A 102,839-nucleotide genomic window follows, 5' to 3' on the forward strand; every position below is an offset into this window, starting at 1 on the left:
AGCCAATCAGCATTGTCATGACATCATTTTCCTGCAGTTTTAGAGTGATTAGTCAGTAGTAGTCAACAGTAGGGTGTGTATATATATATATATATATATATATTAGTGCTGTCAAAATTAGCGCGTTAACGCAGGCTATTCATTTTTTCCGTTTAACGCGTTAAAAATATTTAATGCAATTAACGCAGGGGCGGGGCTAGTGTTGGCCACCCCACTCGCAACTGCTGTTTCTGTCACTTTGTCTCTTGACAAGAAGTGCATTTATTCAGTCGCAGAACGTCTTTATGAGCACATCAAACGGGAGATGTTTCAAACGCATGCTCCACTTCTCTCCAGCGCCAGGCGTGAGTCAAACGAGTGCGGAAACGGTACTGTGCTCAGCACACGCTCTTCAATTGCAGCATAAAAATATGTCAATGCTGTGTCTGTCAATCAGAGAGAAAAAAAAAAAAAAAGTAAATGAATAACTTTTATTGCTTTAAGGGGTTCATCTATATTTAATTTAGAAAGTAGTTTTCGATAATTTTATTCAATTTCTTCTGTATATTTCTGCTGAAGGGCACAGTTATCTAAATATGACATTTATTATAATAGGTTTATGTGAATATTGTTTTAAGTTCACTTAAATTAGAAGATATTTTTTTAAAGTCTTATAAATGTTAAAATTGATATCTCAATTATACTGTAATGCTGAATGGCTATAATCAATAGTTAAATATTAGGGGGAAAACAATTATATAAAGACATTAGTAGTCTTGGTATCAGTGATACTGGCCTTCAGTCATGAACAATGCTGGCCTTTTGTCGGCCAAAAAGTTGGCATTAAACAAATATTAAAAAATATACTGTCTTTATGTTGTTTGTACATTAATTTGAAGAATGAATGTGAAATTATTGCAATATAAAAGTATATTTAAAACTTTAATATAAGGTGGGATTAATCTTGATTAATTTCAGAAAAATGTGCGATTAATTAGTTAATTAGTTTTTTTAATCGATTGACAGCACTAATATATATATATTATATATATATATATGGTTTTCCTCTTTGGAGTTTTAGATGCTTCTAGAACCAACAGACCAATGTAATAAACCATAAAATAACATTCTTAATGCTAAAACTATAATTAAGCTATTTAATGAGAATGAGAACCCAGGCGTTTTATGTTGACGACACCACATTTGGCTTTGGTCAGACGATAGAGCTGCATTATAGTACATGATGTGTGCAATATGTGCAAGATAAATGACTTCATTGCATTGAGCGACCTAAGACCTTATTTTGTGAAAGGCCTTGTGGAGCCAAAATCTAGATGCTTGTTTTGTTTTATTCTGAATCCAGATTTGGTTGTTTGAAGACTTCAGTGTTCACCTACATTTACTGAGAGAGTTTGTTTACTTGAGCTGGTAATTAGATTAGATTACTTTTATCCTTTAATGTCATGCCTTATAATGGATTATCACACTGTGTTTCCTCAAATGTTTAATTTAAATAGTTTATTTATAAATGACAGCCACAAGGTAAAAAGGTGCCTTGTCCCATAATATAACAAAAAGGGACCTAATTTATGCCCAGTTTAATGCTTTAAAGGGTTCATCATTTATTCACCCTCATGTCATTCCAAACCTGTATGATTTTTATTTTCTGTTGAACATAAAAGAAGATGTTTTGAAGAATGTTCAAACAGTCCACAGACTTCCATTATGGACAAAAAACATTTCTCAAAATTGTTATATTCCACAGAAGAAAGAAAGTTTGGGTGAATTATCTTCTTAAATTCATGTTAGTTTATGTGAAAGTTTTAGATAGAACTTCTTCTGAATGATATCAAGCCACAAGAACAAAATGAAAATAAGCTTCTAGCGTCACAGCAGAAATATTTGCCTGCTTACTGTTTATATAACATCAACTGTTTCCTCTATGAAGAAATACAAAGTAGATTTTTAATTCATAACAGCAATTGTTTTTATTTTTTTTGACATTTCTCCATGGTAAATCCCCTCAATCAATGTTGGTCTCATTGTATGGGAATGATAATCACCCAAATTGTCCACGGTGGCAGTATGAAAGTTACATTCCTACCACAGAAAAATTAGCCAGAGCATCTGTGCAGTTCAGAACAATATAATAGCACGAAATCTGAAGAAAACGCCCTGCGTGGTTTTACGGTACATTACTGTCGTGACCGTTCGTTTATAAGCTTGTTGTTTTGATTGTAAGTACTTTTTCAGAAGTAAATTCAATTTACCATTTAAAATGAAGTTGAAAACAGTTGCATTTCTCACAGTATTTCTCAATTTCCCATTCAAATTGTGCAGAGCTGTTTTTGTTCTGAGGCAAAATCTTGTTCTGCACGACTGAACCGGACTGTTTGGAAAGATAAAGCAAAAATGAGATCTTCAACATCTATTTCAAACAAATTAATTTCATTTGGCCAGACAAGGATAGTTCATGCAATATCCCTCTCTGTAGGTCTTTATCTCCTCTCATTGTGAACAATTCCAATCGTATGTGCTTGCTCCTTAATCTAATTCCTCTCAAGGCAGTTTCTCCAAACAAGCTGATTCGTTTTATAAGCAGCCTTTATTTCAGTTTTGACACGATCATGATACCACACCTAGCTGGAAAAGAATAACATTAGGGGACGCCATCTTTGGTTTGAGGAGATAAAGAGGCACAAAGAGTGCCGTTGCCTCGTCTGTTGTTCAGAGGTCTGGAGGTTATCAGCTTAAGCGCTGCATGGGTTACCTCAGTTGTGCCTCGCTATTTGACTAAAGTGAAAAGCCTCAGGAGACATTTAGTAGAGAAGGAGTTTCAATTTACTATGCCAAGTGCTCTCAGAGAAATGAATGCAAAGCCTGCAGGATTGTCATGGTTCAGTTAAGGGGTTTGGCACCCCTCGAATATACATGCTGATCAGTGCTAAGCAATGTTAACTTACCTTCACAGACATCTGTTTTACTTTACTGTACCTAAGCTGGTAAAATATATGTTGCTTAAAAAAATATGGAGGGAACCATAAAGCCGTGACTGATTTGTTTTATTAGAACAAAGGGTTAAACTATAAGTGTAAATTATTGTATACATGCCAAAGCGCTTTTCTTAATTTAATGCATTTAGTGTATTTATCTGGCTATGAAAATGATCATTTTATACTACAAAAAAATGGGAGAATGTCTTTTTATTGTAAATGCACTGTGTATGTGAGAGTATGTATACTGTTAGATAAGGAAGTGTACATAATTCAAATGTAAATTATCTGCAATATATTGCTTTCTTTTCTTTTTTTTGATATATTGTTTATTGGTATATGTATGAAATAAATAAAAAAACTAATTGAAATTTAAAAACAAAATGTAAACACACTTAGCATCTTTTCGCTTTTCTTCACGGTCATTTTTTGTACAGATGATTTTATAAAAAAAAAAAAAAAAAAAAAGTGTATTGATGGAAAGAAAAAAACACTCCCGCAGCAAATCTTCTTTCCCAGACATCCACATGAAAGTGAACCCTCGGTGACTGTCTGACTCACCCACGGTTCCGGAGTCATTATTGGGTTTGTATTTTGTCTCATTTTTTTGCCAGCAAGTATTCAGGAAGTTTCCAGGTGATTCTAAATTCCATACAACACCGGGTGAAGAGGGGGAAACGGTATTGTCCGGCGCTGGTAGGGGAGCTGTGCCGCATTGTGTTCTGAACTCCAGGAAACACTAATGAGAGCGGAGGGTCTCCGTGGAGGTTTAAAAAAAAAAAATGAATGACTTTGTGCCCTGCCATTGAGCACATGTCCAGAGAAGGTTATGATGCAAGAGCAACTGGAGGAGATGGATCATCAATCACTTTTATTACAATACCTCCACTATTTAAAAAGGAGTAACAGAGATAACTTATTAAAATGCCGTCTGTTAATCTGTTTTTGATGGATAGCATAACTAATCTGAATCAAGGTCGCTAATATTTCTTTTGTTGAGTCTACAGATACTTCAATAATACACTCTATCAAACAATTATTAGGGACAGAAAATAGGTGGCCCCTAACCAAGTCCATTTCTCAGATGGTTTTAAATGAGTGCTGACCCCCAAATATTTGAACAACTGCCTGGAGTCCATGACAAGAGGGGATAGAGTTCTTCTTTAAGAGAGGAGGATCTTTTTAAACACGCTTGTTTCTTTTTTATTGAATCATGTCGCAGTCACAATTGAGACCAAAAACAGCACTGTAGTGTCCAGACTTTGACATCTGTCCAGATGTATTTTCCTGAGAGCCACTTTGGTCATATAAATTCTCATTCAGGTCAAAAAGTTGATAGACATTTTGAGATGGAGGAAATGATGAGGCTGTCATCCAAATGTTTTCTTGGCGTTTGGGACAAATACAATCTGATTTTGTAGTACTACTGGCCTGAATCTTTAATTTAGAAATGAAGGCTTAACATTTGAGAGTTGGTATTAATGATAATAATTAAAAAAGACATTAAAATAATAACTAATTATATAGATGACACAATAAATACTCTACATTTAAAAAGATTTTTGGTAAGCTAATTAGTGACCACATTTCTGTAATATATTAGTCATTTATACATATTTTCTAAAATATTTTAGATGATTTTTTATTGAAATATTTTTAAACAAAGTAATACTTAAGTTTAACATTTCAACAAGTAGTGAAATTTCCATTGCGAGTGTACATCATAACAGGTTAATTATGAATGCAATAGGGGAAACTGTAGGATCACATGCATTCATAACATAATACGATACATTTTAGTTTGCACTTAAACTAGAACTATATAATGAAATCCATGTTCTTTCCGAAACATTTGGGCATTTACTGTTTTACAAAGCTTTTTCCAGAACTGCGAATATGCTTGCCAAATTTTTCACACCTGTTTCATGAATGTACAATATGCAATATGCAGCATTACATAGAACTTAATTATGAAACTAGCACCCACAAAATACAAAAGACTCGTAAAGTAGTAACTGAAGCGTTCTGGTTTCATGCACATGGTTATCAGCACTTTAATATAGCTGAATGCAAAGGCAGGTCATTGCATCAAACTCAGCGTTGGCCGGCTTGTCTTTTAGTGTGTTTTTCCCATTAAGATTTTCATACATTTCTGATCATTGTATTTCACTTCGCTTCTTCTTTAAGCATATGATTCCACTATTACACACTGTTAATGTTAATGTAAATACTGCATTTAAACTGATCTAATTCCCTTAAACCGAGTCAATAGCAATGATGGGCCACCGTGGGGGACAATTCTGGCTCTCTGTAAGTTACACAACCTGAAAAACATTTTCAGTACTCCCGTGAGAAGAGGCTTGTGGGATGGGATGCACTGTTTGCTTTTCCTACACTCACAGTTTGTGTCATTGTAGGAGAATGTGGGACCTGAATTACATACTATATGCATATAGGAAATGGCCACAGTATCGGTGATGCTGTAATAAAAAAATACTTTTTTGGAACATAAATCTCACAACAACACAAAATACAGTAGGCTTACATATAGTAGAAAATATCTATTTCAATTTTATCCTCGGATCAGAGCATATCAGATGATCTTAAGTTGGTACAAAATTGAGAGAGAGGGGAACAAAGAGTAACTATTGCCATGTCAAAACAAAACATAACAAAAACCAGGGGAAAAGAAAATGATCTATTGCAGATGATATTTGGCAGGAAAATACCAGAATATCTCTGGAACGATTCTTCATCACCACAAGAGAACCCAAACCACTCTGGAGACGTAAAACAGTAAAGCTTGTTTGCTTTGCCACAATTCAATCCACCCGGGCAGGATTACTCCATTTCCTTCTATGAACTAGCCCTGCCTCCTGGTTTAAATCAAGGATAAGCAAATTAAGGGGCTTTGTCATTCTTTTTGAGAAGCCTGGAAAGGAAGATTAAAGAGACCTGGGCTTATACGGAGAGTCACGACTCTCAGAGAGAAGGGGAAATGGATCAGCTGGAAATATTTATTCTCCGTTTGCTGAGCCGCTCAGATGCGCCAATCACTGCTGGAGCGGTCCACCTATAGGACATACTGAAAGTACTTGTGCTGTTAAGCTCCAAAATGACCAAAAAAAAACCTAAACAAAAAGCACGATAAAGGCTAGTTCACACACTGAAAAAACTGGTCTAGAATCAATTTGCACTCAGAAACTGCTATTAATTTCACAAATAATAAAAAAAGGAATGGCAAGTGATACACTGAATGACATTTCTTATAAAACTCCAATAATCTTGTACAACTGCGAAGAAAACATTATTTGCAGTGCAGAACACTACTTTGTTGCGTTTTAGATTTAATATCTATAATTGTTTTTAACATGCACTAGACTTATGTCTTTGACAATAAGTCGCACCTCACTACTTTTTGACGTCAAGTTAAAAGTTCCAGCAAAAAATGAGTCCTGCCTTCTTTTCCAGTAACTGCCCCTGCAGTTGGATCCTATTTTTAAATGCAAATCGCATCTCTGTAAACAGACCCTAAAAGTATCACAAAAGTGGTCCAAGTGACTCATGCACTACTGTATATTCTAAATCTTTCGAAGCAGACTGAAATTTTGTTATTGACTCGTATCAATGGGCTGTTAATAGTTTCAACAAGGTTGAGACGATGAGTTAAACAAGAACCCGAGGATCTGATTTGTAAACAAATCATTCAAATGATTTGTTGAAAAGATCTGACTCAAAAGAATGATTTGTTCAGGAATTGGACATCACTTCTCTCAGGAATGCAGTGGGTAAACTCTTTTTTTGTTAACAACTGTTTATAGAGTTTTATTTTGTGGAATAGTAGTACAAAACAAAAATCAGCTGTACAAATTTAAAACCCACCCCAACCAATCCCACCCCTTTGTAGAGTTAAAAAATAAATAAATAAAATAACATAAATAATAAACACATATTAATTAATATTCATAGATAAACAAATAACAATAAAATAATTTTACTTTTTCTTACTTTTGTCATTTAGCAGATGCTTTTGTCCAAAGCGACTTACAAATAAGAAAAAGTAACTAAAACTAAAAGTTACAACTCTATAAATATTATATACCCACATATTTAAGAAAATAAAGAAATTAAATAAAATTGACACATGCATATAACAACATTTCAATAATAAACATATAAATGAAAAAACTCAAATAAAAAGCGATACTTCTATCCCTGCCCGGTGCAGTCGCACGGTAGAGTTGATGGTCTTTACACTCTTCGGTCTTCACACTAAGAGGGCTTCACACGACGACTGCCGCGACCGCTGCCGCGGTATAATAACCTTTACGATAACGTATACGAGAAGTAGAGAGTTCCATTGAGATAATGTCCAACAAATACACCGTCCAGGTTCATCTGTCCATTGTGTGAGGAGGATTACAACGATTGACTAGCAATTTTTTTTGCTGCTGTGAGAGCAGCTAACATTAAAGATCTTTGTTGGACGGACAAGGTGAAGTCCTAAAAGTCATTCATGAAAAAATGGCAAACATATCTCAGTACCCAACAAATATGATAGGTCCTGTGAGAGCTGAGTCCAAAAAGGTGAGAGAGAGGGGCACTCCCCCAAAGAAATGCAAAAACGTGCCTAAAATTCCTTGGGAACAGAGATTACACTTAGGAGAAGATGACAGATTCATATAAAAACGTTTCACTGGAGTCAAGTAAACCCTATGCAGCAATTTCCAATTAACCATTTGGTGATTAGGGTTTTTAGAAGACAATTTAAACATACCCCATACCTGATCGGAAAATAAAACATGCACATCCTCATTAAGATCCTTAGCCCAAACAGTTGTAATAGATAAAGGTTTGTATGAATACTCAAGAAGAAAGAGATAGATGACTGAAGCAGAGGGAGATTCCTCAGAAGGAAGGATTAGTTTGCGCAAAAGGTGAACAGGCAGTTGGGAGTTCAAGGCACCCCATATGCCCGTAGGGCCGATCTAATGCGCAAATACATAAAAAAGGAGGTGCCTGGCAGATTGAGTTTTAAGATTCTGAAAGGATTTTAAACCACCATCATCATAGATATCTCCCGTGCTTACTTTATTATGAGTCCATTGCGGACAGTGAAATGGAGTCCTGCCTGACAAAAGGTTATTATTGTGGAAAATAGGCAAATGCCTATGTAATTTTGTAACTAGTTGTGAATGTCTTTCAACATCCCTCCATGTGGAGAGGAGATGGGTTACAATGAGACCAAACCGAGATTTACACTGTCTAAGCAGAACTCCCGAAAAAAACTAGATGCTTCAATTTATACGGATAAACAATAGATTCCTCAATTGCTCTCCAAGACACAGAATGAATGAATGAATGATGCATTTATATAGCGCTTTATTGTGTATTGTGTATACACCCAAAGCGCTTTACAATCATGTGGGGGGGTCTCTCCTCAACCACCACCAGTGTGCAGCATCCACTTGGATGATGCAACGGCAGCCACACTACAACGGCGCCAGTGCGCTCACCACACACCAGCTACAGGTGGAGAGGAGAGAGAGTCATTGAGCCAATCAAGTGTATGGGGATTATTAGGAGGCCATGATAGACAAGGGCCAGTAGAGGGAATTTGGCCAGGACACCGGGGTTACACCCCTACTCTTTACGAGAAGTGCCATGGGATTTTTAATGACCACAGAGAGTCAGGACCTCGGTTTAACGTCTCAGCCGAAAGACGGTGCTTTTTACAGTATAGTGTCCCCGTCACTATACTGGGGCATTAGGACCCACACAGACTGCAGGGTGAGCACCCCCTGCTGGCCTCACTAACACCTCTTCCAACAGCAACCTAGTTTTCCCAGGAGGTCTCCCATCCAGGTACTGACCAGGCTCAACCCTGCTTAGCTTCAGTGAGCAACCGGTCTTGGGCTGCAGGGTGATATGGCTGTGACAGAAGCGTCAGGATCAAACCAAACTGCTAAAGGGCAGAGGGAAAAGGCTTGATCATACAGTATAAAATTAGGGAACGAAAGACCTCCATGTAATCTGCATCGTTGTAAGGTAGTCAGTTTAATATGAGGATGTTTTCCATCTCATATATACCGTGAAACACATGCATCTTGTTCCAGTAGCCAACCGGTGGAGCGAGAGGAATCATGGAAGAAAAGAAATTAATATGTGGGAGAACATTCATTTTAATCATCGATATACGGGCCTGAAAAGAAGTAGGAAGACGAGATCAATTTTCCAAATCTGAGGATACTTTGGCTAGAATACCATTATAGTTTTTTGAGACGATTTCCTGCAGGGAAGGAGAAACATCTATCCCCAAGTACTTAAAGTTTTGAACCAATGGAATAGATATAGAAAGGGACATGGAATCAATTTTAGAATTGAGGGGAAGTAAACATGACTTCAATTCATTTTAAACCCTGAGAGAGATCCAAAATGGTCAAGTAAATTCAACACATGAGGAATAGAATGTGACGGCTTCTCCAAAAACAATAAGATATCATCAGTAAACAAAGAAATATGGTGATGAGTATTCCATATATTTATGTGAGAAATAGTTTCAGATTGTCGGACCGCTTGAGCTAAGGGTTCCAAGGATAGGGCAAATAACAGAGGAGAAAGCGGGCAACCCTGACGAGTACCTCGATGTATAAAGAATGGGTTAGAGCAAACAGCACCTGTGAGAACAGTGGCTGCTGGATTGGCATACAGAACTTTTATCATATTTATGAAACTCGATCCTAGACCCAGATGCTGTAGAACCGACCATAAATAGTTCCATTCTATCTGATCGAAAGCTCTCATCACATCTAGAGATAATACTGCGCAAGGGGAGGACAAACTATTATTTGAATTTATAATATGATATAACCTGCGTAAATTATCCGAAGCTGAGTGAGATTTAATGAATACTGTTTGGTCATGATGAACTAGCCTATTCATAAATTTCTCTAGACGACGAGATAGTACTTTAGCATATAATTTAACATCAGTCCCTATCAAAGAAAGTGGCCATTTATCTTTTTTTAACAAGAGAGAAATATCAGCGATAGTAATAGATGGGTGAAATGAGCGTAACTGAAAAATGTTTCATATCTAACATGAGGGGGCCTAAATCCGACCAAAAAGTAGTATACAATTCGATTGGAATGCCATCTATGCCTGGGGATTTCCCCTTGTTCATAGATCGAATTGCTGACTCCAGCTCCTGAAGAGAGATCTGTTCAGGCAGGTATTCCGAATCTGAATCTGACGGCCTAGGTTAATCAAGGTTGGACAGAAAAGATGCAAAAGAGTCAGGGTCACCATCAGCAGAAGAAGTATAGAAGTTAGTGTAAAAAGACTGAAAGGCGATATTAATGTCTTTTGGGTCTGTCATAATGAGCCCAGATTGGGATTTTCGTTCATTTTCAAACTTTTCATTGTTGCGTAATCTTAGGGCTAAGAGGTGGCTTGGTCTACTCCCTTGAAAATAGTAATTCTGCCTGGAACTTTGAATCAGGAATTCTGTCCTGGATCTCAGTAATGAATTGAGTTCGGACCTAACCGCCATGATTTTACTGAGTGTATTGTCTGAGAAACAACGCTGATTATCTCTAGTCAGATTCTGGAGCTGTGATTCCAGTTCAACTGTCTTTTTGTGTCGGTTTTTCTGAAGGAAAGAGGCATATGAAATTGAGCTATCCCTTATAAATCCTTTAACTGCATTCCAAAGTGTTCGAGGATCATCCACTGAACCTTGGTTAATTTCAATAAACTCAGCAAATTTATTTCTGAATTGACTGCAAAAGTAACAATTTAGGGTTAAATCGCCATCTAGTGGCACGAGATGGCCGAGGGATCAAAGATAATCTGCACAAATTTTCATCATGATCTGACAAAGATAAGGAACAGATATCGGGATCACGGACAGCTGAAGATAAAGAAGTAAATGAAAATATAGTCAATTTGCGAATTTATGAGTAGCAGAAAAGAAAGTGAAAGACTTAGCAGAAGGGTTTAATAAACGCCAACTATCCACCAACGAGGATGAGGTTACACATTGCCGAAGTCTGTCAGAACACAAATCTTGAGAGTGTGATTCCTTTGGTCCAGATCTATCTAGGATATGCGACATTACAGAATTCGTATCTGCACCCAATACAATATCAAAATCTGAAAACTTCAAGAGATAGGTTGACAAAACAGAGAAAAAAGTAGGGTCAGGAGTACAAGAGGCATAAACTGAGAGAAATACAATATGACTGCATGCCATTCCGTAAAGCACAACCAATGAATAAAACTTAAAACAAAACGAAAAAAATCAGCAAAAAGAGGCCAAACGTACAGAGCTCTACTCAATTGCGACTAGATTCATGAGCACGTCACGTGACTCCACGCCTTTTTAAAAAAAAAATAATGTTCTAAATTTTGGTATAAGGCTTCAGATTCATACGAACCATTCTATGACACTTTTATTGTGCTTTTTTGTCATTTTTAAGCTTGACAGTCACAGTTCTTGTTCATTTTCATTATATGGTAAAATTTGGAACAGGGTATGTGTCCCAAATATAAAGGAAGTCATACAGGTTTGGAAAGGTGAGTAAATGCTGACAGAATATTCATTTTTGGGTGAACGGTTCCTTTAAGGTCAGGAATATCAGAAGTCACTCTGAGCATCAGAGAAAAATATGAGAGTTTTGATGTTTCAATACATTGACTGAGGTGGTTAGAGGACTGAATAATATTACTGGACCCTGGGCTGTTGAGGTAAACTGTCAAAATATTTCACTTGGTAACCCCCCAGGAAACCATGCAAGCAGAGAACAAACCTACAGCCGGCTTTTCTTATAACGGGTCCTGCTTTGGCTCCTCCATTCACCATAAAGCAAACTCTTGGGAGGTGTCAGGAGCCAAGTTGGGGCCTAAAGAATCCAAATAGATCTCAAACTAAGAGAATAGCAGATTTACAGGTAAAACACTATTCCAGAGTCCTGCTGATGCCGTCTGGAATATAAAAATGATCCAGGGCTAATGTTGAGGTCCATTCATACGAAGAAAGCTCAAATATGCATAATTTTCCAGCCTTAAATGAAGGTTAGCCCGAGTTTCATTAAAATTCATAATTTTGTGGTTCTACAAGGTCCCAGGTCATTGCTGACAGCACCATATTTGACCCGTGCTAGTACAGGCATTTCCTGCCATAATAATACAATTTCTCTTCAGACAGAAATCAAATCACATGTAACATGTTCTGTGTGTAAAACATTTCACTGAAAAAACAAAAAGAATCATACAAGAGTGAAATACAATGGAAAATAAATATGAAGCAAAACCTCTTTACACACTACATATTTAAAATATTTTATACATGACAATCAATCAACACTGTAATTTGTAATTTAACTGTATTAAATTAATATAGCAATACATAGAAGTACAAATGTTACATTTGAAATTTCAACTGCAAGTGTGTTTATTAACAATGTGACATTCTATGACCAGAATGCAATTTTAATCTTTTGCAGTCTAAATCATTCTCTGTGTAGTTTTTAATACTGTATGTATTGTTTTTTAATCTTCTGATGTAATAATAATATTACTATTAATAATAATAATAATAATATTTTCAATTTCCCATCAAGAGGACAATATCTTCATGCCAGGTCATCATATTTAAGAATTTTCAGTAACACTTTATTTTAGGGTCTCTTAATAGTTGCTTATTAGCATGCATACTACTAGAATATTAGCCATTTATTAGTAGTAATTAAGCACATATTAATGCCTTATTCTACATCCCTAATCCTACCCAATACCTAAACTTAACAACTAACTTTCTAACTATTAATAAGCAGGAAATTGGGAATTATTGAGGGAAAATAGTAGTTAATAGTGAATAAGTGTTCCCTATTCTAAAGTGTTACTGAATTTTCTTCTTATGTGAGCTGTCTAGTTAAGTCAACTTTAAAAATAAAATAAATTCCACTAAAATAAATAATTAATTGACTTGTCCTGCTCCCACTGCACATTTGTGTGTTTAGAAATCATTCACATAAACATCACAAACAGACAATTACAATGTCCACTTGACAGAAATTAAGTAAACTAAAGCAATACACTGCATAGTTGAGGGACAAAATACATTTACATACACATAGTTGAGAATCAAAATATCAGATATTTTAGAATCAGGAATATTTGAAAAATTAAATGCCACCAATACATCAGTCATACAGCACCATTGTGAAGTGTTTTGTGACAAGCGTGATGCTTTGCCATGGAATAGGTAATACGTCCTAAAATATTGGTCACATTAAAAAACTCACACAGGGGGCTCAGTTACAATATTTGGCTGGTAGATGTTAAAAAGGAATAAAATGTTAATCTGGCAGTCAGAGCGTACTCAAGTCATCAAAGATCCACTCTGCCGTCATGTTAGCCATTTCCTCCCCTGCATCCAGGACAAATGCATGCCGGATGCCCCTCTCACACAGACGAATGTCCCCTTCAGGGAAGTCTTTTCTGATATCATGGTAATACTGCACAGGGCACCAGTGATCCGTGGCTCCATAGTAAAAAATAAGCTGACAGAAGAAAACAAAATCAGCAGAGCCGATTAAGACATTAACATGATTTAGGTTTGTTCTCTTAATGTGTGTGGGATTCACCACTATGACCATGTATCATGACGAAAGCAGAACTAAAACAATAAATACATTATAAGGCTTTTCTGTTTTTCTGACAGCCACTTAGCCAGAGCTAGTACCTTTATGTCACTGCTTGATAAAAACCTCATCTTTCATTTTTAAAGGCCCAATCTGTGATGTTATAATAACAAAAGTAGCAGCCCTCCCATTTGATTTACATTGGAACTTAGACCACCACTTGAGTCTGCAGTATGCTGCTCCTTCATATTCCTCAGCACACCTCAAGATGTCAGAAGTAACTAAAAGTATCAAATTATGAATGATGTCATAATTTGAAGCTCTAAAACATTCTAATTCTAACATATTTTTTTTAAACTATGGATGTCAATTAAAACATTTATTTAAATAAATTATATTATACACTAATCACAAGTAATTGCATAAATCAATATTTGTTGAGAAAAGCCCCAATATAAAAGCTAATTTAATTGATCATTTTTTTTAAAATACAATTTTCAAAAAATCAGGGCACTTGAGAGTTTTTATATGTGACCCTGGACCACAAAACCAGTCATAAGGGTCAGATTTTCAAAATTGAGATTTATACATAGTCTAAAAGCTGAATAAATAAGCTTTCCATTGATGTATGGTTTGTTAGGATAATATTTGGCTGAGATACAACTATTTGAAAATCTGGAATCTGAGGGTGCAAAACAAATCTAAATATTGAGAAAATTGCCTTTAAAGTTGTCCAAATGAAGTTCTTAGCAATGCATAATACAAATCAAAAATGAAGTTTTAATATATTTACAGTAGGCAATTTACAAAATAGCTTCATGGAACATGATCTTTCCTTAATATCCTAATGATTTTTAGCATAAAAGAAAAATCGATAATTTTAGATCCATACAATGTATTTTTGGCTATTGCTACAAATATACCCATGCTACTTATGATCGTTATTTGTACAAATTAAGGCAATAAATTGACAGCTCTAGTCAAGATATAATCAGTCACATCTTTGGCAGATAAAATTCATCATGTGCCATAAATCTATAAAGCAGCATAACTCAATAAATCATATAGAAAGTCTTTAACAAAAACCGAGGCACACTGAGAACTTCACAGAGGATCCAAATGGGAAAACAATCAAGATTGTGTTTCAATAAAACAAAATTTAAGAAAGATTGACATTAAATCCACTACATCCACCACGTCCCCTCAGACACCAGTGTGGACACTTGAAAGATATTTCCTTCAGTCAGGCTGCCGTAACCTCGGCCAAACGGTGCCAATAACATCAATGCGAAAGGAAAAACCACCCGTGCAGATTTCTAAAGGCTATTTATTGGTGAGACCTCGAGAGCCGTACACAATAGAAAGATCATATTCTCTTGTCAACTGCTTTGCATGATTTCTCTGACAAACTGCATAATGTTTGGCCTTTGCCGACTGTACCAGTTAATCGTGATGGGTTCCACATCTGTCGGCCTGATCGATTTCACCACAGCCCATAAATCTAATAGAGGAGTCAGATGCATGTGGTTTAAGGCTGAGAGGGGTTTAAACATATGACCTTCTGTCTTCACCTTCAGCTTTTTCGGAAGAAAATTATTCTAGCATCACTATTGGCAAGCAAGACGAACTGCGAAGCCGATACCAAAGAACGCCACATACTCTGACACCCATAAAGACAATGGTTGTCAGAGAAATGGAAGAGCTTCCTTCCTCCGTGGAGTTATGGGTGGGATGCACAGATCAGACCGGGAAAAATTTGACCGGTTTCCAGGCTCAAGGGATTTTCTGAAGCTTTGACAAGGAATTTCTTCGAGTCGAGGTGCTATGTGTAACAGAAGACGCAGGTCTCGAGTATGCAACTCTTAAGAACATTGAAGATATCACCTATTTAACTGATGAAAGATATAGACCATCAGCAGCCCCGTCCTCCTCCCTCTGCATATGTACGCAGTCTCTGCTTTGCATCACACCATGGTATTGAAAGGTACATATGGTTCTTCCGCTCAAGCGTCCGTTGAGAAAACGGAAGGGTGGGTTGGAGGAACGTGCTTTGAGATCTGATATTGTAGGTTATCAGCTCTCTGAGGGTGAGTCAGCGTGGGCTTCATCTGCGTCTAACATGTTTAGAGGCTTCCCAAATCTCTTTGATCAGCACCGTTAATATGTAAGAAATTAAAGAAAGCTGCATCATCTCATTGTTTCAGTAAAAACAAATACCCATGCATGGGGAACAATGCTGTTGGCAAGTTACTTCTGTGATTTGTTGATTTTTTTACAGTCATCATCTAGTTATGCATTATCATTTTGGCCACAAACTAAGAAAAATGGCCTAAAATATGAACAAAAACCTCTACTTTAACAAAAACAAAAATTAGCAATTACAGTTTTAGGGATGTATAGGGATTATAATTTTAGGGATGCACAACATATCTGTAGCATATTGATTATCAGCTATTATTGTTTTTTTTTTATCAACAACAGTCATTTTACCATATTTAATTGTGCATTCCACTATTTTATATTTAGATTACCGTTGCAGTCATGCAACGCTCACTTTAAGATAATTTTTTTAAAACAATAATAAATTTCATCTTTAGCAAATCTCAAAATAATATTCATACTGTACATTATGATGCCTAAATTCACTTGTAGCATTTTTAATGACTGCTTTTAGTCTTCTAATTATATTTATTCAGACAAAATAGTATAAAATTCACTTAACCAATGCCCAATTGGCAAAAATTTTCCCAGACAGGAGCGCTGCCTACAACCGTTGCAAACAGTCACCTGCCAATCATCTGCATATGTTTTGGACATGTCCGAAGCTGGTAACCTTTTGGTCCTATGTAGTTGAGACGCTTAAAAAAAGCTCTTAACATTAACATTGTCCCTGACCCATTTCTAGCCCACACTTGTTTGCCATATAAAGACAGTGATAGTCTAATGCAACATCTCATGTAATGCACTTCAGGATACATATGTTCTTGTATTAGATACAAACCAGTTCAAGACTGTTTAGAGTTTGTTTAAAGTCAATTAATACATTTTGAGAGATATTTCTATACTGTCAACAACATTTCAAATATTGCTTCTTCCTTCCTACGTGAAGAAACCAGTTGACTTAAAAAGATATCTTCAAAATAATAATATACTTGTTTGTTATTCCAAACAAAGGCTAATTTAGAATTAGGTGTTTTTATTTTATTTACATCACTCGTATTTATTGTTCAAATGCTGTGTGATCATTACCTTGCTGAGGTGTTGACGTACAGTTGCGTTATCTCTTTCTACAACCAGTCTCATTTCTTGGCTTCCCATGTACATACCGCTGGCTGCAGAGACAACAACAGACACAAACATGCAGATTAGCATGTCACAAAACTGTAATAAATCAGGTAGTGCAAACATAACTTAGTAAACATTTGCATAACACATCAGCCTCTGCGGGTTTACTAAACACGAAGAGTATCACTGAGTAAAACACTGCTGCAACCTCAAAGGCCAGCGCTCGTACAAACACGGAAACAGCAACCAGATCATGAGGATTACATCTGTTCCCGTTCACATTTACTGGATGTACACTCCTACTAACAGTTTAATGGTGTGCAATGATGTCATTGTTTTCACGCTTAGATTCTGTGTGCTGAAATGATTTGTGTCGTTTGTGAATATTTCATACTGTGTGTCCCCAGTTTATTAAAACATTAGTTACGGGATACACATTACTGATATCTTTTTTGCATTTTTATATTATTTAACATCTCAGCAAGAGTCAGGAGAAGTACATAGAAATTTTGGTAACACTTTATTTTAGGGTCTCTTAACTAGTTGCTTATTAGCATGCATATTACTAGAATATTAGCCATTTAAGTGAAATGACATTCATCCAAGTATGGTGACCCATACTCGGAATTCGTGCTCTGCATTTAACCCATCCAACGTGCATACACACAGCATTGAACACACACACACCGTGAACATACACCAGGAGCAGTGGGCAGCCATTTATGCTGCGGCGCCCGGGGAGCAGTTGGGGGTTCGGTGCCTTGCTCAAGGGCACCTCAGTCGTGGTATTGAGGGTGGAGAGAGTGCTGGACATTCACTCCCCCCACCTACAATTCCTGCCGGCCGGAGACTCGAACCCGCAACCTTCGGATTACAAGTCCGACTCTCTAACCATTAGGCCACGACTTCCCCAATTCATTTATTAGTAGTAATTAAGCACATATTAATGTCTTATTCTACATGACCTTATTCTGCATCCCTAATCCTACCCAAATACCTAAACTTAACACCTTTCTATCTATTAATAAGCAGCAAATTAGGACGGATGGATGGATGGATGGATGGATGGATATATATATATATATATTTCTGTCACTCTAATCCAGATTCATTCATTCAAACCTTAAAAAAATATACAAACATTAGTGCTGTCAAACGATTAATTGCATCCAAAATAAAAGTCTTTGTTTACATAATATATGTGTGTGTACTGTGTATATTTATTATGTATATATAAATACACACACATGCATGTATATATTTAAGAAAAATATGTTCCGTTTACATATTTAATATATTTATATATGATATAATTTATATGAATATAAATATATACATGTAAATATTTTCAAAATATATACTGTATGTGTGTGTCTTTATATATACATAATAAATATACACAGAACACACATATATTATGTAAACAAAACTTTTATTTTGGATGCAATTAATCGCGATTAATTGTTTGACAGCACTAATAAACATACTGTGTGTGTGTGTGTGTGTGTGTGTGTGTCTATATATATATATATTTTTTTTTTAATCAGCAGAACTGCTGTCATGCTGTTAAAAATGGAAATTAAATAAGTAGTATCGCTTTTTTAGTTAGTTAAATAAAACTGCTCCACACTCAACAGTCTGAACATCACAAAGGACTTTCACACACACATATCCCTGCTCAAAATCTTAAGATTCATGAGCAAATAAAAGCTGCTTGACCTTGATGACCTTGGCAGCTATTCAGAGAGACTGATTCTGATCTCGTGCAGTCTAAACGTTTGGCCAAGAGATGTGTTAATATCCTTTCTCATCAGGACATTCCTCACACTGATGATTGTTCAGTGTGTGTTGCGTGTGTGTAAGGGAAAAACTCCTCAAATGACTTGCTTCCACTGAGTGAAGAGGAAGTGTGGGTATGATCACACATCCGCACAGCTTTAACGCTATAATATTAATCATGGCCTGCACACTATATCATCCAGCACTGTTAACACATTTCACAAGACTGAGAGCTACATACTAAAAAGGGGGAACACAAGGAGAGTAATCAATTTTATCCCTTTCTCAATGCAAAAAAACATGGAAAAAATGTTTAAAAAAATTAAAAGTTATGCCATGTTTCATTAGAAAGTTCATTCTTAATGTTTGCTCCTTCAGAGTTTAATTCAGCACTATATTTTACAGAGGAAATGATTTTTGGAAATGGGGAAAACTGAATGAAAGCATTCTGTGCAGAAAACTAAGGGGTTTTCCACATTTCATTAGTGGTGGTTTCAAAAAGAATCCTAGGTCTGAATATGCCCTACTAAACCGTATGCAAACAACAGTGCATTAAATTACTATTAAGTCAAAATCCAAAGTATTCATAAAAGAATGAAAATACCCAGATCACATACTGCTTCTGCCAAAATTTTGCTGTCCCATGAGTTATGGAAATGCTGAACACCAGTGGCACAGCTGATGTTATAGGTCACATACATGCATAAAGAACATACTTTATTATTGATCAAGAAGTTACATAAAAGCAGAGTACATATTCTGACAGTACTGTATGATATCGAATGAGGTGAGCTGCTGCTACATTATTAACAATTTTCCACCCGGTGGACAATAAAACAAGAGAAAAAAAATAGATAGAGGGAACGAGCCATATCTGTAGACTAGAATATCAAAGCCAAAACAGAGTGTGCCAGTCATATTTCAAAGAACTGAGTGAGAGAGACTCGTGGCAGAATGTGTCCTTTATTCCCAGCATCAGAGAGATTTCAGAGTCACTTATGTGTTTGGGTTGGCTCCTGTTTGCTTCTAAATAAATGTTAAAGTTATACATGTAAACTTTCCTTTACATTTTGATGTGTGCTAAAGGGAGACATAAGTCATTTGAGATGAGGTGCAAACAAATATTTACCATAGAACACAATGAACTCATTGAACACACACTAAGATATCTAATTTTATTAAACTAAACACATCACAAACAACATCTCCACCCACTGAGGTCAACTAGATCAGAGGATGTTTAAACTAGAGGGTTTACAGAAGAGTAAAGTTCAAAGCTTTGACTGTAAGAAGGGGGTGGTGATGGCGCAGTGGATAAGACACATGCCTTTGGTGTGAGCGACCCGGGTTTGAATCCACTGTGAGACACCAATGTGTCCCTGAGCAAGACACTTAACCCCCTAGTTGCTCCAGAGGCGTGCGACCTCTGACATATATAGCAATTGTAAGTCGCTTTGGATAAAAGCGTCAGCTAAATGAATAAATGTAAGAAAATAATCAGCTTGTTGCAGTCATTCAACCAAATCATGCTAATCTGTGATAACTACAATCAGTTTAAATCTCAATTACATATCATATATTTAAATAAGAACACATTTCTGGTACTTTAAGGTACTCACCTTATTTTTTTAATTCTCAAACTTAAAGGTATTTATTTATTTGGTGGCACTTTAGTATAGGGACCGATTCTTAATATAAGTTGCTAATTAGCATGCCTATTAATAACATATTGGATGTTTATTAGTACTTATAAAGCATTTATTCTACATGACCATATTCTATATCCCTAATCCTACCCAATACCTAAACTTAACTGACTATTAATAAGCAGCAAATTAGGAGTTTATTGAGGCAAAAGACGTAGTTACTGGTTTATTGATAGTGAAATCTAGACCTTAAAATAAAGTGTAACCATTTATTTTTAATGAAGACTGGATGGTTGAAAATATATAAAATAAGACAGAAAGATTGCATATTATTTGTCAAAAAGAAAGAAAGAAAGAAAGAAAGAAAGAAAGAAAGAAAGAAGCTGAATAAATAGGCAAAATAAGTTAAGACAGAAATGTTGCATATTATTTGTGATAAATAAACACAAAAAATTTAATAAAAGTATTATTTATTTTATTAATATTCAGGTTGTCAGATTACAAAAAACAAGTGTGCAAATGAAGAGTGGAATTAAACTAATTTAAACATTATTAAGAAATTTTATTATTTAATATTTAGAATTTTATAATAATATTTATCAACCCTGTGAAATTATTTGTATGACAAATAATCCTCAGACCGAATTTTATAAATGTTACTGCTCTTTGATTTGGAGTGGGGGGAGACACCAGGTTTTTTTTCTTCCAGGGTTCCACTGCAAAATATTTGGAGTTGATTATTTAAATTAAATTGTTCTATAAATTTAAGCCCATTTTCAAATAACAAACTTTATGCAGGTAATGCGAACGGTAGGACTAGGAGGAAAATCCCATGAACGAGGAGAAGGTAAGGGAAAAAAGAGGGAGACGGGTGTGCCAGTCTTGGGGCAGTGATCTGCGAGACATCCCCTGTTCTATCTCACTTATCTCCAGGGGGGTATCGGGCTGGGGGGTTTGGCAGGGCACAGCATTCCAGTCAATTTTACACATCCTCACACATGCACCTAGTTAACAACTGACTGGTGAGGTAGAAACGAGGAATACTTGCGCAAAAAACGCAGACACAGACACACAAAACGCACACAGACAAACACGTGGCGATATTTTTATTGTCTCCTGTGAGCGTCCTGCCATGGGTGCCTCCATGAGGCAAGGCACAAAAACAAGATGGGTATTTGAACTAAACGTGTTCAATGTAGACTTTCTACAATCAAATTCAAGATTTTCAGTTAATATTAGTTTTAAATAGTTCAGTCAATTTCTGTTGAAATTTCCATGTCAACTAACCATATGCTCACTGAAAGTGATCAAGCTGATTATAATTAATAATTGAGCCAAATGTTCAACTACTAATCAAAGTAAACATCTAATCTTCATAGTTTTACACAAGAAAATCAACTGTAAAACACTGTAGTGATTCAGGGAGTAGAAGGAGCCTTACAAACAAACAAAAGCTTTTAAATGTTTCATCCTGTTCAGTTCAGATACAGATGGGAACAAAAAGTTTTCTTCTTCCACTGTGCCTAATGTGCCTTTTTACTCCTTGCATTTGCTTTAAATTATGCTGTTGATATTTATTTTACACCACACACTCCTTTATTGGTTCTAAAACCATCTATTTACTTCTTTCCTCCAGTCACTTTGCATTAGTAACACAAACAAGACAATTTCAAGTTCACGACGGCACAATTGTCTGAAGTCCACGGACACGGAAAGTACAGCGTATTATCCAGTTTCCCCGCCGTTTACACGGACCACAGAATCACAATGTGCTTCTCTTTATTCTATTTGCCTTTAAAAGAGTTAAGCGAATGTGACAATTATATTCTCCTTTCCAATTCAATAACACATGTCATAATAGAAAGCTACATCAACAGAAATACAATACAGGTTTTATTTTCGTTACTTTAAAAAGAGCACAAGGTGGGTGGCTGTGATCCATTGCACCTCAAGTAAAGTCACACGGAGCAGAAATGTAGGAGAGTTACATTAATAAACAAACCTTGCATTATCATCCGTCATCACTTTTTCATTCATACCCCTAATGAACAGGATATTCCTATTCGGCCCTTGGGGTGGCTCGTGCTTTCTTTTTTCATGATATATCACACCTGATGACCAAGTTGTGAAATTAACTATAACTACTGTACTAACTACTGCTAGAGAAACTACAATTTCAGCATGGCCTCTATTATAAGGGAAGGTCAACCGTTCAGCCATATATCAAAAACCACAATGAGAAAATGACTGTTGTTACGTACTGGATGAGGGAAAAAATCCACATTTTTAGGGGATTTTTACTGCCCTCTGGGCTAACACAAGAGTTGCAGATGTGGTTCTTGGATCTCAAGTAAAATAATAATATAAAAATAATATAAATGACTAGCCCATGGACACAATGTCATAAAATGACAAACCTTTAATATCAGGCGGCACAGCACTCTACGAAGTGTGGAAAATCAGGAATCTATGTATTCAGCTTCGACATGATCAAATCCTGACACTCCATTCATTGTATTATATAATGGTTTTCAAATGGAGTAAATGATGTATGTCACAATCATCAGTCCTTCAAACCTTCAACAGATAATGAAATCAAACATCATGTTCTCATCATATCTATGATTATAACAGACAGTAACACAACAGATGACATTTAGTTCTTCATAAAATCTCAGGATAATCAAAAATAAACCAAACACAATGCAATTTACCTCTAGCACTGAAAACAGATGCAACAAGTGTACATAAAAATGGATATTTCCAATCCAAAAGAGGTCTTATCATGTGGATCAGCTTATTTTAAGATTTAAAAGATGATCCTGTTTGTTTACTGTTACAGTAAGTATCTCAAAGATGCCTGGCACCACATTGAGCACTGCATCTTTCTATTGTGTCCTGCTCCATCTAATGGTGATGTCCAGGCAAATACTAGAACAGCTTTCATGGATATGGTGACTAAATTGTTTTAAGACTACTTCTTGGTATGGTTGTAGGATGATGTACTATTTTTGTTTGTCTGTTAATGCAAAATGGTCCGTATGAGTGTTTCTCAAGGTTATAAAATAAGAACATCTGCAAGGAAATATCTCTGAGGGGAGACGAGACAACAATAACGGCGAGCACAGGTACTTAATTTGCTGTAGTTAGTCAACTTTATTTAACATAACAGCCATTAATGCACAAATTAGATGTATTACATAAATGCCTGTTATGTAGTTAATGCAACTTGGCTCTAAGAAATAAGATAAATAAGATAATCTGTCAAACCCTGTCCCAATAAAGATATAACTTTGCCTGAATTAAATAACACAGCCATGAATTAGAGCATGTTGGAAATAAAAGCACTGAATTTAATTCTCTCTGTGGTCTATTAGTCTCGTGAAGTCGGAGTCACGCAGATAATCCGTCAAGTCCTCTTCCAATAAAGATGTAACTTTGCATGAATTAAATAATACAGCCATGAATGATGGCATATTGGAAATAAAAGCGCTGAATTTAATTCTCTCTCTGTTGTATATGCTCATCATTAGTCTCATGAAGCCGCTTTCATATTGCAGTTCACTCAGCAGTTGATGCTCAGGAAATGCTCCAGCATGGCCACCGCATGTAACTCTTAACAAGATTCACTTTTTTGAAGCACCCTAAATTGTATTAACACTTACTATATAACCATTATTTCGCTTATTAACATTTAAATAAATACAACTCTCTGGAAATTAATTATTATCTCCGATCGCAGTTTGAGTAGCCTATAGTTCTGTGTAAATGCATAGATAAACCGCGCTGTCAGCAGCATTATTCAGAACAACAAAAAATATAGCATGCCAGTTGAGAAATGCAATAAAATACAATGTTTGTCATACTCCAATATTCCAGAGAATATTATTCAGTGAATTAGCATTATTATTAGTGTTGCTGCTGATGCTTTTTATAAATAAAAGGTTTTTTATTGTTGTAATATGAAGATTAAATTTAACATGAAAGACTGCTAATTCTCTCAAAATAAATTGTTAAGATGACTGAAAGGAGGAAAAAACAAAACTTACTTCACACAGCCATTTATTTACTTTCTAACAGTAAATAAATAACTGTTCTGCACTGCATATCGGTTATCGGGCACATAAACATGCAAATAATTGGTATCGGTAATAAAAAAAATCAATATCGGTCAATCACTAATGATAGAGCATTATTTTTTATCATGTCTGACCTCATAAATGTCATATGGCTACTGCCAAGAGGCTTATAAGGACCTAAAAATAAAAATTATGTCTTTACTCACCTTCATGTCATTCCAAACATGTATGTCATTATTTATTCTACAAAACACAAAAGGGGATTTTATTAAAGAATGTTGCTAAACAAACTGTCTTGGTCATACAGGTTTGGAACAACAGGAGGCTGAGTAAATGATAACAGGATTTTCAATTTTGAGACATTCCCATTGTGTTTTGACCATCAATAAGGAACAAAAACTACAGGAAGAAACAAGAATTGATCAACAGCCAAGTCATTTTGTGTTTTGTTTAGTTAGAATTCTACCTATATAAAGGTGTACCGCATACTGGCCGACTTTCTAAGCAGAAACAGGTGGCCGGAGGAGGAAGTGAATATGACTCAAAAGTAAGGTGGCAGATAAGAAGTTCAGGAGTTTAGCCTCTAGGTTCCAAAATCAGGTCGACGTTAACTTTGTTCCGCTCTAACAGGAAAGGAAGCCACTTGCCGCTACGCTCTGTTTTCCCGCTTTCCCATGTGAGTCAAATTAAGATCGGAACAGCAAAAAGAACTAAAGACAAGAGGAGTTTAATCTGCATCTCCAAAGATGGTGGGTCAAATCTCTCGGTTCTTATAAATTAGGCCAACAGAGGCCTGGATAGAAAAGTGCAAGAGTGTTCAATCATAAAAACCATGTCATGAGAACTGGCATAAGTGGTTAGGTGAGTGAAAACAGAAGCTGTGTGGAGTGTTGCAGTCTACTGAAAGGATAAAGCATATTATAGACTGTTACATAGCTGCTTTTCCTACGGATTTACAAGCAGGCACGCCTCATTGACATTTATGCTCCTAGATGCAGAACCTTGATGTCTGCATGACAGACATTGTATGCATGCTCCACATGCAGTTAACATCAAAATATCAACATTCTCAGTTTCAAGGAAAGGGATTTCTGAGCAAATAAATCCTTAAATGTGCCCAGGAAGTTCCAGCTAATAGCAACATGCTTTCTTAATTAAGTCTGTCAACTCGCCATTAATTACGGATGTAATACAAGACAGAGAGTCAGAGCAGCTTTTCATATGCAGTCACAGGCCAGCACTCAATGGTACGAAACGCACGCATGCACATGTGTACATACAGGACCACCTGGCCTTTTCAATGAACAACAAGAGATTAAACTTCCTCGCAGCAAAGTATTTCAACATTTGTTGGTATTTAATAAGGAACGGAAAAAAGTTGAATGTTTGAACACTTGAACATTTTGTTGAGATGAAAAAAAAAAACCTAAATCCATTGCAATTGACACTACATGAGAAGTGCTAATGATTAAAAGCATGCTTACAAGCGCTGTCAGGAACAAACCTCCAACACCCTCCACAACATATGGAGAGAAAAAGAGAAAAGAACCTAAAGGTAGAACTGTCAGACAGACAGCATTAAAAAAGGAGAAAAGAAGGGTGAGAGAACAGGTTCTTCAGAGCGACTAGAGAGTGGAGCTCACACTAATGCCTCTGGGCTCTACTGAGGCCTCTTTGGCAGAGAGTCTCCGACCATCACAACATCCATCACTCTCCTCCCAGGACGGACAGGGAAAACCCTCAGCCTTTCACCTAAAGAGAGACTACGTTAGCAGTCCGTTCGCTCGCTGGAGAGGCCTCTTAATTACTCCTACTCACAACACTTCATCTGCACCATTAGTTCATGTACCGAAAGCCCTGGAGATTAAATATGAGTTATGATAAATAAAACTTTATTCAAAACAATGTGAGACAACGCTCTCTTGGCTGCCACTCAAATATTATTTGCATTTTCCCCCTCTTCGGCCTCGACTTTTTTATCTGAACTAAATCAGCCGAATCATCTTTGAAGTGATGATATACTTCTTATCGTCCGATAAAAAGAGAGAGAAACGCATCTGAGCAGTCAGGGTTTGGAGGGATGCCAGCATGTGAACTTTTGAAAGGTTTCAGCACCTCATTGAAACGAGGATTAGATCTTTGGAGCAGAGTCCAAACTGAGAGAGATGGAAATGGAGAAGTGAGTGGACATCACAGGTGAAAAGAAAGGTTGCGTGAGAGTTACACTTTAAAGTAATATTAAAGATGGTGCACTAGATTTTCACATGCTGAGATGCATCCAGACATCATCGCCACTGCCAGCTGAAATTTCTGGGCCAAAAACACATTATAATTAGTCTTTTGACATTTGTCTGATATTTATTGTGTCATTTGTCTGACACACAAGACAATACGCTTATTACCAGAATAGTTCTCCTTATAAAGTGCCTTGCTCAAGGGCAAAATGGTGACATAAAGGCCTAAACAGTATCTTGTGTACTTTTTCAACATTTTACTTTGGTGACTGAGAGGGCCAAAATCCAAATCCATTTCGGAAAATGGATTAAAGTGATAAAATAAATGTGTCAAAATGGGAAACGTGTTAAAACAAGCTAAGAGTACTACATTGTTATGCAGCTGACAAATTAATTAATTAATTTAATAAACAAACACACAAGGGCTGGAAGAACCTCAAAAGTTCAAACATTTACCAGTATTTTATTCTCTCAATATTTAATTCTGACAAGCAATTCTGTTGCTTATCAGTGACCTTATTAGCTATCATTTAAGTGTAATAAATATAATGGTATAAATGTATAGAAATTGTGTGTGTGTGTGTGTGGGTGTGTGTATACATGCACATGCACACACACACACACACCCACACACACTTCCATAAAAAAACTTTATAAATGAATGAATGAATTAACTACTGAAAAAACTACTGACAACAGATCGGTTATTCATTAAATTACACCACCCAACACACATTAAAATGGATTTCTGGAGCTTGTTCTATTGAAACAACAAAGTAAACCGTTTACTCACCTGCACAGTCTACATTGATCAGGCTGACGGTGGCTGGGATGATGGAGGTGTCCACTGCATATAAATTCCTAAGAGTCAGACGCACTATGCTGGCCTTCAGCCTCTCTGGAAGGAGGGAGAGCAGGAAGATGGGCAAATAGAAGGCGTACCGCAGCCGGCAGAGCACAGGGGTCATGACTTTGCCTTGAGGGCTACAGGCCATTCGCTCAATAGTGGGGAAGAGCATCACTGCCTTCACAACCTGAGGATGACAAGTACAGATGGATTTTAGAGACAAATCTTGGTCAGGAAAACTCTGCTTTCTCTTGAACCATCTACTTTTGGTCAAAGTAGTTGACACTTTGGTTAAGTAACCAACACTTAGGAATAACAAGACCAGCAGAGCAATGTGTGACTTACTGAGATGGAATGCATAATATTTATGGCAGCAATGCGAGCAGTTTTAATCATAACAAATTACATACCTTAATTGCAATGCTTAAGAGTTATCAAACTATGAAAAATTACATATCTGTGTTCTCACTATATTATGAAATCGATAGGAGAGACGAGGGAAGGAGGGAACAGAGAGGAGAGAGAGACTTCCAGAAACAGGAAACACCTGCCTCTGTTTGGCCATTGAGTAGAAGGCAGCTAGACTCATTCAGTGAGTAAGACAGAGTGGATGTGCTTCATCTGTCTCTACAATCCTTTGCAGTTGCAGCCAAGTATTTTTCAATGAAACTAAACAGTGCAATATCTTCAATTCTCTTGTGTAAAATATGTGATAGCCAGCACAATTCTTTGTCAGCAGTGCCAAATGCAATCTATTCAGCTTCAAACCACTAAACTTCAAACTCAGCTAGTTCTGCAATCCTGAAAGAGTTGCTGGATTCATCACGCCCCGGCAACAGGCGAACAGGCAAAATTCTGCTGCCGCTGAATTTATCATCCAAATGGGCCTTAAGGAACTGAAAAATATCTATTGCTGTCAGTGGAAAAGATATCAAACCCCAAATGGATGAGAGATTCACAATCCAGAGTCCTTCTGTTGTAACAATTACAATACAAACCATCAAATGAGTGGAGATTAAATTAGTTACTCTGCTTACGTGTGAAGAAATAATCTAATTTCTTCAATATATAAAGTAATCAACTATAAACTACATTTTCTAGAGTGAATGTGAACGGTGCTTGAGGTGTAAAACCATGATGCTAGGCGTTCTGGGTGGTTGCCAAGTCTCTGCTATGCAGTTGCTCATGTTTTCTGAACAATTGTTAGCACATTGCTATGTGTTTGCTGCCACGTTCTAAGCAGCTGTTAGCACATTACAATGCAGCTGATAGTGTGTTTAAAGCACTTGCATCAGTTGCTAGTGAGTTCTAAAAGGTCCAGGTATACTTATTTTTCCACATTTCACTTTATCTCGTGCACAGCTATGTCCGCACAGCTTTCAAAAGGATGGGTCTGACCAAAAACCCTCACTTGCAGTCTTGGTCACTTGAAAGAGTGTACACACAACAGTGTGCAAGACTGTCCCAAGTCTTAAAAACGCCAAAGCGCAGTGCCTTTAAAGCACACTAAATCCACACTATCCATACCACTCCGGAGCGGTGTTCGAGGCTGTGTATACATTCATGCATCATGTTATGGAAATAAATTGTAAGACTTTTTGCAGAGATCTCACGAAATGTCGCAGAAACCGTTCCAGTGTAAGTTAAATATTAACGACAATTAGATACTCTGTATAATTTGGTAGTAAAACAAAGTGTTCTACATTTTAGTATTTGGACAAGCCCTACAGGCTCTCCTGTAGCTCAAATAGTAGAGCATGGCACTAGCAATGCCAAGGTCATGGGTTCGATTCCCAGGGAAAGCAAGAGCTGATAAAATGTAAAAACTGTAACTTGAATGTGATGTAAGTTGCTTTGGATAAAAGTGTCTGCTAAATGCATAAATGTTAACGTTAAATGTTATACTCTCTCTTGGATGAACGAGTTTGACACGTGCAGTACCACCTTGTGGACTCATTCGGTCTCAACATTTACCTTGTTCCTGTTATACGTGGACTGTCCGCACAGACACAAAAATTGGGCTGCATGCAGACACGTTTGATGACGAAGACTGCATCACGCAGAGAGTGTGTGGACTGTTGTGGAATGTGGATGGCCGAAGTTTGGGCTTAAGCAGTTCTTAACACGTTACTATGCATTTGCTAAAGTTTTCCAAGCCCGTTGCTATGCAAATTACCCTTTGCAAAGACCCGCCCCCTTGGTTATTATTGCTAAGCCATGCAACTCTCATGCCGCACAGCATGTTCTCACACAGTGAAAAAGACATTGTGGAGAAAAGAGGACACTGACAACATGCCAACAGACAAGACAAGACAAGAAGGTTACTTTTAGTATGAAACAAAGTCTTAGCTTTCAAATGTGGTCATTAAAAAAAAATAAAAAATAAAATAATAAAAATAATTGTCTGGCTCTTCAATGTGACAGATCGTTGTAGCACCTCAGTTCAAGCGGCACACAAACAAATCATCTCTTCCTCTTTACTACTTGTTATAGCATAAAATAAACATGAATGAACATCAGAGGGTATGTTGTTTAAACCACAGAATGATGTCAATATATACCTTTTTTCAAGTTAAAGTTCACAGATGTTAATACTGTAACTCTCCTGTCTGGTTTGTTAGTTGGACAAAAATGTCAGATTCTACTTTATGATTGGTCATATCACCAATCAATCAAATTCCCTGTGAACATTCCTAAGATGTTCTGTTGCTGTGCAGTTTCTAAGGTGTTTTGGGTGATTTTCAGAATTCAAAACCAGTGGTTCTCAACTCTAACTGTTCTCTCACTGTTGCTAAGTGGATGTAAACACATTGCTATGCAGATGCTAAGTATGAATAAGTGTAATAGTTATAATGATAGTGGCCACTAATAAATCTATACAAAACCATCTAGTCCACATATCGCTCCAGGAAGCATTCAACCATCTCACATAATACTTTTCATCTGCTATTGCACTGCTCATCCTGATGCCCATGTCAGTCAAAGAGAGAGAGAGTGGATAAGAGGTAGTGAAAGAAAGAGGGATAGGTGAAGAAGAGGGAGTGTGTGCGGTGCAGGTGATCTTTGATGTGCAAGTAGTGCTTTTGACAAGAAGCAGTTCCTCTTCCTGGAGGTCACAGGAATGTAACAGAGAACACAGAACAATCTGACAGAGTCTTTGGGAGTGGCTCTTTAATCAGAGAGACAGACGGCCAGTCACACACACGCACGCTTCTACATCTAGAGGGTTCCTTCTCTGGTACTGCTGAGGTCAGGAAGGGGGAAGGAGTTCTCTGCATCTGGAGAAGGGGCGAAGAGAGTTTAAACGTCACAATCTGACTTCCACGGATCTGAGATGTGAGGGTGCGATCTGATAGTGGAGGAATGTTAATGATGCACAGATCTACTGGAGCTTCAGACAGCATGATGGATCATACGGCAGTCCAGACCACATCTCTTTCAACTCAACCACTTACAGTGAGTATCTCAATGGAAATGCGTTGCAAGGGCCGCCTCCACTCACGTCAGCACCGCTCCGCTCTTTCCGAACGTAGCCTTTCGGCGAGGCTCCTGTGTGGGAATAAGCACAATAGAGGAGTGGCGACATAATGAACACTGCTGGAAGGCCCACCTGAAGTTGACAGTGCTCCGTCACTGCTAACCTTAAATGCCAAATGCCTCTTTGGGAAAAAAAAAGACTGGTCTGCTCCTCATAGGTCCCAGGAGAAAGAATGAAGGAAATCCTAGAGGTGGGCAATATGACCAAAATCTTATACCACAATATAAATAATTTTATTTCACGGTTACAATATATATCATGATATAGTTATCTTTTATTTAAATAGGGTCTTTATGATATCAACATCTTTGATACCATATAAATTTCATAATTCTTGTCACCAGTGTCAATATCACAAAAAAACATCATAAGCATTGTAACCGCGATAGAGACGATAGTCAAAAATCTCTACCGGTTGACAAATTTCTATCGGTTAATCGCGTCTTCCGGTATAAACGCCCACCCCTAGGAAATCCCATGTCACTTTTATTTAGACGAATGAAAACAAGGCCACCATGACCCTTACTCTCCAGAGGGTCACGGGAAACCGATGCCCCTTGCATCCCATAATGAACGATAACAAAAAATGTCACTGTAAGTGTTTTCTCAACCGTGTGGCTGCATGTCCAATGGGCTGGACGGTCCGTGGTCACGTCTGGGAGTTTTAAAATCTGGAGATGTTGTGAGGGTAATCTGAGCTAGGGCTGTGTGCTGTAATGTTTATGCTTGTGTTTGGCTCATGCTGTGACTGTAACAATGTTTTATTTGAGTGAAGTATGAAATCATACCAATACTTCAGGACTGTCGGTGTGACCTCTGCTCCCCGAATGGAAGTCCACCCAGAACGCTGCGACACACACTCGCCCACAAGTTAACCTACACACCCAAATCCTCATGTCCTGGACAAGAATGACACATTGTAGTGTGAGGGGAACTTGAGCGTGCCATCAGTTCAGTGAAGAGAATGACAGGACTTGTTAAGCATTCTTCCTAGTAAGCATCTCCAAGAATCCCTTCGGCTTTCCAATAGAATGCATCTCGTACAGATTAGAACATAAATCATACAGATTTAGAAAAACATGAGGATAAGGAACAGAATTTTCATTTTTGAGATGACCTATACCTTTAATCTACTTTTGATTGCAATCAGAGTAGTTCACTGTCATAAGAAACGTTATCTGTTAATAATAAAACGCAAAGCAACACTTCAGCCAACAGCTGTTAAACCAAACTATACACCTGTGCAGACAAATGTAGGAAATGACATCAACTTCCCGGGGCACATGATAAGATGGTTGCTACAGGAGGAGGCATAAAGCATTTTTCTCCTCATCTAAAAGTCCCAAAAGCTCTACCTCAGGCTAAGGTGTTGGGTGGAAAAAGGTTTTTTCTGCAGCCTCACATCTGAGCGGCAAATCAATTTCTTTCTTTAGACTGTCCATTCTACAACTTGCACATATACAGTGTCACTTTCTTACAACAAGCAATTACTTCAAAGGCAACAGGGAAGACTTGTGAACTGGACTCGTGTCAGAGACATACAATTGAGCACCTCCATATGCAGTACTCTCACCTCCATATCAAACTCTTCCTCTAGTTTTAGGGAGGTTTTCCAACCTACCTCATGCTGCTCCCGGTCTGTGTCTGAAATCTGCAAACATTCTCCTCCAGAAATGCACTAAAGAAACCCCTGCCATCATTTAAACTAACTGGTCTCTTACATTCCAAAATAAATATCTAGAGCCCATAGTAACAGTTTCTGATTATTATACATCATATGCTACCAGGCATAATCGCCAGGTTGGCTTCCTGGCAGCCTGCAATCTGGGACGAAAAAGGAAATCTTTTTCTCCTTTGTGCATATTTGCTCTGAGCCATGCCATATCTGCCTACATCGTACAGGGATTTAAATAGCCATTATTTGAAAAGAACAGATTCAGACGAGTATACAAAAAGGTCTACATGGTTGGCAATGTTTTAATGACCTGGAATGAAACATTTTTCACAGATTATGAAAGAGGACCTTAAAATCGTTGAGTGAGATTGAGATTGGGACCAGCTTTTCGACTGAAGTTTCTGAACTAAATCCCTAAAAGTGGTTTGGACGTGGATTGTCTCCAAAAGTATCAGAACATATTTTTATCGCACTGCAAAAAGTGGGACATAACTGCACTTGGCCCCATTGATAAAGCTAAAATCCATTTTTCTTTGCCAGGAGGAAAAAATGCCTCTCTAGTTAGAGGAAATACTAAAAGGTTGAAAGAGAAAAAGAAAAAAGATTTCTGGGTAGAGAAAATGCTTACAAATAAAAATGACAAAGAGCACATCTTAGAGCAGGAAAACCCCAGAGGGAGAAAGAAAATCAAGGTTCTTTTCCATGTTATTTAATCTCCTGAACTTTTACACAGCAAGAAAAGGGAACAGAAGTGTCTTATTATGCTGCTGATTGGCAGTGTCTCGCTTTGCTTTCACACATTCCATACTTTCATGCAGCGACCATGTTTTGGCGGCATGTCCTCTAATTGCAAAGTTGCAAAATCGCTGAGGTGGTCTGCAGAGGTTATGCAGACAGCAATACTGTAGCCGTTATTCATACTGTTTTAAGTGGAGAATCAGACAGAATCAGTAGATAGTCTCTAGGCAAGATATTGAAACAGGAAAGATGTTGTGGGTCAACGAATTTGGGCACTTTTTTTGATTCACTGTCAGTTTCAATCAGAAATAAGCAAATCTGTGACCTTGTCATAAGTCGCACAGGTATATTTGTAGCAATAGCCAACAATACATCGTATGGGTCAAAATGATTGATTTTTCTTTTATGCCAAAAATTATTAGGATATTAAGTAAAGATCCTGTTCCATTAAGATATTTTGTAAATTTCCAACTGTAAATATATAAAAATTCATTTGGATAACATTAAAGGTGATTTACTCAATATATTGATTTTTTTTTTTGCACCCTCAGATTCCAGATTTTCAAATAGTTGTATCTCGGCTGAATATTGTCCTATCTTAACAAACCATACATCAATGGAAAGCTTATGTATAAATCTTAATAAAAAAAAAAAAATGACCCTTGTGACCACATACTGACCCAGGGTCACATATATTGGTCATTTAATTAATTCATCACAAAAATAATCTCTATGTTTTGGCGGGGGATAATTGTATTCAATTCAAATTCAAATTCAAATTCAATTCAATTCAATTCAATTCAATTATATATTAATGTCACAATAATTTTATCTGATTTGGAATTTAAAAATGTATGTAATTTTGATTTGCAATTTGTACATTTTAGATTTTATCCTCTGATTTTGAATGTGCTGAAATTTGCCTCTAAATATACATAAATATTTTCCTTCAGTTTAAATTCCAAATTAGATTTAATGTTAATTTAATGTTTTAATGCTGGATTTAGCGCTGCCCATTCAAGAGTTTTGAAAATGCCAGCAGATAGCCTAAATTTATGCTTTCAGTTTGAATAGAAAATGTATTCAGTATTACAGTTTATCAATCTAAAATGTTAATTGTGCATCAACAGCTGTCAACCATGTTGGTGGTCTAAACTTGTTTACACAGCTCATTTTTTATTTTGGCCATGCATCCGCACCATTATGTGCACCCCTGTATAAACTAAATAAATGTATCTGATTTGGAACTTAATGCAAAAAAAATAATTTCAATTAATTTAATCTAATAATTCAGAAATACATATAATACAGAAATGCATTCATTAAAAAGTGAGACCATATCCAGCAACTAGTAGGATGTGTGCTTCATTAATAGCCACATAGTAGTTCCATGGACTTTCTCATCCAGTTGCTTATACCTTTAGCTCTGGGTCTCTCTTCATCATCTCCAAGATTATGTAGCAACCGATGGAGTGACCAATCAGCAGCAGGTTGGTGTCCCGAGGCACATGCTTTCGAAGGAAGGCCAGCTTGTGTTCAATCTGCCCGTTTAGCCCAAAAACATCCTCCTCCTCAGTCACAGATGCATCTTTGAAAGAAAAAGAGGGAAAAACTGCATAAAGCTCTCACACCAAACCCAATGTACATCATCACATGGTGGCCTGGACTGTTGCCAGTACTTTCATCATGACCTAGAACTAATAAATACAGCAAATAATATAATTAGACAAAGCTGCCTAGTTTGATCGATTGTGGAGCTCCGATCACAGCTGAATTGTAAAGGATCCAGAAGACACATTAAATTGTTAAGCGCTCCATAAAAGACGTTTTCTTTCATCATCTTGATCTTGTTCTTCATTATTTCTTTGGAAAGGAGTAAAATTACGCTCTATTGAACAATCACAGTAACTGGAGATCCTGATAATGCTTGGCAGGCTTTGATATTAATATCTTCCTACAGGTGCTGATTCACCAGTCTGAACCCGAGAAAGGGTAAGAATTAGAAAGACAATGGACTGCGCAGAAACAAAGGAAGGACAGAAGAAGAGAGAAGAAGCTGGACTGAGGTGGGGTGAGGCTGAGGCATTTATCAGTATGATGAGTTATGGGAGCAGAACTGTTAATGATGAGACAGGGGGAGAGAGGAGTACCAGAGGGGAGAGAGAAATAACTCATAATAGCTTCAAGACATAAATAGACAAAGTGCTCCTTCATGAGACATCTCACAATATATGGTTCCTGGAGCACTCTGCATCTTCTCCTCTTTCTAAAATAATAAAGATATCTCAACTGACGTAGTTGCACATGGCTAATTACTTAGACCTGTTTTATGATGAGATGTGCTAGAACAACAAATCCTAAGGGTCTCGTGGATTACCTCGGATTGGACTGTTGTTGAAAGACAAATTAATATATTTTTATAAATTGTCAGCAACACAGAGAAAGCACACCCTCAAATATTACATTTTTTATTTTAAAAAATAAAAAGTGATTGATTTTTTCCCCCAAGGAAAGTGACTTTCATGAAGTGTGCAATACTGTAAAAGAAATCTGCTACTTCCATGAACCTTCAAATTTATACAGAAGATAGAAACAGATTTAAACAAGGAAAGGATGTTGGATGGGGGTGCTAAGAGGGTGAGCAGGATGGATCGATGAACAGGAGGGGGACCGCTAAGACCAAAAGGAGTGCATATAACCTTAAGGTACAGACACATGCAGGAGAGATAAAAAGGAAGTCGAAGAGAGGAGGAAACAATGAAACCCATTCAAAAGGTTCAAAACATTAAATCATTTTCATTGCATAAAATACCAGTGGATGTACAAGAATGATAAGATAAGACAGGGTAAAAAAAATAGAAACACACTGAGACAAAATGCTAGACTGAAAAATGTCATGTACAAAACAGCTTAAAGCTGAGTTTGGGGTTTGATGGACAATTGCTATGGTACTAAGACGGCAAATTCACTGCCAAGCATTAACATATCATGGTCACATTGTATGTGCTGTAAAAGAGAGAACATACTAAGATGAATAACAAACTAAAATATGTATGGAGAGGTTTTCGACATAAGAAAAGTTCACAGAATAAATCAGCCAATGTACAACGTGTTAATGTATTATGAGTTATGATTTCACAAACAACTGTCCGAGTCTGCTCAATCTAGAAATCTTTCTGGGAGAGCCTAAAATGTTAATATGATATACATACAGTAATGTTATACAGATAAAAAGTTGTTGTTTTTTTCTCCGAGAAATTAATTATGGTATCATTCTATTTAGCAAGGACACAATAAATCAAAAGTCATTCAATTAATCAAAAAATAAAAAGATGGATCACAGTTTTCACAAAACTATTACGCTGCACAACTGCTATGATATTAACAAATGTTTCTTGAGCAGCAAATCAGCATATTAGAATGATTTCTGAAGGATCATGTCACACTGAAGAATGGAGTAAGAGCTGCTAAAATTTCTGCTAAAAAGATTTGCCATAGTAATACATTTTTTAAATATATTTCAGTAGAAAATGTTTATTTAAAATTGTAATAATATTTCACATTACTACTGTTTTTGTGATCAAACAAATGCACCATCAGTGAACATAAGAGACATCTTTATTATAACTATTTATTGTTTTGGGACACTGAATAGGACCAACTCTACAGCATACACATAATTTCAGAAAAAAGTATTTAACCAATAATATTTTTTTTAAAGTCCTGACAGGCACTCAATCAAAGGCTATTTTCATTTATGAATGTAAGCGAGAGATCAGACACTGAGCAATGAAATCAGTGACCTGCGCATGCACACACATTTAGCTCTCCCCAGCCACTCCTTACCCCTCATTTCCCATTTTCCAAATCCGATCTTGATTTTTTTCCGAAGGTTCCCACTGAAGTTTGCCTACAAAGTGGCCCTACATGTTTATCTACCAGCACAGAGGGGCACTATGAGCTCAGAGCCCAAACACCAATGAGAGCAGTTTACACATTGAGTGGCCTCTCAGGATTACCTCATGAACATTTAAGACTATCCTACTCGTAAAACATACACAACCTACATCCAGCTACAATGACCTACCTACAGTCACCTATATTAAAGAAATCTTTAACTGTGGGAAAGATGGTTAGACAAAATAAAAATAAAAATTACAAATATATAAGATAATATGCACTATTTAACTGTGCATAATAAGACCAGGAATGTATACTGAGAAACTAAATACTATAAGGCCATTTGGACTTCATGTTGATCTTAAGGCTGTATAGATTTATCCTATAATAAGAAATCCAAAGGATATCCTTCTGGATATGGAACAGGAACAAAATCAGAGTAAACTGTAATGGGTCCAAAGAAGCATTTATGCAACATATGGCAAACACAAATTCCTCAATATAAAATAATGATCTGTTGGCAAGAGCAAGCGATGTATAGGGAGCAGGCTGTTAAGTGATTATATCCCCCTCTCAAAAATGTGCAATAAATGTGTGGTGTATGTTTCATCCAGGGATCAGGTTACTGAATATTAATGTCAAGAGGAACCACAACAGAGTGGTGTTACTGATTAAAAATGGGTTGATACAGCGGGCTTGTCCTTTTGCTTTTGTAAGTATGCTCAGAGAATCTTAAAAAAAAGAGAACTCCAGGTATTTCAAACACAGGAGAATGCTGTTTGCATGTAAAGCATGTGCATTTATGCTTAAAGAAATACACGAAAATGTATTCACACTCAGGCCATCCAAGATGTAGAGGAGTTTGTTTCTTCATCTGAACAGATTTGGAGAAATGTAGCATTTGCTCTTGATCACCAATGAATCCTCGGCAGTGAATGGGTGCCGTTAGAATGAGGGTATAAACAACTGATAAAAACATCTCAAAATAATTCACAAGTAATGTAATTAATTGACAAACTGCATGTTTGTAATAAACACAAATATGTCAGTGGATCTTTTTTTTTAGATTTGTTTTTTTGCCTTTATTATAATAGGACAGTATGTATATTTTGGTGGATTTGGATGTGAGAAGACAATAGAGAATGGACTTTTCACTCGAGGAAGCATTATTATGGATTATGGACTGGTATTTGGCCAGAAGCGACAGTTTAAATGTAAAATGTTTTATCGATGGACTTGTTTTTTGCAAACACAGCTTTCTGCTTCACAAGACATTCATTGGTGGACTGGAGTCATGTGGATTACTTGTGGATTATTGTGATGTTTTAATCAGTTGTTTGGACTCACAATCTGACGGCACCCATTCACTGCTGAGGATCCATTGGTGAGCAAGTGATGTAATGCTAAATTTCTCCAAATCTGTTCTGATGAAGAAACTCAGTTATATCGAGGATGGCCTGAGGATGAGTAAACCTCCAGCAAATTTTCATTTTAGGTGAACTATTCATTTAAGAATGCACTACTGCCAAATACAACCTAAATTCAAATAATGTAAAGGCCATTTTTAGCATTCAAAACGAACAGTTACAACCAACCAACAATTATTACAAAGAGGTATTAGAGTTTTGTTTTAAATGCTATGTTTAAAAAGGGCCAATAGGCTACCCACCAATGCCCATGCCTCCAATTAGCAAGACAAACATGAAACCCAACCTGACTACAACTGGTCACAAAAGGTCACATCAACTAAACCGTTCAGAACAATCTATTTCTTTCTTACTATACCCCAGGCAATCTTACAAGAACGAGGGAAATTCCTTGTTTTATGCCTGTTTTAATAGCCTGGGCATAAATGGAGGGTAATTTAGTCATATCAGAGAAGGGAAAGTAGATTTTGAGTAGTAGCTCTCTTAACACGCTCTGACAAAATGAATGAGAAGTGTAGGTCTGGAGGACGGCTTGACCCAGGGCAGGGTTATTGACATTGGCAAAGTACAAAATGTTTCCCATGTTTGCATTAACAGATATTTTTACTGTAATCAGAAGGCATCAATCACAAATCGCCAACCACAGGAACAGTTCCTCCACAGAGATTTGGCATGTTTACCCCACTACCATTTCCCCCTGCTTTTGTTTATGTTTCCAAGACACAGGGATGTAATATCACTTAATATATGCCGTTAAATACGACCAGGCCTATATTGCCAATGGGACTGAAATGTTTGGTGTTGAAAGTTTAAGATCTCATCAATGAACTCAATGAAGTCTCTCTGTGGCTGTGCTGGACGGGATGAAATGAGGTTTCTGTGGGTTCCGAATGGCTGTGCCTGCTGCTGACCGCTGGCTGACCAAGAGCTCTTTGAACAGCAGTAAATCAATGGGCAGCATTCACATGGAAAGCCACCAGTGACTTCTGGTCAAGGAAGTTGAATTTGAAAACCTGAAGCTGTTTGAAGGGTCATCATAGGAAGAAACCACAAACTAGATCTGATGCCCAAGTCAGTGATGTCATCCTCTTACGGAAACCAATTGGAAGACCACCAATTCCACAATTAGCTTTTTTTTTTTAACATAATAATAGTGAATAATAAAAATATCAATGCTTTTAAATAGTTTACGTAGTGAATTTCAAAGTAATTAATGTAAATTTAATTTAAAAATCATTTTAAATTAAAAAATTATTTAAATCAGTGTTATTTTAGTATTATTTATATACTATCATAGTTTTTTTTAATATGTTAAATTAAAAATGTTAATTTTAATGTAATTTTTTAAGTCATTTTTTATTAGTTTTTTTAATCACTATTTATATTTATTATAGTTTTAATTATTTATTTATTTGCATTTAGTAATCTCATTTCAGTTAGTTGCCATTGTAACATTTAATTTATCGGTTTTAGTTATTTTATCTGATATCTATATTCTATTTTATTTTTATTTAAATCAGCAAAATATTTTTTTTAACAGTTTTAGTTAACAATAATAAGTTAATAACCCTAATTATTTACATATTAATTAGATAATTTCTGTCCCACTAGTTTCCACAAACAGAACAGCAAAAGTAATAATTTCTTGGACACACCCCCTGTCTGCCATTGGGCAAACTAACAGATAGTCCTGCCCTCAGGTCATGCCATGTGTTGAGCCAACATTGCCCTTTTTAGCCTGCAAAAGCTAAAAGAAAGAATCTAAATAATTACTGAAAACAATTATCCAAACAATGAACAATCACTTAAATAGTTCATTTAATCTAACATTTAAAAACATCCGCACATGCCTGCATGATAAAAAACAAAAGATTTCGAGGATCTCTTTAGCAGTTTTCAGTTGATTACAGTCTGATATACTAAATCCTCAGCAATGAGAAGCAACACAAGCAACTATTTCTTCGGACAGGGGCATCTGCGAACCAAATGGCAGAACATGATGAGGGATGGATCATTGAGATGAACAAGACAATGTGCCGTGGAAAGAAAAGCCCAGCATATTTGATACCGCCCCGCTTAAGACAGCCATTGATGGTAATCAAGAATGTCACTCAAATAGCGAGATTGGGGAAATGAAATACAACTTTTAATTGCGTCCCCTCTTTCATCTGCTCTGGCTTGGCAAAGGCCTGCCGCTTGTTGTCATCTCTTGGCACATTTGAATCCGCTGCTGAGATTTGACTTTTAATCATCCAGCTCGTGATTGCACAACACGATATGAACAGCAATGGATGTCATCGTCTGTTGTGTGAGCCAGAGATCAGCTGTCTGTCACGAAATACTTTAAGACTGTGATTCCGGTAAAAAGTATTCCATGTGTTCACAATAAAAAAGCAATTGTTTGATACTTCAGTTTGTAAAAAAGAATATATACTGAACGAGATCGCTGAAAAATTCAGATGCTCTTCAGGAAGTTTTGTTCTGCCAGATCTACTGATTTGATTATGGACATTTCTGCTAATCTGGTGCAAATACACAATATGACATACAGAGAAGTGCAAGCTTGTCTGTCCGGACAGTAGTACACCTAGACTGTCCAATCCATCAAGTGAGCCAGTAGAAATGCTGTTTTTGGAGATCCCAGCCATCTGCATGTGGTTTGTCATATACATATGAGGGCTTGGTAATGTCTTTCCCATGTAGCGAGCTCAATAAAAACGTCCATGCTTCTTTATAGATGAACATGCTGGACTTTCATATACTGGTTCAGGCAGAGGAGGGAGACACAGCTTGGCTCTCTCATCAGTCCCGAATGCATACCACCTTACTGTGCGCTCTGTGAAAGGATTCCAGGAGGAGCATCCCGCAATCTGACAGACACTACAAACCAGCATATCAGTCAGGACAGAATACGGCTGTACTTGAAACTGTCAGTCAGGGACTTTGTGGGCAGTTTTTGTGTATGAAGGTACAATATGTCCTAAATAAATTAGTTTCAGAGAGTCTTTCAAGTATTTCACCATATAGTGTGTTGTTTAAGGGATTTAAAAAAAACTCAAGTAAGCTTTAGTGATAAGTAAGGCTGGATAAATATAAATCAGAACACATAAATAAATAAAATGATATGCATCGATCAAATATATAGATACACAAATGTGAAACATGCAATATTGTGAGAAATAGAAGTGACAACCAATTAATCAATTAATTATTAAAATAATAGCATTTATTAATAACAGTCTAATAATAATAATAAATATTCTTAATATTTAACAGCAATTATTCAATAATAATAATAATAATATCACTTCTATTTATCACAATATTGCATGTTTCACATTCTTGTATCAATATATATGATGTATATAATTTTATTTATTTATGTGTTCTGATTTATGTTATATTGAAACCATCTAAAAACTACAAAATTATAAACAATTATTCCTCTAAATAACTAGTCACTTAATTATCTGCTGCCATCTACTGTCTCATTTATAACACTTGTAATGACATCATGCTGAGTCAGACAACAGCTAAATGTTTCTGCAGATCACTCTATGATCATTCTCTCTATGACATTTATTTAAACACAAAAAGCTTTAAGAAGTGCTTAAATGTTAGCACATGAGAAGAAAAACTATTTTGACCATCTGCAGACACATATTTGTAATATAGGTCACATCTGAGCAGGCTGACACTCTGAATTAACTTTTAAAACGACAAGCTACTTTGAAGTCCATGAACAACTCAGAATTGGGACAGATCATATGTCAACCACTTACATGATTGTCCTTCTTTGTTCTCAATATGGACCACTTCTGATCACTTCAGGTGATCACTTCACCTTCAGAAGGACTGTACCATAACTGTATGTTAGATTTTATACACCTGTTATTAATGGCATAGCTGAAATAGCCAAATCTGGATAATTAGAAAGCAGGTATCCACATGTACTTTTGGCTGTGTAGTGTATGTAGAGGAAAATATCCCACCTTCAATCATATCATAGGTTTCTGGAGGCATACAGTGTCCGGCATGGCTCACAGCCCACACTGGATATCTTTGGATGAACGTCTGATACAGCGTCCACATGTATGTCTTGTAGAAGCCCACCACACCTGGGTTACCTGTGTAAAGGTGAAAACTTAATTTAGCTAAATTTTCACTTCAATATAAAGATTGTTAGACAAGAGTAGACGTCTGCTCCAGGTCTGCTGACGTAGCTCTGCTGCTCTTCACAGTTGAGGTTAACTGCGAGTGAGGGGAGATTAGGAGATAAATGGCATCTCTGATACCCAGCTGCCTTCAGTGCAGAACAATGGGCACTCTGTGTGGTCACAGGGAATTCACTCTCTCGGTCCAAAGAGTATCGATGGGCCACAGCTTCACAGGCCGATTCCTTTACCAGAATTGTTGTGGTTGTTTCTCTGAGGTGAGATTACATATAAACGCATCACACCAGTGTTTGAATAATAATGTTTGAATCGGCTAAGTGTTAAAGAATCACCAATCATTAAACTAATTTTGGGACTATTGTGAGTTATGTAAATGTAACTCCAAGGCACTACAATCTAGACAGTAAACCAAATTTTTTCTTTTCCAATTCATATTAACATGCAAAACACGATATACTCTGATATTACAAAGTAAGTAAGTAACGTAAAACTCTAAATGGTCCCATATACTATACAATGCAAATTAATACTAGTAATAAATAACTAACTAGATAAATAACTAGAATAAATAACTAGATCCGTATAACATACGGTCATATGATAAATATGATTTTTTTTTTTTTAATGTAACCTTTAAACAATATGTTAAAAATAAAAATATATTGCATGTTTTTGTTTTGTATCCCATTTGATAAATCAAGTTTGTATGGCCTATATAAACAGAATATAGAGCTCAGGTTTATTCAGGGGACCAAACTGAGCAAAAATATGAAACAAGGTATACAGTTGTAAAAAAAAAAGTAAGATGAAATTCTGCTTGTAATGAGAATCAAAGAGATTTTTGTAACGGTATAGCACACTACAAATATCAAAGCACTGTAGTTTCAAAAATGGGGGGTAAACAATAATGCAAAGAATATAGTGATGACTAGAGATGTACAAATAAACACTCTTCAAAAGCTTGTTGTATCATATTTAATTTTTGTAAAAATTAATGTATAAATAATCAAGTTGCCTCAGTCCAGTAAGTGTTCATCTTGAAATGTTAAAAAAGAACAATATAAAGGTTATTAATGCGTTTACTTTAGCTTTTATAGCAAAAATACATGTGTACCATGACCAGAAGGGGGGTTGTTTTTTGGACTTTTTCACACTTGTCTGCCTTTTATTTGCTAAAAAGTATGATTGTGTGCAACAGGTTTTTCAGTAGTTCTGATCATGTTAATATTTTACAGGCCTAGAAATTAATGCATCAAATACAGTATGACACAAAAGGCATTATAGGGTTAAAGCAGGACTAGTTAAGCAAAGTTCTCCACTGTCCGTCCCAGTCTTCACAGCAGGGGCAGTGTTCGCAGAGATATTCTGCACTGATATGAGCGAGCAGCGAGGGCCAACAGCAGCCCTTCCGAGCTCTTTTCAAACTGATTAAATCCATTTGTATGTTTTTATTCATGCTGAGGGTTCCCAAATCTTTTTCAGATGGAACTTGACATGCTCAAAGTACGAACTGCTTCAAGCCAGTGTTATTAGAAATGGCAGGTTTTTCCTAACCAGTCACCACAATAAAGTCACAGGCTCTCTTGCTCTAAAGGCAGATGGAATCAAAGAATGCACTGTCACACATGGGCCCACGGATAGATTTCGTCTATAGGGGCAGGGGAGGTGGAAGAGGAGACAAGTGCTCTACAGCTTTAAACATCGCTCCACCCTTGATCTAGCTGATAATTACACCCGCTTTCCAATTTTTCTGTCCACATCGTAGGTGAACATGCTGCAAAAATTGAAAGCAATAAAACCACAGACAATCAGATGACAATCAGCATGTTGCTGGTCCAATGAGATTTCACTGTGAGCAGGACTACTCTGCTCAGAGAAACCAAGCAACCAATAAAATGCCTTGTTTCTTGACATGACGCAGCTGTGAAGAACAGAAACTGAAATTCAAGGGAAAATCTTGTCATCATTTACTCACCCTCATGTTCATACTCAGACCCGTATGACTTTCTTTCTTCCATACAATGAAAGTGGATGGAGACCAGGAGCTGTGAAGCTCCACAAGTGATGCATTGTAAAAACAGTCCATATAACTTATTCATTCTTAAACAACTAATACAGCTTGTGAGAGGCAGAGACCAAAATTTAAATTTAAACAAATTAACGGTTGTCACCAATTACTCTCATTATAGGGATGCACTAATATTAAAATTCAGGCTGATACCGATGCATTTATGTTATGACAGATCACCGATAAATTATTATATATAACCGATAAACAATACAGATAACCAATAAATTATATATATATGAGTAAACTAAATGTAAAAACAGGAAAATAAGCTGAACAATTAAATATCCAGTTTCAACTGATTCCAATAAATTAAAAATAGCAATATTTAAATTAAAAATCTAATAGCAGCTCATAACCAATATTATACAAACATATTGTGAATCCCTACCAAATAAGGCATCATGAGGATTGAACCAATATTTTGGTTATTCACTGAAAATCTTTCTTAACTGTCATGATCACCATTCACTTTCATTCTGTGAAGCTCGGAAGCGTCATTTTATAACTCCCATTTTTGTTTCACAGAAGAAAGACAGACATGGTGAGTAAATGATGACAGAATATTCAATTTTGGGTGACCTTAAACTGATCTCTTTAATACTTTGTTGTGTTGCACCATGTTTGGACACTGAATAGTCTCACTTATGACTCTATTTTAAGGTCCAATTCTCGCAGTAAGTATAACAGTAAGTACTTTTGTGTGTGTATTAGTACACCAGGGCAATAGAAGATCTCCTCCCCTTGGTAATTGTGTCTGTTCCATCACTGTGTTAAAATTGAAAATGAAACGGCCTCTCTATATGGACATCACACAGCTAACAGTGAGACCAAACTAGTGTTTGCCTCTGTGTGGGGAGAAAGAATGCAAAGAAGGCATTCCTACCAGAAAAAGACGACAGAAGCATGAGCTATCCTCTCCTCTCCCACACGTTATCATTTCCCCATCTCCCTGAGTTCATAAATTCAGGGCTGCTCACCGGGAACATTAAACAGATACCCTGCCTGCCGTCTCTGACCCCAAGGCTGCCTGGACTACCACACCACTGACGTAGCCCTGCAGGTGCAGGAGGCACTCTCACTTTGTCTCTCCCTCTGTCACACGCACACACACCATCCTGCTTGCTTACCAACCACACTGATTCACAAATACACACAAGGGAAGCCACTAAATCAGTGCATAAACACCAGCAGTGATATAGGACCCTAAAGGATATAAAAAAATAAAATACTGAGTTGAAAATATTGAGGAACTTGGTGCTCAAATAAAGAGTCTCCTTCTGGTTTAGTTTGTGAATGTTGCATTAAACCAGTGTTAATTTAGCATCATTGAGATACTGTTATAGTTTTGAATTATGTTATATACTGTATATATTCCGTTTTTATTTTAATTTTAGTTAAAGTTTTAGTAGTACTTTTGGCATTTTTATTAGCTGTTTTAATGTTTTTAATTTTATGATTTTTTTTTTATTTTAGAACCAAGTTAATGAAATGTTTTTTGTTGGTTTTTCCATTTTATTTCAGTTGAAGTTAGTTTATTTTATTTCAAGGAACAAAAGTTTTTTTTACTGGTTTCAGTTAACTATAATAAACCTGCATTAAACAGAACATTTTAGCGTTTAATCTTTCACAGAAAAGGTCTGTCAACAGATACCACCATTTAATAGCATTAAAGTGTAGACAAAAACAGGAATGGAGTTAAACAGGTTAAGGAGACCTGCCGTAAGGAAAGCATTAGCAAGTGCTGGAATTCGTTCATGCAGACTGTGTGTGAAGTTGTCTTTAACTTATTAGCTCCAACATGCCATAAAGCTGATCCAGTCTGCAGAGAGAGAGGAACAAGTGAAAATGCTTATTGACTCTGGCAAACATGCAGATACAAGGGTGACTATAGCCAGATCTCCTGACAGATTGCCCTCTGAGGGTTGTTTCAATCTATTCAAGAGGTATTGTAATCCAGGATAAAAGGCAGTAGGGGAGTTGTCAACCTCAGGAGGTGGAAAAGTTTGGATGGATGAGGAACAATTTACGAATCAACAGAGAATACCACAACAGGTATTTTTAATATAACAGTTAGTTTAAACTCAATTGGCCCAATAAATGTGCCTTAATGTATTGTCTGAGGTTACGAATACTTTTCAAACAAATAAGGGAAACAGCACAAAAAATACTATCATTTAAACATTTGTGGTCAGTCATTTTTTTTTAAAGAATAAACACTTTTATTCAGCAAGCACACATTAAACTGATCAAAAGTGACAGTAAACTCATATATAAAAATATATTTCAAATAAACTGTTCTTTTGAAATTTCTATCAATCAAAGAGTCCTGAAAAAATATAAAAGGTTTCCACAATAATATTAAGCAGCACTCTTTTTAACATTGTAAATAATAAGAAATGTTTCTTGAGGACCAAATCAACTATTTGTTACATTCTAAAATCTCTTAAAATAATAAAGAGTTAAGGACTTGCTATGCAAGACTAGAGGGGAGGGTAAAAGGTCATTGCTGGACTGGCAATCAAATACAACCCCGGGTAACATTCCTAAAAGCATTATGCCAGAAATCCCAGAAATGCATGAAAAAGCAAAAATAATAACCTTCTTGGCAAGCCCATCATAACTCCTAATCCACCTGCTCATCAAATGCTAGCAAGAGAATCATAATTGCAGAACGTTCATATAATTTTATATAGTTTGCATGAGCCAAGAAAACTGACATAAATATAAGTGTCCATATCCAAAAAGAGGGAAACCCCTTGGAAATTGTTGGTGATAAAAAAAGGCCATCTTATTAGGAACATAAGTTAGAGTAAAGTTCACACTGATTAACTCCGTGAACACAATATGCCTCGTCCTCAAGTGGAAACTAACATACTGTCTAAAGATGGCAAAGGAAAGAGGAATCTTTGTAAAGATTATTATGAATGATCAAACAATGTGATACTGTGGGCTATTGGATGCAGCTGGTGGGACAAGCAGAGTGCTTTGCACAGCAGGTTCCTATAAATCAAAACCATCTGGATAGCTATCCCTGAACCATTGAACATCTCTGTGCTTTAAATAGGACTCATCATAAGCAATTTTTCTTCTTTTAAAATGATAAGAGGCTGAACAATTTTCTTTTACAATTAAATATGTAAAATATCCTTCCTTATATTTATAAATCATTATACATTCTTAAAGGTCAGACAAGTTCAACTTTAAGTCTTTTGTACTTTGGCTGAAAACATGACAATTTGTTATCGACAGCAGGACATTTAGATAAAAACATATCTAAAAAACATTTGATACAGATAAAATATGAACAACGTGTAGATAACAGTTTAAAGATCCCTCAGAAATTGGTCTAAAAGCTCCCTAAAAGAAAGATTTCAAATAGACGGTTCCTATAAAACAGCAAAAATAATTGTTAAACTGACTGCTAAAATAATTAATGTTAACTGGCTAATTGTGTACTATTACATTTCCGAGGTAAAGCTTTCAAATTAGGAAACAACATGAAAGACTTCATGCTTGGCAGGGGACATGCAAAATCAGCAATAACACAGCAAACCTGCTGCCATCCAGTGGTTTAGTCAGTTAACACGGTTAGCATGCTACATAAACTGAGGTGATTTAGCATTTATGCATCACACACAAATCTCAGTATGCCTGTTTCTAACAGGACTCAATTGGCACTTGACTTTTTTGGGAGATATATGCCTTAAATACATAAAAAGACAATGAACAATTTGTATTTTGAACAATACTAACTACAATCATTAATAAATCCAGATCTTTCTGGGAAAGCATGATTGCTTTGTTACACCATGCAATAAAAAGGTTCAATTTGGTATCATTTACACTAAGCTGGTGTAATAACACTATATAATGTAAAAAAAAAGTCTGCCAATGGCAAATAAAATATTATTTGTGTTTGTATCCTTCTACTTTCTTCAGGCACTGTGCTCGTTTCAATAATACAACACTGTTCCTCATTCTTACAGAGCGAACCCATTAAAACTGTAGCACCTGCGCCTACCCTGGCAGATATAAGAGCCAAGGCAGCCTCTGGCCAGACTGCAGAGATTATTGCCGTTATCTCTGGAGAAAAGGCCACAGGTTCTACAATAACAGTGTCGGCGTATGGGCTCTCCATTTCCAATAAAGAGTCTATTGAGCACAATGCTCAGTGACATTCAGAGCCTGGTGAAAAGCGGTCCTCTTTAAGGTCATCAGTTTGACCGTGCTCTCTCTGCAGGACATCTGCAGTTGGGGTTTCTCTCTTTTTTCAATAGCTTATGTCAGGAATTTAAAAAGTGCTATGTACGCTGTCATTTAAAATAAGACTGGTCAGTACATTTTTTTTTTGTTGGTTAAAATAAATAAATTAGTACTTTTATTCAGCAAGGACATTCGATTGATCAAAACTGACAGTAAAGATATTTATAAAGACGTTCATCAAATGTTAAAATAAATGCTGTTCTTTTGGACTATTTTTCAAAGAATCCTGAAAAAAAAGTTTCACAGTTTCCACAAAAAGTTTGCACAGCCGTTTTCAACATTGATAATAATAAGAAATATTTCTTAAGCAGCAAATTAGAATAATTTCTGAAAGATCATGTGACACTGAAGCCTGGAGTAATGGTTGATGAAAATTCAGCTTTGCATCACAGGAATAAATGACATGTCTAAATATATTCAAAAAGAAAAGATTTATTTTAAATTGTAATAAAAGCATAAGAGATTTCTTTCAAAACAATATTTTTACCAACTTCAAACTTTTGAATGATAGTATAAATCCTTCAAAAATTTGAATAAAGAGACTTTGCTATCTTTCTATTTTTGGAGATGGATAAACAAAGAGGAAATGGGAGATGAGATTTCGTAAGCATAAAATTTAGTGACAATATCAAACGCTTCACTGACAGCTAAACTGACATCTATAAAAAACATGTGCTATCCAGTAATTCATTGAATCATGAACACATGCCAACTGCCTGGACATGATGGCTTTAAGCAATACTAAGCTGTCTTTGTTATGAACATTCATAAACAGCTATATCTGTGGAAAACATGTTTTGTAAAAATCACAAGAGATGATAAAGATGTGAAGTTTCACGCCACAGACATTTTTGAGGGTCTCCTGTTCAGTTCAACTGGAATTGAGCCTAATTCTGTCATTTTCTCACCCTCATGTCATTCCGAACCTGTATGACTTTCATTCTTTCGTGGAACACAAAAGAATATATTTTTTAAATTTTACTGGTTGTTCTTTCCATGCCATTACAATGAATGGGACAGGACCGTTAAGATTTTCAAAAAAAGCATCATTAAATCAGCATGAAATTGGTCCATATAACTTGTGCACTTTACTCACAAGTTTTTCAATAAATTGGTCAACTTGTCCCACAAAACGGGCCTCATTTGTTCACAAACATAGTTTTTCTGACTAGGTGTAATAATCTGAAACAATATTTTTAGTGCTTAACATCTGCTCCTGAGCTACACAGCTTTTCCATGAAGTCAATGTGCTAGAAGCTGCTGTCAGGGGAAGAGTGGTGGCCCGTAGAGCCATTTTCCACTGGGGTTTTCCTCTTGACACAGGGCCAAGTGTAAAAAAGTTAGACTACCAACTGCGCTGAACTTTTCCTCATATCCCCTGCATCTGTTGGACTGTGTTATGTCCCATGCTTCAGATAGCTGTGACGCACTCACCCACCTGTGTACCAATCACTGCTACACACATTTCTCTAGTTCCATTAGTTATGTTTATTTATGCCTTGGAAACCAAAACCTAACACAGCTCAGTCTACGATATGCATTTCCCCTCAAGACAGGTTTATTTGGTGCTTGGTCTTAATTATGGAAGTGAAGTCATAGGCTTTGAAGCTGAGCAAAAGTTAAAAAGATTTAAAGTTCATGCAAACAATACCTGACATTCAAAATGTAACTTTCAAAAACAATATATATATATAAACTGCAGAATAAAAAAATCAAACAGGCAGTGCACATAGCAATACCCATGTTGGATATTTTGGGCTGTCTCAAATGTATATAATATAATATAAATTTATATATACAATTATAATATAATATATGTCATTATAATGTTATATATATAATTTTTGGCATTGTTGAATCATTGAGTTGAAATGTTAGAATTACAAGTCCTGGACTAGCATACTAATTAAGAGAAGCTAAAAGGAATAAAATACAATTTGTAATATTATATAAAAATATAAGATATCATACAAAACACTATTTTAAAATACTCATGAACATGATGCAGGATGACTCACTGCACAATGTAGCCATTATATGATCCTAAAATTCAAGATATGAAGGCAAAAAATGCCCCTGTGGGGTTTTGTCTTAAATTATGTGATACCGTTTAGCAATATCACACGAGCAAGAGTGCTGTTTTTCTCAATTGCAAATATTATATTAATTTTATTCATCAGTTCAATAAAAAAAAAGTAAATATCGCGTTGCTGAATGAATACACATTTTTGAACTAATCAAATGAGCCAGTGATTGAAAAAAAATATTTATTTTAGAATACAATCAAAATTCTATTTTATTCTATTTTAATATATAAACAGCAGCATATTAAAATATAAAGGAACATCTGAACTGTTCTTTTATCCTAATTTACATTAGCTAAATATATATTGAAAATATTGTATATTTAGACTTCTTGACAAGTGGAAAACTTGACCCATCCTACCTGGAATGATAAGGATGAGCATTTTGGGAGGATTGGGGCTTTTGCTGGCAGCATGCAGGTCTGTTGGCCCATATTTAAGCAGCTCTGTTATTGCTCCTCTGCAGTACACATACTCTACAGAGGCGTCCTCTGCCGGCCCCCCTGATCCTGGACTGCACATCACATCAACCGGATCAGCGCCACACAGTTCTGGGCCTAAATTAAGAAACCAGACAAAAGCGACTGATTATATTATATAAAACCTACCACAATACAACTATTAAAAGTATTAAAGCAATTTCCTTAATCAGAAAAACAAGATAAATTGTAATAATAAAGACGGCAACTACAAGTTGCTGGTTAAATGCACAGTAAAACACAGCTAAAAAAAAAAAAAAGTTGAATCAGTCTTTATTGATTATGGTCACAAGCTGCAGAACTCTGTCCCAGAATCCCTGCAATCAGCTCTCAAAAAAGCAGCAGAACTGCTGTGTGATGAAAGTCAACCTCTGACACCTAATGCCAAAATGACAGCTTGCAACACACTGAACATTGGAGTTTAGAGTCTGTTATCTTGTTAAGTCCTTTGTTCAGATCATTCAGTTCAGGCTCAACACGCATACAGAAACAGCAGTATAGAATAGAATAGAATAGAATAGAATAGAATAGAATAGAATAGAATAGAATAGCAGAAGTATGAGCAAGTACGGCCAACACACTGAACATTGGAGTTGAGTTTGAACATTGTTTTGCATACAACAGTAGAATAGAATAGAATAGAATAGAATAGAATAGAATAGGTAATTTACATTCAAGCATCACTGACGAATTTTTATGATCTAGAATCAAAACTCGTCACTGGATAATTTCTTATTAACATGTCTAAATTGTGAAGGTCTCTAAATCCGTATAATGGCCATTCATTAAATCTACCTACGACTTTAAACACAAAGTTCAAAGCTTAACACGGCTGTGACATTTGAATGACTTCATTGCATTTCTTACCGACAGACGATATTCTTTTGAGTGTTTGTGAGCGGAGAAAGTTTGTAAGAAGAGATGTAATGACATTTACCGGTAATCTTCCCCAGGCAGGTACCATTAAACCCAAGGAGCGAAACGCTTCCTACTGTTTCTTCTCCTTAAGGTTTCAAAGTCTGAGAATCAACGGAAGCTTATATCGCCACCTATTGTACTGTATGTACTCATTCATCTACACTCATTTATTATAAAGAATCAAAAATACAGGGATTTGCTTATATGTAAGCATATGTAAGCAAAATCTTATTTTTTTTTCTAATTTATTTATTTATCAGTTTAACTTGACTTTTTGTCCCTCCACTTTTGATTGATTCAACACTATTCATTTTAATATCATTTGATAAAAAATAATATATGCTCCTATGTTTATGTTCAGTTGTTTCACTTTATGGCAATGAGAGGAACCTATTCATTGCCATTACAGTGAAATTATTGATAAAAAATGGCAATTATATATATGTATATATATTTATATATAGGCCTATCTATATCTCACAGAAGTGAGTACACCCCTCACATTTTTGTAAATATTTTATTATATCTTTTCATGTGACAACACTGAAGAAATGACACTTTGTTACAATGTAAAGTAGTGAGTGTACAGCTTGTATAACAGTGTAAATTTGCTGTCTCCTCAAAATAACTCAACACACAGCCATTAATGTCTAATCCACTGGCCACAAAAGTGAGTACACCCCTACGTGAAAATGTCCAAATTGGGCCCAGAGTGTCAACATTTTGTGTGGCCACCATTATTTTCCTGCACTGCCTTAACCCTCTTGGGCATGGAGTTCACCAGAGCTTCACAGGTTGCCACTGGAGTCCTCTTCCACTCCTCCATGATGACATCACGGAGCTGGTGGATGTTAGAGACCTTGCGCTCCTCCACCTTCCGTTTGAGGATGCCCCACAGATGCTCAATAGGGTTTAGGTCTGGACACATGCTTGGCCAGTCCATCACCTTTACCCTCAGCTTCTTTAGCAAGGCAGTGGTCGTCTTGGAGGTGTGTTTGGGGTCGTTATCATGTTAGAATACTGCCCTGCGGCCCGCTGACACCCCACCCCTTCAACCTCTGCAGCAATGCTGGCAGCACTCATCATTTCCCAAACACAACCTCTGGATATGACGCTGAGCATGTGCACTCAACTTCTTTGGTCGACCATGTCGAGGCCTGTTCTGAGTGGAACTTGTCCTGTTAAACTTCTGTATGGTCTTGGCCACCGTGCTGCAGCTCAGTTTCAGGGTCTTGGCAATCTTCTTATAGCCTACACCATCTTTATTTAGAGCAACCATTCTTTTTTTCAGATCCTCTGAGAGTTCTTTGCCATGAGGTGCCATGTGGAACTTCCAGTGACCAGTATGAGAGGGTGAGAGCGATTACACCAAATTTAACACACCTGCTCCCCATTCACACCTGAGACCTTGTAACACTAACGAGTCACATGACAACGGGGAGAGAAAATGGCCAATTGGGCCCCATTTGGACATTTTCACTTAGGGGTGTACTCACTTTTGTGGCCAGATATAATAAAATATTTACAAAAATGTGAGGGGTGTACTCACTTCTGTGAGATACTATATATATATATATATATATGTATATATTCACATCTGATGTTTTGAACCATTATCTCTCCCATTTATTGAATAAAATGCAGCCCCATTTAACCTTCATTTTGCCCATGTGTGATATTGCATTGATTGTTGATAACAGGCTTTGCTGTCAGGTCCACATAACACATTCCAATTGTTTGCATCATCTGCACAACTATGCTGGAAAGTCCCCTTTGCCTGCATTAGGTCATCTGTGTATGTGTGAGAAAAAAGTAGCACAAAATGTAGTTTTTTCTTGAATTTTTCAGCTGGGGGACTAAAGAAAACAAAAGATAAGGCACAAAAAAGATGATGGCATATACTAATTTGATAGGAGACAGACGTATTTAGGGCTGGACAACTGGGAATGTTGTCCCAGGCCTAATAAGAAAGCGGGCCTGCTAAATACATCTTTACACTGCACTTTATTTGCGGATTGAAGCAACAGCCCCGATCACATTATGCCACTGTCATTACATTATATGACAAACACTCACTTTGACCTCCCTGGTCAGCTTCAGCAGATGTTCTGGATCACTCCCCGACGTGAGGACTCAAACCTGCAGGTCATAACAGCCACACATACAGCAGCGCTCTACAAATACATTTACCTTTAGATATCAAATGGAATCTTTATCTTGTCGCATGCTGTGAGCTTTCAGAAAGACGAATGCATAGTAACAGACTATCTGCCTTCTGTTGCATGCGTATCCAATAAGTCTCAACTGCAACTGTTTTAAATATCAGTCTTAACCATCATGAGTTCCACAGTAATATCTGGACATAATCCATTCTCGTACAGAAATATTTTGAATCTGATTTTCTACCGCTGCTGTAACAGCCAGTAAAATGTCAGCACTAAATCCAAGCAAAGCACAAAAGGCTCCAACACTGGCTTAGGCAGTAATCTCAGTATTCTTTCAACACACTATCACAAAATCATGAGTCAATCACTGAAAGAAATGAACTGATTAAAATTGGTAAAAATAAAGTATTAGAAGCCAAGCGGGGAAAAGAGTTCCACACACTTTTTATTAGATCAAGATTAGTTTCAAGAAGAGCATGCAATGTGGCATTATACCATTGCACTGTTACTGTGTTTTCTCATGTCGGACAGATACTGTGACACAAGATTAGATGCAGATTTCTCATTAGATACAGAATCAGGTGTCCTGTGAGTTCTCACCTGAAAGAAAGTAGACCCATATGTAATCAACAGCCAGATCGATGTTTGATGTATTAGGTCCAATACCGCAAGTGCACATGTAAGCAGACTGAGACAGCGCTACCTAGCAGCATAATTTAAAAGGTATTCAGAGAATATCTGGAAAGTGTAAGTCTTACTCACTCTAATAAACTGTTACTTTGACAAAAAGATACATTTTGTGATGACTAAAGTGGGTTTTGGCGTGTTATTGTCTAAAATAATGTTTATTTATGATAACGTTCACAGAAAAAAAAAATTAAAAAGTAATAAAGAGAAGACAAAGTGCTGCCAATTTAGCTTTTTTGGCCTGCTTGATGTGACGCAGGCCAGTGAAACAGCTGCAAATAATGTGAATGTATAAATAATGAATTTAAATGCTTGTTCAAAGTTATTCAGTTGACTAACAAGAAGTAAGCCAAACCTTGTCAAACCGGTTCTCCAAAGCACACACCAATGTATCTTGCATTTTTGCAAAAATAAGTACATCATTTAATCAATTATAATTTCAATAGATATGAAAAGAAAAGAATATGGAAATAGTCTTTTATTGTGCACTTTTAGCCAAAGAAAGCAGCGTTTCTCAAATTTAATATATAAAAGGTTAGCATTGTTTTAATTCTGGGCAATGAAACGTTGCAGATTGTGAAGCCAATGATACACAATGTGAAATGTTGCTGTGTTAGTTTTAGGGGCTTTTCACACAGAACGCGATTTGTATTCCATTCCGCTGCTTTTCTATTGCTTTTCTATGTAAACATGCACCAACGATACATGAGCATATTTGACCGTTGAGCATTGCCTCTTTTGTAAAATTTTACTTTCACTGTCTTTTTACCATTCCACTACCCTGCTACTCATGTTTTTAAATGCAAAAACGCGTTCTGTGTCATTGACCGGTGAGACTTAAAACGCAACAGCTAGTTTTTTAGTAACAACCAACAGTGTTGGGGAAAGTTACTTTTAAAAGTAATGCATTACAATATTGCGTTACTCCCTAAAAAAGTAACTAATTACGTTACTTAGTTACTTTTTATGGAAAGTATAATGTGTTACATTACTTTTGTGTTAATTTTGCGTTATTTTTTTAAATATGAGCAGGGCTTGATTGTTTTCACACCAAAAAGTGTAATGAATAAACCTCAGGCTGAAGGAAAAGTAAATTCACATCTGTACAGTAGAACACAGGAGAAAAAGGTTCAATACTCTTCAGCAATAAAAAAAACAACGAAGCACAATTGTTAGTTTATCTAAAGTCATTTTTGCTTATTAGTATGGTTGATCTGGATCATCAAACGTCAGCAGCAGAGAAATCGGTTAATAAAATGAGATTAGATACATTTGTGCTATTTAACATATTTAATTATTGCAGGTTTACCTCATATTCTGAGTTTACATTTAATTCATTTTGATGAACACTAAATCAGTTTTTTTGCGAGTGAGATGAATTAATGCACATTCACATTTAGTCTAGAACTACAGTAACATTATGATCACACAGCACACACAACGCCGCTGTACTTCCGATTTTTCCCAATATGGGGACAGGAGACTTGTCAGTCAATAAATGGGAAAACAAAGTAACTGTAACTGTATTATATAACTATTTTCTTGTAAATTAAAAAGTAATGCGTTACTTTACTAGTTACTTGAGAAAAAGTAATCTGATTACGTAACTTGCGTTACTTGTAATGCGTTACCCCCAACACTGACAACCAATCAGAAACTGATCAGCACTTGCCTCTTTAAATATTTATATGCTTTGTATAGTCATAGAAACGTCCATGCACTGTATTTAAAATCTTGGTGCAGTTTGAGGGATGATCACTTTATTCGTATGATCTGAAAAGTGTGAAAAGCTTTTTAGGGTGTGTTTTAAATAGGAGGAAATAAGCTTGACTTTAATATTTTCTGGTGTAAAAATTGTCAGATCACCCCTGACCCCCACATAAAGTATTTGGTCTCAAACATATGCTTATGCTAAAGAGCATTGCTCATATACATGCTATTTATGCCTGCAGAGAGTATGCCAAGAATTCCATGCTTCTGACCTGACATTCTCACATCTCAATCTAATCAATAATAATGATATTTTACTGGAAACACATGTAACATTTAACCACACACACAGTCAAACACATTTTCACCAAGCTGCTTGAGGACAAAAGGGAATACTTAGTGCACCTGTGAAAACACAGTATCAAAATATTGGTAGAGAGATCTGTTGTTTAAATATGAAAAAAAGAGAGATTATAATGTTAAGTATTTCCTGAATATATCTTGATATATGACAATGTGAATATCAGTCATTCATTAATAAATATATCCATAACACAGCTGTTTTTTTTTGGCATGTTCCCTCTTTTTTCCTTTTTAACTAAGAAGATTAATCAAAAGTTTCACAAGACCTGAGGATTGAGGACACAAGACTGGAGTTCAGAAATCAGCTATATGTGGTTTTGATATTCATATGAATTCATAAACAGAAAGAGACATAAAACATTACATTTATAGAGAAACATCAGAAATGAATGCAGGTTCTTGTTCCTAGTAAATGTGATGTTTGTCTAAAGATAAACTGTGAAGAAATTATTTATTTTTTTAGGCCAAGGCCAAGCAATCACACTGATTTGTACAGCAAAAAGTATGAGCGTGAAAGACTGTTCATATTTAATTTGAAGGTTAATTAATTGATTTCAGGATAGAAAGGTGAATGAAATGACAGATGAAGGAAGAAAGTGAAAAAATATAGAAGCAGATGTACATTATTTAGTTGTTTAGAGTTTCAATGACATTGTCTCAAACAGCATTCTATCTCAGTCTGCTTCAATTTTTAGTCCCTAGCTACTAATTAGTGATTATTGAATGCAATAGTTGCAATACAATTCCAGTGGTGAAAAATCAATTCACCAAAGACAGAATAGCTAGCATGTTTTGCTTGAACTTTCGCCATGGCGTTAGAACTGGTACACCGTTGTCACTTGCGAAAACACAATGGGTGCGCCGTTGATGGAAACTTACAGATTAAGGGGTGGTAATATTATAATAAGATCCCCTTTTTACATCACGGGGGAGCGAAATCTGAGCGGCTCGTTTTTTCACAAGCTTACAGAGAAAGGATTACAAAAAAAATTAACTGGGTTGTTCTTTTTCACATTTTCTGGTTTGGTAGATGCACCGGGAACCCAATTACAGAGCTTAAACATGGAAAAAGTCAGATTTTCGTGATATTTCACCTTTAAATGTCTTGTTGTATTCAGGGTTACCAAGGAATTAATTGAGAGATTTATACCTCTCATTTTTTACTGCTCTGTGACAATTTCTACTGTTAAAATAGGAAGAAACTGTTCCCTCATTTGATCAAACATTTGAAAACAAATTTAAAAAGAACTATAATATAACAATAGCCAAATAAATGCAGCTTTACATGGTGCACCTCATGCTGTTGACTATTTTGCATCACATGACCAGCCATGTACAAACCATTTCACCTCAGTAACCTCCATGCTATTAAAGAGCTTTGCTTGTGAAATCAATTAATCATGGCTCCCTGCAAATAAAACATTTCTTTAATGCCATTGGTAGCTGAAAATATTAGTGATGCTGCATCCACACCTCTAGTTGTCAGACGATTCTTGTCCATTGCAACATACACAACAATACTGCATTTAAATTATATTTGCATGTTATCAGTTTTTTAAACGCTAATCACTTTGACTGAAAGGCATTGCTTCGTTTCAAAGCATCTTCCACACATCTGACACAAGTGCCTGGAAATGTTTCAAAATTCCAAGTGTCACACAGAAAGGATTCACTCTGTTGCCATATCTGTAATATGTTGCTCAGTCAGTGGCCAGCTGTTGTTTTATGCTCCAGCTTGGTTGTAAATCGTCACAAGATTTAGAGAGACACTTTGAAACCCGCTGCAGTGATTTACATGTATGACAGACCCAACAGGTTGAGCTACATTATCTGAGCTCTCAAGGGTGGAACTGCTGTCCATTAGAGGCACTGTGCAACCCACACACACATTATCTGTAGCCAAAATGGTTAGAAACAGATGCATCCAAAATCTTCAAGTGCCCTGTGTGGTTAAAAGTCCATATTAGTGTCTTGCTCCTGTGGGGCCTTTAGGACTTGAGAGCATGTGTGTGTATTAGTGAAAAGGATGTGATTTACACATGCAGGGGTCAGAAGGAAGAGGGGGCGCCTGGTGTTTGGTAAAGCACCTGGCCCGTCATATCTGATCACATCAGTTTCTTCTTTCTCCCCTTGCTACTCAGAGACATTTATCAAACAAGTTCTTCATCACTACAACCTCTAAATCCTGCCTCAATACATCTGAAGAAAAAACTTTCCCCATTCAACCATCTGTGCCTCTATTCAGAGAATAATACAGAATTTATTGCTTTATTGTTAAGGAACTAGTGCGCTGAAATGGTCACTTAATGCATTTATATTAGCTAATTTTAGTTTGTTTTGAATTTCTCTATACAACTTTGTTAAAGACATAAGATAATTTAATTAAAAATATGAATTTAAATATGAATAAATAAAAATTATTTAATATTATTTATATTATAATTATTAAAATTATGCACAGTTATTTATTATTTAACTGTATGTAATATTTATGATTTAATATGCATGCAAGTACTCACAAATCAGCACTTTACAATAAATTTGAATTTGTCAAGACAAATATAGGCTTATATATTCACAGAAGTATTACAACTGAATATGAAATAACTTTAACTTGAAAATCATGCTAAACAACATTAAATCACAATAGTAGTTGCCATCTGGTTCACTGCCCATATATAATACCACACTCTCTGTACTGGTGTGTGTCTATGATGGGCTGCAATTATGTCATTTCCTGCCTTCATGTTACTAGTGGCAAATTCATCCGCCAGATTTCATTACATTTGACATTTCAAATAGAAACCTTTGGCAGTGCTGCTCTTTTGTCTGGCATGGGTTGTCCAGCATCAGGTCTCTGTTATGGGGTGATGGGGCAAACTGGTTTAGGGTCACCCTCAGCTGCCATTAATTAAACACAGAGAGCAAAAATGAATGACAGACTGTCACCACTGCCAGCATGTGCCTTCCAACCTTTGTATATGAAAATGTGTTATGTAATTTAAGAGATGCCCATTGCAATATTCTCTGTCCACAGCCAAAACGTTGAGGGCATATGTGTGTTTCCTTTATGTCTCAAGGGTTGATTTGAATTAAAACTAACTGAACTTACTAAGAAAAAAAATGTTAGAAAAAAATACACTGAACAAAATTATAAACGCAACACTTTTGTTTTTGCCCCCATTTTTTATGAGCTGAACTCAAAAATCTAAGAATTTTTCTGTGTACACAAAAGGCCTATTTCCTATTTTCCTAAGGTGTGCTTTAGGCTGGCCACAATAAAAGGCCACTCATGTCGCAAGTTTTGAGCGAGCGTGCAGTTGGCATGCTGACTGCAGGAATGTCAACCAGAGCTGTTGCCAGTGAATTGAATGTTAATTTCTCTACCATAAGATGTCTCCAAAGGCATTTCAGAGAATTTGGTAGTACATCCAACCGACCTCACAACCGCAGACCACGTGTAACCACACCAGTCCAGGACCTCCACATCCAGCATCTTCACCTCCAAGATCGTCTGAGACCAGCCACTCGGACAGCTGCTGCAACAATCGGTTTGCATAACCAAAGAATTTCTGCACAAACTGTCAGAAACCGTCTCAGGGAAGCTCATCTGCATGCTCGTCGTCCTTATCAGGGTCTCGACCTGACTGGAGTTCGTCATCGTAACAGACTTGAGTGGGCAAATGCTCACATTCGATGGCGTTTGGCACTTTGGAGAGGTGTTCTCTTCACGGATGAATCCCGGTTTTCACTGTACAGGGCAGATGGCAGACAGTGTGTATGGTGTCGTGTGGGTGAGCGGTTTGCTGATCGAGTGGCCCATGGTGGCGGTGGAGTTATGGTATGGGCAGGCGTATGTTATGGACAACGAACACAGGTGCATTTTATTGATGCCATTTTTAATGCACAGAGATACCGTGACGAGATCCTGAGGCCCATTGTTGTGCCATTCATCCACGACCATCACCTCATGTTACAGCGTGATAATGCACGGCCCCATGTTGCAAGGATCTGTGCAAAATTCCTGGATGCTGAAAACATCCCAGTTCTTGCATGGCCTGCATACTCACCGGACATGTCACCCATTCAACATGTTTGGGATTCTCTGGATCGGCGTATACGACAGCGTGTTCCAGTTCCTGCCAATATCCAGCAATTTCGCACAGCCATTGAAGAGGAGTGGACAACCTGATCAACTCTATGCAAAGAGTTGCACTGCGTGAGGCAAATGGTGGTCACACCAGATGCTGACTAGTTTTCGGACCCCCCCAGACCTCTCCAATACAGTAAAACTGCACATTTTAGAGTGGCCTTTTATTGTGGCCAGCCTAAGGCACACCTGTGCAATACTCATGCTGTCTAATCAGCATCTTGATATGCCACACCTGTGAGGTGGATGGATTATCTCGGCAAAGGAGAAGTGCTCACTAACACAGATTTAGACAGATTTGTGAACGATATTTGAGAGAAATAGGCCTTTTGTGTACATAGAAAAAGTCTTAGATCTTCAAGTTCAGCTCATGAAAAATGGGGGCAAAAACAAAAGTGCTGCGTTTATAATTTTGTTCAGTGTATATACAGTATATCATAGTCCATTAAAATGGTTTCGAAAACAATATTTTTAATGCATTAGTAATTTTTTTCTATTTTTCACAGGCCTTTTATTTATTTTAGATTTTAATGTCTTACCCTTGTCCCAGAACCAGACTATCAACTTTGAACTAGTAAAATACATATAAAAAAAATTAATTATTTAATTTTTAAAACAAGGAGATAAATAATAATCATACATTCAGACATTTGTACCATCATTTAGACCACAACAAAACAAACAGCTTTGGCACTAATAAAGTTTTGTAAAGTGTGTAATATCCATACAAGCAGCAAAAATAAATAAATCACTTTTAATGTTTAATTTCTAAATCCCTTGGTGTCCATAGAAAACCTATATGTGCTTTTTTTTTAGCTCTGTTCAGCTTCTCAAACTCTAAATTTGAGAGTGTTTATATTATATGGCATAAATTTTCATCAGTTGACTGAGCACCATATAGAGGAAATGTAAAACAGGATACTTATTTAAGCTTCCAAACTTCTTGAAAATTTCAGTAGATGGTCGGGAGCCACATGAAATCATAATTTTAACGTGTGGAAGGTAATACATCATTTCAAGCCTTCATGCTGTCATAACTGTGATGTATTCAGTAGAATGCATTTGAAGAAATGTTTACAAATCAATGCAATGTAATGTAGACATTTACACAAACTGACAGGAAATACTGCAATATTGTTATACTGCAATATGTTTGACATTAAAAACTAAATATAGTGGTAAAATTATCTCCTTCATTTAAAATAATAATAATAATAAAGAATAGACCGATTCATTGCGACGAATGAAGTTCTATGGAAGTTTGAAGAAAGTCCTTATTTGCTTCTGCACAGTTTGAGTGTATGAGAGCATGTAATAAATAGATGAGTAATGGTGCAAATGGGAAATCTGAAACCTGCTCATCCACCGACTTTCTTTTTAAAAGTTCCCTCAAAAGACTCAAAGCCCTATGATTCATGAACAGACAAAGCATAGATGATTATAAAGAGGCTTTTGGTCTGACATGCAAATTGGAAAATGCATAAATTCTTACTGGTGTTTACTGCATGAAAAAAAGCACCAATGTGTCATAAGTCACCTGATTAACAGGTTTCAATTTTTAACAAATTTTCATTTTAGTTTGTAGTCAATCAGCCCAAACTTTGTCACTCTGGATGAAAAGTTCACTGAGGAGTGGAGAAAATGAATGACCTTTTGATTAATATGATGCTGGTGTCAGGAGCTGATGATACCCAAATGCCAGCGACTAGCAGAGAGACAGTCAACATTTGATCTGTAAGAAGGTCAAGTGAAAAGCAAAACAGCTAAGAAGCATGAAATCATCTGTCCATATGATTTTTATCAGTTTCCAGCCTTCTTCCAGCTGCAGCAGGTCTGGATGGTGGAGTGGGTGGAGCGGCGTAAAGCGGTGCATGTTTTATTGCCTTTAACACACCCTGTAAATCATTGACATTTTGTTTTTACTTGTTAGCCTACTCCTCTGTAAAAATGAGATTATTTAGAGCTGGCACTGAATCAGCTCAGGGATATTTGAAGATCAGGGATGTTGTTATGAAATGTCTTGTTAACATCTGTGCTACTTATTTGATTCTGGCTAATCTGCAACACAAATAAGTGCACTTTCATTGCAAATCAGTATTTTACTATTTATGTAAACATCGAAAATTTAATTGGATATTAAGGATTATATTAAAACTTAAGATAATTTATTTATTTATTTATCATTGCCAAACAACATTTGTTTTAGTTTTTTTTTAGATTTAGAGTATGTTTAAAAAAAAAAATATATATCTGCCAATAATAAAAATAAGTAATTTAATTCAAGATACATTCTCATACACAATTTTACTTCTCTAGTAAATGTATTTATTTATTTTTAAATTATGGGAAATTTATGTTTTGTATTGTTGCAATAAAATAAATCATCTTTAGGAATTAATCACCAGTAAAAAAAAAAAAAAAAAAAAAAAAAAAAAAAATAGCAGGTGGCTATTGATTTTAGACCAGTGTCTTTAACAATCTTGTGATCATTCAAGTTCATTCTTGCTTAAATGTGATTTATCTAAAGGTAAAATTCATGCCCACTTTAAAAAGAATGAATCTTCACTGAACTTTTAACCAACCCAATGTATGACCACTGTCTGTTAGGAAAAAGCAATATGTTATGTCTGGGTGATCACACACTACAAAAATGTTGGGGGTCACAACTGGGAGGCTGATTTTCCATATCCTGAAGTTCATCTTCACATGCTGTGGGTCCACAATAACAGGCGACCTTGAATAAAACTAACAACAAATGTCCTTTCATTCACAGCGTCATCCAATGTTTCGGTGTATTTTTTTTATACTTCTTCCAAATTGTAGGCAGAAATATTATATATGAATCTTGGGATTGGGAAACCCAGTGGTGAGGGGAAAAAAATGGATGGCAACCAATTTATTCACCGCTTCCATTTGGAAATCCTTCGGAAAACGGCAGACAGCTACTCTGTGCTACTCAGTTACTTGTGAAACATCAACTAAAGTTGTTTTGCCAAGTATCCATGGCTAAATAATAACTGGCATACTCTTCGGAGTGTTACATTAAACCTCTGACAAGTGAATGAACGAAAGCCAAGAGAAATGGAAAACGTCTTTCCTAAGAAAGCACTTCATCATGAATATGGTAGCAGGCTACTGCTTTAATTCCCTTTATTCCAGGAGCAGATGCACAAATGTTGATAGTACTTTTGGCAAGACAAAAATAATCACATCCTGAAGAACTGGATATGGAAATGCAATCTATCGATGCACCATGCACATGCACATGTACCTTGTCATCAAACTTCAGGTTTTTAATATTAATGGTGGTGAAAAGGATCAGCTATCAAAAGCAGATATGTTATCCATCTGTTGCATGATATTTAGATGGATAAATTAAAATTTGAAAGTTTCTTGAGCAGGAACACATCATCTAGTGCCATAATGCAAAGCTGTTGACAAAATATTGACAGGAAGTTCCTAGGAAACAACACAGGTGTTTATGCAAGATGAGCGAGAAGACATTCTTTGGGTCTAAACGTCACCACACACTCAGGCTATGCTTAGTTTTAAGCGAGCCTAAGGATTTGTGCCTGTCAATTTGGAAGAAAAAAATGATGTACTGCATCCAGGTACAAAAAAAGAAAATTAGGCCTATATCCTATCCTTCACACCCCCCACTCTGGTGCGGATGACCTCTGACCTCGTCTGAAAAGACTGCTGTGGGAAAAGCAGCACGCACTTAGACACAGCACAGACCCAGATTCCAAACAGGTGGCAGTCTCTCTGCTTAGCAACATTTGTTTTGGGACTCTTTTGATGAGGTTATATGAAATAACGGCAGGAGGGAACTGTTCCCCACCAGGTAACCAGGGGCAGTATATGGTGGGAATGTAACCTACTATATTAGACTGGTGTGACCATGCACTGAGTGGAGTGAAATAGCATGAGTGGTTAACCATTTATTATCTTACAAGGTGTGAGAAGTGAAATCCACAGCTGTGTGGTCGTTTGTTGTCATGAAGACATCGCCCTCTTTTGGCTAAAAGCTGTAAATACTATCACAAATCCAATGGTGTAATATTAACAATGTTGGAGAACTGTAAAGGACATTTCTAAGAATTTGTCATCCAGTATCTGTTGCAGCACCAGCAAACCACAATCTGATGACCTGAGGAATGTTATTATTTCAACACTTCACTAAAAAAGCATACACAAGCACTCCAAAGTCCTCTGATAACGTAAACACTTGTTTTTGTGATAATCTTTGCACACTGCATATGGCTTTTACTCAATCTATGTTATGTCTTGCAGCTTTTTATTTATACATTTCTTTAAATACAATATTTTCCAAAATCATATAAGCTTAATTATATTCTCAAAACTGTTCACCAAGACAGACATTCATTACAAAAGTATATTAATTATACTTTAATTTACTACAATTAAATTAAATACTAAAATGACACACAAAAGTCAAAAAACACTGTTCAGGGAAACAATAATGGAAAGAAGAAAACAGTAGACAAAAAACTGTTTCTAAAGCTGAATTTTTAGATAAAAGGTTTATGCCATGCTGGGCCATTCACTAAAAGATTTCCAATAGAAAGGAAGAGGAATATCCACATCCGTCTTTTTGTTTGAAATCCGTACATATGGCTCTGTATATGAAGGCAATGATTTCATTAATGCAATGTAGCTCTTAAAAAGACTACTGATATAAGAATCGACCAGCATGAGAAGATCATTTAGATTCGAGATGAGCTTCTCCTTTGATATTTCATTATACAGCTCCTGGATTTTATTTTTGCTGAAGTCTTTGAGCTCGGCCAAACCTTTTTTAGCCTCCCTCATCCATTCACGAATCTTCTGCGTAACTTGTAAGTTCCCTGCCTCTTTGTAAATCCCATTGATGTGAGAGGAAATTTCTTCCAGTTTTTCACTCTTGAGAGAGTTCAGGAACTCCTCTGCCTTCTGGATGTAAACCTTTACAGTGTTTAACAGGTCCTGGAACACTTTCTCCACTTTGAGGTTTTCCCATCCCTCTATCGCTTGCATAATCTGATTCTTTGCTGATTTCATGGAAGCCCTCAGATCCTTCAAAATGTTCTTCCCACTAATAACCTTAGTGGTACCAGGAACAGTAAATTCTACTTTGTTGATGTGACCTGAAACAGTGTCAGCAATGGCTTCCATGAGACTAAAAAACCTTGTAGTAGCTCTATCAATCACTTTGGAAATGGACTGCCTGATCCTATTGTATAACTCCTGCCCGGTAAGCTTCTCCTCCAGACATGGCAAGTGGAATTTGGTGTCCCTCAAGAACTTCATGGCAGCATCCAACAGAACCCGCATGTTTGACTCATACTTCTGAAGGAATTCATTAGCGCTGATGGAGAACCTTCTGCTCAACTCTTGGAGATCAATTTGGGGTAAGTTCTCCAGCGTTCTCCTCCACGTCTTTTTACCCTGTTGTCTGAGCTGCTCAATTGAGTTCTGCAGAGCATCAAACATGCGTGGGATCTCCTGGTAAGCTCTGTCAATGCCATTGGAGAGTGCGTTCTTCAGTTTTAGGGCAGCACGGTTCAGGTCTATGCCAAGGTAACTGATGTGGTACTGGTTGATAAACTTGTGAAGAGATGCTATGATGGACGGAAGTCTGTCTTTAAGGCCATTTATCATGTCTGACAGTCCATTTATATGATAGCCAACCTGAATATTCAGCTTTTCAGAGTTCTTCAAAGTCACCTTGAAACTCATCAGGTCTGTGTCCTTGTCAGGAGCTGACTGGATAAACAATACAGACATTTTGTTAGAATATTTCAATAAACTGTACAAATTGCTGACTACAGATTATCACTCTCTTACCAAATATCTGCTGAACAGTTTCGCATAAAATTGAGATGGTGACCTTCTAGTGAACTGGAAGCCGATGAAGCCGGCTGCTGGTGAGGATATCGAGGATGTGATTCCATTGTTATGTGATGCATAACGAAAGCTCAAGTCAGCAAAGGTCTGGCTTATTACGTCAATGCCCAGCGTATGTCGTGAGGGACTGTGGAGTAAAAACACATTGCTGTTTTGGTATACGTAAAGTAAAACAAGGCCGATGTAAAACAGAAATTCAAGAGATTACCTGGAACCTGAAGACTCATCCCGTCTCATTCTGAAGAAACATCAAACATTATTAGGAATCTATGACAGGAGACTGTATAAATGTGTAGGTTTGAGAAATTGATATGTCGTTTTTACCTTAGATTCTGACGAAGATCATGCTTCCAGATTATATTCACATCCTGATGGGTAAAGGTACTTTTTCCATCTATACCCACAGCTCCATTCTCAAGAAGGGTGGTGGCAATCGCTAAAAATGGAATGTGAAATGGAATAGCTAGAATATTAATATTAATTAATAATATTCATTGACAAACACTGCACAATGCTTGACAGATAAATATATATACTCATGTATACATACATATATATATGTATGTGTGTGTGTGTGTGTGTTTTTTTTGTTGTTTTTTTAGAATGATATAATATTATGTTTGTGCTATTATATACTCATATGAATGTGTAAAAGCCTTTTAAGCTTACCATCCAAGCTATACTCCAGGAAAACCATGGTGGAAGTGCAGGTGGACTTCAATGTGCAAACAATTCCTGACTCAGTGTTTTCTATATTTCCAGTCCATGTATTGTTATAAATTGGAGAAAACACTTTGACAGTGGCCGACAGTGAACCAAAGGTTGGTATAAACACACCAGCTGGCAGATGGAGTGATATCTCTGGGACTTCGATTTTTTGTTCTGGCATGACAATATCTGGCAATTCAAAATGATATAGAGTTTTTGTGATGTCATCCAGACTAATTGGGTAGTCGCCAATATCAAATGCTTTGGGAAGGGTTAATGGTGAGATGGTGATTTCATACTGTGGAAAACTGACAAACAAATGAGCCATTTTGTCTTTCAGATATTTAGTTTTTATAGTAATGCTAGGGATTTCCACTTTTGGTAAACCAGGCAAAGTAATATCAAAGGTAGGTGTACTGATATCATTGGGGATTTGTAGATTTGTCAAATCAATGACAAAGGATGGCACATGGAGAGTAGTCAAAGGTACGGTAAAATCTGGAACAGTTATTAATGGTGGTATTGAAATATAATCTTGCAGGTCAGGCTCTTCAAATCGCATATCCACTTCCCTAATCATTTTCAGAAGTTCTTTAAACCAATTAGGAACTCCGACTGTTATTTGTGGGATATTAAACGTGACTCCATTTTCCAAAAAATTTGTAGGTAGTTCAAATAGTGTTCCCTCCATGCTCTTGGTGTATATCACAACAGTCGAAGCATTGAGGAACTGCAATTGGTCAGTACTGGTCACCTCACCAAATTTAAATATGTCCCATAGACTCTTATGATAAACTGGTAATTTGACAGTCTTCAGGAATGCAACATTACCCTCAATGGATTCAGACATTTCTATGCGGATTTCAGACTGATCGTTTGATAGTGTCAGATCATAGGAATGGATCAATGTTGCTAGTTGTTCCTTGCCACTCCAAAGTAATTTTTGCTTGTCTGAAGTGATGGAAAGATCTGCGTTCTGCACTATGCCAGCATGGCCGAGGTTACTCGGTTGTGATATGTCAATATCAAGATTAGCTGACAAAGTTGTCAGTGGAACAAACTCAAGCGTCGCCCTTATATTTTGCATTCCATTTGTTGAAAATGATGCAATACTAGCTGCATTGGTGCTTGTGTATGTCATTGTAGCATAAACACGCCGCAGAGAAGCTTCGAGAGCGAGTTTCTTAGTGGCGTCCATATTCAAGGAACCAACATTTTTGTGATAGACCTTAGAGGTAAGATCAGTTTTCAGTGTGGAACGAAGACCATTGGCGTTCAAATAAATAGTTGCTTCATTGTCCAAAGATCCAGCAAGATTCGCACTTTCCATGATGGTTGTATCTGTTGTTCCTTTCCAAGTGCTCTCCAAAGAGAAGTAAGATGGCAGTGCCTCGAGAGCAAAATTGTGATCAATGCTTCCAGTGCCTTGCATCTCAATTATGGGAAAATTACAAGTGTAGCTAACGCTGATTTTAGAGGCTATATTAGGTTTAGACTTAGTATTACCTCGGAGCACTTGATTTAGGTCCATCTTAAAAACTGGGAGCTTAACTTTGGCCAGGTTTGTTAAGGAAGCCTCCATATTCCTCTTGTTGAGGTTCACAGTGCTTTCATGACTACATTCAGCATTCATATGTACAAAGGACAGACTTGTGGCCATCTTCAAACCTCTCCTTTTATTGATGGTGGTACTGCCATCAAATTTACCTTTGAGGACATCAAACACGGATGTTGACGAGACATCAAACTTGATCACAACATCAGACTGATTATACAGGCCGCCATTGGCATTCAGAGTTATTACGGAGGATTTGACTGAGAGCTCGTACGTCATATTTCCAAATGCAGGTATCATAATGTTATTCTGAATTTCTGGTATTGTAAATGTGGGTAGGGCCAAAGTTCGAAGGGTCTCAGGGACATGCAAGACTGGTAGCTCCAAAGATGGAAGCACAAGGGTGTACGATGGCACTGAAAACCCCATAAAAGGAACTTTAAAGCTTGGTGTGCTTACCTCCTTGGGTATGAAATAACTGAATGCGGGCAATTCGGCTCGGAAGGCTGAAACCTCAATGTTTAGTATAGGTATTGTGTATCCAGGAACAGTGAAATATCTTGGTGGCTGATTTGATGTGTCAATTTTGTACTTTTCATTCTGAATTCTGGCTTCATTGTAGGAATTGGTGAGGGCATCCAAAATATGGTCTCGTCCGAGTTCAAAATGCAGACTCAAGATCTTGGCATTTTCAATGAAGGTTTCATAGATTGGCTCAAGGTTTAGATCAAATGTGTGTTTGTCTGGGTTTTTCTGATACAAGAACTTGAAATCAATGTCAAATGATTGTTGAGGAGTGGTCAGAAGATGTTTCAGACCATAATCTTCCCAAAGAGAAAACTCTTCGATTTTTGGTGTTTTCATACCCAGGTATGGGATCATCATTTCTGGGATACTGAGTGGAACAGTCAAGAAGTCAAGATTGGCTTCACCATCAACAAAAGCATAGATTCCAGCTTCATTTTCACTGTTATCCAAAGTAAAGTTGTGTTTATATTTATACTGATTGAAGCGAGCCAGACCTACCCAAAAAGCATTTTGCTTATTGGAGTTCAAAGTAAATCCAAAGTCATCTTGGAGATCAATTTTTCCAGTCAGCTTCAAGGGCAAGAGAATTTTAGAGTTCCCTTTATTTCTGCAATCAAGTGTGACCTCAAATGGTTGAGCCAAGAACTCACATGCATTGGATATACTTCCACTCACTTTTCCAATGAGCTCAGCCTTATGTGAAATTCCTATTTCCATTCGGACATCCTCCATTTGAGCCTTCCCTTTAAGCGTCAAAATACTGCCCTTGATGAAGGGCGCCTCAGTCTCAGCCCTGGCATCAACGGTGATGTGGCTCAGAATGACAGACTCTGCATTAACCGACTGCTTCATCTTAAGGTTTCTGCTGTTTGTTTCTCCATCAAAATTGAGCTTTGCTGTTCCAGCATTGACAGTGAACTCCAAATTGCTCTTGTGTGTAATTTCATCAGAATAATCATCAATGGATTTGGCAGTCCTTGATGGAGACCACTTTCCACTTCCCACTGTTCCAACTGTTAAGGAAATTGTCCCGGATTCAAAGCGAGCCTCCGATGTTTTGGTTATTATAGCCTGACTGGAAAGATCTATGGTGGGGATGTTCAGATTATGGGTGTACGTTGTGTCCATATTTGCAGATATTCCATTCTTTAAAGCAATGCCTACATTATTAATCAAATCAGCTGTGTATATATGAGTGGTGAATTTGGCAGCTGTCTTGGCTGTTGCTTCTGCTGAAGTACCACTTAAGATGACAGAACCCTCATGGTCAGTTCCAAAGGCCATGTGACTGACTTTTATGGTCTCACTAATAACCATTTTTCTCAATTTTGGAGCTTCAATTTGAAGCATTGCATCCAGATTATAGTCAAGGAATTCAAGGTTTCCCTTTGACTTTCCTTTTGAGTTCAGTGTAGCTTTAAACTGTGGAGATTTCAGTGTTCTTGTTGTGTTCTCAAGAGCTGCTGATGTCATCAATGTATAATGAGGAGAATCTACTTTGAATTCTCCATAAAGTTTGCCAAAAGCTGGTAGACATGGTTCAAATGAAATTTCAGGGATTTTGACTTCAGGGATGGACAACATGGTGATCTCAAAACTCTCCAGTTTCAGTTTTGGAACAGTGATCTCTGGGAATTTGATCTCTGAAAGAGTGATCTCTGAGAAAGTAAAATCAGGCAAGTTGGAAAGGTAAAGCGCTCGTAAGTCCCCGAAGATGGCGTCAGGATCTACTTCTGGCATTTCTATCCGCCGAACTTTGTCAATGAAGTCAATTATGCTCTGCTTGATTTTATCAAAGTCAACTGTAATGGAAGGAAGACTGAACAGGTCCAGAATGGTGAATTCCGGTATTGTTATCATTGCTGGAATTGTAATATCGTGAATCCTTGCCATTTTAATCTTAAAGGCAGGAACCTCAAGAGTCGTGAATGGAAGAACAAAGGTGCGAAAATCAAATTCTGCTATCTTTAGAGCATTGAGAACTCCCTCCACAGCTTGACTGATTTGATTGAGGAGCTCCTTATCTTCAACAATCTTCTTAATTTCATCAATGAGTTTTGTGAACTGTGATGAAATGTATTCGATCATATTGACGTAAGCAACACTCGCTCTTTCCAAGTAAACCGAGATTTCATCTCTGATGTCCATGTCACTAATTCTCTGCCTCACATCATCAATAATGTCTTGGATCTTCAGTTTTATGTCTTTATATGCAGTAGTGTCAATTACATCTATAATATTTCTGCAAACATCAGCTATCCTTGTATTTTTTAGTTTCTCCAAATAATCAACAACAGTCACCTGCATCTCTTTTATAAATTCTCTGGATGCCTCTATTTTTTGTGGGATTTCATAAACTTCATTTATCTGCTTTTTAATATAATTGACTACATCCTTAAGTTTTTCATTTACTTCATCAACAAATGTGTTGTAATCAAAAGTTCTTAAGGTCTTTATAATCATGAGAATGTACTCATTTAAATAATCTAAAATCTGTTTGAAATCCATCAGCTTTAACAGAGAAACAACGCTATCTAATACCTCCATAACCTTATCTGAGATGTACTCAAACTGGATAGATTTTAAAGTATCTACTACAGCCTGTACCAGCTCTTGGATTCTGTACTGCTTGACTAATATAATGGCCTGCTCCACAAAAACTTCAATTTTCTTCTCGATTTCATACCGTAAAATAAGCTCTTGTGCATTTAAGTACACGCTGTTGATTTTCTCTGGAATTTCATACTCCTCTATCCAGTTTACAATGACATCTTTTGCAGTATCCAGCACTCTCTCTATGTCTTCATATGGAATTTGATCAGATAGTTCTTCCACATATTCAGTCAAGTCAAATGAGATTATATAGTCTCTCAGACCCTCAAGTAACATCTTGATGTCAAATGTCTCAACAATCTTCCTCAGTTCACTCAGCTTTTCCTGAAGTTTGGTTTTAATTTCATATTTTTCATCCAGTTGTTTCAACCAAGCAGCACTGCTCTCCTGCAGCTTTTGTAAATCAATCTGTCTTATTATATCTTCAATACCATCAATGCCTCTGATGATTGTTTTGGTTATTTCATACTTCTCATCAAAAGCTTTAAATTCATCTCCAATTTGTGTCAAAATGCCAGAGACAGAATTGGCCCACGATCCACTCTCAATGACATCTTTGATTTGAATCATCAGATCCCTAATTCTTGTTGCTAAATCAATAATATTCTTTTTTGAAGAGTCCTTAAATTTCTCAGCATATGCATCAAGGCCATTTATTGATATAGTGTAGTCATGTATGAGGGAAATAAGCTGGTCCTTGACAATGTTGACTTTATTCTCTAGGTCCATGTCCACTATGATGTCATTCACTTTTTGAGGGAGTTCATCCAACTTGTTCCTAAAATGACCTATCAAACCATTGATATCTAAGCTGTTGAGGTAGTTTTGGAGGGATTCAAATGTATTCAGAATTGCATTTTTCATTCTTTCAAAGGCAGCAGGAAAGCTCTCAATGAATGGAAAATAAATAATGTGACAGTCACTGTTCTTATCATACTTGACAAACCCAGAAGCACTAAACTTTTGATTGTCTAATGGAATATCACTAGACTTTGTTTCCGTGTTCAAAAGATTAGTTTGAAGCACTCCAGAGAGCTGGAACCCCATCTCATCTTCTTTGTTGTAAATATTGACATCTTGGTTGTAGGCATGATTATTTAACTTTGACTTAAACTTCCACAACACAGACTGTTCATTAGGTATCAGCACGCTGTCAAACTTGTTTTCAATGTGCGTTTCTGCAGACTCTCCATTTGGCAATGTGTGTACAGCAGAAGCTCTGTATTCATGGGACTTAGCAATGGCCAATGGCTCAGCTTTCAAAAGGAACTTACTGTAGAGCTGACCAGTGTGTTTTCCATAAAACTTCACAGTGCCATCACTGTTCAAAATGGCATCGACCGTAAGGCTAAATGGCATGGCCATTGTGCGAATGTTATTTTCAAGACGTAAAAATTCGCAATTTACTTGTGTCTTGCTGCTCATAACAGAAGACAGTCCTGCAAAATCCAAGTCAAAGTTGTTACTTATCTGGGAATCAAAAACTTTTGCTGTTGTATTGCACTTGATGGTGCCAGCCATATCTGCGTAAGTAAACTGACAGCTGTTCTTAATGTTATCCTGTTCCCCATACTTTCCACTGAGGCTTCCAGCTACATCCATCTTGAATGGCTCCATCTTAAGGTGGCCATCTCCGCTCAGTCCAAAATCAAATATCTCAAGTTCATTATTTGCACTTATCGATGTGACAAATGGCCTCAAATTAACCTTAATGTCGTGGTTGTAGGATGCTCCATCGCAGATGAAATTGTCAGTTTTGGAGCGGAAAGCCAAGGTCCATAAAGTTACAGTCAGGGTATGTGTGCACTCTGATCGCATTTTCTGTAAAGTACCCATCAAGGTATTAGACAGACTCAGTCCTTGCTTATTAATACCAAAGTTCATTGTGTTTCTTGCAGTTCCATCAAAGGCATTTCCTTTAAAAACACTGGTTAGATACACTTCTTTGGGTGAAATCTTACCCTCCGCACTGAGCTCAACTGTGTTATCCTGTGCTGATCCTTTTGATACAAGAGACATAGAGGCTCCATCACCATCGATACCAGCATTGATGGTATTCTCAAAAGTCAAAGTGCTTCCCTCAATGGTTGTCATGCAACTGGTGGTCAAGCCATTTGCTCCAAAAGTAAGTGTGCCTTTGTGTGTCCCACGTCCATCTTCGAAATTCAGCAAACCTTCTATGTTCATTTCAAGGCTGTTACTGTTGAGGAATCCAGTAAGGAGGGAGTATGCACGATGTGTTGCATCATCCGCCTGAGTTTCAACTTTCAGTCTGGCTTCTTCACTCATGACATCAAGTTCAGCTTTACAGCGCAGAGCTTTTCCAAGGCCAGTCATACTACCATCCGACTTCACAGACAGGTGGCCTTTCTTGTGCTTTAACTCTGCTACATGCTTCAGAACATCATTTTGCGCAATTGTTTTGGACAAAAGCGACAGCTCTCCATTGACATAGGATCCTTTGATCACATTCTGACCCTGGATGATTGAGGAGTCAAACTTTAATGTGGACTCTCCTTTTCCTTCTCTTTTGAGCATATTGTATATATAGGATTGGCTTAGGGTGGAGTTGGCATAGAGAGAGCCTATCCTGATAAATCCATCAAAGATTCCATCTCCAATAATCTCATCATTCATGGAAGCTGACTGAGCCGAATAATAGACAGAGGTGTGCAGACCAAGTGGACTAGATGCTTCAATCCTGTAGTTGGTCCTACCACTGATTTTATCAGCCATACTCATAGTTTCAAAGACACTCAGGCTGGCATCAAGTAAACAATGACTGATAGATCCATTTACAAGGTACTTCAGAGTTTCATTGACTGTACCAGTGATCATGCCCACACCTATGTGAAGGGGGGAAAAAAATCAATATTTAAATGTAAGTGAAGTAAAACAAATTCCAATAAATTGAAGATGCCATAATGACAGTCAACTTTGTAGATTAGGTTAAAATGATTTTTGATAACTTGAATACCTTCAATGTTGTATGACAGGGGTGTCACAGGGCAGCTAGCCATCATTTTGTACTTAGCAATGTAATTGGGAACATCAACAGTGTTGTTTCCTCCTAAGATAGAGCCCTCCCAGTCATAAAAGTTGCTGTTCATCTTGACAGACAATTCTGCTACACCTAACATGGGTAAGGAGAAGTGCAAAGCTCGGGGAACTGTGAATGATGGAATCTTGTAGTTGTTCTCAGGAATATCCAGGCCAATGAGGGGAATTTGAATCTGTGGGAGTGTGAGGGTGGGAGGGATGTTGAGTTCAGCAGATGACTTTCCTCCCAAGAGAAGAGGAAGTGAAATGAAGATTCTGCCTTTGTTGAACTGGTATCTCATCAATGCATCACTGAACACAAAAAAGAGAGCAAAGTTTATAGTCAATATCAATGTATATAACATGCCTGTATATAAAGATGAGTCAGAAGTTTGGAAACACATCGTTGTATTTTCATTATATTGCATAAATATTTGTCTTTTGTGACAACATGCCCCAATCATCTACAAATAGGCCTCATGTGACACCAAGCCTCTCCCCTATATGATTTTTTTTATTATTTTTTTTATGTAAAAAGTAACAAAAAGTTATACTCACGATTTAAGATATAGTTTTTCTGGCAAAGATGGCAAGGTGAGCTCTGGTGTGCTTCTCTTGCTCCTCTGTACGTTCACAAATGTACTGCCTGCCGCTATTTTATCCAGCCAAATATTCACTGCCTAGGGACAAAAAGACTGATTACGAAATGTTTCTTTTCAATAAAGCCATTTAAAAATTAAAATTAAAATTGTAAAAGACATGTAATTTATACAGATCTCAAGCTTGATTTGATGCACTTACCTCCAACCCTTTTGAAACAATGTGACGAAGTTTCATGTCTGTCTTGGTGACTTTCTGATCAAGGACATCATCAATACTCGCCTGCAGCTGGCTACGGTACTCCTCCATATTTGGGAAAAGTTTATCAACTTCAGAGTTTATGTCTGACTTCATTTCAAGTTCAACCTTGTATCTGCAATCTGCAGAGTCAAAAATAAACTAGTTAAAAACCCAAAGACAAATTCATTCCAGGAACATTTACTTCATTAACTATGTGTGCTATGTGTTAAATTATTATTATTATTACCGTATCTGAGGATGGCTTTCTGCACAGATGTAGTCTCTGGCATGTTAAAGACTGTTTCAAGCTGCAGGATGAGCCCGTTGTTATTCTTTAGGGTGGCAGTGGCAGAGGTGTCCATCTGTAGTGCTGGCACTACCAACCTAAGCTCAATCAGACCGTCCCTCATAGACTCTAACCTGCTCAAAAACGCATAAATATCTAGATTAACATCAAACTGAGACTGCCCATATAAGTGTATGTCATGTTAAAGGGCACCTATTATGCAAAATCTACTTTTACATGGTGTTTGGACATAAATGTGTGTTGGCAGTGTGTGAACACAGCCACCCTACAATAATAAAAATAAAAATCCACCCACTTCTCATTTTTTAATCCCCTTTAAACCAAGTCAGTCTCACTAGGCCTGCCATTTTGATTCTCACAACTATGTCAACTATGTCAACTATGTCTTGCAAGCAATCCCAATGCTCTGTGTTTGGATGTAAGACTGAACATAAGAGTCCTCATTTTCTCCCAACATCTGAGCTGCTGAGGACGCTGTGAATTACCTTCATTTTTCAAGGTAATGGGCCTCAAAATCTACCTAAATACGTGTATCACTCCAGACTCCTTTGTGAATTTCATGTCGTTATAGTGCTTAGCGTTTTGACTGTATTTGTGTGAGTACATTAAGCATTTTTAACTGATCAGCGCCGCGCTTGTGAAATTAGTTTGTGCCGTTCGTAGCGCGAGATTAGCACGGCTCAGTCAATTGATCATCAGCGCGGCGCGAGCTCTGTAACATTGCACTGTTTCGTCCCACTTTCAGTGCATCTGACTTCCCATATGTATGGCTGAACACCAGTTCTCTCACTCCCAGTTATGTTGCTTCTACCGGCTGTTTATTGCTGTAGATATGCAATGCAGAGAGACGTATACGCAACGCCCCCTTCTGGAGACAGGACGGGAATATGCAGCTCATTTGTATTTAAAGCCATACACTCCAAATCAGCTCTTTTTTAGACGCATCCCAAAAATGACATTTTCCAGTTGTTATAATAAATGATCTGTGGGGTATTTTGGGCTGAAACTTCACTGACACATTTTGGGGACACCCAAGGCCAATATTACATCTTGTAAAAAGGGGCATAATAGGTGCCCTTTAAAATAAAAGTCTTCTAGATATACATTTACATTTAGTCATTTGGCAGATGCTTTTATCCAAAGCGACTTACAATTGGGGATATTTTTTCCCCACTATCGAGTGTTCACTTTTTAGAATATTGAAAACAATTTTACTGTACCTGGCATGCCCAACTAGGGAAAGCTGTGGGATGTCTTTATTAGCTACATCAATTGTAATGCCATGCATCTTCCTTCCTTTAGCACTGCTATCTGTAACTGCCAACTTGATCCCAGCTTCGAGGTCATAATCAGGGATCTGAAGGTCGGTGGTGAGAATGTTCTTATTGCGGTTGTATTTCACAACTGCTGTGGCTTCAGTTGGCTCAGCACCTTAAAATGAGAGGAACATATTTTTAGACGGATTTCAAATTCGTACACATTAGATAACTCCCATTCACTGAAATGCAATCAATCTTGACCAAATAAATAAGTTTAAAAGTGCATGATTTCCTGAGCTGACATATTTTCCATTAAATAGCCCATTTTATTTACATCACAGCCTTGAACAATGATTTGCTACTTGTTAATTGGTTGCAGTTGGATTTGATTGGACAAAATCTGTGTAGCGCAAGATGAATCATTATCCTTACTTCATTTTCTCAAAAGGTAGAAATGGCACATTTTTAATACATATAATATAATACATATACATATAACCGTTAAAGGTTGGTGCTGGTAAGATTTTTTTTAAGTTTATGAAAGAAGATTCTTATGCTCACCAAAGCTGCATTTATTTTATCAAAAATACAGTAAAAACTGTGATATTGCGAAATATTATTACAATTATTTGGTGCTCAAGAAACAAACAAACAAAAAAAAAATTTGTTTTAATATTTTTATTAAAACCATGATACATTTTTCAGGATTCTTTAAAGGAATAAAAAGTTCAGAAGAACAGCATTAATTTGATATAGAAATATTTTGTAAGATTATAAACATTTTTACTGCCACTTTTTATCAATTAAATGCATCATTGCTTAAAGAGCATAATTTCTTTAAAAAATAATCCTAAAAATAACTTTTAACAACATTTAAAGATAGTTTATGTATATGACCTCAAAGACATAAAACATAAATGTTCAATGCCACTGTTAGAAATAAAATAAGAAATTAGTAATATCATTAAAATTGTTTGAGGACATACCTTCAGCCTTGAGAACAATTTTCACAGAGTCGACTTTATGGCGGCCCTCCTTTCCTTCCCTCAGCAATGCATAGGCAATGGTTGCTGTATACTCAGGCACTTCGCCTGTAGGTTGAAGTTCCAGAGCAAGCCTGGAAAGAAATTATTTATTTTTAAGTGCATAGACCTTGGAAGTAAGTTGTTTGCATACTCTACATCCACCTGTTTCTCACCTTGTCTCTCCTGTGAGAGGATAGTATGGGGCATTACTGGTGGAACTAGCATTTGAATAGCGCAAAATAGTGCAGTAATTCATCCCAGGAAAGATGGGATTACACTCTGTAGAGTCAGTCCTGTCCTCTACCATGGAGGGGACAATCTTAGTCTGAGTGGAGGTCACTGAGAGCAACTTGTTGCTGTAGTGGAAGAGAGAGAAGAAACATCTATTCCATTCTAGTTTTTGAACAAAATAATGTACTGCTCAACCAGTAGTACAAAATAAAGCGACCCTTAAATATATCAAAATATGCCAAAGTATGAATGCATGGTAAGAGAGCATCATATAAGGAACAATAAATGTAGGATACAGAGAGTTCAGATGGCCTACCTGATGCTAAAGAGCTGGATGTTTCCCTGTGGTGCAGGGAAGGAGAGCTTGATCTGGCTGTCACTTACGGTGACCTTGGCATTCACAGTGCTTTCATGGTACATGTTTGTGTGTGTTTCAATCCCAGCTGCCACAAATTCTGGGATATAAACACCCATTTGGGTAACAAATTCTATTCCCACAGATGGCATGAATGAGAGCTGTTGCTGTAAACAATCACAGAAAAACATCAACAATCTGCTACTTAAGTATGACACCACAAAATTCACACTGGTCAGAAGCATTACCATCATGCGGTCAATGGTCAGGCCTCCTTTGGCTCCAGGGGCCACAACTCCAGATAGGGAGAGCTTCAGTGGAAAACCAGCACTCGTAGGTAGTGTAAAGGCTTTGTCCAGGAACATATAGTGGACAAAAAGCTCATTCTCTAAGCTAGATATCAGCTTTCCCATAAACTGCAATAAAAAGAGAAACATACATACAACAGTTAGATTTAATTGAAGAAGACTTATATTTTCAGGGTAGTACAGTTAATATATCATATTTTCTAAATCTACAAATAACACTTACATTCACAGAAATTGACTTAAATGTTTCTGTGTATAGTCTAATGTAGTGAGCGATGAGATTGAGCTCATTAGTCTTCAAGTATCCCAGTTCTGTTCCCATAAACCGCAGGTAGGCCAAACCTTTAGGATAATTTTTAATCTGTTCAAGGCGTTTTTTGAACTCTGAGAGGTATTCTTCAACACTCCTCATGATATCCTGGGGGGCCTAAGGGAGAAGATGTTTTAAAGCTAATTTTGATGGATTTTCATTATACACTCAAAGACTCTTTATTACATACCTGTCTTTTCATCCTTTCACCTCTTAATGGGGAAATCCACTTATCCAAAACCCTTTTAACGGGATGTGGAATCTTTTCGTTGACCCAGTACATGGCTTTCGAGATGGTATCAGGGAAGAAACCATTTTCCCCAAAGAGAACTTCAATGGCCGGCTCAAAACCTTCACCTTCAAGACCAATCTAAGAAAGAAGTCATCACGAGCATTCAAAAAAGGGAAAATACGGACACAACATATAGAACATAGAGCCTTTTAATGATGAGCTCATACAGTACCTCCAGTATTTCTGCATTGAAATTGTCAAGTGTGGTGGCTAACATGACTTCTCTGGGCATGTAATTGGCAGAGTCAAAAATCACGTTGCTTTCAACTGAGCCAACCAGCGGGATGTCAATTTTGTAGTTACGTGAGAACTTTGTGAAGTCCGTAGGGTTAAAGCTTGCATCCCCCCATACAGCTTTAAGAATGTAGTCTTTTGTTCTAAAAATAAACAAAACATACATTTATTAGGGATGCACAATATATCAGTACCTATAATGGATATCGACCAATATCATTCTGCTTATTTTTACATTTAAATTACGTCATCATCTAATAGTCACTTAAATTTATATTTAAAAACAATACCAACTTAACACTGTAAATTGCAATTTCAAATTTTCATGCAGCACATTAAAATGTTATGATGCTTATATTCACTTATAGCTTTTTAAACAATTGATTTGAGTTTTTAATGTTTTATTTTTAATTTATTATGACAAAATAATACAGAATTTTAATATCGGCAACTCGTCAGTTATCTACAATACAATGAAAATAGTTATACATTTTTATATTGATGCATTCCTAAAGTTATATCTGATAAAAGGTATGAAGACTGAGGCTACCTTGACAACATAAAAATTATTTATTTTGTTTGAGGTTAGAATTTCTCCTCTAGAGACAAGATCTTTAATCTTCATACAACATTGCCAAAATAGTTTTGAACATCCATTGTACAACATCCTCAGCACATTTTCTGTTTCCAACAAAAATAATTTGACACTATAAGGTCTTCATAATAGATACATTCAGCATTTGAAATATTAATGTACATACGTGCTCAGGGTTGGGTCTTCTGATTCCAATATATTAGCGATATGGGAGGAGACAAAGCTTTTAACTTGCTCATTTTGCTCACTCTTAAGTGTCCTCAGCACCTTGTTTGCCTCCTCTGGGTTCCTCATGAGCATCAGATATGCTGAAATGCGTTTTTGGGCAGGTGCCTCTGAATTCTCATACTGTTGTATCAAGGCAGTTTTCACCTAGTAACAAGAAATCAAAATATCAAGCACTTTAGCAAGAAATCAAGATCATACTGGCTGGTTTTCTTATTTAATTAAAGTGTCCAAGTGCTACAAGTAATAAATTTAATTTATCTGGCTGACTGTTACATCTTTAAGAACTTCTAGTTTGGAATAAGGATAATTTAAACACTGTAAATCTTAACAAGAGTTGATTTACATCTGATTCCATTTCCATGAGTCTGAAAGCCTGGATAGCTGCTTTTTGTACTGGCAGAGAAGCATACGTCTGGCCCATGCATTTTAGAAGAGAAGACTTTAAAGATGGGAATCCCTCCATGTACTTTCCCATGACACCAATAACCTATACAAGAAATACTTTGGTTAATATCGAAAAATTAAAGTTCATTACATATTCATCAGATAGATAGAGTCTTTAGATGTCATACATACCTTTAATGTAAGGTAAGAACTGTCTTCTTCTCCAGAACAATCACCTAGCATGAACTCCATGAATTCAGCTACTTCCTTAACTTCTGGTGTTGACATTGCTTGGTCTTGAGGAAGTCTGGTGCAAAATATTGACATGTATCCATTATAATTTCAATTAATATAATCTGAACAGAAAATCACATGACCTACAGTAGCCTAACTGAGAAGCTAACTGAGTAAATATAATTAGCACTTACTGTTTAACTGTGTTGGCAAGAGCATACATGATGGCTTTGCTTGGCTTGTTTTGGGCCATGCTTAGCAAATCTCTAACCTTCTGAGGGCTGGCCTGGGGTAAGAGACTCAAAGCAAAAACTATGGCATCCACTTCTCTGGCTGACTCATCAAAAGTCCTGAGGATCTGCATGATGGCACTGGTACATTCATCTGTTCCACACTGAAAGAGCGTCTGCCACGTAAGCCACTCTGAGATCTTCATCATCTCATCAGCAGCTCCAGACAGTGTGTCATTTTTCAAGCCACGGATTTCAGACACCAACTTGTGGAAGAGGCTGGCTCTCTGTTGACTCTTTCCTGAGCTGCTAAGCATATTTAGCTCTCTCATTGTGGCAAGCACATCATCCTTTGACTGAACAGGAAGTTTGTCCTCCACCTCCTCTAAAAAGAGCTTCTTCTCAAGAGTGTCTGAACAGAGCAAAGATGTTTGCTTATTCACATTTTCATACCTCTAAACCTCTGAATAATTATTGTAAAATACAAAGTATTTTAGATTTTTACAGCTTATTGCTACCCACCATCTTTGTTGAAATATCGGTTGTTTATTTTCACTGAATCCTGTAGCGTTAGACTCTGTTTTACTTCTGAGGAGATACCATACTGCCCCCTATAGGAGAAAAAATAACATTTACGCTTCATGAACATTTTAGAAGTAGACATTCTGTCATCATTTAATTGTTCCACACCTGAATTAATTGATATTGAATTAAGTATTCAATGAAATTCTTCCCCTAACTCTCAAATCAAATTGATTGCTGCATAATATTACCATATTATCTATATATAGTACATCACATATGTGCTATGGCAGGTTTGACATCAATTGTGATGTCATCATTATGAAACAAAGCATTTCTTGGCAGAGTTTACATACTCATGTGAGAACGGGATGAGGAGATGCTTCTCTGTACACTGAGCTTCAGTCATGTGCTTTCTCCTGTTATCAAACTGATAGTTGCAAGTCTGTGTACTGCTGATTAGATTGGAAATAAGTCCATTCTGCGAAGATAAATTTGTTCAAAAGTTGTTTGAATGACATTTTTGACTGAAACGGGCATGAAAGAATAACTATTGAAAGAAATAGGGCATGCTTGTCCTACCAGGCCTGGCAAGAGGGACAAGGGGCTGGTGGGGAGACTGTGAGGTGAGAAATGGCTGCAGTCTGACAGATCTCTGACAACAGTGACATCCGTGTCAATATCTTTCCGTGAGTTGACTGTGACATCAGTCTTGCATATACCATGAATTGTACTCTTAAAAATTAAAGAACAGAGAAGTAGTTAGGGAAAATCTATATTAAATCTATAGAGTAGGATCCAAAGTCTGAAACCACTTTGAAAATCAGCATGTTTTGAACCTTGAAATAAACAAAGTATTAGGATTTTTTTTTTAAATATACAAAATTATGATTACAAATGAATAACATATTTAAGATCCAGCATTTTTTCTGGCTCACTACTCAAACATGAAAGCAAATTTGTGACACTGACCATGCTAACAAGTGGTCTTATTCCACATGCAGTATAAGATTATGTGTTTTACAAATCATTTATACAAACAACAAATGAAACATTAATTATGTAGACTGCATTGTGTGCACTTTACATTTTAGTTTTAATCTCACCATTTTTTCATTGTGTTCTTCCTCCAGGACTGGCATGAGAAGAGCAGAGACGATCCCTCTTTTGATGTTCAAAATGTTTTCTGGTTCATCCTTCTCTGGATAAATGGAAACACTGGTTACCTGCTCCACCACAAAATTCAAAGGGTTCCTGGAAAGGGGGTTTCATAAACTAAATGCCCAATAACCAAAATACAAGATACATCATCATTACTGAAGGAACAGGATGTATTTCCTCTAAGGGGAGGATTATGTCAGATTTTATGGGCTGTTCCACATACTTCTCCATGGCGAGCTGGAAGGCCTCGGCTCCAGCAGCCTGCCTGTAAACAGGCTGACCCTGTGCATCGATGACAGACACCTCGCTCAAGACACATTCTGTTGTGCGAAGGACAAAGCTGCAGGTCTGTGGGACCTCAATTTCAACCTGATGGTGGAGAGAGAAAATACAGGCAGAGTATTATTATAAAATTAAGTATTCTCATTAAATAGTTTTTAAAAAAGACAGTAAAGAAATGTATAATGTTATAATAATATTAAACAGCACACATTTTTGCAACAGTGATAATAATAAGAAATGTTTCTTGAGCACCAAATCGGCATATTAGAATGATTTATGAAGAATCATGTGAGACTGATGACTGGAGTCATGGCTGATGGAAATTCAGCTTTGCCATCATAGGAATAAAATACTTTTTAAAATATATTAAAATAGAAACTAGTTATTTTAAATTGAATTTAAAAAAAATTATAATATTTATGTTTTACTGTGTTTTTGATTAAATAAATGCAGATTTGAGAACACAAGAGTGTTTAAAGAATGTTTTTTTCTTTTAAAAACATTACAGACCCCAAAGTTTTGAACAGTATTTGTGCTTATATAAAAAGAGGCTATGCCGTTTTAAGGATTTTTTTTGTACCTGACAGGAGATCTTTGGCCCATTCCTGAGGTTAGCTGTACCTGCCACCCCATTTTTGCTCTCGGCTGTATACTGATAAACATATTTTCTGAGGTTCTTGAACCTTGCAGACACTTGAAAAGAAAACAAGCATTTAATAATTGTACAATTGTAATTAAGTGTTACTACGATTGTTGTTGTAATTGTTTCACAATTGTCTGGTTTCACGTGCTTAGAGTTGATCATGATTTCTGCAGTATTTCAGAGTCAGTTTTAAGTAATCAGATGAACTGGAGACCTTTGGACCACTTGCTGACAGAGTGGTATTTTCTGATTCAATACTCTCATACTCTCAACACATACACAAGGTTCATGTACCAGGGTTCAGTGCTGCTATCTTCTGCAGTCAATAGTAGCACAGTAGGTCAGACTAAAGGAAATCACCCTGATTGTTTGCAGACAGGTTAATGTATGTCACAACAAACTGACCTAAGGTTAGTTAGATGAGAATCAACATGTTGTGAATTGGTCACTTACATGGGCATACGGGTGGCTGTCCTTCTCCACTGTCTTCCTCAACTACCTCAGCGTTTGCTTCAACAGAGGCATAGAAAAAATGGCTGAATTAAACACATGCTATATTTGACAAAACACAAGAAAACTTGAGTAACTAGATTTTTCTCTTAGGAAAAGAGGTCAGAAAAAATCTCTAAATTAAATATACAGTGAGTGTCCTCTAGATTTCCATTCAGTCACTGCAATATCTTAACATTTACATAATCTTTAGATTTTTCATAATGAAAAAAAAAAAAAAAAAAAAAAAAAAAAAAAAAAGACAAGGTTACTTGTCTAAGTTCAAGGTTACAGACAAAGACCTAATAATAACAGGGTGAAAATGAAAAATGTAAATAGCATAAATACAACAGGAGAAATAAAAAACTAGTGGTAGATATATAAAATCTTACCTGTCAATAAATGTGCACTAAAGATGAGTAATAGACACAACTTAGCGTCCATCTTTATGGGCACTAAAACTTTTTCTCACCGTTTTTTCATCAGCTTCTCATAAATACCCCCCACCCCCACCCCCGGGCCTCCAAATGAAACCTCCTCCAATCAGTCAAAAGACCACAAAATGACAACTCTGACTTGTCATTCAAAGTTCAGCGCATGAGCATATCCAATATGAGAACACAAGGATAACACAAGAAAAAATGAATTTAAAGTTAATAAATGCAAGGCACATATTCTTGAGAAATGAAACAAGCGTATTAAAATAGCCTACATATAATTAGCTTTTTTTTTCAACTATACAATTGCAAAATACAATTTTAGTAAAATGAAACTGCAAGCTGCAGTAGGTGATGTTTCATGGTCAAGTGAAACTTAAGTGACAATTTCTGGGGTCTTCACCCTCTTTAGTTCCATAACTTTCTGTATTTACCCATTGTCCTACTTTAAAAGGCATGTCGTAGCGCCTGATTCACAGATCTAATCAAGATGTTAATTAAGGAACAGTGTATAGAAGTCCAAGCTGAAACGTTAAACACGTAAAGGAACTTTCATATAGTTATATAGGAGTGTTGCGTAATATTCACAAGCATCCTGGGGTACAAAGTTAGCCTTTAAACCTCTTTTTCAAGTTATAAAACAAAACAAATAGCAACTTTATATCACAATGCATATAATATGCATGTGCATTTGCAAATTAACAGGTAGTTTGCATAAAAAATATTTGATGACTTGTGGTCATAATGTGTTATTTCCACTGATGTTTGTACTAAAACAAAAATAAATGTATTTATATAAAAAATGTATTTATCAGTAGAAATAAACATTGTGACTTTTGCAATATTTATTCATAATGCAACAAGATGCAAAGATTTCCACATCAAAATCTAAAAAAATGTAATAATCTAACCAGAAACTATTTAAATGTATTAACATTATTTTGTATTAAGGAACATATTTCCTTTAGTAAACTGAAATTGGCATATAGCTGCGAACTCCATAAATCAGCAAAGCTGGTACAGTTCTTCTTTTGAAGAAAAAAAAAAGTGACGTAGATCTAATGTTTCAAATGCATGATAGGCTTATAAAAACATCTATTTTTGACATAAAACACTGCATGCATGAACTCCATCATTCATTCCCTCTCACACAAAAGTCACATCTTTGTTCAAGCTCTTCAGTTTGAAGTCATCAAATGATATAATTGTATTTTATGTCAGGTAATAAGACTCTGTGGTAACTTAACACTTACTGAATACCAGCTTGAAAAAGAAAAGTGATACTTAAACCAGTCTAAAGAGATAACATAAGGCTTGTAATAACGACTGCATATCACAGTGATTCTGTCAGTGATTAGCGCGAACTGCGCATGCGCACAATGCTGAAGTTCCGTGAACTTCGCACCTGACACCTTCAGCTGATTCCAATGGACAGGACAGTGTACCTTAGATGTGATCAAAATGTCTCGAAAACGCCTCAAATTCAAGCGGAAATCAAAGCATAAAAAGAAGGACAAATCTAAAATAGTTCCTACTGTCGACGATCAACCAGCTAAGGAAGAAATCAAGGTTCAAGACGAGCCGCTTGTGTTGAACTCATCGACGAGCGTGAACAAGAAAAAGAAGTTCGCTTTTCTGCCAGAGAAATACCAGCCGCTGCTTGAGGATGATATTGACCAACCACAAGATGACAATATCAAGAAAAAACAAGACAAGTATAAAAAGTTGAGAAAAGTACGTGATTAACTTTGAAACACGGTAAAACATAATAACACCGCTTAACGAGTATCTCAGAAATAATTATTTAATATAAACACAGCTCAGACAGAAACATATTGCGGATTTTTAAAGAATCAACAACAAATTAATTGAAAAATGTATGTATTTTTATGAGTTTCATAACTGGTTGGGGTATAGGCTGTTTAGTCATGTAAATATAGCGACCAAATATTTAATTTTATTATATATTATTTATAATTTTCCTCTCAGCAACTAATCACATTACCACAGCTAAATATTTTAATCTATTAAAATAATATATTTTAACCATAGATTCTCTTTAACAATAATAATAATAATAATAAACCTTTAAAAATAAGCTACTTCATTATCAGTCAAGTAGCTATAAGTAGAGTAATTATAGCCTACATGGGGGACTTATTGTTAATACAACTGTATTAAAGTATAGTCATTTTCATTTACACTTGATAGTCCACTTCAGACATTCTATTAGGCTAACAGTACTCTGAAACTACCAGTCAACTAGAGTTTTAGTACACTTTTAGGTTAGGGTCAGTATAGAGTAAGTTGACCTGTACTTGCAAAGTTACGTGTCTGTTAGGAGACAAGCAAAATAAAATGTTAGCAGATATAAGCAGACTGTCTACTAACACTAATAATGATTGGTATTAGTTACAAAGTTACTTAGAATGTCTAAAGTGGACTACCAAAATAAAGTCACCTCATTTTTGTTTATACGCCTTTTTTTACAGAATATGGGGAAAGCTCTTCGTTACAGCTGGAAGTGTCTGGTGGTTGGACTGCAGAATCTGAGCACAGCTTATTCTATGCCGCTGGGTGCTGGTGCCACAATAGTGCCAGACATCCACAGAGCCAGAGCTCACGTCTAACACGTGACTCAAGACAAGCCGGTTACATCATGAGTAACACAGTAATCAACGCTGGATCTCTATTTTTACTACAGCCACTTATCAGTGATATGGACCTCTGATTTGGAAGTGCAATAAGTGAATTTTTATTTATGTGCCACTCTTGTCAAGAGAGAATGGCATGAAGGAGACCAAATTTGTGTGATAATTTGCCTTTGACAAGAAAATATTAAGTAGCAGATGCTGTGACGGACTGTGACTAACACACATTCTTCTAGTAACAACTTATGAAAACACTTAAATGGATAGTTCACCTAAAAATTATAATTTTGTGATCATTTACTCATCCTCATGTCGTTCAAAACCTGTATGAGTTTGTTTAGAAGATATTTTAAAGAATGCTGGCAATCAAACAGTTGATGGTCCCCGTTGACTTTCATAGTATTTCTTTCCCCACAATGGAAGTCAATGGGGAATGTTTGGTTCTTCAAAATTCTTCAAAATATCTTCTTTTGTGTTCAACATAAGAGAGAAACTCATATAGGTTTGAAACGACATGAGGGTAATGATAACACAATTTTTGGGTGAACTATTTATTTAACTTTACAGGTCTAGACCAAACATGTTTAGCAGGGAAATAATGAAGTTTTTAATTTTATTCTTTGATATGATGGGTAAAGTAAGTAGAATAATGTTACTGTGGATGTTAGGCCAGTGGAGTGCTTATATTTAGTACAAAGACAGACCGAGACAGATGTATGGTATTGAACAGGTGGAATGAAGTATGTTATGAAGTATGTTATCTGAAGCTGTATTGCTTCTCAAGATGTAATTTGAATTATACAAAAATGTTACTATTAAATGTGTAAATTAATGTATTCACATTGACGAACAGATGAAGCAAATGAGTTGAATAAAAAATTGATTTGAAATGCTTACTCATAAAACTCTTTCAAGCCTGAAACTTTCACTTGTTCACCAGTAGATGACAGCATTGTGTAGGACAACAGAAATGACTGGAAAACAATTTGCACTTGCATAGCGAGACAGACAGACAATATACATACGTGTATTTTATAATAAATGAATGAACGAATGAATACATCATTTTTAATAAAGTTATTTATTTTTATTGCAATTATTTTAAATGATCTTTAATGCATTTTATTATTATTGAATTGAATAGGGCTCTGGGTAGCAAGGTTAAACTAAAAATCCAGATACACAAACAAGATAAGAATGCAAGTATTTTGTCACTTTCTCACACACAATACTCTTCTCTTTCCTGTTTGATGTTTTCTGAGTTGTTCCATTTTTAGCAATCAATTTATTTAATCCACATCACTACTCCAGGGATTTCCCCACAGGTTCATTTCCAGTCATTTCATCATTACCTCAGTTTCACCACTTACACAACACACCTCATTGCTTTCATGTTTCAGGGCTACACATACTGTAGCCAACAGGCACATTGATGGAATGGAATGAGCGTGACAAAGTCAGTGCATATGAACTACATTCACCGCAACATACCGTATAGTGTAAGTCTACGCATGGAAAGCCACCAGATATGTTCTAGGCATTTGTAAAGTGAATTCAATATCTACACCACTGTTGTTTCACAAAAGGAGGGATGGTAAACGTCAGCCAACAAGATGGCCATCAGCAAGGAGGGGAGCAGCTGTTACAGAGATAAGAATGTTTGAGACTTAAAGTGCACATTTTTTATTTATCAGAGGGCGTTGGACAGGGATGCATGGCTGAAATGTGATCTATGGACCAAAGGAGATTAAAGGTTCATGGGTGTATTCAGCTGGCACTCTCCTCCTTACAGGTGCTATGGTAGAACTTGACTTAATAGGTGGGCTGTGATCTTGTCGCCAGGCCATTCTGCAGTGAAGAAATTTACATTTGTGTTTAATGTTTTTATCTACAGACCTAATAATACACTCATTACTTAATCTAAAAGTCATAATAAAGAACACAAATATATCTGTAAAGAAAAAATCATAACAGACATTATACTGAACTGCTTTCATCTTCTACTCATATTTTGAGTTCATTTAGGAGGCATTTAACCACTTGCCACCAAAAAATATATCAGCATTAATTTGAACTAAATATTAAATGCATACTTTTAATAGTATACTCATATTTTTTATAATCATATATATATACTTTTACATTATATACTTTCATGTTTATGTTTGTATTTTTTGTTAAGCTGAACACAATTTTACACATTGTAGACAATGTATTTAAAAAACACTACAAAAACACAAGAACAAATCTGTTTTTGTTCCCAAAGCATCTTCTTACTAATGAAGGCCGTTTTGTTGCAAGAAATTATATTCTGATTATTATAATATTTTTCACTTTGATCTTATCAAGTTCCCATTAACATTAAACATCAAACTAATTCAAGTCAACGTCATTAAATTTTTTAAAAGTTGATAATATTACATGCAGCTTTCTGTTGTCTTGCCATTATTTATTAGACCTCCCAAAAGCTGAATTTAGAAAGCTGAATCCAATTAAAAGACATGATGCCACTGATGTTGTCTGATAAATGTGGTATTTACCTCCAGCTCCCATATTCATTTTCAATTACTGTCAGTTTGTGTCGTTTAATAAATTTAAGGAAGGTGTTTTTGTTAGGGATAAAACCCAAAGTCTTCTGGTCTATGATGAGCGTGCTATCTGATAAAAAAAGACAGCTGAGAAATTATTACAAGCTGGAGGCTGCAATTATTAAAATCTGCCATTCAGTCCCAAAGTTTATCCTTCTGCTGGTCAGCTTGGCCTTGTGTGGGTTAATATGTGTCATGCAATTGCTGCAAGACACAAAAGGATGCCATGACTTCATCATCTAAATAATCTGCCTTTGTCAATAAAAATACTGGGTGCAAATTAAAAAGCAGAACTCTTTTGACAGACATTGACAGATTGTGTTTCATAATGTCACAATCAAACACAGACTGACTGACTCTGTTCCAATAATAACATCTGACCTACAAAGAGGAACAAGAACCAGCGGCCTGGTGGAAGATGCACAAAAGGCCAATATATCAGCAGTTGTTAAGATATTTATATTCTCTGAAAATTTTTCTAATTTATTGCAACAGAAAGATCTAAGACGACATAATTTGGATAACAGGATATAACTGGCAAAATTCAACTTTCTGCTATTTCTGTTTTGCCTATGAAACAAAAACTATGGCATAACATATTATTGATATTATATTACCATTATATTAAGGCAATCAAAAGAGTTGAATGTAAATCTAAAACTTAAAATATAAAAACTCTTCCAGTTACTTACAGATAAAGTAATATAAAACTAAACATCTAATAATATAATATAATAAAATGATAATAATATATATATAAAGACTAAAAACAGGTAGATTTCTGCAGCTGTGCTCTTGTTTCATTCATACTCAATCCTCAATACTCAATTAAGCCAATAATTGTATTTTTCAAGCTGCTTCAGTTCAAGTAACAGCTACTTACATTTATTCATTCAGCTGATGCTTTTATCCAAATTCTGTCTGTCTTTACTTCATTGTATAGCAGCATTTTAATAATATTAATCACAGTGCTTAATGATATCCAGACCACTTTGAGTTTAAACAAACATATTTCTGGTTTGGTTGGTGTCAATTTAGGGGAGCATTAGCGATGAAGCTGTGAAGCTATAAGACATAACACATATTGTGAAACGCTGTGTTCGATTAATCAAAATCAATTCACAAACAGTCCAACCTTAAAAACCTGTTTTAAATTTACTGTTGCTCTTATGAAACACCTGGAAATCTCTTGGACTGGCTTATTGATCATGGGTGGATGGTGCAGGGGCTCATATCATGGAGGTCTGAGTCCCTGGCTGAGTCCCTTCTTCAGGCACCTTATTAATCAAACTACGCCTACACTATCTCCAGCCCTCTGATACAACACTCTCTACAACTGACATTTAGCTATCCAGCCACCAATCAAGAGCGTTGCTATTTAATCCAGCCCAATTTCACCTCAGCGTTGGGGCTCTTGCCCATGAGACATTTTGCTGAAAAATGACAACATATGAAAACAGCAAGGACACATTAGGATATAATACAGAGTTTAGAATGTATAAGTTAAGGAATTAAAAATAACTGTTTTCTGTTTGAATATATTTTAATATTTAATTTATTCCTGTGACGAAAAGCTGAATTTCCAGCAGCCATTAAGTCTGCAGAAACATTTCTTCTTATTATCAGTGTGCTGATTATTATTGTTGTAGAAATCGGATACATTTTGTTCAGGCTTCTTTGATCAAAAGAACAGCTTTTATTTTAAATATAAATCTTTTGTAACTCTATAAATATATTTTACTAAATAGCTCTTTCTTTTGGTCAACTTAATATATCCTTGCTGAACAAAAGTAACAATCTCTTAAAAAAATAAAAACATTTTACTGACCCCAAACTTTTATGGTAGTTAATACAGCACTTTTTGTCCATACAGTAGATCATGCAGCTCCTTTACAGCTTCAAAAAGTCAATTACATAAACTGTGTATGAATTCAGGAATGTTAGACAATGCTCAGTGAACTGTGAGGTATGCCAGCATACAGGTGTGAATTATTGCTTAATGTAGATAACTGGGATCTGATAAGAATTTAATACTCACTTTAGGCCCAAAAATGTGCATCTGGGTCTAACTGAAGAATGGTTAGACAATGTATTCAGTGTCATCACAACAATAATGACTGTATCATTAGATATGTACAGTAAACCTCCTGCTTTTTCCCCATCCAGAAATATCCATTGACAGTGCATTCGCAGTCCTACTAAAACCTAGCTTTGCAATTAAAGGAAATCCATGTCGGAGTCTTTTAATTGATGAAATACAAAATCTCTAAAGACAAGTATGCCTTTCTCATCCCAGTGTGGGTGGTTGAATAGGATCAGCCTGTAGTCACTTTGAACCATCAAACACTTTGCTGTGGCTTATAGCGGATTAGCCTTAAATCACTTTTGTGTGAGCTACCTACCAGCTTACCAGCTAGCTTGAACCACAGGAAACCAGCAACCCCTCTATCAATAAAGTTCTTGAGATCACAGATTCAGAGCTGTGAACTCACTTTGTGAAAAACTCATGGGGGCATACAATCTTTAGATCTCCTCTTACACAGCGTAGACACTTCCTGTCGCAGATGAACATTTTGTTGCTCAGACGTTGACTTAAATGTTTCTCCTGAAAAAAGAGAAATAAAGACAATGAGAGAGTTAGGGTTGACATACCCTCTCAGAAAAAAAGGTACAAGTTATTACTGGGGCAGTACCCTTTCAAAATGTACACATTTGTACCTTATTTACCCCTTAAGGGTACATATTGGTACCCCAAAGGTACATACTAGTATCTAAAGTGTGCATATTATTACCTACATATTAGTACTTTTTGAAAAGGTACCGCCCCAATGACTGATTTTGTACCTTTTGTTTTTGAGTGTGTACAGTAAGACAATTAAGTTATCAAATTAATGTGGACAGCATAATTTGATGCATGATCTAATAATTTGGTCTCAGTGTATTTGCAATTCTGACATTTTTTGTTAAAATCTGCTCTGAAGCCTTTTTTTCCTTTTAACAATAGTGACTCAACATGACATTACTCAACATCCACTACTGTTTAAAGGTTTAGAGTCCGTATTTTTGAAAGAAGCTTCTTATGCTCACCTGCATTAAATACTGTAAAAACTGTAATACTGTTATTTTTAAAAAATTGTACAATTTAAAGTGATTATTTTCTATTCTAATATGTTCGAAAATGTAATTTATTCCTATGATGGCCAATCTAAATTCAGCAGCCATTACGCCAGTCTTCAGTGTCACATGATCCATCAGAAAACATGCTAATTTGCTGCTCAGGAAACATTTCCTATTACTATCAATATTCAAAACAGTTGTACTGCTTAATATTTTTATAGGAACTGTAAACTAATTCTTTAATAAGTTAAAAAACACAGCATTTATTTGTAACTTTTGATCAATTTAATGCATCTGCTGAATAAAAGTACTAATTTCTTTTTTTTTATATAATGTTACTGACTCCAAATTTTGAACAGTAGTTCAAGCCAGTAATCTCCATTGGCATGTTCAGTTGTTCCCGATGAAGGCATAGATTAGACAGAAGACAAAAACATAATAGGACAGTATTATTTCATAAGTTCATGGCAAGAGCAGTTGCAAGCTTACGTTAAGTGCCAGCACACTACACGCTCAGCTGCTTATGTAGCATTGGGCTGTTAAAGCTGAAGAGAAAACTTGAGAGGCTTAAATAAATACAAATTACACACACACTACACAGTCAAAAGTCAGGCTTTGTTTTAGCCTGCCGTTTGTGCAGCTGGTAAGTGATGATATGGGGCAGTAACACCTGCAATAGCAGCCAAGATGTGGGCCTGTCTTAAAAACTACAGACACACTCCCCAAGAAAGATTCATCAGGCCTGACTGACCAGGTGGAATCCTGAATTGAGCAATTTTGTGAACAGAGGTTATATTAGGATACAGAACAACAAACGAGAGCTTGCCAAGATCAATAAACACATGCCAGAGCATAACAACATGACTTCCTACAGACAACATGGCAATTCAATAACAGTTTGAGAAATAAACCATTGGTTTACATTTACTCAAATTCTTTCTAAACATTTTCTGGCTGATTTGCTAATGTTTTCCCACAGGAAAGAAAAATATAAAGGAGCTCTGTTTAATCATGATAAGAAATATGCAATTAATAGTCTATGCTGCACTCATTTTGTAAGAGGAGCATCTGAGAAGTTAACAATTAATTGAAACTTAAGTACAGTATAAACTCCAATAAGACTATGAGCTTTGAAAGAGCATCCTCTGAGCAATACGATGTTTTGAATATGAAATACACAGAATGTCTTATGTTTGTCCTCAGCTTCTTTCTCACGGCACAGAGGTTCAGCGAGACTCAAGAACGAGGAGAACTGAATGCCCTCCCTATTATTGTATCTTACAAATCTTCAATATTTATTTGTAAGTCAGCTATGGTAAAAAGAATGTGTCAATGAACATTAAGAAAATGATAAATCAACAAATCTGAATTTCAAAAATTCTCGCAAGATTTCATAACATGAAACGATGAGCATGGGAATGATTTAGTCAAGGTCTAGTGCGAGCTACATTAGTTACACTGCGTACTGGAATCTTTATTAAACATATTATAATGAGCTCCTATAAGTAAATTTACATAAGGCCTTATGTATTCATTATTTCAGAAGCCACTGAAATATGTCACATTGTATGTTAAAATATATGGTAGTAGTTCAGTAGGGAGGAAAGGTGTTTAGTCAGATGTGCATTTTAGCAATCACATATTACAAGTTATTTTCTCATATTTCACTGATAATTACCATCAATAGTGCACTGAGTTCTAGTCAAAAACATAAAAATAATTAACAGAAAGTAAACAATAACAGTTGCAAATAATAATATTTTTCAAAAAAATTCAAATATGTAAAATGTGGAAACTTCTTGTTCTTGCTAGTGAAATAAAAATAAATACATAACTCTTAAGTCTCTCTCAACATTTCCTCAAAAGACCTGCCTAGATGAAGTAAACAGAGGGTTTCCCTGTCTGATTTGCTTTGCAGCTTGTTATTCCTATGCTTTGATCTCGGAGCAAGAGGGATTCCCTCACGTTCAAAGCTACAGTAACAGCAGATTGGGGACAGCTGAGATCTGATGTATGATTGCTACAAATCAACCCACGTAACTTGTCCCACAGGTGGAGATTTTCAAAAGCAGCGTGACACAAAGCCCACTCGCTCAACACAGCCGCCCTCTCAATAAAAGTCATTTGAGTTATACATAAAGTGAGTTTTATGTTTTACGTTCTGTTTTGGCCGCAGATAAACACAGCTATGCTGACACATTTGCCAACTGCAAGGCTGTAAATATGCCATTTTTTATACAACAGTTCAATAAACATAAATAAATAAACCAAATAGTTCCAAATAAAGCCACGGTCAAACTGAATCATTGCATGTAACTCTGAGCAACATATGGTAGTGGTTTTGTTCATGAATGGTTTTTGAACGACATGGTTTAATGAATGATTCAATTACTCGTATCATAAAACTTAGGCAGCTGACTTATTGCCTCACTGCCCTCTCAGGCAATAGGTGTGTTCGGCTTGAAGCGGCGCTATGCAGAATGATCGGTGTATGACATCAAAGTATCGCGAGAACGATTCGAAAGCTTAAAGTGGAAATGAAGCAGTCAGTCAAGTTTATATTATTTAAGAAAATAACTTCCATTTTAATAATAAAAAAAAAAATATATAACAAACATGATAAGGGAACAATATGTTACGTTTGGGTAATAAGGGGGTAATAACCAGATATGCAACCTGCAAAGAACTGCGCATGTAAACTGAAGTTACAGCGTAACGTTTTTGTAATTATAGTGTAGGTATACGGGAATAATATGCCACCTTTGGGGAATAAAGGGGTAACAACCTGTAAAATCACAAATATTTTATACTGTAAGTATTCTGAAACTAAGGGGTACCTATTCTAATATTACGTGGTATGGCCTAAACAATATCTTATGTTTAGGAGTGATTTAGAAAGACAATATTCTTTGTATAATTTTATACTGGTATTTTATTATAGGCCTATGTATTTTTAACCATTCTATTATTAAAGGGGACCTATTATGCCAAAATTCACTTTTAGGTGTTTGAACACAGTTGTGTGGCTACAGTCCACCCACTCATTTTTTTATAATCTAAAAAAATCATAAACATCTCTCAGAACAAGCAGTTTCAGATTCTCCCTCTGTTCAAGTCACCGAGGGGAAAAAGTCCAGCCCATTTGTGACGCTGCCCTATAAGCATTAGACACAGGCCTGAGTGAGAAGCTGTGGTACGCCTCCGCCATTACTGTTTACTTGCTGTAACTGCTGGAGATATACAGTGTCAGCGCCAAAGAGGCATTTCAAGTGTTGTGTTTTGGGATGCACTAATGAACATAGGAGTCTCCATAGACTTCCTCCATCTGAGCCGCTGAGGACACTGTGGTTAAGTTTCATTGTCTAAGGAAATGTCCCGGAAAAAACGATAAAGTCACCAATACATGTAGGGATCAATACCAACACTTCGTGCGTGAACGTCAGCTCCAGACAAAGTAAGTATCACGCGTTTGTTTTCCAAATTGCCCTTCTGAAAGAACTTCTTGGCACTCTGTAAGGCTAATGATGCTAAAGCTACCATCGTATCTGCCTGTTTTCACTGGTGCTGTCTTCATGAATGATCGTGAATATGAATGTGGTGGTTAAAAGTTGCATATGAAAGCAATGCGAGTCGATCGCTTGAGTTTGCTGAGCTCATAATCACGAGTGGGACTTATAAAGTTTGTGATAGCATGCCATGCACCATGAGACCAGCTATGTTGTTATTTTTATCCTGCCGTGCTCCCTGTCTGTGTAATTCACAAACGCAAATGCACAGTACAATCAGATGACTGACGTTTAAGCATAGTACGTTTTCTGTAAAGATAACAGGCTTGTACTAATATTTAAATGTTTATTTGCAAAGGCTAGCACTGCTAATGCTCCGCCCTCTTCTCCGGGAGCACCAGCTCATTTGCATTAAAGCAACATACTCAAAATCAGAGCGTTTTGGCTCACACCCTAAAAGTGGCAATTTTAATAAGCTATATAAAATTATCTGTTGGGTATTTTGAGCTAAAACTTCACATACACACTCTGGGGATATCAGATACTTATTTTACATCTTGTAAAAAGGAGCATAATAGGTCCCCTTTAAAGGAAACATGATGATGAACAACAAAACTGGACATCTAGTGAAATGAGTTAATGAGTTTCTGCAATGGTTTATATAATTCACAAGTCAGCTTACCTAATGAAAGCTTATTCGTCGAGTCACACCAGCAACTTCCCAACACCACTATCACCAAATAACTTTGCATGACACCATCAAAGTTCAATGCAGCTTAAAACAAGGTTACCTCTTTCCTGCTGTTCGCAGAAAAAAAAGCATGATACAACATTTGTATTTCAGTGGATGTATACTGTGATGTTTTTATAGCCAAAAAAAAAAGGATTTAGTTTGGCCATTAAATTAAAACTAGTGCTATATTTTTCTCTGTAATTACTGTGAAAATATACACTTGTTCTGTGTTTAAGCCAGTGCTTGAAGTGGAAAAAAGAAGTGCCGGTACTCAGACGACCCCCCTTATTTATTTATGTATTTATATTAAATAACTAAGTACTTTTTAATAATTCACAATGTAATTTTTTCAATACAAATTAGCACAAGTCAAGCTGCAATACCAAACAGGACCACAGGGAGATGCCAAAGACCACTAAAGCCTGTCTTTAATATACGGATCCATTCAGAATCACTAAATCTCTGACCACCACATAATCAGCGTTCATAATAAAACACTTGCTTTTAAGCCAAATACATGATGAAAAGAATATTTTTACTGACATCTGGACGTAAGTCACTATTCTCTCCGTAATCGCTGATGAAATCGGCCGTGTTTTCTCTGCATTAGCGCTGTTTTGAGCTTACTGTTTGAATTCGTTCACTAGATCCTTGGGCTTTCCAGGAGTTTACGATTTAAAATGATGTGATTGCAAAAGCCTGCTTCTTTTCATTTTAAGATATGATTTTCATTATAAAGTACTGATTCAAATTAGTAATCAATAATTAATTATTATTCTACTGCTCCGCGCGCCTCCCCTGACATGCTCTCGCGCTCCACACAATGAAGCAGACCGACTCTGCTTGCGTTCATTCACGTGATTGGTCGAGATGAGAGGTGATCCTGCCTGGGTAGTGTGATTTACATAGTTTCTATCTCATTTCTAATCATATATGGGATCATATAGCCTAATCACCCAGACCCTGATGATTTTACTTTGAGTACGGCAACATGTCAGAAGTGCCAGTACGCACAAAACAGTGCAGGTACTCTAAAGGCTAAAATATAGAAGTGCCGGTACGGCCCTCTTCAAGCACTGGTTTAAGCCAAACTTGTTCCTCCCTTATTGCATGTAGTTACAGGGTAAATACAACATTTACAGGCTGTAAATTAAAGTGGTGCTTGTTCCCCCCTTATTCCATGTGGTTACAGGGTAAGTAGCTACAACAAATTGCTAAACGACAGGGGAAAAGCTGAAGCTGATGCTTCACCTTATAGCACTGACACCAGCCATGAGGGAGTACGTTACACTTAAACACTGAAAAGATATTAGGATATTATGACAATATTACTCTTAGGATATCGCAAACTAATTTGTTTCATGAATATGACTTAACTTGATGGAGGACGCTGCTCATACATTCAGGCAGTCTCTCTAGTGTGCGCGCTAATAGTGTGCACGCTAATCCCTAATAAAACATTTATTCATGCTTGGGTGTCGGCGGTGAATCCAGTGTTGAGAACTCCCCCACCACTAACTGCAAACTGGCATTTCAGATCTGCCTCCATTTTGTTAGTAATGCCCCAACTTCCAACGATCCATTCAATTCCCGAAAGACGAAATCAAGTCCCGCCATCTCATTTCAGATGCTGTTTCACTCGGATACGTCACAGTAGAGAAGAAAAGACAGTCGCAACTTCAGTTTCATGCCGACTTTAACTGTCACAGAATGGAACGCACAGGATTGTGGGATATTAAAGGCAGCGAAGGATACATCTATGCTGCCTTCAAAAATCGGCCAGATGAAGGCATCTCAGGAGACAGGAACTGAAGCTAACATTGAATTCGGACATGGAATGCACCTTGGAATCCTACCTTGGAATGCATCCTCCGAAGGCTGCATTTTTCAGTTTTCGGATGCAGCCATATTTACTTGTTTTTTTCCCGAAAGAATCAGTGTTTTGTCCAAATCGGTTGAGTGACTCATTTTGTTTGTTCCAAAATGAATCTGGGTTCATGAAGGAACCGGTTAAAGACAGCAATGTTTTGTGTCACCTACTGACTTAAAATGTAACTTTTAGAAAGAATCGCTAATAAATCCTCCCACAAATACTCGGACGTGGCGCATTTGTGCCATGTTGGAACTTTGATATGTTAAAACGTATATGTCCACCTAGAGCTCCTAACTTACAAACAAACAGAATGATTTTTACAGTGAAAAGTCACGGTCTAGTGCAGCTTTTTTTTAGTGCACATCTAACTGCAACACATTCTGGATTATTTTGCCTTGAATAAACTTTCAGAGCCACACCACCAAAAGCTGATTCAAAATCTAATGATTCATTTCCAGCCTACCCTCAGCAGCAAGAAAACTCTTCCAAGACATCATTTATAAAAGGTATGCAGTATAAATTTAAAGTAACCTTAAGTTTTATCTTTACAGATTGAGTTCCGAGTTTCTTGACAGTTGGTCTTAGAAAATAATTTTAGGGTTATATTTTGTGCTGTTATAACCTGTTAGGTCCATATTTTGATGTAGGAGGCAGTGTGAGTGCACATATTTCTCTTTTGGTAAACCTTTTGATGCTATTGCTTACACAAACAAACTTAAACAGCGATTCCATAGAAGAACCATCTTTGGTTCCACAAAGAACCATTCAGTCAAAGATTCTTTAAAGAACCATCTCTTTCTTATTTTTGTCTTACCTTCTTTCGCCACAAAGAACCTTTCTTCAGATATTAAAGGTTCTTTATGGAACCATTTAGACCAAAAAAGTTCCTCTATGGCATCATGAAGCACCTTTATTTTTAAGAGTATTAATGTTTTAAAAGTAAATATACTGTATATCAGTCTACCTGAGCAAAATATGCTCATCTGTAGTCTAAATTCTTGAAGAATTAATACATTTTTGGACATCACAGAGGAATTTGCTGCACAAAGTGCATGAGGCTCTTCATCACAGGACTGCCTGAAGTGTCTTTTCTCTGATGACTTCTAGGGAGTTGTGCACTGACGACCTTAATGTCTAAACAAGGGTGGTGTTAAAATTACTCACACAGAGTGATTTCAGCCTTCACCATTGCAGTCTTTCTCAAAAGATTTAGTTGTAGCCAAAAAGACGTATTAGTCTCACTAAATTGACATACACATTTTTTGTCTTGTGGTGTCTGCATGTTCCAGATGTCATCTTAAAATGATTTAACTCTTTAAAAGAATAGTTCACCCAATTTGTTGAAAATTACTCACCCTCAGGTCATCCAAGATGTAGATGACCAGATTTGGAGAAATGTAGCATTACATCACTTGATTTATTGCTACATTTTTCCAAATCTGTTCCAATGAAAAAACAAACATTGCCTGAGCGCGAGTAAATTTCTAGCATATTAAATATTTTTTTAACTGTTTTCTCAGTCAATTGGTATATTATATTTTGATAGCAGACAGTAAAATGAAGGTTAAATCGAGTGTGAATTATTGATATCATTTCATTCACACTCCTGAGATTTTACAGTATATTCATATTTTGTGGATTAAGACAATTTATGTTTTGAAATACTTAAAAGTGTTATTTGTTTTGTGTATGTTTTGATTGTAATATTACAGGATTTCATAGCAAAATTCAGAAATTGCTCAAGCTGTAATCAGCTTTAATGTGAGTAGTTATATTTTTGAAATAAGACTATTTGAACTTTTAAAATTGAATGCAGTAGCAGTA

At 36.5% G+C, this 102,839-nt stretch overlaps 3 protein-coding genes across 4 annotated transcripts; 1 reads left to right on the forward strand and 2 right to left on the reverse strand.

Moving 5' to 3' along the window:
• Nucleotides 1-12,429: 12,429 nt before the first annotated feature.
• Nucleotides 12,430-52,851, reverse strand: LOC306886138 (lipid droplet-associated hydrolase-like). 2 transcript variants are annotated; one of them, XM_079443036.1, is made up of 7 exons: nucleotides 52,776-52,851; nucleotides 51,722-51,916; nucleotides 42,759-42,893; nucleotides 34,858-35,027; nucleotides 27,435-27,675; nucleotides 16,868-16,950; nucleotides 12,430-13,537 (listed from the first exon to the last, which is right to left on the reverse strand). In XM_079443036.1, the coding sequence occupies exons 2-7, from the start codon at nucleotides 51,879-51,881 to the stop codon at nucleotides 13,346-13,348; spliced, it is 981 nt and encodes a 326-aa protein (XP_079299162.1). In that variant the 5' UTR covers nucleotides 51,882-51,916; nucleotides 52,776-52,851; the 3' UTR covers nucleotides 12,430-13,345. The 2 variants fall into 2 exon arrangements, with proteins under 2 accessions (XP_079299162.1, XP_079299161.1); XM_079443035.1 differs by having other exon boundaries at nucleotides 52,706-52,826.
• Nucleotides 52,852-65,768: 12,917 nt separating this feature from the next.
• LOC306886590 (apolipoprotein B-100-like) lies at nucleotides 65,769-86,559 on the reverse strand. The gene is made up of 29 exons (XM_079443832.1): nucleotides 86,503-86,559; nucleotides 86,075-86,131; nucleotides 85,559-85,671; nucleotides 84,920-85,065; nucleotides 84,642-84,789; nucleotides 84,118-84,270; nucleotides 83,892-84,016; nucleotides 83,536-83,624; nucleotides 82,978-83,425; nucleotides 82,742-82,856; nucleotides 82,509-82,652; nucleotides 82,104-82,309; nucleotides 81,281-81,485; nucleotides 81,007-81,186; nucleotides 80,730-80,933; nucleotides 80,447-80,614; nucleotides 80,160-80,365; nucleotides 79,786-79,968; nucleotides 79,574-79,704; nucleotides 78,549-78,759; nucleotides 77,269-77,441; nucleotides 76,983-77,161; nucleotides 76,740-76,861; nucleotides 76,120-76,493; nucleotides 68,408-75,988; nucleotides 68,063-68,174; nucleotides 67,947-67,976; nucleotides 67,679-67,865; nucleotides 65,769-67,597 (listed from the first exon to the last, which is right to left on the reverse strand). The coding sequence occupies exons 1-29, from the start codon at nucleotides 86,552-86,554 to the stop codon at nucleotides 66,377-66,379; spliced, it is 13,263 nt and encodes a 4,420-aa protein (XP_079299958.1). The 5' UTR covers nucleotides 86,555-86,559; the 3' UTR covers nucleotides 65,769-66,376.
• Nucleotides 86,560-87,928: 1,369 nt separating this feature from the next.
• On the forward strand, nucleotides 87,929-90,094 carry LOC306886036 (required for drug-induced death protein 1). Its single transcript, XM_079442894.1, has 2 exons — nucleotides 87,929-88,281; nucleotides 89,040-90,094. Exons 1-2 carry the CDS (start codon nucleotides 88,009-88,011, stop codon nucleotides 89,175-89,177), a joined length of 411 nt encoding a protein of 136 aa, XP_079299020.1. The 5' UTR covers nucleotides 87,929-88,008; the 3' UTR covers nucleotides 89,178-90,094.
• The last annotated feature ends 12,745 nt before the right edge of the window (nucleotides 90,095-102,839 follow it).

This window comes from Barbus barbus (assembly GCF_936440315.1).
Source record: "Barbus barbus genome assembly, chromosome: 20".
NCBI classification, from domain to species: Eukaryota; Metazoa; Chordata; class Actinopteri; order Cypriniformes; family Cyprinidae; genus Barbus; species Barbus barbus.

Coding starts and splice junctions, on each gene's coding strand:
- LOC306886036 (XM_079442894.1), top strand. CDS start 88,009: ATGTCTCGAAAACGCCTCAAATTCAAGCGGAAATCAAAGCATAAAAAG. Junction 88,282..89,039: donor AGTATAAAAAGTTGAGAAAA/GTACGTGATTAA, acceptor CTTTTTTTACAG/AATATGGGGAAAGCTCTTCG.
- LOC306886138 (XM_079443035.1), bottom strand. CDS start 52,802: ATGGTACCTGCCTGGGGAAGATTACCGGTAAATGTCATTACATCTCTT. Junction 42,894..51,721: donor GCTCATCCTTATCATTCCAG/GTAGGATGGGTC, acceptor ACCTTTACACAG/GTAACCCAGGTGTGGTGGGC. Junction 16,951..27,434: donor GATCAATGTAGACTGTGCAG/GTGAGTAAACGG, acceptor TTGTCTCTGCAG/CCAGCGGTATGTACATGGGA.
- LOC306886590 (XM_079443832.1), bottom strand. CDS start 86,554: ATGGACGCTAAGTTGTGTCTATTACTCATCTTTAGTGCACATTTATTG. Junction 80,615..80,729: donor TTAAGTCAATTTCTGTGAAT/GTAAGTGTTATT, acceptor TTTTTATTGCAG/TTTATGGGAAAGCTGATATC. Junction 76,494..76,739: donor GAAAAACTATATCTTAAATC/GTGAGTATAACT, acceptor TTTTGTGTTCAG/TGATGCATTGATGAGATACC.